This window comes from Arachis hypogaea, chromosome 6 (assembly GCF_003086295.3).
Source record: "Arachis hypogaea cultivar Tifrunner chromosome 6, arahy.Tifrunner.gnm2.J5K5, whole genome shotgun sequence".
Lineage (NCBI taxonomy): Eukaryota > Viridiplantae > Streptophyta > Magnoliopsida > Fabales > Fabaceae > Arachis > Arachis hypogaea.
Window position 1 is genome coordinate 7,974,176 of NC_092041.1, and position 115,874 is coordinate 8,090,049.

General features: G+C 32.0%; 10 protein-coding genes across 16 annotated transcripts in view; 6 read left to right on the forward strand and 4 right to left on the reverse strand.

Moving 5' to 3' along the window:
- The window catches only part of LOC112695769 (nicotinamide adenine dinucleotide transporter 1, chloroplastic), a 3,827-nt gene extending 3,684 nt beyond the window's left edge, over positions 1-143 (forward strand). For both annotated transcript variants that reach the window (XM_025748233.3, XM_025748234.3), the window contains exon 8: positions 1-143. This exon is cut by the window's left edge and continues 453 nt beyond it. The gene's annotated coding sequence lies outside the window, so the exon portion shown is untranslated.
- Positions 144-24,605: 24,462 nt separating this feature from the next.
- On the forward strand, positions 24,606-30,562 carry LOC112695770 (kinesin-like protein KIN-14I). 4 transcript variants are annotated; one of them, XM_072196631.1, is made up of 19 exons: positions 25,002-25,287; positions 25,390-25,468; positions 25,564-25,730; positions 25,824-25,967; positions 26,107-26,346; positions 26,431-26,502; positions 26,692-26,844; positions 26,935-27,063; positions 27,153-27,234; positions 27,336-27,431; positions 27,516-27,689; positions 27,769-27,875; positions 27,959-28,137; positions 28,360-28,521; positions 28,599-28,852; positions 29,005-29,168; positions 29,281-29,466; positions 29,575-30,077; positions 30,172-30,562. In XM_072196631.1, the coding sequence occupies exons 1-19, from the start codon at positions 25,219-25,221 to the stop codon at positions 30,254-30,256; spliced, it is 3,045 nt and encodes a 1,014-aa protein (XP_072052732.1). In that variant the 5' UTR covers positions 25,002-25,218; the 3' UTR covers positions 30,257-30,562. The 4 variants fall into 4 exon arrangements, with proteins under 4 accessions (XP_025604020.1, XP_025604021.1, XP_072052732.1 ...); XM_072196630.1 differs by having other exon boundaries at positions 25,158-25,287; positions 30,175-30,562; XM_025748235.3 differs by lacking the exon at positions 25,390-25,468 and having other exon boundaries at positions 24,606-25,287.
- Positions 30,563-32,126: 1,564 nt separating this feature from the next.
- Positions 32,127-33,805, forward strand: LOC112695771 (uncharacterized). Of its 2 annotated transcripts, none has more exons than XM_025748238.3 (5): positions 32,127-32,686; positions 32,789-32,876; positions 33,039-33,112; positions 33,209-33,265; positions 33,564-33,805. In XM_025748238.3, exons 1-5 carry the CDS (start codon positions 32,576-32,578, stop codon positions 33,696-33,698), a joined length of 465 nt encoding a protein of 154 aa, XP_025604023.1. In that variant the 5' UTR covers positions 32,127-32,575; the 3' UTR covers positions 33,699-33,805. The 2 variants fall into 2 exon arrangements, with proteins under 2 accessions (XP_025604023.1, XP_025604022.1); XM_025748237.3 differs by having other exon boundaries at positions 32,137-32,686; positions 33,039-33,121.
- Positions 33,806-36,361: 2,556 nt separating this feature from the next.
- LOC112695772 (probable polygalacturonase) lies at positions 36,362-40,055 on the reverse strand. Its single transcript, XM_025748239.3, has 6 exons — positions 39,654-40,055; positions 38,522-38,842; positions 38,126-38,246; positions 37,841-38,015; positions 37,689-37,759; positions 36,362-37,445 (listed from the first exon to the last, which is right to left on the reverse strand). Exons 1-6 carry the CDS (start codon positions 39,735-39,737, stop codon positions 36,760-36,762), a joined length of 1,458 nt encoding a protein of 485 aa, XP_025604024.1. The 5' UTR covers positions 39,738-40,055; the 3' UTR covers positions 36,362-36,759.
- Positions 40,056-64,316: 24,261 nt separating this feature from the next.
- On the forward strand, positions 64,317-68,520 carry LOC112695773 (ethylene response sensor 1). Its single transcript, XM_025748241.3, has 6 exons — positions 64,317-64,660; positions 65,190-66,122; positions 66,552-66,920; positions 67,026-67,292; positions 67,693-67,820; positions 67,961-68,520. Exons 2-6 carry the CDS (start codon positions 65,214-65,216, stop codon positions 68,193-68,195), a joined length of 1,908 nt encoding a protein of 635 aa, XP_025604026.1. The 5' UTR covers positions 64,317-64,660; positions 65,190-65,213; the 3' UTR covers positions 68,196-68,520.
- A 656-nt stretch (positions 68,521-69,176) lies between these two features.
- LOC112695774 (large ribosomal subunit protein eL19y) lies at positions 69,177-70,932 on the reverse strand. The gene is made up of 5 exons (XM_025748242.3): positions 70,749-70,932; positions 70,350-70,472; positions 69,692-70,005; positions 69,480-69,538; positions 69,177-69,392 (listed from the first exon to the last, which is right to left on the reverse strand). Exons 1-5 carry the CDS (start codon positions 70,858-70,860, stop codon positions 69,368-69,370), a joined length of 633 nt encoding a protein of 210 aa, XP_025604027.1. The 5' UTR covers positions 70,861-70,932; the 3' UTR covers positions 69,177-69,367.
- An 8,527-nt stretch (positions 70,933-79,459) lies between these two features.
- Positions 79,460-81,078, reverse strand: LOC112695775 (ethylene-responsive transcription factor RAP2-12). The gene is made up of 2 exons (XM_025748243.3): positions 80,472-81,078; positions 79,460-80,391 (listed from the first exon to the last, which is right to left on the reverse strand). Exons 1-2 carry the CDS (start codon positions 80,647-80,649, stop codon positions 79,655-79,657), a joined length of 915 nt encoding a protein of 304 aa, XP_025604028.1. The 5' UTR covers positions 80,650-81,078; the 3' UTR covers positions 79,460-79,654.
- A 7,520-nt stretch (positions 81,079-88,598) lies between these two features.
- Positions 88,599-90,060, forward strand: LOC112695777 (uncharacterized). The gene is made up of 3 exons (XM_025748246.3): positions 88,599-89,086; positions 89,170-89,233; positions 89,320-90,060. The coding sequence occupies exons 1-3, from the start codon at positions 88,839-88,841 to the stop codon at positions 89,971-89,973; spliced, it is 966 nt and encodes a 321-aa protein (XP_025604031.1). The 5' UTR covers positions 88,599-88,838; the 3' UTR covers positions 89,974-90,060.
- Positions 90,061-90,289: 229 nt separating this feature from the next.
- On the reverse strand, positions 90,290-97,473 carry LOC112695776 (putative GTP diphosphokinase RSH1, chloroplastic). Of its 2 annotated transcripts, none has more exons than XM_025748244.3 (24): positions 97,110-97,473; positions 96,522-96,712; positions 96,058-96,237; positions 95,881-95,946; positions 95,690-95,782; positions 95,473-95,604; positions 95,274-95,375; positions 95,101-95,178; positions 94,628-94,699; positions 94,332-94,439; positions 94,128-94,225; positions 93,863-93,923; positions 93,698-93,760; positions 93,540-93,596; positions 93,331-93,432; positions 93,003-93,161; positions 92,728-92,859; positions 92,502-92,588; positions 92,311-92,382; positions 91,844-91,930; positions 91,303-91,756; positions 90,957-91,018; positions 90,765-90,833; positions 90,290-90,665 (listed from the first exon to the last, which is right to left on the reverse strand). In XM_025748244.3, the coding sequence occupies exons 1-24, from the start codon at positions 97,132-97,134 to the stop codon at positions 90,561-90,563; spliced, it is 2,655 nt and encodes an 884-aa protein (XP_025604029.1). In that variant the 5' UTR covers positions 97,135-97,473; the 3' UTR covers positions 90,290-90,560. The 2 variants fall into 2 exon arrangements, with proteins under 2 accessions (XP_025604029.1, XP_072054056.1); XM_072197955.1 differs by having other exon boundaries at positions 96,532-96,712; positions 97,110-97,453.
- Positions 97,474-98,299: 826 nt separating this feature from the next.
- LOC112805247 (uncharacterized) lies at positions 98,300-102,937 on the forward strand. The gene is made up of 2 exons (XM_025847649.1): positions 98,300-100,856; positions 100,905-102,937. Exons 1-2 carry the CDS (start codon positions 98,300-98,302, stop codon positions 102,935-102,937), a joined length of 4,590 nt encoding a protein of 1,529 aa, XP_025703434.1.
- Positions 102,938-115,874: the final 12,937 nt, after the last annotated feature.

Consider the following 115,874-nt stretch of genomic DNA (forward strand, 5'->3'; position numbering starts at 1 on the left):
ATATCAGTGATGATGACGATAAAGATGATAATAGTGGTACACATTCTCATGGTTATTACATACATTGATGATAATAGTATAGTGGTATTATGTATCTCTTCTATGACTATCTAAAAATCTAAAATACTTGACACATTTAACAATCTTGCTCACGTCATCGCTTGTAATTTTTTTCAACCATTATTTATTTGTTGTTTAGTAGTCGGCCAAGTTTCAATTCTTTTTACGAAATAAAAATTGCTCACCTAGAAAGGCCCTATATGATGGATTCATATATAAGGGTAATAAGCTTTAAGATCTTTTTTGACAAACATTCTTTACAAATATTTATTTATTAAAAAAAATATCAGGCTTATTGATAGTCTTCAAGTGAGGCTAATATACGAGACTTAAAAAAAACCAATATATTCTATTGAAGGTTTTCCTTGTTAAAAATAAAATCTGGCCTATTTCTATCCTAATGGAGACTCACTTGTCATAACCAGTGATAACAAGTTGCGGGGTATAGTTGCCCCCTTACAATCATCATTCAAATTGCTACTAGAGAACGTCCAGAAATCTAAAAGGTTCTTTGAATTCGCCTCCCTGTATGTATGGTGCAATTTGATTTTTCAAGGGCTTCTCCTCATATCGATTATCTCCTTCAGTATAGGGTTGTGGCAGTTTCCTTCTTGTTTGCCTGTAATAATTTAAGCAAGAAAGATAAGTGGCGAGGTGCGATCGCATTGGACTATAACTTGTAGGCTTCCTGGATTATTCAACGCAACTTTGTGACTATTGGCATGTTTGGATTAAAGATTGGAATGGAAATATATGGTAACATTTAAAACTTACAGGGCAGAAGCTTCCCAGCCCCAAAATATATATGCCATCATAAAGGTTATTGACTCATGAGTAATCACCGCTGGATCATAATGATTATTCTACTCTTAATTATTATCTATTATTTACCTTTTAGACAGGTTATTATTATTTTCATTTTTATTTTATTTTAATTTAAGAGCCTAGGATACTATTTGGAATGGGCCCATATAGGAGTCCAGCCCATTACATCAGTATAACATTGTAACCTCAGAATAAATCATCCTACAAAAAAAAAACAATTTCAGAATAAACCATGACTGAAAAGTGAAAACAATTAATTTGGATTGGTCGAGTAATTAATTTATTTTTTTGCTTAAACAAGTGTTAGAGATTCAAATAATAATAAAAGAAAACAGATCCATAAAAATCATGATTGAAAACATGATAAAAAAAATAGATCCATAAAAATTAATATTTTAATATTTAGTTTAGTAATAGATTAAATATAAAAAATAAGTTATAAAAATTTAATTTACTCTTTTTTTTATATAAAAAATTAAGAAAAAATATAATAATAAAAGATATATTATAAAAAATTTATAAAAATAATAAAATAAAAAATATATTATATTTTTTATTAATATCTTTAGATTTTTTCGATTAAAAAAGATAAAAAAAATATTAATTTAACATTCTGTATCTTATCTTATCTGTTAAATATAATTTTATATTTATATATTTTTGTGCTATTATTCCATGTCTCTAAACAAAATTAGCCTATACCATTTACTATTTATACAAGTTTTAATTAATTTAAAACAAAACTAGTGAAAACCACGATGAAGGGGGAAAAAAGTTTTGATGAGTTGAGTTGTCAGAATCAAAGGAACTTGGAATAGCAAACAAAAGAGGCTTTTATTTCCCCACAAAGAAAACGTCAAAGATCAGGGAGGTTTCATTTCCAGCTAGAGAACACGTCCCAATCTGCTTCCTTACCAAGTTTTCTATCTTTCTTACTGTAGATGGATTTTGTTTCCCCGTTACTTCACTTGACTCAATTATATTCTCTTTAAAGTAGGACATGTACCATCCCATAAAGCTCTTCTTGTTTGTCTTTCGCCTTTCGATAAAAGAGAATAATGAAATCATAAAATGGCGGAATCATTACACCAAATTACGTTTAATCACACCAGTAAAACAACGGATTAGTCATTGGCATCCGAAATTCGAAACATCCCTGGACGGCTGAATAGGACACATGGAATCGGATTCTTTTGTCAAGTTCTAAATATCAAATCCAAAAGCATGAAAGAAAATGAATAAATTTTTTCCAGCTTCTTGGAGATCAACATCCATCAATACGATGATTATTGAATATTGGTTAAATCAACATCACCTATTAGTATTAGTATATGTTTCAGGGATGAGAATTGATGAGATGAGGTTGATGATAAAGACAAGCGGGTACTAGAATGTCTACCGTTCGGCGTTTCTGGTGGCATAAATACACTGTAAAAGGATCACTGGGGTGAGATGGAGTGGGGATACATAACATTTTTAATCTTAAGAGTCTCATGTTAAATAAATTATTGTAATATTTAATTGTATTTACTTGTTAATTAGACTCTCTTAAAGTGTTTAGAACGGAGTTAGGATGGGAAGCACTCCTCTAATCTGCACGTATTCAATCCGCTCCAAGAATAATTTGGTAACTTCGGAGCAGTTTGAATATTCCCTGCGGATAGGTCACCAAATTAATAATTCAGATATTATAAAATGTAAAAACAATAAATATTGTATTTGAATAAAAATATATTTATTTTTGCATATCAGGTTGAATGAAATTAATTTAAAGAGTTTAAGATATAGTAAGATTTGAATAGAGTTAGAATGAAATTTAAAGGACAATTCACTTAAATAAATTGTTTATATATGAATTTTATTTAAATACAATTTTTAAAAGAGCAAGACATAAATGCAAATTTTCATAAAATTATAGAAATTGTTGCTGGCAATAGCAGTTTAGAGGAGAACGTAAATCACCATTGATAGCTGTGGTTTACGTGGAGCAGTGGCTAAACAGAAATCGCTATAGACAACAATAATTTCTGTACAAGGAGATGTGATCATAAACCACTACAGATAGTCACGATTTATGTTTGATGTATGCATATAGTGCTTGGTTATATATATCCCTCCAAGGCATTGAGATAGTAGTGGAGTGCTATTTTTCACAAATGGATGGTGAGGAGAGTTTTCTAACTCTAGTGCATTGCTCTAGTAAAATTTACGGATAAGAAATCGCTTAGCCTTTTTATCCGGTCGTCGAGTAAAAAACAGCATATTATAGAAGTTGGAGATGTGTGGGACAAAGTGGGTAAAAAAGTTGTTCTACTGAATTTTTATTGCCGTTGTGTCAACCTATGTGAAGCATGCGATGTTTGTGATAGGGTCCGATGAAGATATGCAGGTCTTGTTTCACTGTATGCGAAGTTTTCCTGAGATTAGAATACCCGAGTTGTTTGCCAAGTTGGAAGATGACATTGATAACTCTGGGGCATCAGTACCGAATTCTTAGTCGACGACGATGGGGTGCCTCAACGTCGATGCCTGTGGTAGCACCTGCTTATCTGATCCCTGATCCTCCATGTGTTGCAGTTGGTACTGCTATTGTGCCTCGTGGTGTTCTTGATTTTGTAGTTGAGACTGGATCGGATCGAGTTGAAAATGCGATGCAAGACGATGATTCGAAAGATGAGTTGGTCGACATTGTTGGAGACGGTGATGATGATATTCTAAGCAATCCACATATACCTCATGGGCCATCGAGTTTTGGCATACAACAATATCCTCCACACTTGTCAACCTTGAACTTGGAGGCCATATGCCAACAGCCAGACGTCGATGCAACCTTTGGGGCTCAGGGTCTGCATGATGCAACCATTCTAACGGAATTTTAGATTGGCCAATCTTTTCAGAGTAAGGAGGAAGCTGTGTTGAGCGTAAAGGATTACAGCTAGGGATGACAATATCATCCGAACCGCGGGTACCCATCCCGCCCCTACCCGCTCCGCACTAGGGCAGATTTTTAGCGGGGTGGGTTCTTGAGAGGGGCAGGGCGGGGTCGGGTTTAGGTAATACCCGCCCCTACCTGGCCCACTATATATATAATATATATTATTTTAATATATAATATGTATAATATATGTAAAATAATTAGTAAATGATTAATAATATTGTATCATATTTAAATTTTTATTTTAATTTATGTTATGTATGTGATTATGGTTATATAAATTTTGAAATTTAATTTTATTTATTGGATTTTAATAATTATAGGGGAAGGTAGGGGCGGGGCGGGTTAGGGTTCAGTGTTTTACTATCCGCGGGTAGAAGCGGCGCGGGTTCTATGCGGGTTGGTGTACGGCGGGGCGGGGTCGGGTAGAGCAAAAATCCGCCCCTACCCGCCCCGTTGCCACCCCTAATTACAGCATCCGGCGTGGAGTTTAGTACAAAGTGATGGAGTTAGACCATCTTAAATACCACAAAAAATGCAAGGAGTTTGGAAAAAGGTGTACGTGGATGATATTATCCATGTCCTATACGCTACAACATACTACACTATATATTCCAAGTCTAATACTAAATTATAAATATTAATTTATATATTCTATTTTTTATACCCTACATCCTAGATCCTAAATTTGAAAGTCTATACTCAACTATAAAGGTTAAATTATAACTTCTAGCTTTTATATCCTATATACTAGATTCTATTTTACAAATTCTAATACTCAGAAAAAAAAAAGCTAACATTGTCGACAATGACATTGGCAATATGGGCAACGCTATTCAATCGGTATAAACTATGTTTGTCTGCTATGATGTCCAAAAGAAGGTCAGTGCTGAAAAAATTTGGATTTGCTCCCAAAATTCTCCTCTCTCTCTTTAGAATTTTCTCTCTCTAACAATATTCAAACTTCACACCAAATGAAAAATCAGTAGCTGGCTTTCGCGGTTTTATACACCTTTTCAACGTAAATCGCGACTGCCTCCAACAGTTTATATAGACGCACAACAACACATAAATCGTAGCGGTTTATGACCAAGCCTATTTGTATAGAAACCGTTACTGCAGTAGCGGTTTATGACCAAGCCCATTTGTATAGAAACCGTTGCTGCCTATAGCAGTTTCTGTTAGCCCATTGTCCCACGTAAATCGTAGCTGTCAGTAGTGGTTTACGTATTCCTCTAAACTGCTACTGTCAGTAGCGATTTTTATAGTTTTGTAAAAAATTGTATTTGCGTCTTATTGTTTAAAAAGTTATATTTGAATAAAATTGATCTCCAAACATTTTATTTAATTGAATTGTCCTAATTTAAACCCTATATATTTTGACAAAAATAGTTAACAACAAAAAAAATTAATCAAAAATAACTAAAACTTATCTTATTTAATAAATATTAAATAAGATAAATTCTAACGATTTTGTTTGTTTTTCTGGTATTACCAATATTTTGACCTATCTATTGGCTATTGCCCCTCCTAAACAGAAGGAAAGCAGGAGAATACAATTTTTTAGTTTCATTACCTTCAACCTTATCATTATTTGGTCGGTCCAAAATGCCTAACTCCATCAATGGAAGCGGGAGTGCTATACTTTCATTATTCTTTTTGGAATGCTGGGCATCGTGCCTCTTTAGAAATGGCATGTTATAAGAGGATATATGGACCATTTTTATTTCAACACTAGTATTCCATTACTTCATCATACCATGACCCTGGCCCCTTCACTTTTTTATTTTCCTATCTTCCCTTTTAGAGAGTTTAATTAAACCCACGCCTATTGCTGTACATTTTTTAATTTCATTTTTCATCCACTAATTATTCCTAAAGCAAGTAATGAAGGAAAAGCGTACCCTTGTTCCCTTATGTTTATTACATAATTAATTTATGTCCGGTGTAATTTTAAATTCTTGTATAGTATATATGTTTTGCTTTCCCTAATTAATAAACTCATATGATGATGAAAGCTTCTACTTTGACAGCAAAAATGGGCTATAATGGTGACTCTTTTACATTGTTGTTTTTAGGATCCTTCTTACCAAAGCCAAAGTTATCCTCCGATATTAAAGTCACCGCTATGATGAATACAGTAAGTGACAATCTTCTTTTAGTTTGGGGTCATCGAATATATACAGTGGCCAAAAGTGTTCACCTGCATTTCATAAAGGTGCATACTATATGGTAAAAAAAAAATAGTAAAGAAACAAAAAATAATCTTTATAAATAGTTAAATATTTTAAAAAAAATATATATCATTTTAATTTTATTAACTTTTTAAAATAAATTGTACATACTATTCTTCCTTCTCTTCACACAAGCACTTCTTAGTTATCCTTTTATAAAAGAAGAATAACATTTTGGGGTAGATTCTTTTGTTCAGTTTTATACTCATAAGTATTGGAATTAACAGAGTACAAGAGTTTTCATTAAATTCCTTATACATTTTTTTTTTGTATTTTGTTAGGTAGACAATGAATTTTATAAACAATAAATTTTAAAATTGCTCCAATAAAGTAAAAATATACTACACCCTCAAATTATCCATCTAAATCTTAATATTAAGATAATTATCCGCACATCTAGTAAATTAAACATCTGATATATTTATTATTCACATTATTTAGTATTTTCATTTAATATTTTTATTATCTACCTGTACTTTTCTTTTTTAAACTTTTCTTATATATAAAAAAAGGGATGAAAGATAAGAAGAGGAAGAATAAGATGTCAACCACATCGGCACACTATTTGTCCTCTTTCAACACAATCAAGAAAGAACTCAACTATGGGAGCCAACTTTTTTAATTAGTATTAATCAACTTTTAATCCTAAATTTTAAATTTCAATTTTGAATCTTAAATCGTCCAAAAAATAAGATTAATTCACAATAAAAAATTAACTCTCTATACTTATTCGGTGAAAAAAAAAATCTTAGTATCAAAATTATATTTAACAATATCCATTTATTCATTAGTTAAAATCTTTTGTATTTGAAGTATTTAAATGGTTAATATTTGAATACTATACGCTAGCTAGTAGGTACTATATATAATTCATTTATTTCATCAATAATCTTGAATTATGAAAAAGAAAAGAAAGCATATATATATATATATATAAAAAGATGAAGCAGGGAAACAAAACTGAAATTGGATATAATAAATGGTGCAAAGAGGGAGTATAATTGTTTTGCATATATAAGATGATGAGAAGAGGAAGAGAGGGCATGTGCTTCAGTTGAGTGATGTAGCTGGCCATCTACAGAGTTGACAGCATGAACATGCACCAGAAAGTGATGGGAACCTCACAATGCAAAGAGAACTCCTCATGAATACAATCATATTTTATGGGTAGCAGCTGGGCTCACTTAACATGTGAAACTCATAAAGAAAAAGTGCTAGTACTAATAAACACATACCTTTAATAACCTTTCAATAATTATATATCTGTAACTCTAAAGTTTATTTCCTTACATTAATTTCTAAAATTATGGATCGAAATTAATACCTTTTCTTTTTGAACCATTAACAACTTTCATTTGCAGGTCCCATATGTATAATTAGTCTACGTTTCTACTGTGCATTTTTTGGATTGGACCTATAATTAGAGGGGAAGAAAATAAAACCTAAGGTTGCGATGATCTGATTTATATCTAAACTCTAAACATACAGTAGCTTTTTGGCCTTTCGCTGTGAATGATTATTTCTTTTAAACTGTATTTATGACTTGCTAATTGTTTATTAGTGTTAGTGTAGGTAGATTTTGATCAAACAAAAAAGATTTAGTGTTAGCATTTTGATCATTCTTTGAAGAGTAAGATATTTTTCTTTAATACTCTTCCTAATTTTATTTTCTTTGCTTTTGATGCTAACTTGAGAGGAAATAGTTTCTCCAAAATTGTTTCAATGTAGTTCTATTCTTCAATCTAAAAAAATGTTAAAAACAATTATTCTAAAAATAAGTTTACTACTCTAACCAAAAGTTTGAGTTAAAATAATAATAAAAAAGAAAACTGCTAAAAAATCTCTACCATCTATAAAATCTTAATTTAATGGAACTAAATTAGTTAAAATCAGTATTTTAATTTAAAAAATGATTATAAAAATTTAATTTTGAACCATATGATGTTTATAATAGTTTATACTATTATTTAATTAAATTTATGTTGTTATTTAATTAAGTAATAAATATAAAATAATTATTTTTAATTATATAATGGTACATCATGAGATATTTGCATATAATTTTTTTATTTTTTGTAGTGTATGAAAATTAAATTTTAAATAATTACAAAATCTTTTTACATTTGTCTTTTTTATTTTGAGAAAAATTATAGTTGAAGGCTTTCGCAATTCACATGGTTAACGGATTGTCACGCGCTTACGTAGGAGGGTGTGAGAGTGAGAGTGTGTACGAAACTAATTGGATAGAGCGGGTGGCGTGTTAGTTGACTGAGATGCAGGTTGCCGGTTGCCGGCTGCCGGCGCGTGACGTGGACAAATAATTGGTTTGAATGGGCTAAGTGGGCCATTACATGGACGCTCTCGTGGGCCTTCCCGAACCTACTTGCTTTGGTTCCGAACTTCCAATTTGAAAATTTTGAACGTTACGCTCATGCCATGCTTGTGCGTGCCTCCACGTCCGTCCACCATGCTGCTTCAATTTACAAACTATTAAACTATATACTATTTTCTCATTATGAAATTATTAAATATCAAAAAGTAAACTTATAACACAGCTAGTGTGTGTTTAAAGAATATTGCATTGTGAGATTAAAATATTTTTGTCTAATGTGAATGTTTTTATCCTTTTTCATTTTAAAATTGGTTAAAATTTATTAATTAGCTAGATACAACTTATTGCTTAATGTAGTCTTAGATTGAATATAAATACCTTTTATCTATAAAAATTAAATAATGTTAGATTACCATAATTAATAGCTTAATCATTACCTCATTTTTTTCTGGACTTCTTTTTCCATTTCTATTTTCGTATTCTTATATTTCACAATAGGAGCCTAATTTTGGTTTCATCTCATTGATGTTCTGTTTGCTATAACTATTTTAAATTTTATGAACAAATTTACCAAACACCAGTTTTATATTCTACTTATTAAGTGCAATCTTTTTCTTCATTTTATCAAATAACAATCCAAACTTTTGAAGAGCTTTTTTGGAAAAGTCTAAAGAAGTCGACCATGATTAAGTGAAAAAAATATATTTATATGATTATTAAATTATTAAATATTTATATAAACAAAAAAATAATTACCTCGGCTAACATGAAACAATAATAACTTTTCACATCCTAATTAGAAAAAAAGACAAATCGATCTATGACTTTTTGGTTTGCGGACATTTAAGTCTTTGAGAATTTAAAAATACATTTAAGTTTTCAAAATCTAGACATATCGATCTCTAAATCTAATTTATTCAATTTTAAAAATTCTCCCACGTGTACATCCGTATTAACCAAGTCAATACAATATGTTTGATTTTTTCATTGAGTCCGACAGACCCAAGTGAACATGAAGGATTAATATGTTTAGATTTTGAAAAAGTCATTAACTTAAATGTATTTTCAAATCCTCGAAAACTTAGTTGTCTGCGGATCAAAAGGTCAAGGACCTATTTGTTCTTTTCTCTCTAATTTATAATGTTGAGTTTAATTACTAGTGATCCAATAAAGAGGTTCTCCTTGATCCATGAAGCGTCTATGCGGCAAGGCTAGGGCCAACAGACAGGTCAATATACGCGACCATACCATGATTTGGATCCTAGGTTCTGAGTTTGAGTCGATTTATTTGGAGAGAAAGTAATAGATTTTCTCCCACTACTTCAATATAATGAGGGATAACTACTTGTCATTCTTATCTGAAAAAAGTCACATGGTTAGTGATCTAGTTCATGACCATATTCTATAAATACTTCGTTACTTTAGGTATTTTATCATCCAATTTTCACTTAAATCTATTGTATAATCAATTCAACTAGATGTTTTTTAAAAACGGTATAATATTCAGTTTTTTATTATAATAATTAAAAAAAATAAAACAAATACATTTAAATAAATTTAGTGTCTTGTTTAAATTGAATACACATTTAAAATACAAACTAAATAAAACTAAAATTTAAAATTTTTGTTTCAGTTTTATTATTTTTAATTATTAACAGATTATCATTTAAATACACTTCCCAAAATATAAATTTAGTAAAATTGAAGATTTTAATTCATCCATGTGATTATTCGTTCGCGTTGTTGTCTTCTTCGGCGCCGCTGCATCATCCCCAGCGCCGTTCTTCCACTTCGCCGTTTCTCTACAATGCCGTCGTCCGCCTCGCTCGTCTTTGGCATCGCCTTCCTCCTCGCCGTTCAGTCCGCAGTCTCGCTTCGTCCTACTCTTCGTCGCGTTAGTCCTCGTCAGCGTCACTAATCCTTCTTCGTCGAAAGTGGACTTCAAGTATTTTGGATGTGTTTTAAGAGAAAGTAATTCATAGTTAACCGTATGTATCTGTTTAGTTATTCAATCACATTGATTTTGTATGCCATGTACAACATCCTAATTTCCATTGGAGAATGGTTTAGGTAGAAGAACAACTTAAAGAATCATAATTCTCAAATTGTCAACACTATTATGTCTGCAATCACGGCCACTGCAAGAGTTTAAATTTTTTATTTATGATTTTGAATGTGTTTTAGAAATATTTTGTGTATCACTTCATAATTTTAGATGTGTTATAATTATTTTTTAATGTTTAAATTTAAGTTTTAGATTTATGATTTTGGATGTGTTTCAAAAATATTTTCTGTATACGTTAATAATTTTAGATATGTTGCAATTGAAAAAGAAATTACGACCACTTTAAAAAAGAAGTAGAGAACGAGACAGAAGAATAGAAGAAAGAAAAAAATCGTGTAAAAGAAGAAAACAATAATAACTAATCATAAGTGGATAGAAATTAAAAAAAATAATTTTTAAAATTTAAATTAATCTTAATTATAAATGTGTATCTAAAAAATAATTAAATAATATTAAAAGTTGAACAAAGACTAAATTTTATTATACAAATAATATTTTTTCTGATTTAAATTCTTACTGACCTAAACATCGAAATAAATGCACTTTATACTTATTTATTGCCACTTCCAACCTCTTTCACTAAGTCAATTTACACATTATCCATTTAAGGTATATTTCGGAACAATAATCGTATTATTACAGAAAAAAAAAAAGTGGTTTAAAATATTTTTGCTACATTTCCAACAAAAAGTCCATACAAAACACATTTTCGTTCGTAAATCATGTACGGCTGAAGTGATGATTAAAGCGTGTGCAATAGATTTAATTGACTTGGAGGAGAAGGACATAAACAATTGATGATCAGTTGTTACACTGTACTTTGCTATGGTTGTTTTAATTTCATCATTAAAATAGTAATTTGAAGGCTGTGGAGGGTAACTGTTTTCCAACAACCATTTCACTAACCGAAAGAGAAGGTTTACCAAATAGTGTGGTTGCATGGCCCATTCCTTTCTAATAAGTTACTGGTAAATGGGATTATTTTATTACAATATACGATGTGAAACTCAGTGAATGCTTGCTTTTCAACCTTTCTAACCTGCTTAACCCAATGTTGGTACGTGTCTATATATTAGTTTATGACTTTATGTACTTCCTTCACTTTGAAACTAAACCGCATTTTCATCCATGGCTCAACATGCATCTTATCATGAGAATTACACACATCAATTGTGCCTTCTAGTTCAATTAAAATAAAATATTATACCTCTAACCACAAAATAATACATAATTAATACTTTTTGTTAACCTATTAAAAAAAATATAGGTAGATAATAAAAATATTAAATAATGTGAACAATGGATATATCAGATGTTTATTTCACTAGGTATGCGAATGATTATTTTAATATTAAGATTTAGGTAAATAATTTAAAGGTATAATATATTTTAATTTAATTGATAATTATTCATATTGTTCAAAACAATTATTGGTTACCTAACATTATCCTTTTTGTTAATATTACTAATCATAACTATTTGGAAAGTGAATATTTTATTGATACATCAAAAGACACATACACACATGTGAAAATATTTTGTGCATACACTATCATCTAATTACAATCCATATATAATTTTGAGAAAATGGAATGCTAAAGACTAGCATTTTAGTGAAAAAAAAGTGAGTTAATATTATATCAAATGCAAATATTATTCACCTAATATTTGTATTAAGAAAATATAAACCTATTATAGATAATTAAGTATTATAAATTTTATTTTGATATAATTTTCTTAACAACCGATAATACATACATCAATTATGTATATGTATACAAAGAATTAATTACTAAACTAACTATTCATATATAATATACATAATTTGAATACAAGATATACATTAAAAATTAGTTAAATAAAATATATTTATATACAAATATATGACGGCTAATACATATAATATTCTTTAAGAAAAAAAACTTTTAAAAATATCCCTAAATTTTATTTGGTTTTAATTTTGTCCAAAAAATTTTTAATTTGCATCAAATATATCTCTGACGGCTAATTTTTCAAAAAATTTAAGATCAATTCAACAACAACATAAAAACAATTCTCAACACAAGCAAATCAAACATAATTTTCATGCATTATTGTTAGATTGGTCTTAAAATTTTTTGAAAATACAGGGTATATTTGATGCAAATCGAAAACTTTTGGGACAAAATTAAAACAAAAATAAAATTTACGGATAATTTTAAAATTTTTGCCAAATTTCGGAGACAAAAAGTATACTCTACCCTATTTTTGTATATATATATATATATGAAGAAAAAGATCCTTTAAAAATACATAAATAAAGCTTTTATTTTCTTAAAAAATAATCATGCATTATTATATTAAAGATGGATACATGATGTGGCCCTCCAAAACCTTAATTAACAGGAGCAAGCTCATTGTTTAATTTGCTCTTTGGGATTAAATACCCAACGCCAAAAGGTGCCTAAACAGAGAGGGCACTTTTGATCATTTGAGTCTTAAGTCTTAACCAAAAGGACCATAAGTACCAGCATCTAAGCTTGCAAAACCATCATAACAATCATATTATTCTTAATTAACACTAGAGAAAACCCATGATCAACTTGAAATTCCAGCGTTAGATGGACCTACAAAGTTCCCTCTATAATTTGAATCAAGTGAGCAAAATGATACAAAGCTAAGTTGGGCTCGACCAGACCAAACGCGCTATTGTATGTGTGGATGAGCATTAACGAAGCAGACAAATCCAACCACCTTCTACTTCTCTATAGCATACTTTTCTTTTATTTTAGGTTCTAAGAATAATTTTTTCGAACCCCAAAAGGGAGAGGTTTTTGTTCCGCTAAGTTAGGCAAAGAGATGGAACTTCTTTTCTTTTCTTTTCTTTTCTCTCCCCTTCGATTATTTTATTATTATTATTTTAATTTTCTTTCTAATTAGAAGGTAGCAATAGCACATTCTACAGAGAGAGGATCATCTAAATTAAATGGTATGGCACTATGGTTGATATTAGTGACTCTCATCATGTTATGATCCTTAAATTATACACTTATATAATTTGTTTAAGAATAAAAGGTTACTTGGACAACTAATATATAACCTACCTACTATTATAGCTAGGGTGATGCCTAGCCAAAGCGCATTGTTTATTTTACATGAAACATTAAAATCCTCCACTTTTAAATTGAAATACTTAAATTGGAAACTTGGAATAAAAGAGAAGAAAATAACTCGTGTGTGGGAATGTGGCATTGGCCATAAGCCTTTCTTTATTTCATGTGCCAAAGTCGGTTCTTCATAGAGTTGGTGGGGTGGATGAGGACAGCTTCAACTGGTTCATGAGTCTCAATGAAACAATAAAAACGGAGAACATAATCATAATTATCTAAACTCAAAGCATGATCATTAAGATTCATGGTTGGCCACTTTAAGATGATCACCAAAATCACATTGTAAGTGCTAGTATGTACTAATAGCTAGTATCGATCACCTTCAATTTATGAGCTAAACTAGAGCAAGGTTAAAATTCATAATTTCATATTAGTTTCACAGTGGTATTTTGTTGACAAATATAGTTAAATCAATTTAAATAGAACAATTTAAATTTTATATAATAAATACATTAAAAATTTTATATTTTTAGCTTCTTCGATATGAAAAATATTAGGTAACTAACATTTTTTTTTTTACTTTACATTTAAACTAACACTATAACAAATTCTCCAATTTCTTTTACTAAATATATTTAACATTCTCTTTTTTTTGGCCTATCTTACAGACTTGTATCAAGAAACAAATTATTTAAACAAGAAAACGGTCAGCAAACGTATGTAGCAGTGAGCCCACGAGTTAAAGTTCAAATGGCATAATTTTTCTATCTTTATCCATGTTTATTTGAAAAGAAAATAAAAAGAAAGAAAAAGAAAGAAAGAAAATAGAAAAAAAATGATTATTTTTCATTGTTTAGTTGAGGAGAAAAATTAGAGAGAAAAAAAAGGATAGAAAAAAATTGGTGAGACCTACTAATTTTTTTTCTCTCCAACATTAGAAAGAACATGGGAAGAAAATTAATTTTTTTTTCTCTATTTTCAATACTACTCTTTCACTTTTTTCAATATATTTTATAATATAAGAATAAAATTATTTTTTTATAACATTTCTTTTCTTCTTATTTTCCTTTCATTCAAACACATCTAAAGAAAATAAAAATTCACTCAATTTCTTTCCTTTTCTTTCTTTCTTTTCTATTTCCTTCCTCTTTATTTCTTTCCTTTCAACCGAATATTTAAATTTAAATCTCATTTCTAACTTAAAAATAAACCGTATGTGACATTGATGTCCATCTATTTCTTCTTCTTTTTTTAATATGAAAAATTCTTGGAACTAGCAAAAAAAATTTGACCCTCAAACACTAAATTGTTTTCAACAAATATATTTTACTAATTTATATGTACAAATTTTGAAAAATATAAGTACAAATAGTATTAATTTATGTGTATAAATTTTGATAAATATAAATATAAAGTATATATTTTCTGTATATAAATTTATATAAATATAAATATAAAATAGGGCAATTTACTGAAATAAATATTCTGGCCTCTAAATTTATCAGAATACATATTTTGCAAAATAGATACCGAAATGCATTTTTTTCGTAAATTATGTAAACTACGGCAGGGGTCCTGCGGTTACGAATGCACGTAATCCGCTACAGGGGTGTCGCAGTTTACATTCAAAGCATTCCTTCACATAATCCGTGGTAGGGGTGTCGCGGTTTATACTTTAGTGTGGACTTAGTTCATTTTCCATGGAGTATGAGTTATTGGATGAAACTTTGGTATGCCTTTTTTATGTATGGCGCAACATAGGTTGGTGCTTTGATTTAATTGAAATTAGTCTCTTGAACTCATAGAATTACCAACAAAATTAGAACACCTTTACTCAAAAGAATCACAACTACGTAGAGAATCGCTAACAATAACCACATCACCGTAAAACGAATAGTAAGTACAACTTTACTTAACATTCATACATGGAAAAGCATAGACTAAAACATGACAACACAAATAAGAAAAAAAAATGAAAGCTAATCATGACAACCTAATGACACCTGTGCCTCGGCTGTGGGTGCGAATCCTCGCTGAGGACAAGTCCTGCGAGTGTGTCTGTCTGTCTGCATAGCCCACATCGCTTCGGCCGACTAGTATCGGCCTCATCCATGGTGCTACGAATTCTTGTTGATCTCAGTTGCCCTTCTCTGACACGTCTCATGTAAGGATCAGGAACGACAGTAGGACCGTCGTACGGTGCCCACAGACCCTCTGGAACAGGAGACAAAAATCTCATCCGGTATAAACTAAACACCTTACTCATGGTATAAACCTCATGGACGTACGTAACCCAGTCTAACTGGGACTGAGCACAGCATGCAATCGCATGACAGCACGGATAATGGAGAGCTTAAAAGTACACGCAGTCACAAGTGCGATCTCTGAGGGAAACCCGATACGTCCCAAGCGAAAAGTTACCGGTAGGAGTCGTCTCAGCCATGGTATACTCAAACTTATGTTTGTCGAATAGAGTAATCGTGAAGCACCTCGAATCTTTCAAGTTGCGCTATATCGCCTTGACCAGCGCTTGGCAAAACCGTTGGCCTGATCCCAACTGCACTTCTGCTGTTTGCCCTCGAACGACAAAAAACTCTGCTAACCTCCCATATGTGGATTTCACAAGTGCAGTAACCGGCAGATTCTGTGTCCCCTTCAATACAGAGTTAACACACTCGGATATGTTCGTCATCATGTGGCTGAACCGTCTGTCTCCATCCTAGTGTTAGGTCCACTTATCGTACTCCAATCGGTTGGCCCAATCACACATAGCCGGATTCTCAGTCCTCATAATATCAAACCAGTAGTCAAACTCTTTATCAGTCTTGGCATATGCCGCATTCACGAGCAGTTGCCTTTAATCATGGCCTTTGAAACTGAGAGCAAAATTAGCTACAACGTGTCGAATGCAATATGCTCGATATGCACGAGATGGTAGCCAACCACTGTCTGGTGCCTCTAGTACAGCGTTAATGCCGTTGTATCTGTTAGAGATCACCAGAATGCCTTCTTGTGGGGTCACATGTTAACGCAAGTGGGATAATAAAAAAGACCACGACTCAGCATTCTCCCCCTCAACAAGTGCAAACGCAACTGACAATATATTCGAGTTTACATCTTGCGCAATAGCCAGAAGCAAAGTCCCGCCATACTTCCCATACAGATGCGTACCGTCAATGCTGATTAGTGGCTTGCAATGTTTAAAAGCCTCAACGCATGGAGGGAATGTCCAGAAAAGACAATGAAAGTACTTTGTAGACTCATCAACCTCATCACCTACACGCACTGGAGAAGTCTTCAACAAAGCAGCGGTTCTGTCCATCGTTGCTTGCATCCCAAGGATCCACCGAGAAAACTTGGCATACGACTCTTTCCAATCCCCATAGATCTGTGCGACTGCCTTCTGCTTTGCCTTTCACACCTTCCTATAACTAGGCTTGAATCTGTAGGTTGACTCAATGGCTTCTTGCAACACCTTTATCGTAACCGCTGCATCCGCCCTAACCAACGGATAGATCCTCGCACAAATTACGTGGTAATCGAGCTGTCGGTGGTCGCTCGAAATTGAAGTGGCCAGGTAAGTGTGAGCTCCGTTGTACCTTCTAACCTCCCAGTTACCCTTACGCTGCCGAAGTGCCATGTGGATCGTTCAGGTGTTGCCGTTTTCAAACTTCTTGCATCTCCCAACATACTTCAGATGATCTGATTCCATAAACTAATATTGAACTCCACGACGAATGCTATAATCCTTAACACTCATCACAACTTCCTCCTTAATATGCAAAGATTAGCCAATCTGAAATTCCCCAGAAGTATTGTCCTCGTGTAATATTTGGCCTCCGAAGGTGTGTGCCTCATCCGGTTGTTGACTCACTGCTTCCAAGTTCAGCGTCGAGAAATATGGCGGTTGTTGGTGGGACCCAAAACTGGATGGCCCCTGAGGTGCAGGTGGGGCCATCGGAGTCTCCTCCTCACTATCCCCCGATATGTGATCGAGCTCATCGTCCAAATCATCTTCTCACATCGCGTCCTCAACGTGATCCGGCTCACCACTACGAACAAGACCAGTAATCAAACCAAGTGACCTACCTGCCAGTGCTAGAACAAGTGGAGGTGCAGCTAAGAGACAACCAGGTGCAACGACAGGCATCGAAGTAGAAGCACCCCCACCGTCGTCGACTGAGGATTTGGCGCTGAAGCCCCGGAACTGTTGACACCGTCTTCCAACATGGCAAACAACTCGTGTATTCTCACCTTCAGAAAACTCCGTCGACAATGAAACAAGATCTCCATGTCTTCATCCGACCCTATCACAAATGTTTCATATTGCACACCACTTGACACAACTGCCATCGGAATCTTGTAGAACACCTTCTTCACCAACTTGGTCCCACACAACCCTGTCTTCTACAATATGTTCCTCTTTAGATCCGACAAAGTATCGGTCAAACGGATAAAAACGCTCAACAATTCTTTAGCAGTGAACTTAACACCATATCTATTACTTTTTTTATTTTACCAAAGCATTGGACTAGAACTAACAAGCTCTCCTCACTATCCATTTGTGAAAGTGTGAAAATGACTCTCTACAAATGCCCCACTCCCTATCTTGAATGGTATATAATTATATATAGGCGAATTTGACAAAACATAAACCGCGACACCCCTACCACGGATTATGTGAAGGAATGCTTCGAACGTAAACCGCGACATCCCTGTAACAGATTATGTGCATTCATAAACCGCGAGACCTCTGTCACGATTTATATAGTTTATAAAAAAATACATTTTAGTATTCATTTTACAAATTGTGTATTCTGATAAATTCGGAAGCCATAGTATTTATTTCAATAAATTGCCCTATAAATTATTACTAATCTATAATAATAATATTTACTAGTCACGTAGAATTGTTCTTCTAATATTAAAGGTGTGGGATGTAAGAGTAGAATAAGGTACAAGATTTTTTTAAAAAAAATTAATTCTGGAATGATGAATTTTCTGAATTTTATTCAATTAAAAAAATTAAATATAATTTATTACCATATAAAACTTCTTTAACATAGTTTGTCTCTTCCTTTTTTGTTCTTACAAGTGTATTAACCCGTGCCATGCACGTAATAAGATTGAAATTATAATTTTAAATTATTTTAGTAAGATTAATTTAAATTATAATAATTTGATTAATAAAAATATAACATGTTATATATTATTTGTTTTTTCTTAAGCTAGTGTTAAATATATTAACTCTAAAATAGTTATTAATTGGTTTTAATAATCTACTTTTTTTCAATAAATCAAACATATATACTCAGTGTGACCATAAACAACTTAATGATACTTAGACCCATTAACAAATTTTTATATGTTGTTTTACTGTCAAGTAAGAACATATCAAAATTAGCTTAAAATAAATAATAAATTATTAGAGAATTCTAATGCACAAAACTCTCTAATAAACAATAAATAATTTAAATCTACTAAAAAACAACTCAACACTTTTCTTTGATACCTGCAAAACATATACCTGAAATAATATTATATCAATGTTAGTATACAGTTTTACAATCATCGGCCGTATTTACTATACATGACTCCTTCTTAAAAGTTATTCTATACACGTGTGCAGTCGGAAGATAAATTACAGGACTTTATTTTATTTTTCTAAATTATTATAATTATGCATTATTTGTAATATTGTAATATAATTATAATAAAGATATTTTTCTAAAATAAATTTAGAAGAGAGAATAGTACTTTTATTTTGGAGGAAAAATGAATTTATGAAGAATTGATACCTCACTTTTATTAGTTGATAATATATTAAATATTGATTTTGTATAATTATAATAAAAATATTTCTCTAAATTAGTATAATCATGCATTATTCGTTAAATGTTAATTGTAATATAATTATAATAAATATATTTTTCTAAAATAAATTTAGAAAAGAAAATAGTGATTTCATTTTAGAGAAAAAATGAATTAATGAGAAATTAACACCACTTTTATTAGTTGGAGAAAAAATTCAGTTTTAGTATATTTTGTCATTATTATACATTTTTCTCTAATCATATATCCACTGTTTTTCTTTCTTTGTTTCAGCATTTTGAACTTGGGTTTAACATCTCGTAGTTCTTACTTCTCAGTCATTCTATTAGATGTAGTTGATAACTATTGAAATTTTTTTATTAATATAGGAAAAGATATATTATTATATGATAGAATTAATATGAGTATATTTTATTATTAAATAAACAAAGTTAATATAAAATATAATTATACATAAAAAAAGCAAAGAAAATAAAATTAAAATAGCAAAAGTGATAAAAATATTATTTTTATAATTTTGTTTTGTCATTTTTATGTATAGAAGATTAGAAAATAGTAAATTTTTAACTAAATTAATTTATATTTGTTGTTTTTAATTTAAATAAGTAATAAATTATCTTATTTTAATTTATTCCTTAAATTTATATATCATAAAAATTAAATCAAATAATTAATATACATAATTTTAAATTATGTGATACTTAAATATATATTCAAATCAATTAGTTGATATAATTAATTTATCATAATGAATTGACTTTAATGAGTTAAACAAAATAAAGCAGAAGCATGCTACGTTGATTCTATCATTAAAGGTAAAAATTCGATTTTATATAATAAAATAGATAGAATAGATAATATAATAGACGGCGAGAAAGAGAAAGATAAACATTTTAGATTCTAAGTTGTTTTATTTGAATGTTGCAATGTGGGTATCACATTATTTTACTTATTCTACCCAATGAACTCTTTTAATTTGTAACTTTATTTCAGTATCAATGGAATATCACTACCTTTAAGTACTAAATTAAAATTCAAAATGAAACTGAAAAAAGTGAAGAGTATAAAATTATTGATTGAAAAGCACTCTAAATAATAAAAAGCCAAATTAACTTTTATATAAATAGAAATTATTTAATTTAAATTACAATTTCATATGACAAAACAGTGGTTAATAAAAATTATGAAATCTTTTTTTGATATATATATTATGCCATACGTATAAATTATACGGGGTATTTTATAAATTTATATATATGCATAACAAAACAGTTTAATATTATATATTGTCTACATTAATTATATGCCAAAATTTTGAAAAAAAAAAGATAAAATAGGAGATATATAAATATGTATAATATTATTGCTATATATGAAGCAGTTTTATATTGCTATAATTATAGAAACTTATTATAATTATATCAAATTTAATTATGACTGTAAATAAATAAAATAGAAAACAATCAAAACTCTTTTTTTTCTTTTTATGGTCAAAAGTTACCGTAAATATAAAAAATAAAAATCTGTAATGCTTAAAAATTTGAGCAGAAAATAAAACTCCATAAACTAAATTCAATTTGTTAACTAATTAATTTTATGTCCATATAATATTATTATTATTATTATTATTATTATTATTATTAGTCAATTATATTCAAATTATTAGTCAATTAATTTGATGAGAATTCTTGCTATAATTAGATTATACTTATACTTTTATCTTGTATTAATCGTTATAATTAATTTAATAAAGATATTTATTAAGTATATATGTTATTTATATTAATTATAAGCCAATATTTTTAAGAATGCATTAAAAAAAGTGATATATAAATGTATATAAAATTATTGTTATATAAAACATAAATTTAAATAATACATAGAAAACATATATTCTGTGTATAAAAATGTGACTATTAGTAATTTTATTAATAAATCTTTTTTAAATTATTACTAATTTCAATTTTATTAGAAAATTTGAGCAAATAATTTCCCTTGCCATAAATAATATACTAAAACTGTTAGTATATTAAACTCTATATGGTTAATTAAATTTATCAATGATTTTCCCGTGTAAATCGTTATTTCTCAGTTTTTAATAATTACTTAATATATAAAATTTGAAATTGAAAATTGTTATTACTAATTCAATTAACTGGTTAATTGAGTAATAATTGTCAAATTATTAAGGTGCAAAATTATTGATTTACTCAATAGATTTTCATATATTATTTATATTTCAAGTAATAATTTGAAACTATATTATTTACGCAGTTAATAATATTATTATTAAAAATTATTTTTTGCATTGATTTTTAAAATAATTATATAATTTCATTTTATACCAATTAATCAATTATAATTATATGGCAGAGGTATAATTTCAATTTTATCCACGAATTATTTTCCGTAATAATATACAACATATTATTTACCGTGATAATCCGATTTGATTGATTTGTATTTTATTTACTTACATAAATGATTAAAATATATAACATAAATATCGTAATTATTATAATTCTATAATATAATTATAATTAACATATTTTATCATAATTAAACATTGATTTGATATAATTATAATGAAAATATTTTTTCCAAATAATATAATCATATATTAGTCATGAACTAATTATTTGGCAAAAAACTTTAATATAGTTTTTACATCTCCGCTATGGGAAATAACTACTTAGATATACTAAATAATATGTAACATATTACTACCTGTATAAGTTAAGGCACAAAACAGGATTTAATTAAGGTGATTGAAACTTTCATCAAATAGAATATGACCTCAATCGAATAAAAAAGGTACTCGATTTTGCATTAATTAGCTAGTCGAAGAAATAACATAATCATACATTATTCATGTTTCATTATTTTTTTTAGATAAAATCTATTTTTATTGGGAAATAAATTGTGTTTAGGTCAACGATTTAATATATATGTAGGTTACATTTTTTGTCAAATGTAATGAAAATACAAATAAAAAATAAAGGATAAAAATAAACTTAATTATACCTTACACTACTTCATTTTATTAAATTATTTAAAAATAGCACATCCACACAAAATATTCATAATATATAAATTGAGGCAATAATTTAAAATTCTATAATTATAATTTAATCACGTATAGTATATAATCATTCTTATAACGACAACCAACTGAAATAACATCGTAAGTTTCAATATTTAGAATTCGTGCAAAATCATGCAAAAGAATGCAGGTAATTTCTGAAAAAAATCAAAATATGTTAAAAAATTATTCTAATAATGAACAGCTTAAAATAAGAAAATTTAAATATATTACCAATTGTTGAAATTGTATATCTGAATTTGTCACGAATTTAGCAAAACTGAACTTAAACTGAGGGAATTGAATCTCATTATGTGCTCCACTTCGAAGATTTTTGGGCAGACGTAAAAAACATGGAGGGGATGGAACTTGAACTTGCCCTATAAAGTTCCGTGGATGCAATTTCTCAATAAAAAACCGAGCTCCTCCCAAGAAATTTAGCTTTAACCACATTCCATTAGGTTGGTCATAATAGGTGAGTAGATCCAACCATCCTTCGGTAAAGTAGAGACTATTGCCCCTTCTTTGAATGCTTACATCCATGTAGTTGGAACCCAAATCAGTGAAGACAACTCGATGAGGTATTTCATAGATGTGATGTATTGTAAATGATTGTGGCAAAAGACAATCGAACTGGAACATTAGACGGTAAGAATAACTTAGAGTAACAACAAATAATAAATTATCAAAAGAATAATATAATAGAATGAGTATATGAAAAAATTATAAAAAATTATAAATTCTACTTTAAAAGGATCAACTTCAATAAAAAAACGAAGAATACATTCTTATTCTATGAAGTAGTAAAAAAAACACTAAATATAAAATTATGAATTGACTCTCACATTTAGATTCATGTACCACAGGAAAACACTATATATAGATTTTAGTAAAACAAAAATAAATATGTAAATTACTTATTATTAAAGTAATTTTTTAATAATGCATTAAATATTGATTTGATATAATTATAATAAATATATGTTTCTAAATTAGTATAATTATATATTATTCATTAAATATTAATTATAATATAATTATAATAAAGATATTTTTGATAAAATAATATAGAATAATTAATTGATATATACGTGAATAATTTCATCATATTACGGGTAACAAAATTTTTTTATTATTAGTATTACTATTATTGATATTATTATTATTATTAAAATGATTAGAAGTATTTTTAATTAATAATTGATAAGTAGTTTAATAGTGCATTAAATATTAATTTGATATAATTATAATGAAGATATGTTTCTAAATTAATATAATGATATATTATTCATTAAATTATAATTACAATATAATTATAATAAAGATATTTTTTATAAAATAATTTAAAAAAATTAATTGATAAATGTGAATAATTTCATCATATGACGGGTAACAAAGATTTATTATTATTATTATTACTATTATTGATATTATTATTGTCATTAAAATTATTAAAAGTATTTTTAATTGATAATTGATAAGTAGTTTAATAGTGTATTAAATATTAATTTGATATAATTATAATGAAGATATGTTAGTAAATTAGTATAATTATATATTATTCATTAAGTATTAATTATAATATATTACAATAAAGATATTTTTTTATAAATTAATTTAGAATAGAAAAAATTTTATTCGTTTTGGAGGAAAAATAGAAGCATGAGAGATCGACATATCATTTTTAGTAGTTAGGGAAAAACCCAATTTTAGTATATTAAGTAGATTACATAGGAAACGACATTCTTTCTTTTATTTCTCCAACTTATTATTACTAATTTTCTACTTAAAAAAACATGTGATTATAAAGAAAAAACAGATTATTTTCCCTTTACATTCTAAAAAGTAATTATATTTGCATTTGAATCCATTTAATATTGAGGAGGATATTTAAGAGAATAATTACATGGCGAGTAAATAAATAAGTATCCAACATTACGAAATTGCAATCTTCCAGTTTCAGTTTACCTGCAGTTACGGCCATAAATGTTGTAGAGATACACCATAATCCATAACACTATAACAGTAGCTATACAACTACAAGACAAAATAAAGGTACAGTACAATGTAAACATGTTAACCAACACAAACACCCTTCGCTTGCACTGTTTCTATGTATAAAAGTCAAGCGTACGCGCCATCACTGGAAGTGAACTCAAAGCTTGGGGTTTTGGGGTGGGAGAAGGGAACAAATCCAAAACAAAAATTAAAAAATAAAATAACTTGAAAGAGGGAGGTCCCAGGTTTGGTTTGGGTGTGGGTGTATAGGTTCGGAGTGAGTGGGAAAGAGAAAGCGAAAAACCAGCATAGTGGTTAGTGGAGGAGAGTATAAAGCGAAACTTGAATTCCCTGCAATTGCAAATGATCTCTTCTGTATTCGGTAGAGAAGAAAAAAGGAAAAAGAAAAAAGAAAAAAGAAAAAAAAAAAGCTAAAAGGTAATGGAATTATGGAATATGAAAAAATCTCAACAACACTCAACAGCACCATCAAAGAGAGACACACCACAACCCACTCTTTAAAACCACTTTTATTTCTCTCTTCTTCTTCTCTCTCTCTCTTTCTCTTTCTTTCTCTCTTTCTTGTTCCTCACCTTAGATTCTCTTTTCTCTTCTTGCTTCTGCAATGTTGGTGAGCTGGATTGTTCTTGAACTTTGCCTCTGCTGAGGGATTCAAAAGAGCAAGCTTCTGTATTGCATTGTAGTGGTGTTCCAGTTATGGCGGCAGAGGCAGCATTCTCCTTCTCAGTGGCGTCCGTGGTGGAGGATGTGCTTCAGCAGCATGGCACTCGCCTCAAAGATCTTGATTTGGAGTCCAGGAAAGCGGAAGAAGCTGGTATTTTCCCTTCATTTTTCTGAGATTTTGGAATCGCTGATCATAATATGAATCTATGACCTCTGAATTCTGCATTGCTCTTTTTTCATTGCTGGGAGATAGGTTTATCAATGTCTGATCACTGTAAATTCAACATCAGAACAATTTAGTCCTTTGATCCACAATCCATCTTTCCGTGAATGTATTGATTTATCATCTTTATCTCTGTGACGGTTGCATATCTGGATTTTGTATGAGTTATTCTGAATTCTCAAATAGAAAATCATTGATGTGCAGCATCTAGAAGATATGAAGCAGCAGGGTGGCTTAGAAAAATGGTTGGAGTTGTTGCGGCCAAAGATTTACCAGCTGAACCCTCTGAGGAAGAGTTTAGGCTTGGTTTGAGAAGTGGGATTATTCTTTGTAATGTTATTAACAAGGTTCAATCTGGAGCTGTTCCCAAGGTGAATTAGATAGATCCTAGTTTAATTTACTCACTTTTCTCTTATTGTTTGTTTAGTATTTACTAATGTCTGCAATGTGTTCTTCATTTTAAGGTTGTGGAGAGTCCTATTGATTCTGCAATGATCCCGGATGGGGCACCATTATCGGCATATCAGTACTTCGAAAACGTGAGGAATTTTCTGGTTGCTGTCCAGGAAATTGGACTTCCTACTTTTGAGGCATCTGATCTGGAACAGGTATGTAAAATAACATACTTTTTTCTGTTTCAACTTTGTTTTTCTTTATAGAATTCGGATAGTGGTGAATTTAATTACGACCTTCCAATTTGATTATGCACTGCTTTGTCTTTCTGCTGAAACGCTGGTTATGTTTTAGGGAGGAAAATCATCCAGGATTGTGAATTGCGTCTTGGCCCTTAAATCCTATGGTGAATGGAAAAAGAGTGGGGCAAATGGTGTGTGGAAATTCGGGGGAAATCTCAGACCAGCTACATCAACGAAATCTTTTGTGAGAATGAACACAGAGCCATTTACTAATTCCTTGTCGAGGACCTCATCGATTAATGAAAAGTCTCTAACTGGTCTTAACAATGAAGCTGAATCTAATAGTAAAATGGTAGGTAAGCTTTATTTGTGGCATTGCTTGGCTAGTTGAGCTGAAAGAATAACTAATGGAATGATCATAATCACACACTTGCAGTCTGGTTCCCATTCATTGAGTTCGCTTGTTCATGCAATTCTATCAGATAAGAGGCCAGAAGAAGTTCCAATGGTAAGCTGATATATTGTAGGTGTTCCACAAATGATCAAGTTAGTGGCTACTTTGGTAAAATGCATTTGAAATTTGTATCCTGATAGAACAATTCTCAGTCCCATCACTAGTCTTCCACTGCTTCAGTACTATCGAGAGTGCGTTTGAGCCTGCAAGCTCCTAAGTAATATTTTTCTCTGCATGGAACAGTTGGTTGAATCTGTTTTAAGCAAGGTTGTGGAAGAGTTCGAGCATCGGATTGCAAGCCGAGGAGGTGAACAGGTACAGCCAAAAATAACTTCAAGAGATCCTGTTTCTCAAAGCAATGGGTCTGCATTGAAGTTTGTTATGCCAGATAAAAAGGTAACACAGTTACATTTTGTTATGCCTAGTGTTTGCAACATTCCAGGACCTTATGAAACTTAAGAATGCATTTTTGTTGTAATTGGTTAGGTGGACAACAGGATTAATATGGTAACAAAGAAAGAGGATTTCATTCAGAAAAGCCGTGTTGCTGAGCAATCAAGAAGCCAACTTCTGAGACAGAAAGAGCTATCTGATCAACAACAGAGGGATATTCAAGTAAAAAATCTTAGGCTGTATTTGTCATTATAATATATATATTTTTTACTTGATTTAATAAAATATTTTGGTTCATTATGTTTTTGTAGGAACTGAAGCACATGCTCCACACAACAAAAGCTGGTATGCAGTTTATCCAAATGAAATTTCAAGAGGAGTTCTCTAATCTAGGTACTACAGAGTTGGGATTAATTAATTTCAAGTTCTTTGCTCAATTGTTGCTTCCCTCATTAACATGTCATTATCTTATTTTAACTTCTATTATTCCATAGGTATGCACGTTTGTGGCTTAGCTCATGCTGCATCCGGATATCATAGAGTTCTTGAAGAAAATCGCAAACTATATAATCAAGTCCAGGATCTCAAGGGTAATAAGAATACTGATTAATGAGAGGTTTCTTTATTTTTTAAGTCCTAGCATAGAATTAAGATGGATTATTTTGTTTGATCAGGGAGTATTCGAGTTTATTGTCGAGTAAGACCCTTCTTTCCTGGACAACCAAACCAGTTGAGCACAGTTGAAAGTATAGAAGATGGAACTCTCACTGTACATATTCCTTCAAAGAATGGGAAGGGACGCAAATCCTTTAACTTCAACAAGGTTTTTGGACCATCTGCATCCCAAGGTTGGTTTGGTTTTAGGTCTGAGTTTTCTCCAGGATTTATTTGTTAGTGTGATTGAAAATTTCCCCCCTCATTTTGCAGCGGAGGTCTTCCTTGATATGCAGCCACTCATTAGATCTGTTCTCGACGGTTTCAATGTTTGCATATTTGCATATGGCCAAACAGGATCAGGAAAAACTTACACTATGGTAGAATTCAATTGAAGTTTTCTTTGGAAAAACTGAGATTTAATTTATTGAGCTTATTCTCATTTAGTTTTTTTAATACATAGACTGGACCAAAAGAGATCACAGAGAAAAGCCAAGGTGTGAACTACAGGGCTCTAAGTGATTTGTTTCTCATAGCAGATCAAAGAAAGGATACTTTCCACTATGATGTTTCTGTTCAAATGATTGAGATATATAATGAGCAAGTCAGGGATCTACTTGTTAGTGATGGAACAAACAAAAGATATCCTTTTTACCGGTCATTTGATTCTCATTTGGAAGTGCTTATATGGTTATTCCTGTCATGAATTATCTCTCTTAAAAACTTGAACTATTAGGTAGAGGCACATGAATGGTTTTAAATCCAATATGCTCTCTCATGCAATTTGGATTTTTTCATAGTGCTTAAGCTTTCATGAAGAACACAACCTTTTATTTGTACTGCTTGCCCTTAACCATTGATTACATTAGAAATCCGTAGTAGTTCCAACAAAGGGCTCAGTGTGCCAGATGCAAGCCTTGTCCCTGTATCATCAACACTTGATGTTATTGAGCTAATGAACCTTGGGCAAAGGAACCGCGCAGTTGGAGCAACAGCCCTTAACGATCGTAGTAGCCGATCTCATAGGTATATCCTCTTGTTGGCCAGTGTTTCATTCTGATGGTGTTTTGCAGGCAGTGCTAACTTGGTTATCAATTTGGCAGTTGCTTGACTGTTCATGTTCAAGGAAGAGATTTGACATCTGGAACCATACTTCGCGGATGCATGCATTTAGTTGACTTGGCAGGAAGTGAAAGGGTAGACAAATCTGAGGCCACAGGAGACAGACTAAAAGAAGCACAGCATATCAACAAATCCCTTTCAGCTCTTGGGGATGTCATTGCTTCCCTTGCTCAGAAAAACTCACATGTTCCTTACAGAAATAGTAAACTCACACAATTGCTCCAGGATTCACTGGGTAAGGTTTTAAGAGCTGTCTTGCTTATGGGTCAGTACTAGTAGTAACTATATTGCATGTGTATTCTCTTAAACTTTGCTGAATGCTGAGTCAGGTAGACCTTTTCTTTCGAATGAAACTGATAATGCTGTCTGATCGGGTTTTAATTTCAGGTGGACAGGCCAAAACACTAATGTTTGTTCATATAAGTCCAGAGAGTGATGCTATTGGAGAAACACTCAGTACCCTTAAATTTGCAGAAAGGGTTGCCACAGTTGAACTCGGTGCTGCTCGAGTAAACAAGGATAGTGCAGATGTCAAAGAGCTCAAAGAACAGGTTAATATTCAAATTTAACCACTTTTTCTTCATAACAAAATAAAATCTGACAAAAGAGAATATCAAATTCCATCACCACTTATATAAGTCTAACTATTGGGTTTTACTTCAGATTGCGAACCTAAAGGCAGCATTGGCAAGAAAGGAAGGAGAATCGGAACATTCTTTCTCTGGTAGCTCTGAAAAATACAGGACAAGGGCTGGTGATCTATCACCTTATCACGCAAGCCAGCGAGGCACAGATGCTGGGGATCGCCCTGGATGCCGGCAACCAATGGTTGATGTTGGCAATATAGGGGTATGCTCTCAAAATATAGAGTTTCTCTAAATATATAGCTAATTTATGCTTTTTGGTTGGTTATTAATATTCCTTGAACTCATGGAACTTGAACCATTCATCCTGCAGCTTCAAAGTAAGTCCAGATTTAGACACAAAACTCAAAGCTTGGATTTTGATGAGATGTCATCAACTTCACCACCCTGGCCCCCAGTAAGTAGTCCCGGGCAGAACTACGCAGAAGATGATAAAGAAACTGGTTCTGGAGAATGGGTGGACAAAGTCATGGTAAACAAGCAAGACGTAAACAAAACTGACAACCTCTTAGGATGTTGGGAATCACCGGGAGCCAACGGGAACTTATCCGATGTCTTTTACCAAAAATATCTGCAAGACTCTTCTAAGATGTACTCTGAACAATCCTACAACATGTTCATGGGAGGCAACCAGTTCAGCATGATGGCGGGTTCTGATGAAATGGATGAGCTTGATGCTGCAACCAGTGATTCCTCTGAACCTGACCTGCTTTGGCAATTCAATCATTCTAAACTCTCCACCATGACCATGACCAATGCAGTTGGATCGAAGACTAAGAGATCTATCCCAAAGTCAGCAAAGAGCCCAGAAATGAGGTAATACAAAAATGACATTCTAGTTATGATTATGATTTTTCAGCATCAGTGGATAATGAAAAATAACTGACTTGTGTTTTGACAAATTTTATAGCAGGATCGGTGCTTCTGTTTCAAATAGAACAGCAAGGCATCCAGCTCCAGTTGATGTCAAACGTAAAGCTGGCAATAGAAAGTAAACCTGGTTATTTAAAACGTAAAAAGAGTGATTTTTCTTTTCTTTTCTTTTCTTTTCTGTTATATATATTTTATTTGTCAATTTTTTCAATTTTTTAGAGCGAGGAGAGGTTTTGCCATATGTATATTTTTTACATTTTGTGTTTGTAACTTTTTTGTAATTTGTAAACACGCATATAATGGGAGCAATAATGCTTGTTGCTTGTATTGTGTTTTATCTCACACAGCAGCTTAGGGGATGTAATTTGTAAACACAAAACTCACTGCAATGGTTTCTGTCACTTTCTGTGAAATCAGTTTTCCCATCACCGTTTTTGTCTCCTCCTCCCCCTCATAATTAAACTGCAATCTTTTTCTATCTCCCACTCTTTGTTTTTGCTTCAAGGTTATTTTATATTTTTCTGTTTGTCATTTGTCAGTGTTTAAAAAGATTTATATAAAGTGTTAGTATAAGTGTATAACAAATATCAGTTTGATAATAGTTCAACTAAGTTGGTTTAATAGTTTATTGGTGTAATAAAAACCAATTGAAAAAGAAGGAGATCCATAAGAAAAAGAAAAAAGACTTAGTTAAATTTAATTACAAAAATAATTTATTCATAATATTTCTCAACAACTATTTTTACCATACTATAAATATGAATTTACAAAAGTAAAACACACATTTTCTATTATGGCGATTTTTTGTAAAAAAAAAAAAAACATAGAGAGCTAATTGGGAGAGAATTTTAATTTGCACACCGGAATATGAGAAGCGTTATATATATAATGTATTCTTTTATGATAAAAAAAACATAAAAACACGCAAATACATTTTTTTAATTGAATAATGCTACGCATAAAAAAAAAATTAACTAAGTTTAATCACATTGGTTTAACATAATAAAAGTCAACAATAATTAATATTATTTTAAATTTTATTATTTAATTTGGTTAAACTTATTCATAAAAACACTTAGATGTCTAACATTGCTAATAAATAATAATACAAGGATAAACAATCTCCCATCAGTCCATCACTTTTAAGTTTTAAGTTGTGATTTTTTGGTAGATTTTAAGTTTTAATCTTTAAGAGTGAATGACTGAATGGTTATGCGTTTTTGGACATGGAGTTAACGGGTTTTTGTGTTTTTTGGTCTGGGAATAAACGGCTTAACTCTCCACAGTCTACATAACACACCAGTGTATTATTTTTAATGTTTTATTTTTTGGACTGGGCGACAGCAGTGTATTATGTATTGGCGTTTTCTTTTATAATATGTTACAATGTAGCCCAAAGACCAAAAGTTATTGGGCTTTGACATTAAAGTTGAAAATATTTGGGAGCTATCATGTTTCCAATAAAAGTGGAAGATGATGTTAAAAAAAAAAAAAAAACAGTGGAAGATGCAACTATAGCATATCTTGGTGTCTCTTAGAACTTAAAAGAGCTGTATCTAAGTTCGAAATTTTGTAAAGGCTAAATAATGAATGGAACTCTTAAATGTTGTATCTCTGAGTTTGTAGGTTTATGATGTTATATTGCCAATGATAAACCCTTAGTTGAAATTTTAATCTGCCATGAATTAATTTTTAACGTCTGGTGTGGAGAGATATGAAAAAAAATTTCATTAATTTGTTTTTATACATCTAAGATAAAATAATAAAAAAAGAAAATAAAGAATGCTAAGAAACAGTAACTTTTGAAATTTGTAATCATAAAGTAGCGATGAATGATATTTTTAATAATGTGAAAGATTACTCATTTTTTTTTGTTAGTTACATGTTGGTCAAAATTTAATAAAACTACCGCCCTAAACTTTTCCAAAGAAAATTATGCAAAATGCAAAAGCAAAACTAAAATTATTCCAGAGCTTCTTTCTGAATACATGCACAATCTTACGGTGACAAGTAGTTAACTAAATTAAAACAGAGTTGTCTATGTATATGTATGTGTAAGCCTTAGATCGGTGAATGCAAGCCACATAAGTGACTAACCATACACCGACCACCACTTTTTTTTCTCTCTCTTCTTCGGCTTTTCCATGGACAGAACCTAATAAATAAATAAAATAGAATTTTATGTGGCTGAAAAGTAAGGAATAGAAGAAAGTCACGCAAGTTGTGGTGGTAGAAGACCCTGCAGAAACATCTGGAACTTTCCTAACTTTCATCACAAACACAAACCATGACTCTGCATTGGACTATATTATATATCAGTAATATTAATTGATAACATGTTATTTTTTCCGCCCCGCTGCTGACTAATAATAACTGAAATAACAGATCCAACTGTATATACAATATATGCTATTGAATTGTTGAAGATCAGAGGAAGGAAGATGTCTAGTGTGGTGGAGTCTAAGAGTGATGGTTGTTATTATTCGGTGCTTGGGGTTCGCAAGCACTCAACCGATCACGAAATTCGTTGCGCTTATCGTAAGATGGCTCTGGTACGGTATTCCAATTTCATGCATACGAATTTCGGTTTATTTTCATAATTACTGTTATTAAGTTAGTATATATTGCTCTTAATGATGCGTCTTGTATAACAGAAATGGCACCCTGATCGGTGGATCAAAGAACCAAAGCTTGCGGTGGAAGCAAAGAAACAGTTTCAGCATATTCAAGAGGCTTATTCAGGTGTGCTTTTATTTTATTATTACGAGAACGAATTATAGTCAAATGTGTCAAACAATTTCACGTTCTCATCAACTATATATTCACATGAAAATATTTTTATACATGCATTGCAATTTCTCTGTTAGTAACTTTTCGCTTTTCTATCTTTACTTCCGAGTCCAGTTTTGTCTAATAAAGGGAAGAGAATGATATATGACGCGGGAATGTTTGGTTTTATTGGAGAAGACGATGATGAGGTTTGTTATGTATGTGTGTCTCTTTTTCTCCCATTGGAGAGTTGAGAACCATTTTTCCTTGTTTAACTTTAATCTTTTGTGGTTATCATATTACAGGGATTTGTTGATTTCATGCAAGAAATGGTCTTGACAATGCAGAAAGTGAAACACCAGGTAGTCCCTCAATTCATGAAAAAATGTTATTTATACACTAAAATTAGCTACTAAAATTAGTAATCAATGTATTTATATATAAATATATATGTAGTTTAATTTATTTTTAACTTAGTATTTATATTCTAACATGAATTTTATATTTACAGTTGACTTTAGTGATTGATTTTGATGTACACGTATTATAATTGCAATTCATGATATACATGTATCAACTGCGAACAGTTATGAATTTCCTTAATTCATGATATACATATATCAAGTTATCAACTCTTTCCTAATTATTTTTACTTTTTAGGGTGAGAAATGCATGATGGAGGATTTTCAGGGAATACTAATGGATATGATAGCAGAAAGTGATGAAGGGAGTGGCAAATCCGGGTTATGTTGGAGCTCCTCTAATAGTCCTAAGAAAAAGACACGTATCTTATAGTAATTATAAGTTTATAACAACTTTATAATTAGAATTAAATAATCAATTATTTTGATTATCATCACCTTCAGCAATCTACAATTACATATTTTAAGGGCTTACAATTATTCAATCATCTCACGAAATATCTCTAATTTTATTCTTTATGGCGGAAATATTTGACGATAAAAAAAATTAGTTAAAATTTGTTTTATTTAATAATATTTTGATATTGAGAATCAATTTTTGGAGATTTCTAATGATCCTTCTTTTCTAAGTGAACCAGAAAGTCTTTTTGATAGTTATAATAAGAATTCTAGCTATCTGAATAATGTCTCTAAGAGACATGAGAATCATTACATGTATGATACTAAATCGAATTGGAAAAATGGCATTCATAATTGCATTGAAAGTTATCTTCGTTCTCAAATCTGTATTGTTAGTCACATTTTAGGTGAAAGTGATAAATACAATGACAGTTACTTTTATACTTCTATTTGTGGTAAGGGCGGAAATAGTAGTGAAAGCGAGGGTTCTTCCATAAAAACAACTATCACGAATGAGAATTTAACTAAAAGAGAGGATTCTAAAGATCTCGATGAAACTCAAAAATACAAGCATTTATGGATTGAATGCGAAAATTGTTATGGATTAAATTTATTAATTTTTGTAATAATTAATAAATATTAAATAAAATAAATTTTTATTTTTATTTTTTTTACATTATTATATTGAGTAATATTATATATTTAAATTTTTTTATAAATTAAATCTAATTAAATTAAACAATAAAATTTGAAATAATGTTAGTTATAACTAATTTTTATTATGTTAAACCAATCTTGTTAAATTTAGTTCACACAAAAATTTAAATGTGTAGTATATATTATATATACTGTATTAAGGGGTGTACAATTCTTGAATTTTTTATACAAGACTTAAAAGCTATAAGCCTATAATTATTATTCAGAGCAAATATATATTCTAAGTGTATATATCACTATATTAGCACCATAATGGCATCTTTGCCAATTGCCAATATGGGGTGCTGGCTCGAAAACGGGAAGTGTTAGCAGCATCAGGTAATTATGATTCCCGCCTGAATTATTATCCACATGATCAATTAGGAAGGGACAAAACCATGTGATCTTATTGCAAAACCAAATTCTCTCTGTCTTTTAATTTATGGCAAATACTTTCCTTACTCAAACAATGCAAGAATTGAACCCAGTTGTCATAGTTATACTTAAGATACAAAATGACAGCAGGAGCCAGGAGGTGACCAAATATAGAGAGTAAAATTAAGTACACCAACTTTCTTAAAATAGATGTCAACTTATTCATAAACGGTATTGGATGAATCACGATATTATTAAGGACTTGGGTATTACAGGATATCTAAAGTTTCACATCAGGTAGTATTTGTATTATGTTATTTTTTACTTTCCTATTTTTTTTAAGTATTTAATAATTGTATTAAAATCTTCGTTGTCTCTCTATAAAGTGACTCAAAATGATTTTTTTTTAGTATATATTTAAATATGTCTCTAAAGAATTTCAGGTTCTAAAATTTTTTTATTATATTAGGCTTCTGAACTTTATAAAAATAAGATATATAAAGTTTAAATCTGTTGTTTTTACTTAGACATATATGTCTTATTTTTGTAAAATTCAGAGACTTTTATGTAATAAACTTTCTTTGGAGATGAAAACATCCTATGCAAAATTTCTTAGGACATATTTAGGTATATACTCTTCTTTTCATTAGCTCCAATCTCAATCTTCATTATTAGATTATTTTGTGGTTTAGTTTCCCTTTGCTACATTCTCTGCATGTATGTCTTTTCCATATGAAAAGCTAGTTTAGTTATTATGGAATAATATTATGAGGGTAGGGCATTAGAGTGGTTACAGGCATAAATTGGTCAGTGAATCAATCATTCATGTCTGCTGAATAAATAAAAGGTTCTTCCGATTAGACTAATTGTCACAGTATGTGTATTTCAAGTTGGTGTCCAAAATAGATTCCTATTATAAACATCAGTACCAAAATAGCTTACTCTTTGGGCTGATAAGTAGCTCACTTTTATATCTAACTATAGATAAATTGGTGGAGAGGTTATTGGCTTAATGTACTCAAGAATTCTTAATCTTACAATTAAGCAAGCCATGAAGAAATCATAGTACTATGTCAGATGTGAATGTGAATGATGATAGAACGGATGGCTTGTAAATTCAATGATGATCATTGATCACTACTATGTTTTTGCATGCTTAGTGCTGGTTTAAGTGGTGGTCCCATTGAGAAGGTTGAATTTTTGTGAGTTAGCTACTTGGGGATCCCCAGTTCCAGGGTGGAGTGGGACAATGAACTACCATTGATGGAAATTGGTGTGGTGGCCACTCGCTATACATTAGATTTAGTTAAGAATTAAGAATATATAGCTGTCTAGCAATGGAGAAAAAAGCATATAAAAAAAGAGTGAAAGATCACTGAACTGACATAACATTTTGGACAGTAACCTTTCAACCGTGTTCAATTGTACATCACACACTCCTATAATTGTTATCCTCAATTTTTTAACCAGTTTGCATATTAGTTTAAGGTTGGTTGGTTGGTTGTGTTTGACTTGACAAGAAAAAAAAAATACAATGTCCTAGAAGCTATAAAATAATATCATTCATTCACCAACAAGATCAGTTTTGCATTGCAATATCAAGCAAGTTAACAAAGCAATGATCTCACTTACCAACAAGTAAAGAGATTGCAATATTTTTACCATCACAATGTCCAGCCATGGACAATAAATCAAAAGGTAGCATTCAACAAAGAAATATGCGTCTTAGGGCTGTACATCACCATCAAAATTTTTGTTACATCAATGAAGAAATTGAGGCTGTACATAAATATACACTGTTTAGATTTGACACTAACAATGGAATGTTGACAGAAAGTTTTAAGAGAAGGAACATATTTGCATCTGTGATTCTCTTTTATTGGAAAATTGTAAGGGAGATTGAAAAGATCTTGATAGGAACTTGAACTGTGTATCTCATGTACAGATTGAATGAAAATGAATGACTATGATTCTTGTGGATGTTGATTGAATAAGCTCGAGATATAACTAGAGGGTGAGTATAGAGAAGAAAAGCAAGAGGAAGACTTTGAATCTGAGTTATGAAGCTCAGGACATGGCTCAGGAAACACCTCACTGGAGAAACCGATCACATTAGAACAAGACCATGAAGAACTGACAGAGAAATTCAAGTTTGAAAGACAAATTGTTGTGAATGGTGAATCAATTAAACCTGAAAAGTTTCCAGCAACAGTGATATTTGAACCAATCATGTTCTTAAAAGTAATGCCATCAACAACAGGAAGTGCACTTGGATCATACTCTTCATCTGGATGGAGACCAGTGTTTCCACTCATGCTGATACCCAAATCAATATTTACCAAATCTGCATCAGAAATTAAGATGCCTTTCATATAGCCACCTCTTCCCTTAGTTGTCTTCAGTTCAATGCCAATGCGGGAGTTGAGTATATGAAGCTGCTCTGCAGTTACATCAGATATACCTCCGGACATCTCACTCCCGAATGCTAGGCCGGCGCCGGATGATGATTGTAGGTAAGCACCCCTGATGTGGACATTTGAGGATGGTTTTCCAAAGGCAACACCATACCGATCCCATCCACTCTTTAGCACAATTGCATCATGACCAGTGCTAATGTTGCTGCTTTCAATACAAACATTCTGAGAAGAATCTGCAAGGAGCAAAGGCTAATGTAAATCATAATGCCCCCCAAAAAATCTAGTTTATGGTGTAGCCTCAAAGAAAGCATTGACAGAGGTATGTTGAAGGGACTGATGAACCAAACAAAAACCTATACAATCATAATTAAAACTAGTATTTCTTGCAAAACTAAGGTTTTAGCTACCCAAAGGTGTGTTGCTTGTACAATATATCATTTATCAGGTAGGTAACAACTTTAATTTTAGTAATTTACCTGGGACTATACCACTTGTGTATGGAGATTCAGCAGGTGCAGTAGCTGTTATGTTCAGAATTTGGACATTGCTGCATTACAGAAACGAGAAAGATCGAAACAACTTAAGAGTTTGATTCATTCAGGGAGAATAAATATGGTCCAATTTGTACCTGCAATATACTGGATGAATGTCCCATGCAGGAGAGTTTAGAAATGTCAAGTTGGAAATTGTGACATCAACAGAATCAACAAACTCTACAAGATGCGGTCGACTGTGATTTAAGGAATGTGATTTGAAAAGTTCCCACCAGATAGAACCCTGACCATCAATAATTCCATTATCACCTGAGGAAATTAATCAACATGTATCAAAGTTTTAGTAAGGAGGAACTGCATTGCCAATAATCCTATAAGAGTGTAAACTTCAAAAGACAAGATGCTAATGCAATAATAACCTGTAATCACCACATCAGTCAAATTCTGTCCATAAATCAAGCTGCGATATCTCCCACTTGGAACATTAATTCCCCGACCATAAGATGGGAGAGAATCCACAACATCCCAATGATCATATTCCTGAGTGAAATTATGTATACAAAAATTTTAAGAGTGGGCAAAAAATTGGTGCTCAACAAATAGTATTATCCTTGAGATGCAGAAAAACCATTTTATGTGATTGAAAATAGGTCATTAAGCTAACAATTAGATTGAGTACACATGAATTTCTCATCCTTTTAACTTTCTTTATGACGGTTTGAGGGTTCAATATGTTTGTTATAAATCATAGCTTTTTCAATCAAACAAATTAACAAGAAAAAGGAACTAAAATCCAAGTAAGAAAAGAAAAGTACCTGAGATGCAATGATGGTAGCTCCTCTTTCAAGGAAGAGAGTGAGGTGGCTAATAAGGTTTAAACTTGCAGTTAGCCATTTGCCAGAAGGAACATATAGTTGAGCACCACCCTTATCAGTGAATGACTTGAGATAGAATATAGCATTTTGAAATGCAACTGTATTCAAAGTTTTCCCATCTCCAACTGCCCCAAATTCCAAGATGGAAACACTGTGAGGCCTAGCATTGTTCCTTGCTTTCTGCTCACATGGCCCAAGACTATATTCTTCTCCATTGCTTTCCAGTGCAGTGCTCAATGCTACAAGCAAAAGCACAGCCACCTAAAAAGAAGAGAGCCATAAAAAAAGGAGAGTAGAGTTTTAAAGTGCACTCTTAACTTCACTAGAATGCTGGAACTAGAAGGGGCAATATGTCCCCTAAAACAGAGAACACACTACCAAATTGACAAATTCACAAACAGTATTGAATCATTGCACAACTTTTGAAAAGAGAGAGTATCTTCAACAGCAAAACAAAATATTCCATCTCAGCTTCCGCTTGGAACAGGAATGCAGTTGTTATTATTAAACATGCCAACCCCCTTCATAATTCTCAAAAGCCAGGTAACCAGAAAAGTGCTTCTGAAACGTTATAATAGCTTATTCCACAAAGATATAATTATTGCAAGGAGAGAAAAGAAAAAACAAAAGGTGATGACTGATGAGGACCAACATGAATGTAAGCTAGGAAAGTCTAGAATAGTGAATCTTCCAGTATGGCAACTACCATGAAAAGAACAGTTTAAAACAGTAAAGCAATTAATGTTAACTACAAAGATCTCATCTATCTAGGCTTGGTTTCAGAGACAAGAAAAGGATATCTCAACCAACCAACCTTAGCGTGGTCACCAATCTCATAAATTTTTGTCTCCCCTCAGATTTCACTTAGAAGAAAACAATGATCTTAACAGCAAGATATTGACGTGATTCGTAATTATGAGAGTAATAACAGTAAGACAAAAACTTGGAACACAGTCACTGTTCAACCACAAACACATACATACATACACGGCAGATAGATATATAGATAGATAGATGATTCAAAAATCAAACCAATAAAAAGTAAAATAAGTTTGAGAAGCAACGTACTTACTAGACCTTTCATGTGTGTGTTCCTCCGGTGTTGTTGAGAAGCAGTTGCAAGAAACCTCTGCAAGCAGTTGAGGAACAGTTGCATGAAGAAGAGAAAGAAAGAAAGAAGAAGAAGAAGAACAAGAGAAAGAGTGGTAGCGGTATATCGTATATAATGGAGCGAGTTAAGTACTCAAAACAAGAAAACAAACGAGGGTGGTAAGAGAAAGCGACAGCTAAAAAGGAAATGCCAGCTCTGATTCTCTCTCACACTTATTCATTTAATCAAATTTCTACGCATCCAACAAGGAAAACTCTAATCATAATAATAATATTACCAACTAAAATTAAATTCAAATTATCTACTAACTTCATTTGCCATGAAAAAATAGAAAGAATTAAGGACCTGCTGCCCCTTGCCGACACTGATTGCCATTGGCGAGGTTTAATAAGTTATTATGCGATTGTGAGTTGAGTTGAGTTGATTTGATTTGATTAATTGGGGGAACTAATTAAGCAATTAACTACGTAATGTCTACTTAAGTCACATGTGAGGTGTGAGCAACTGGCTGGTCGGACAAGTTTTTCTTGTCTTCACCTAATCATTGCTCTTGTATAGTAGTATTGTATTTCATATATAAATAAATAATAATAATGATTGTATATCAGTATATGCAAATTAGTTTTTCACAATTAAAGAACTTTGCATCTTCCTTTGAATTCAACCTTCATCTCTTAATCTACTACACATGTATTATTAGAAAGGATTGCGCTCCATGCCATGTTTATAACAAAAAGTTGTGTCACAATCACATCCTATAAAATAAGTTCATGCATATTTTTATAAATGAATATGTATTTTTTTTGGTGATATTGCCTAAATTAAGAGTGATCAATATAATTTTACTATTAAATAATATAAAAATTACGTCATACTCTGTCTTATATTATGAGCTTGTTTGGGTGACCTTTTAAAAAAAATCTTTTTTATATTTATCTTTTTTTATAAGATCTTATATAAAACAGTAAAAGTAATTTTATATTTGGATATATCATGTAAAAAGATTTTTTTATCTATTAATTATGATTGGGTATAACAATATAAACATATTTTTTATTTATTTATTACATGAAAAACATTTTTTTAAAGAAAAAATATCTTTTAAAAAATATATAAATTACAATTTCTCAAAAAAGATGTTTTTTTCTAGTGCTTTTACTTTTACTATTAGAAATTTGTCAAATATACTAAAAAAATAAAAAATATATTTTTCATTGAAAAAAAAAATTTTATCAAAATAATAGCGCCCAAACAAGCATTATATGTCATATAAAAGCGATTATCATTTTCATATAAAGCAAGCAAAATAGACCATTTTAAAACATTTTCATTTAATTTTTCAAACATAAATTAGGCTATTAATATTATATAATTGAATTGCATAAAAAATATTGAAAAATAATTGCTTAGTTGCTATTGCGTTATTAAAATATCACATGATTGATTTAAAAATTATTTGTAAGACTTTGATCACTTGTGGCAACTAAAACATATTAATTTAATTAAGATATTGTAACTTGTATTATGCCATTGTTTAAGATATTGTTACTTTTGGTACTCAATTGACCCATTTCATATCTCATATTCATTTGAATTTAATTTGTACGTTTTTATAATAAAAAACTCTTTATTTTAGGTTAGATTTTATCACATCTATAAAAATAATTTAGTCTCGTATACCCTTATTTTAATGTGCATATAATATAAAAAAATTGTTGAATATATAAAAATACTTTAAAACATTAGTACCACAAACTAAAACTCATTTTATTTGATAGAGTAAAGTTTTCATACTTTACAACAAGAAGAATATATACCACCAAAAAAAAAAGGAAAGAAGAATAATATATATTTTCAATAGTTTTTAATTACGGTAGTCACTTTAAATGTTGAAATAAATTTTAATAAAATATTTTTACATTTTATCATTGTCAAAATAACTTATAAGTATAATTGTTGAAAAAGGATGAATTTGTTTTTTGAAATTGTAAAATGTACATATTTGTTATTAAAATTGTATCTGATGTAATTTTTTCAAATTATTGTAAATATCATTATTAGATTTATTCATGATTGAGGTTTTTTTTCTTCTTTATTAATTGTTAAACAAAAGAAAGAAAAAAAACGGATAGAAAAGATACACTATGATAAAATGAAATTGACGTCATTTATTTTCTATGTAAAAATCTTTTGTCTGTCAAATAATTGTGATTCTATCGTGATGTTGCTCAATATAGTAAACATTTGATTGTATCTTTGGTTTAAATGGAAATTAAATATATAGGCCTATTTGTTTTCTATTTAAAAATTTCAAAAAAAAAAGATCAACGTATGATTTTTGCCTGCCCTAAATTAAAATTCCATTTTTCTTTATGTGTGCACTAAAATATAATAATATCAAAATTTTAAAATTCCATTTTCCTTTAAATATTCTTTTTACTTACACTATCAATCAATAAAAATTTAAAAAAAAAAAAAAAACTTACTAAATTAAGCCTATTTAATTATTGTTCAACAAAAAAAAACTATTTTATTATTATACATAACTAGAAAAAAAATATTTTTATTTAATACTTAAACTTAAAATTGAGGAATGGAGAAAAAGGGACCCGCAACAATAATTTGGGAAAATGCCAGGCTGGCATCAGCTGGGTTGCCAGATCAGAACAACTTCTATTGTCACTCGCAGGCCCACCAACTCCTTCTGTAATGTCGTGATATATATATAATTAACTAATTTTTATATGATTTGCTCATCAATTTTTCAAGATATACACACTGACATATCTTTACAGATATTATTATTATTATTATTATTATTATTATTATTATTATTATTGAGTAAAATAAGCTTATGTAAAATATTATTACACACAGCGGTTACCGTTAAATTAGCCGAGTGACTAATTCATTCAAATTCGTCTCGAATTAATCTTTAGTCTGTGGGATTAAAAGATATTAATTAAATTTAATTTGTTAAATTTATTAAATAAAAATTTATTTTAGAATAATATTTTATAATTAAGTTAATTATCTAACCAAGTCTAATCAAATTAATATAATTTAATTGACATTTACACGCTATTAAATATGCCACTATATATAACTATTTTTTGATAGTTTTTTTTCTGTAATTTTTTTTTAATTTCTTTGCGTTTTTTTTTTCTTCCCACTCCTAATTTCTGGTTTTTTTTTCTTCCCACCCCTAATTGCTGGTGTTTCTTATTCTCTTCCTTCTCTTTTTTATCATCTTTCTCTTTCATTATCGTTGTTATCATCACCGCTACTATGCTACCACCTTCGTTTTCTCCTATTTCTCCTCCTCTTTTTTTTTATTTAAATTTTTTTGATCTCCTCTTTCCTTTTTTTTCTTCCTCTTCCAATATCATTATCATCATCATCGTTATCGTTATTGTTATTGTCATCATCATCATCTTCTTCTTATATGTATAACAGTTCAAATTTAGAATGCACCAAAATTTTTTAATGATAACGACATACAAACAAACTCAGTCCAAAACAAATTAAGACCATAATACACTGAAATTAAATCTAAAATGTACCGAAATTAATAAATGATAACTTAAAACTCCTTCTCATCTTTCTTTTTTATTATCATCTTCTTCTTCTCCTTTTGCTCTTTTTTTTCTCATCTTTCTCCTTCGTTATCATCATGACCACTACCATACCACCACCTCCATCTCTTCATTCTCCTCATTCTCTTCCTTCTTTTTTTATTTGAATTTTTTTGATCTCTTTCTCCTTTTCCATCATCATTATTATCATCATCGTTATCGTTATCGTCAGGGACGGATCTACCTTTAACTATGTGAGGGCAAATGCCCCATTGAATTTTTATGAAACTTCATATAGAATATATAAAAACAATATATTGCCCCCACTCAAAAAATAAATTTAACCCCACTAATTTTTTTTTTTGGTTGATTCACACACTTCTCACCATATAGAAATGGAAAAAAAAGATACCAAATATAAATATTAATCAATAATGAATATATAAAAATACCAATAAAACACATCAATTCAATTTTGAGAAAATTTCACTTCCCTCCCCTGTGAGATGCTAAAATGATACTCTCCTCCCCTCTATTTTATAAATGTACATTTCCCTCCCTTCTAACTTTTAAAAAACCTCATTTTTAATCCATTTTAAACTTTTTGTGTTAACTAATGTTAACTTTATCCATTTTTTAAGAAAAAAAATTATTTTTTAAAAAAATCTTCATTAGCAAAAATTTTGCTTAATAAAATATTCTTTAATAAATTATTTTTTTATTGATTAAATTGTATTTTTAAAAAATTTAATAATTATGTTATTTTTTTAAATACCCTTTAATAATTTTTTAATTATTAAATTATAATTTTACCAAAATTTTTGTTAACAATTTGTTTATATTTTACTATTAATTTTTCAATATCTATATATTATTTTAACATTAAATAAAAGATTTTAGTAAGATTATTTTTCAATATCAATAAATATTAATTGTTATACATATTACCAGTGGTAAGATTTTTTTATTTAATATTAAAATAATATATATTAATATAAAAAAAATTAATAGTAAATATAAAAATAATTGTTAACAAAAATTTTAGTAAAATCACAATTTAATAATTAAAAAATTATTAAAAAATAGGTATCTTAGAAAAAAATAATTTAATTATTATTTTTTTTGAAAATATTTTGTTAAAAATACAATTTAATTAATAAAAGAATAATTTATTAAAGGATATTTTGGTAAGCAAAATTTAATGATAAAAAATAAAATTTTTGTTAATGGATATTTTTTCAAAAAATAATTTATTTTTTTCATAAAAATGGATAAAGTTAACATTATTAACACAAAAAATTTAAAATGGATTAAAGATGAAGTTTTTTAAAAGTTAGAAGGGAGAAAAATATACATTTATAAAATAGAGGGGAGGGGAGTGACATTTTAGCATCTCGCAGGGGAAGGGAGTGACATTTTCTCTTCAATTTTAGTAAATAAATTTATTATCATTAAAAGTTAATATACTGTAACAATGTTAAAATAAAATTATTTTTTCTACGTTAATTTAGTGCTTAACAAATTAAATAAATATAATGAAGAGCAAAAATTTGACTCCATTAAATATTTTTTATTATAAAATATTAAAAATTTATCTAAGAAAAATATATTTAGTTTGCTTAATATTAATAAAAAGTTAATATCTAAATTATTTGAATATTTAAAAATAATTTTAGATTTTTTGTATGTTTATGTAAATAAATATTATTAAAGAATTTTTTTTATAAATTGCTTATATCAAAATTTGTAGTAAAATTTTAAAATCTAATCAATAAAAAACTAAAAAGAAAGATTGAAAATAAAACAAAAAATGTTGTCTGAAATTAAATAGCTTTGTTTCTAAAATAAAAAAATTTACATAGATTCGAAAGAATATTATTTTTTATTGGTATTTTTTTAAAATTAGTTTTTAGGTTTGTCAGTAACCACAACATTATTTGAAAAAATCTTTTTAGCTATAAATATTATAAAAAGTCGATTTCGTAATTATATAGGAGATGAATTTTTAAATGATTGTTTAATAACATATATAAAAAAAATATTTGATTGTATTGACGATTAAAGAAAATATAAAACCTATTTAACTTATTATTTTAGTGTTTAAATTTATTTGTTAGACGATTTGAAAACTAATTATATTTTACTATAATAAAATATAATTATAAAAATTATTATCATATTATATATGCATTGTCCCCACTAACAAAATTTTTTGGATTCGTCACTGGTTATCGTTATTATCATTATTAATTGTTATATATCTTCTTTTTATATGTACAATAGTTCAATTCAAAATACACTGAAGTTCCTTAATAACAAAGACATACAATTTCTTTATTTATATATGTGAAGTTTAAGGTTATTCTAATAAAATTCAAGTAATTATTTTGATGAAGTGATTTATACAGTTAGATGACGACATAAATATTTTTATATTATTAATTTATTAAAATTAAGCCTATTTTCAGAATAAATATAAAATTAATTTTATGATGTTTATAAGTTAATATTTAAATTTTATCTAACTTATTTTTTTGTTATAAATTTTAATTTTTTAAAAATTATTTATTATTATATCTTTTAAATTAAATATTATTTTTTAACTTTTTTAATAAATAAACATCACTTTTTAAATATCATAGCATTCACTTAAATATGATAGTGAAAGTTGCTTTCTTTCACCACGTTTTAGTGACATACATAGCCCTACGGCAGTACCTACATATGTATGGATGATAAAAATGATAGGTAAATATTAAAATTTAATTACTGAATTAATTTTAATATTTTTATATAAAAATATATATATAATATTTAATTTATTTTTAATATATAATTTGTTCTATTTTTAAAATTTATTATTATTAAGAACTAAGTTTAAGTATATGTAATCTCGAATTTTAAAAATTTTATATAAAATATTACAAAAATAATAGTAATTACTCATCAATTGATATAATATTTAATAAAAAATTCATTTTATAAATTTAATGACTACATTATAACCATTATTATCCTCTTAAAAAAATTTATAACATTGATTATATATACACTCTAAATGTAACTCAAAAGATGGTAATATAATAAAACATCAAACAATTTATGAAAAAAGCAACTCATCTTTTTACGAAGATAAATAACTCATAATATCACAATTTTGTGACCTATGCACTATTTAAATATATGCACTCAAATATAATTTCTAATTTAATGTCTCTTGCGTTCTTTATTAATTTGTACACTATAATTTTTGTAGATACACCTCCCACTATTAAAAATAACAAACTTGCGACATTAGAATTTAAAACGAGAATAGTAAAAACATCGTGTCTCTAATTTAGTTTATACAATTTTATTCAGATAATTTCTAAATTCAGAAGAATAATAATGTTTTTAAACAAATTTATATTTTAATATGTATTATATACAAATAATTAATTTAATAGTTGATCTTTTATATATACATAAGATTGATGTATTATATATTCACATGGTCAATTATTAGTCATGAATAAATGGATATTTTCAAATTAAATTTTTTTAATTGAATATTTATTTGATTATCAAACTCCTGATGAAGTATATTGTATATATAGAGTATGTATGTTAATTAAAAAACATCTTTAATTTGGTTTTAATACCTTAGCTTATGGTATTAAATTTACCATGGTACACAGTAGTTAATTATTAATAATATAAATAAGTTATGTGAATAATATATGGCATTACTACTTTTATAAATAATTAGAACACTACATAATGATGCCAAAATCTCAATTTTTGCGGATGTTGTATTTTCTTTTGTTAAGTAGCTTTCAATGAAAATCCAAAATAAAAGAAACTCCGATCCAAATACATGATAATTGAGTGGGGTGATAAGTGGTTATGGAGGTGATAGTTGTGACTTGGGAGGGACAATATATCAAAAGTGAAATTACTAAAAAGCACTAGAGTATTGATTCTTCTTTAAACTAGCAATGTAAAGTGAACGAGTGAGAAATTAATTTTTGTTATAAGTAAATAATAAACTCCGTCAAATAATTCAATAACAATTGCTTTCCTATTTTCTCACTTTATAATTAATATTATTATAATTAATAAAATATTAAATAAAATAAATTTAAATTGTTTTATTTTTTTTATCTTCTAAATATTATTGTAGAAAAATATAACATTATGGCGCTTGCACGGGCATGACATATTTTGTAAGATTTAGTTCGATTCAGAGGGCCACATGCAAATGACAGTAGGCACAATAGGTGCTAAATGCTACTAATTTGACCAGCATATCTATGAGTCTAGTATTATCTTTGGGAAGAAAAAAATACAATTGAAAAATATTCAATATTCTTATTGTGTGTACATAAATTAATTAAACCAAGTAAAATGTACAACAGATCCAGATCGTTCCAAATATAAGTTAATTATTATCACAAGGCTTGATATCTAAAAATCGAGTGACAGCTAAAATGATGAAATTAGATTTTTAATTTTTTATTGTGAATAATCTTGTGTTATGTATGGTTGTGTTAGCACTAAGTAATGAAACACGTGGTTAGTGGAGGCAACAACTTGCACCCATGTGCGCCGTTATATACAGTCATTTAATTACTGAACAACAAAATACGCCGCCCTTAACTCCCACCACCACCACCGCCACCACCATGTTCCACTCCTCCTCGATCCAGAGTTTGCATTTTATTACATAACCAATGGCTTCTCTTCTTGACTATTATTGAGTAGTCTTCACTATTCGTATATGTGTCTATGCATAAATGAAATCACTCTTGTTTTGAATTAGACTACAATAAATTAAGGGAAGAAAATGGTAACAAATAAGCGTACGCACGCGCGTATGTACGCTCTTTCATACATAATTGAAATTAAAAAAATGGTATTATGAATTACCAAAATTTGGCAAGCATTAGGTAGGCAAAGAGAAACAATTTCTATGCCTTTTTTTGTACATTTTTTCAATAATGTAAAAGGTTTTTTTTTTTTAGTTTGGCACGCTCTGTAACGACGCAAGTAAAAATTAAATTGACAAGGTGTTTTGTTATGATGCTTAAAAGATATGATTTAATTGTTAAAATAAGTTAAATAATTAATTTTAAATTTAAAAATATAAAAATTAGATTTTTTAAATATTTTAAAATTATTATAAAAAATAATTTAAACAAAAATTAGAGATAAAAAAAAGACATTATAGAATTGGCCAATGGGAAACCATGTTTGAATGTCAACGTACAACTCAACAACAAACGTAACGTCATACTCAGGGTGGGCTGAAATACCACACAACCAAACCCCATTACTATTTATCTAATTATCTCCCACCAATTAAGCCTATTCTTTTATTATTATTATTTATTAAAACAAATAATATAGTCATATATATCTGTTTCATTTACTAGTCTCAGGCTGAGGAGGAATCCAATGCAGGGATAGATACAATTTCAGCTAATCCGTTATCAATAGCATTGCCACTATATATAAAATGAACTCAACACAACATCTCTATGTTATACACATTGATTAATAGAGACGGAAAGTCTAATTTTATTAAATAATATTATATTTACATTAAAACTGTCTTTATGGATGACTATTTTTTGTGTATAATGTGTTAAATTTTGTTAGAGGACCAAGTCACTATATCGTTGTTAGTTGGATTATACTACGTGTACACTAAAATCAGCCATCAAAATCAATCATTAATATAAAATACATACTAGAATACAAATACACATTAAAAATAAATTAATTATATATGTATTTATACATAAATACATTGATAACTCATTTTAGTGATTAATTTTAATGTACAAATAATATTTTTCTTGTTAGTTATACTATAGTACTAGTAAGTATGAAAAAAAATAATAATAATAACGGAGCGTGGGGTCAAATTAAAAAAAAAAAATAGTAGTCAAATACAAAAGTTTTGTAATAAACTGGAAATTTTGGGAATCGCAATATTTTAGACTTAAATTTGTTTCTGATTGAAATAGAATAAAGACGTCAAAAGGCCTATCTATAATTCTATATACTCACTCAAATGTTAACAAGCAGATGAAGTTTCAATAACCAGTTTCAAAGTGGCAGCAAAAAACAACATATAGAAAAAAAAAATGGAGGGGGTGTCATATTCATGCAAAGGACACATATAGCAGAAATAGGAAGATAGTGAAATGAATCCAATGTAATTCATATGATTGGAGGAGGAAGAGCATGCACAAAAGTATGATAATGAGGCACCTCATATTGTCAACTTTGTCTTAACGTAGAAAGTAGAATCCTATGAAAGTGAAGACAATTCACATTTCAGTTGACACCGCGTTACTAGATTCTCTGCGATTTCCCCAACAGACCAACAGTCAAGACCAATCACCAATCCATTGCATAAAATGGAAAATCTCTCAACAAAACTAGAAAACCAATATCTTATTTTTTTATCTCAATAAGAGAAATATTAAGAAATCGTCGTTTTTTTTTTTATCAATATTAGTCCATGGCTATTTGATTAACACTTTATTTTTATATCGTTTGAATTTAAAATTTAATATTTATTACTTAGTATTTAAAATAGAACTGGTGGTTAAGTATTAATCAAAAATAATAAATTTTGCTAGTTATACAATATTATTCTCTCAATAATAATGTTCTTTTATTTTAAAATAAGCTTTTTGATATAAATATTGTTGTTTGGAATACAATTTTGTGATTATTAGAAACAACAATATTTTAGTCACAAATGATGAGGAAAATCAGTAAATCACTTACCTAAAAATTGTATGACATGATTGGCATGATAATCTGTAAATATTTACTTAACAAATAACAATGAACAATTTTAGAAGTAATTTTAAAAGAGAATGATGAGAAATTTTTTACTTCTTAATCAGAAACAAACACACTCTTATATAAGTATATGAAATTCATCATAAAAGAGTAGTATTACTATTTTTTTGTTCAATAACATTGTCAATTTCAATTCTAATATTTTACCATGTTAAATCTTTTAACTTTTTTTTTTGGTGTACTTAAATCTTTTAACTTTAATATCATCACGTTAAAGAAAGTGCACTTAACTGCTATTGACCTGAAAGGCTGAAACTACATAAATAATTGGTCAAAGTTTTGTTTTTGGGCCTTAATTGATCAAAATCTCCATTGTATTATTCCTGTTTGTTCCGGAACTGGGCTTTGGGGCCTGTATAGTAGTGTATTTAAGAGGAGGTTAAAGGAGTGTAAGACCACTTTAAGACCCAAAAGAGTGTGTGGGTGTGTTGTGTATCTAGAATTAGGGTTGTTCAATTCACTGATAAGAAAAAAAGGAGAGGAGGTTAACAAAATTAAGGAATAAAAGAGAATTAAGGAAATATAGTTGCTAAGGTGGTGGGCCTACCATATTTTGAACAGTGGACCGAAATCCAGTCCAGGAAACAAAGCCACAAGCTTGTAGTGTGCCTGAGAAATCTCATTAATTTATCACCCAGGCTTTTTCTTTATTTAAGAAAAAAATTATTTATCAATTTAAATCAAAATACAGAAATTTATTAATTTATGTATTTAGATTTGAATGTGGTTTTACTGGCAAAAAAGCGAAAACAAAACTTATAATACTTACGTTGTTGCTGGCAGCGAAAACAGTACTAATTTTTTGTTACATTTTCGCTGTTTTTGCTCGCAAAAGTGGACAAAAAATAGAGAACAGAAAAAATTATTATCATCCTCCAGTCTCTGTTTGTACGCAAATCATTTTTCTTGCCTCTTTTTTTGCAGGCAATGATAGAGAAAATAAAAGAGAAAAATTGTTTCATTTTTTGCTGGCAAAAACAACAAAAATAAAAAAATACTAATGTCGTTTTCACTGCTACTAGTACTAGCACCAATACCAGCATAAACATGGTAATTTTTTTATTATTATTTTTGTCAACAAAAACATAACTAAATATTCAAAATAGTAAAATTTGTGTATTATAAATTATTTGAATAAATAAGTAATTTATTTTATTTTAATAAAAAATCCTTCTGCATTATGAAAATGGAAATCCACCAAAATAATTCTCACCAAAAAACCAAATAATAATAATAACCAACCAAAGTAATGGACAAACAGAAGAGAATTATGGAATAAGAAAATCTGTAATATAATTTTATATATTTATAAATAAAAATTATTTTTTACTATATTAATGTTTATCATAGTCATTTTAAATATAGAAAGCACTTTTACTAAAATCTATTGTCCTACCTTATATTTATTAAAATTAAACTTTTATCTGTTAAACAAATATAATTGCTATAACTTCTGAAAAAATAATGTAAATATCAACTTCACCCTTAATCCTATTAGGTATTTTATTTGTGAGAATGTTATTTGATTTTTATTGAATTTTATCTTACATATAAATATGTTGTAATCATAATTAATAAAATTATTATTTAAAATAGTTATGCTATACATATAAATCTTTTTTACTTATAGGTCCTACAAGTTGGGTCAAATCTAACAAGAATTACTCTCACCCAACTCAAGCGTGTTAAACACGTCTGTTACTCAACTGTTTCCAAAACGCGCTACTCATCATTATGAACAACTCTTCTTCTTCTTCCTCAATCAAAACCGCAACCGTCGAGATTCAAAACATATTCGAAAACTTTAAAGAAACTTTCAAACTTCTCGCCAACAGTTGACAAAATCAACAAGCAAACATTAAAATCTCTATCAAAAAACACCAAAAAGAAAGAAGAAACATTATTCAAGGTACTGTTTCACTATTTTTCTAGGTTTTTCAGATTTCTCTTTCTGATTTTGAAAACGAAGCATTATATCGTCGTATTTCTCTTTTATTAAGTAGATTCATTATATGTTCTTGCTTTAAAGTAGATATTAAGATTCTAGTGAAACTGTTCAAGTCGGTTATACTGTTTTACATACTTTTAGTGAATGGTTTAACGTGCTTTTTCATCTGTTTTTGTGCATGTTTGCATATTTGGGTGTATATGGTCAATTTTTTTTGTGTATATCATCGAATTCGAATTTGACTGCTGCTTCTAGTGAAAATTTGACCTTAAATATCATTTTGAACTCATATAATGTTATGTAATTCAAAAAAATGCAGGTGTATGTGTCTGGTATATATATCAAAAGTATTCAAGTGTAATTGGTGATGTTGTACTTGTGCTTTAACTTGTAGTGTCATTGTATGCATGTTTAGTTGACTTGAATATCATTTTGAACTCATATAATGTTGTGTAATCGAAGAAATAATAAATGTATATAAGATTGGATTTGGGTGTATGGTGCTGGTATTTGGGCGTATCTGGCAGTTATTTGGCTGTATGTTGCTGATATTTGGGTGTGTGCGGCTGGTATTTGGCTGATATTTTTATCTATTGACAATATTTTTTATTCCTTACAGTAAAAATGACAAGCAAGATTCAAGGTGAAAAAAATATAATGTAAGCACACATATATCTTAGAACAAGTCAATTTTTTCTAATATAAATATAAGTTATTTAAATGACTCTCATTTTTCTTTGTTTACAACAAACCAAGGACTTGAAATGTGCTACACGACTACTGAGTGAAAAGTTTGAAAAGATGAGCGAGACAAAGAAGGCCATCGTTCGCGAATTAGGATTTGATGGTCTCATGCACATCCCGCCAAATGTGCCACACAAACTGTTAAAGGAGTTGGCTAATTCCTTTAATTTAGACAAAAACAAATTGGACACAAGCCATGGTTTGTTTAAAATTAAACTCAAAAAAATAGGAGCTACCCTTGGTCTCAATGCATCAGGTAACTGGTTATAGAAAATCTCTATATTTGCATTCTCTGTAATCTATTCTTTGTAATATCTTATTCTGATCTCATGTAACCAAGAAATAAATTTAGGTGTATATGGCTATTATTTGGGTGTATTTCAAGTGATTTGGAGTGTGATTTGTTTTCTTTTTTATAGGAGACCTATTTTCTGATAAAGTGAGTTTTAAGGATCTTTTTTAGAAGAACAAAGAGATGTTCTAAGGGAAAACATTAAAGAATCTGACCGATCAAATGATGGATATCAGTGTTGACAATGATCAAGATTGCCTAATGTTCAAGAGGATTTTCATCTTCTATATTCAAATGGCATTCTTGTTGCCAACTATGATAAACAAAGTATCTCTTGTCCACCTAGCTCCAATTTTTTAGATGGACAATATAATGGAGTGCAACTGGACCAGCCATGTCCTCAATTTCATCATCAAAGGCATAACCAATTACGTTTGAAAAAGAAAAAATCGATTGATGGCTGTCTCTATGCCTTGATGATAGTATATTTTCATCTAACAAAACACATAGACCAGAAAGGAGAAGCAATCCCTGAACTACCGTGGGCTAGCCATTGGAATAGGGAGCTAATGGTTGCGAGGATCAAAGCAGAAATTGATGGCCATATAGTAACTGAATAGAATACTTCCTCTAATTTGAGTGTATCTTATTTCTATAGATGATGTAATCTAATGTTTTTACTATTTCAGGGCATCATCAAGAGGGCGAAAGTGAAAAAGAAATCGAAGGAAATGAAAGAAAAAGAAAACAAAGAAAAAAAAAGAAAAAGACAAAAAAGAAGAAGGTAACTTCATCCGAGAGTAATTCATCGGAGAGTGAACTTGCTTTTTCCTTAGTCTGAGTCTGAACGAGACTCAAAGAAAGCAACAAAAAGAAGAAAATAACCCACCAGGACAACTAAAAAATAAGTAATATTTTTTGGTGTATTTTGTCATTTTTAGGGTGCATTTTATAATGATTGTTTGCTCTCCAGAATGGTATCCAGAAAAAGGAAACAGATTTTGAAGGATTCCACTTCAGAAAATGAAAGTGAATTCGATAATGAGTAAGATTATGAAATTGTGATTGCATTATTTTCTTTTATGTCTATTATCAGAATTTAATATATTAACAGGATGTTTCTAAATTAATTTCAGAAGTGAAGAATCGTCACCAATAATTAAACAAAAATCAAAGAAAAAAATTCAGACTCCACCCAAAAAGTATGCATGGCTTTCTGGAGTAATTTATCATCAGTTTTGTTGTGTTTGTCTGATTCATACTTTTTTTTTTATTTCCAGGACGCAATCCAAAAAAAGAAAGCACATTGTTGAGGATTCGTCTTCTGAAGAACAAATTGAATCCTATAATGTGAAAGATACATTATAAAGCTATCTAAACCTTTTATCATCAAAATATTATTTGTTAACATATTCTTTTGCATGTACTATCAGAACTGATGTAAGAACTGAAGAAATAGAAGAATTCTTCAGAGAATTAAATAAGAAGAAAACCAATGAAAATGCTGCACAAGGGTATGTTGAATTTGGGTATATATTGTCGATTTTAAGGTATTTTTGTTGTTGATAATTGTTTTTACTTTCCCAGGATGAAGGAAGCTAGGCTCCCATCGACGGAAGGTCACTATGACTCATCCGAAATGTAAGATCCTTTATTTGATAGAATTTCGATATCCTGATTTAATTAAATAGTATTTTTACTAAATGATGTTTATTCTGTGCTTAGAATGCCGGAGGTGAACTTAGGAAGCGAAAATGATTCTTTGTTTCAAACACAAACAGATCAAAGCAGTATAAACAAACCCACGGATAGCATGTAATTTTTTATTCTAATACCATTTACTTAATTCTTTTATTACCATCTGCTTTAATCATATATATATATTTTTAGAAAAAAAGCACTTTAATGTTTTATTCAAGAAAAAAAAGGCAAAAAAAAAAATCTGTAACTACGTAAGTTCTCAAAAAATAGAGTGTGTTTCTTTTCAATGCTTCAAGTGTATTTTGACATTATTTTGATGGATTTCAGCTTGGATCTGGAAGAAGAATCGGTTAGTGACCCAGCTCAACAGAAGATGATCATTGTTCGGATGGAGACACATTCACAATTTACAACTAAATTTCAACCTTCTAATAATCTATTTTAAGGGAGTTTTTTAACTTTTTATTTTTGTCTTGTTTAGAGTTCCGATTCAAGTATGCATTTTTCCGTCGCAGACAATAGCAGCAAGCCCTATACAAATTGAAACCATCTCTCGCAAAGTCTCCGAGTAAGAAAATTAGTGAAGAAACAATTAAAGGGTGATGAATAATATTCGGATGTATTTGATTATTATTTGGGTGTATCTCATCTGGATTGAGGTAAAATTAGTTTTTTTATAATTTAAATCCTTTTCTCTAACCCCGTAGCACTCCACAGCCCCATCAACCTGTTGAAAGTACACCCATAGTGCCATCAGCTCCTTATAAAATGTAAGTTCTATACAATATAACTCTCTTTCGATATCATTCGTTTATTCTTATTCTTATAGTATCTTATATGTAACACACATCCACCCCCTGAAGCTACTATTGCATTGATGATGATCTCCAACACAGTATCCTATGTACCAAAATAATTTCTGGTGCTATCATTCAGCCTCAGCTTCACTAATTCAAGTCAAGAAGAAACGCTGACACGAGAGGGGCAACCAACATCTAAGAAAGGAAAAAGTCCTGAGACACCAATACTAATTGAAGAATTAGAGAAGCTGGTGGAACAAATTGCAAACACTGGGGTTAAGGCAGCATTGAATTTTGCAGAGGATAAAAGTCCCTCGTTCAAAAGACAGTCTGCCGACCAAATCTTTGAAAAGTTTGAAACTCCTGCAAGGAGGAAGGAATCGTCGACCAACATGAAAGAAAAGTGCTACCTTTGGGCCACACATGGAAAGACCTACGGGGATGGAGGTTCTAATGAGTGGGAGCCGATGTGCATCCTTAATGCCAACAGCCAATGCAATTGTCAAAAATCCATTTCGTATTTTAAAAGCTAGTACATATATCGAAGCTGAGGTAATATTAGAATAAGATTAATGATTTTATTATGAGTTGTGACTGCAATATTGATTGATGTAATTAATTTGGATTTTTTATTTTTTTAGATTGTAACGTTTATCTGTCTGATTCTAAACAAACAAAATATTAGAAGATTTAAAGAAGAAATTTACTGTCTCTCCTTTACTATTGTGGTAAGCTGTATTGAACTCAATTTTGGGTATATTTATGTAATGTATTAGGTGTATTAAATATTACACAAATACTGTAGAACATAGCTATTGAAAATCATGAGGGCAGCAAGTTCTTACAACCAAAAACAAAAAAGCCATTTAACATTGAAGACTACAAAATGTTCATACCTTTTTTGGATCTGAAAAAATTGGCATTCCATCCATATGTAAATTTTCGTTTCTAAAACTTTCTATCACAATTCTTTGGTTATGTGCCAATTAAATTAAAACACTATTCAATGTGACCATATTTTAGATATTTGAACTTGTTTGCTACGCGGAGTATTGGAGGTTATGGGTGGCTGATATTAGAAAGAAAAAATTTTATATCCTTGACCCATATCACAAGACGTGTCCCTCTAAACCTAGAATGAAGCTTAATAAATTTGCTGTAAGTTGATTCTATTGTTTGTATTTTAATATTTAGGTGTATTTCTGTTCAAAATAAGGTGTAGTATGTGATTCTTTGGGTGTATTCAGGAATTAAATTTATTCTTTCTTATATTTTGCTTTGTTTTTTGTTTTTAGGGGTATGTGCTTTTCAGAATGAGGGTATATACTGGGGCACCTCTCAAGAAAGACGATCGTGAAATTGAACCACTATACATCAATATTGTAGGCCAAAAAATGAGGTATAAATCTTTCTCTCTGAAAATTGTGTTTTCTCTTGCTGTCCTATTTTAATTTGCTAATTTATTTTTGGTTTTCAGCTATGATTGTGCGGTTTATGTAATGAAATGACTTGAAATAATCGAGTCTCAAAACATTAAAAAAGGGAGCTATAACTCGAAGAATTGGACACAAGTAATTATGTTTAGAAGTATATAACTCTCTATTACTTTACTAAATTAACAGAGTTCGGTAAAATAATATTCTTTTATACTACAGGCGGAGGTGAGCCACTTTAGAGTTGAATATGTTTTGTGGATTCTGTTTCATGAGATGAATCAAGACAGAGATACAGCGATCAAGGAAAGCAAAGCAATAAGATTGTCTAAGCCATCTGCAGTGTTATTGAGTTCATATTGTCAAACAGATTCAGATGATATTAGCGATGATTAGTTTGAATGGTGTGTAGTCTTGGAATAGTTTGAACACTTTTTGTCAAATTTGTATATATTTAATCCAATCTTATTATAAATTATTTTTGCATAAATAAATTGTTTGTGCTGTATTCAAAAGATGTCAATCATAGGTTCAAAAAAATCAAGAAAAATAATAACAAAACATACTAATAGGCCTAATTACTTTCATAATATACCAAAAAATAACCGGTGTATACCAAAATTGAGTGCTTACATATTTCCATGGAAAAACCAACCAAGAGTTGTAGAAATTCAGAAATTTGAATTGTTAACTTTTTTAAGAATTGAATTGTATATGTATTGTAAATTTAAAATAAATAAATATAAACAAGACACTAATTTTCAATACAAACAGCAGCATCTGAAAATATATATAAAAAAATGTCAAAAATCATAGAATGTAGAAATACACAAAAAATTGATCGTTACACCAAAATACTGTGACTAAACACCAAAAAATCTATCCCCTGCTGCTGGATATCTGAACTGATAATTCATAACATGTCCATGATATTGGCTAGAATTTAGTTGCACCACTCATATACCATCAGAAAGGTTCAATTGGAAAAAAAACTCACATATTAGCAAAACTATTAACAAAAAAAATAAACACAATTATCCCCTATTTAAAGAACATCACTTTTACCTCGCTCAGAGCTTTCGTTTTCTTTTTTTTAGGCATTTGCAATCTGTTTGTCCAAATTTGAACCTAGTCTATTTTTGGAACATCCTCCTGTTCTCACTCTTGGAGGGCTTTGAAGCTCGTTAACGGATTCCAAGTTAGCATCTTCATGAGATAACGAACATGTCCCCTTCCTTTTGGCTTTCAGTTCTTGCAACTCAACCACGACGTTATTGTAGGCGCAGTGCAAAATGGCTGTGAGCTCCTAGAATTCTGATGCAAATTTGCATATATTTTACGAACGAAACACCAATTTGTCAAATCTCTTGCTTATTGGCTCCAACACTGGCTCGTCATGGCTGCTATTGATGTGTGTGTCTCCTCTTTACGTTCTTACTCCATCGTTCCAATATGTATCTCGGTGACATTTTGTTTACTCGTTCAAAACTTCACACGCTTAGGGCGTGACGGCATAATATCACTCTTGACTTGAATAATAAGCATTGACATTTCACTTGGGCTGCTACCGAGTCATATGTAACCACAAACTTGTTGAATGTTGAGTTGGAAACTTATTCTACAATTTCGTATACCGAATAGCCTAGAGTGGAGTTCGTTGATCTTGTTATGTAATTCACCTTCCCTCTAAATTTTGCTTGGACTTCCCTTAACTTCTAATGAGTGTACACCTGTTGAAACTGAACTTATATTGAGGATTTTGTTGCACACGGTATGACGGTGTGAAAATCTACAGCATCCGATCCTCCCTCTCTCTTTGCTCCCTGCTTCCGAGGTAATTATCGTATTGTTTGACGAATTGGATAAGTGAGCTGTTCCGTGTAATGAACTTGTTAAAAAAGATATGCATGCTTTCACTCCTTTGTGTGCTTCTCATCCCGACCCAGAAGTGGTGATCAAGATAAATTGGAATCCATATATGACGGTCTTCATAAAACTCTGCAAAAAACACCTAAATCAGAACTATAATACACCCAAAAACATGTAATTTATACATTTGTTACATATTTCAAAAGACATTACCTGAAAGTCACTTGTGTTTCACAAGACCAAACTTTATCAGAAAATCATTCTAATTCCTGTCAAATGATTCTTTGGTATGAGAGTTCCAAACAACATGGCTCATGTCTTGTTCAATTTCTAGGTGTCTCTTGCAGTCATTTAATTTGCTTGTAATCTTCTTCATGATGTGCCAAATACACCAACGGTGAATTGTTGTAGGCATACAAGCCTTGATAGCCCTTTGTATCGATGCGCATTGATCAGTGAGAATCCTTTTCAGAGCATTTCCTCCCATGCAACGAAGCCAACATTCAAATAACCATTTGAATGATTAAATATCTCCGTTTTTCATCAAAGCACATCCCAGAAGTGTTGACTGACCGTGATGATTTACCTCGACAAAAGAATAAAAAACCATATTATACTTGAAACAGATTACGACAAAACATAGTTAAAGTTGTTAAATACACCCAAGTAATAACCTTCTACACCCAAAAAAGTCCAATATACACTTCTGCTGCAGATTAATAAAACAACATTAATTCAACATCATAAATCAGAACAGCATATTACCTATTTGTATTGTAGGTAGTGTCAAATGAAATAACATCTCTGAAATACTCACAGACAGCCCTGCTCCTTGCGTCCGCCCAAAAGGCAAGCTTAATCGACTGATCATCATCGAGTTCAAGCTCGAAAAAGAAATTCTGATTCTTCTCTTTCATTCTTAATAAGTATTTGCCAAATTCTTTTGCATCCTCTAGTTCCGAAACATTCCGCACTTCTCTCGTGATGTAATTTCTTACGTCTTTTTCAATAAAATTTAACTCACGATGACGCCCGGCTGCTACCACAAATGATTGGTAAGTTTTGCTTGGTCTGATACCGGCTTCCTCGTTATTCTCTATTATACGACGCACGAACATGCTTAGTTCCATGTGCTGTTTAAGCATCTCTGCTTGATTTGCACAGCAAGGATGTGAATGATGCAACATGACCTTGAAAATTATCCAAACACCGATGTCCTTCAATACGTGTATATAAATTTTTGCGGGACAATTTAATCCTACTGAGGGGTTTGTCTTCTCCGTTGGAGATATTTTCAATTTCCATTTTCACTCTCTGCTACATGTAATCAATTGATTCTTAATTTCGTTTCCCTTCTTATTTGTGCTCGAACTCTTGTAGAAAAACTTGCAGCTTTCGAATAATACTTGTAAAATATAGCAGCATCTTCAAGGGTATTAAAAGTAATCCCAATCTTGGGAACAAACTGCTCATTAACATCACAGAGGGGCTGCAAAATACACCCAAAAAAGTCCAAAATACAGCATATTAAAACAAGCATAAAGCATAGAATGCAAATACAACTACAAAACAATCACAAAAATAACAAAAATCATATTCATAAATCATCGTCAAACAGAAACGAAAACAATTCAACTAAAAGAATAAGACAATTCAGCCTCAGTCAAATGAAAAATTAGAACATTTAAATACACTCAAACTTTCCTAAGATAACCCAAATACTCCTGATTTACACCCGAAAATCTGATATAAAATGCAGAAAAAATTCATCAGAACTAGAACATTAGATTCAATTCAAACAGTGAACAATAAACAGCAAATATCACAGGCAAGGTTCACAAAATTATTCAACTCCACAATCATAAACTACTAACAAATTATTCATATATTGGAGTTAAACCACACCTCAAGAACTTCATTGGATTCAAATTCAAAATTCACTTCGCTCTGGTTCAACTGACAATCTGAAGTTGAATCATCCATTATCTTTAAAACGATTTCAGAGCTTGATTTCAAAACGATTTCAGAAACAATGGAAATCGAGAAAAACGAACAAAAAGAACGCAGAGAGAAACACACATAAACGCCGAAGGAAAACGCAGAGAGAAATGCACGAAAGAGATTGCAGAGAGAAAGTACAAAAACATAGAAAAAATTCGAAAAAGAAAGTTATATATTTATGCGTTAATTGATTGAAAAAATCTGTTAAGAGGCGCGTGAACTAGACATGCCAGAAGAGGCGCGTTTTAGGATAAGAGATTTCTAGAACTTATAAGATTTATATAACAAAAAGACTTGTATGCGAAGATTAATTTTATTTAAAAATATTAACAAGTGCTTTAAAATAATATTAAAGAATATAACTTTCAATTAATATTAAATGTAGGTTTATGACAAACTTATATTTAAATAGCCTTGCGGACACGAATGTGTTGAGCAAAGCAAATTTATATTTTTGTGTAGCCGTTGATGCCTTGATGGGGTGTGTGGTGATAGTTACTGTTTCTCAAATACATTGTACACGGGCCAACATCCTGATTTAGGAGAATTAGACGATGCATCTTCTTTTTCCATTGGTCAATTCTTTAACAAGAAGCGTGAATCTTTGGATAATTAATAATGGGGTGTTCAAAGTAAACAGACACAAATTAAATAGCTTTCCATTCAATCTACGTCGAAAATTGATTAAAACTAAATTAATTTGAATTTAATTAAATTTTAATTTTGGTAAACCACTTCAATTAAATTGAATTTTAAAATTATTTTTAAATTTATTTAATTTAATTTAAATCACACAATAAATATAATATTATTATTTTATTATTACATTAAAAATGTTATTTATAATATATTTAATTTATTGTATATTTTTATTTTATTCACGTATTATTATTTAGCAAATATTTTATAAATTTAAAAAAATATTTATTTATTTATTTATTTTAATCAATAATAATTATGTTTCTATTATTATTTTAATATTAATAATTTAAGATTTAATATTAAAATTTATTATGTATATTTAATTTTTTTATTTGTAAAACTACAAATTCAATTCAATCTAATTCAAACTACTTGAAATTGGATCGTCTTATATTAAATTATTTTAAAAAAATTCTAATTCAAACCATATTATAAATAAAATTAATATTTAAATTAAATAAATTTTTAACTCAGAATTGATTCAAATTACATCGTAAACACCACTTAATTAATATGCTCTTTCACATCATCAAATCAGGAAGAAAAAGTAGGACCCTAATTAACTTAGGTGAAGACGAAAATAAATTTTATCAATATTGTTATAAAGTGTAATTTTTAATTATATATTCTTTAGATAGAATAAGAAAAAATATATAAAAAATATTAAATAATAAAAATTTATACTTAATAATTAATTAAAATTTTTTGAATTAAACTATTTCCATTAGAAGAGAATTCCAAACACACATTATCAACTAATTATAACTTAAAGATCGTGTTTTTTTAGAGATTAAAATTAGGATTGAGAGGCTGTAAATTAATATTATGTTTAGTAATTAAAGATTAGAATACAAAATTTTAATTTTTTAATATTTTTAAAAAATAAAAACACAAAGAACTAAAAATTTTTAAGAATGATAACTAAAACTTTAACAATATATTTTTACTAAAAATATTTAAAATACTCTTATTTTATTTATATATTTATCTTAAATTAAATAAAATATTAAAACATAATTTAATTTTATAAACTTTATACTAAACATAATATAAAAATTTATTTTAGTTTTAATCTAATCTCTATCTTACAATTTTATTTTATTTTTTTTCAAATGCAGCCAAAGAGATTATAAAATGTGCAATAGGATTAAACTCTCTAAAGTCTATTGCTTCATTTAAAATAATTTTCATAATAACTCTATGCGCCATAGCCATAATACTTAATATGATAAATTTACCATTAATAGATTAATTTAAATATTTTTATTTAATAAATATAAAATAAATATATTAAAATTTATTTTTTTTATATTTTTAATAAAAAATTGTTTTATAATTTTAATATATGTCGTAAGAGCACATGATACACAAACACAACAAAAAAAATATTACCTTGCAGTTAGGACGGATCTATATTGATAGAAGAGGGGGCATTTACCCCCACAAAGTTAAAAAAAAAGGGCTAACACTTTATTTATATATATATATATATATATCTTGTTATATTATATTTATTCTAAAATAAAATATAAATAATTTTTATATTTTATATTAAAAAAATATTTTATTAAACTTAACGTTTAATAATAATTATATTATTAAATTTGATTTAATATAAAATAAAAAATTAAATAAATAAATAAACTAAAAAAATGATAATTAATTTATTATATTAGTTAATTAGTTGATAATTAAATTAAGTTATATTAGTTTAGTCGTTGACTTAAGTAAATGTATGAATTCGAATTTCGTCTCGTATGTATAATAATTTATTGGTCTTGTTAAATGAAATTTAAATTTTTGATAGATTAATTCTTAATTTGTTGGATATTATAAAAAAAATTATACTTAAATTTTATTAAATTTTATTATATTTTTGCTTCTATAATTAAATTTTTATGAGTCCGTCATTGCAGTTGCCTAGTTGCAAGGCTTTAATTAATTAATTAATTAATTAATTAATTAATGTAGAGGATGGAACTTCGAAGTTAGAACGTTCCCCCTAGCTCGAAAGGGAAAATTTTAGTGGGCCTACTGCCCAGTGTCCATGACCTAAGACACTAATAAAACGAGCCAATCAATTTCCTTCCCAAAAATTAAAATATGAGAAATTCTTAGCGTACGGTCAATAACTCATTTGGCTTTTTTTTTAATTTAAGTTATTAAAAAAATTGTTCATGCAATATAAAATTTTAATTATTCATTGTATATTCATTTTTTATTTGAAATTAAAATAATTTTTAGAAATTATTACGTTATTAAAATGAAATTAGTGTTTTTTATCTTGATATTTTTAAAAGTTATAAAAATTGAATTTAATTGTATAATTTTTAAAATATTAGATAAATGAAGCAATCACTTATTTTAATTTCTTAACCATTATATTATATGTATATTAAAATTAACTATTAAAATTAATCATCAATATAAAATATATTAAAATATAAATATATATTAAAATAAATTAAGTTATACATATATTTATATATAAATACGTTAGTGACTAATTTTAATAGTTAATTTTAGTATATGAATAATATTTTTAATATCATAATATCAATACATGATTAGATTATTTCTACGAAAAATAAATTAAATACAAATAATTTTGGTGTTTTCTTTTTTTATGATAATTTTGTCTAAGAAAAAAAAAGTAAAAAAAAAAACCCATATATTAAAGAAAGAAAATTGAAAATGAAGGGTGGGTCACGTGTAGAAAGGGAAGAAAAGCGGAGGAAGAGGCACGCGCTACCAATTGTTTGAAGTGAGCCAAGTTGGGAGTGAGAGTCGTCATCGTTGTCCGTGAGCCCAGAGGGGAAGCACCTTCTCTCTCTCTCTCTTTTTTCATTTTTTATCTTTTCTCTGATCTTGCTTGCTTTCTTCTCATTTCTTTTCTCTCCTATTCTCTTACTGCAACCAGAAAAATAAATAAATAAATAAATAAAATAAAAGAAATGTGTCCGCCTAATCAAATGGGCGGCTCCCCCTACTCCACACCAACTCTCCTCCGCATCTAGCTCCTCAGCTTCCTTCTTCTTCTTGGTATTCTCGCTCTTTCTCTGCTGCTTCTTTTTCTTCTTTATTTATTTACTTATTAGCTACACTTGGCTTTGCTTGGTTTGGTTTACGATCCATTCATGAATGCTCACGCTGATTTTTCTTCAGATTTGTATTTTCACATCTACATTCAGCTTCGTTTCCTATCATTATTAAACTCATTCTATTTAGTTGATTATGTAACTTTGTTTCGGACCTAGATTCAATGTTTTTATTTCCATTTACCTTACGATGGGTTTTACTACCAAATGATGGGATTTGAGCTCCATGATCTCTCGTGTTTGGTCTCTCTCAGCTCATGTTTTTGTGCTTCTTCAACTTTTTTCAACTCCGGTTCATAAGTGCAAGTTAATAGTCAAATCGTGGTCTAAGTCCAAGTAAATGGTGGTAGTATAGTAGTTGTTGATTCTGAAGTTCGTATACACGGTTGTGATTGAATTGAACTGTGCTACAGACTGATAATAGTGTGTTTTGTGAAATCTGCGTTAACAATACCTGCCTTTGGTGTTGACAGATCCGTTGATAAATAGTGTAAAAGATGATGGAAGCATGTGATTGTATAGAGACACCGTATCCACCTGATGAACTTCTTGTCAAGTATCAGTATATTTCGGATGTCCTAATTGCACTCGCATATTTCTCTATTCCTGTAGAGCTGATCTATTTTGTTCAGAAATCTGCATTCTTCCCTTATAGATGGGTGCTTATGCAGTTTGGTGCTTTTATTGTTCTCTGTGGAGCAACTCATTTCATTAACCTCTGGACATTCTCTGTGCACTCCAAGGCCGTTGCCGTGGTAATGACCATCGCCAAGGTCTCGTGTGCCATTGTGTCGTGCGCAACTGCACTCATGCTTGTTCACATCATTCCTGATCTGTTGAGTGTCAAGACGCGCGAGTTGTTCCTTAAGAACAAGGCCGAAGAGCTTGATAGGGAGATGGGCCTTATTCTTACGCAGGAAGAAACCGGAAGGCACGTTAGGATGTTGACTCATGAAATTCGGAGCACACTGGACCGGCATACCATTCTCAAGACTACTCTTGTTGAGCTTGGTAGGACTTTAGGCTTGGAGGAATGTGCATTGTGGATGCCATCAAGGAGTGGTCTGAATCTGCAACTTTCCCACACTTTAACCTTCCATGTTCAAGTTGGGTCTACCGTGCCAACAAACCTTCCCATTGTCACTGAAGTTTTCAATAGCCCTCGAGCGACACGGATACCGCACACATGCCCATTGGCCAGGATTAGGCCTCTTGTGGGGAGATATGTTCCACCTGAAGTAGTTGCTGTCAGGGTGCCTCTGCTACATCTCTCGAATTTCCAAATTAATGACTGGCCTGATCTTTCAGCAAAAAGCTATGCAATAATGGTTCTCATCCTCCCTACTGACAGCGCTAGAAAGTGGCGAGACCATGAGTTGGAATTGGTTGATGTTGTTGCAGATCAGGTCTTGAGATTTCCTTTCTCTCTGTTGTCCTTGTTTTCAATTACATACTTCCGTTTCCTAATTCTAACTGCTGCTGATTCATTTACTCCTTGTTTATTGCCAAATTAATCAAATTCATTGTCAATGTCGTTGCTGGTTGATGTACTGCTCTGACTGTCATAGTAAAGTTGTTTTCAAGATATAATAATGAAGTGACTATCAACCATTAGCTACTTGGTCTCACCTTAAACAATAGCTTTGTTATGCATTTTTATCTGAATAATGACGAATTAACTCCCTGATGCTTGTGTTTAATTAATTGTGTGCTTTCTAGGAATATGCCTTTTTTTATTAGATTAAATGACCACGATTGCATATGGAAATTTCAAAGTATTTATGTTTAAGAATATATTCAACTGAATGCTAAATTCATTTTTTGTTTCTTAACAGGTAGCAGTTGCCCTTTCCCATGCTGCTATTTTGGAGGAGTCAATGCGAGCTCGTGATCAACTCATGGAACAAAATGTGGCTTTAGATTTAGCTCGACGGGAGGCAGAGATGGCTATTCACGCTCGCAATGATTTCCTTGCTGTCATGAATCATGAAATGAGGACACCAATGCATGCAATAATAGCACTGTCGTCACTTCTTTTGGAGACTGAACTGACTCCAGAGCAGAGAGTTATGATAGAGACAGTATTGAAGAGTAGTAATGTCTTAGCAACACTTATCAATGATGTTTTGGATCTTTCTCGACTGGAAGATGGTAGCCTTGAATTAGAAATGGGAAAAATCAATCTTCATGGTGTTTTGGGAGAGGTATTACCATACGATTTTCAGCCATGGGGTCTTGAAACAGCATCAAAATCATTATTTGTTCTTGAACATGACCAACACTTATGCTCTTTTCCATCTTCAATGCAGGTTGTTGAACTGATAAAGCCTATAGCATCTGTGAAAAAATTACCTATTACTTTAATTATTGCTCCTGATCTTCCTGTGCATGCCATTGGTGATGAAAAGCGACTTATGCAAACTCTATTAAATGTTGTGGGTAATGCTGTCAAATTCACTAAGGAGGGCTATGTGTCTATTAGAGCAACTGTTCCAAAACCAGACTCTTTACAAGATTGGCGACCTCCTGAGTTTTACCCAGCTTCAAGTGATGGCCATTTTTACTTACGAGTACAGGTAGTGATTGAGGCACTGAAATATGAGTCATATTATAGTTGTCTTGATGCTGACAAATAAGTTTCAGAAAGATTGCTTCTGTTCTATAACTAGGTTCTAATGTGATTGAATTCTTTTGTTATCTGCCTTGATGCCTAAAAATATGCCTACTGCCTAGAGATATATGGTTTATTTTCTTCTGCCAATTTAGCTATTCTAAGAAAAATGTTATTTTTACTCTTTCTATATTGTGCCAACACACAATCCTTTACCATTGGATGGGGGTATGATTCCACACTCCATTCAATGGTGGAGGTGTATTTACCGGCTTGGGATACGGCACAGGTGTGCGTACAAAGAACAAATCTTTGTTACCTTCTATCACCTTATGTTGTTGACCCGAGCATCCTCTTTTGTGTAGGTTAAAGATTCTGGATGTGGCATTCCTCCACAAGATATACCACATCTTTTCACCAAATTTGCTCAATCTCGGAGCGGTCCAGCTCGACCAACCAGTGGTGCAGGTCTTGGGCTTGCCATTTGTAAAAGGTAGGGGGAAAATAAACCTAAAATATAAAAATGCTGAGTTCACAAAAGTTTCTACTGGCTGCTGTTGATGTTATTTTTCGTCTATTGTTTTTGGTTTAATCTTGTTGTTGACTATTGTCAAAAACTCAAAAATGATTCAGATTTGTGAATCTCATGGGAGGGCACATATGGATTGAGAGCGAAGGCATGGACAAAGGGACCACAGCTACATTCATAATTAAACTTGGGATTAGTGGCAATCCCGATTTGGTGGATCGTCAAGCTGCAAACAGAGGGCAAGCATATAGTGGAAGTGGAGGCCTAGCTAGATTCAAGGCCTTCGCCAAAGATGAAGACGCAGGTTTTGCCGGTCGACGGAATCAAAGAAGTTTTTAAAATGAAAAACAACAAAATTACTTAACCTTCATTTTGGATAAGCCAAATTGTATAACAAAATTTGCGGCTATATAGATTAGGATTATTTACTTATCCAGGCAAGCTTCTAACAAACGGGCCGTGTAAGAAGTCGTATCATATTAATTTGCATACAATATAGAGAAACAAAGTTTAGAGATATTCCCTTTTGTATATAGCTTGGTTTATTTTCCGTTTCGGAAATTTCAAAATATGATTTTAGCGAAACAGCTTTTACGAAATTCCTGAATCCGGAAGAGCCATATTCGCTACATGTAAATAAATATCCAAACGTTTATTTGTCAAATACCGTGCTTATTTTGTTGGTGGACTCTGCTTTATTAAATTAAAACGAAATAATCTTGATGTAGGGAATACATTTTTTTATAGTGTTGCGCGGAAGGAGATACTGCGGGAAGGGAGTACCAATTACAGGGTTCTTATTCCTTTGCCTTAATCACACAATTTCCCGTCATTGCCGGTGGGATTGTTAAATCGAGTCAATCACCTACCAATTTTATCTTCAAGCGTAACGTTAACACTCAATTTTGATTTAAACTTCACCAAGAAGGGGAAAAAAACAGAACCGCCTGCTGGATACAATTCTCGCTATAAAATTACTTGTATTCAGTGATGTTACGTTACATTTCCTATCATGCATTACAGAGTTGTAACTTCTAATGTTCTTTTTAATCTGAGGAGTAAATGTCATAGCAAAATGCACCAGAAAGCGTGAAAGACCTCATTTCAAACATTATTGAATTACCCTTATCGTCAATATGATTCAACTCAATCCAATTTAACTACGAGGGCTGGAGATTTCCCAAAAAACACCATAGTTCATTTATGTTTTATAGCCATATCTGTCAGTATATAACTCTTTCCACCAGAAACTAATTAATTGAGTTGAACATTCAGAATCAAGATCGGCATCGGATTAGAAAGTAGAATCGGTAACACGTATTTTCAAAACAGAGACCTTCATACGAAGACGGTAAATATCAGCTTAAAAAAAGGAATTCGGAAACAAGTTCATTTACTTGAAAACTAAACAATGTCTAAACCAACAGAAACTCGTCAAAACTATTTTAAAACAGACACTATTGATACCAGTCCGACAAAATATTGTATCAGCCCAAATCAGAATAAGGACTTCACTTCTTGGATTTCTTTGTTGCTCTGCATAAAAGAAAAAATATATAGTTAACATCACTCATAACACCACAAAGCTGAAAATACAAGGCAAAAAGAAGTTACAATACTCACTGGGCAGGCTGTGATGCTGTAGCAGGTGCAGGAGTGGGTGCAGGCTTCTCTCCAGGACCCTAACATTTTGCAAAGACAACAAATAGAATGGTAGAAAAAGGTTAAAAAATCTTGATAATCAGAGTTCATTGGAAATACATGTTAACTAGGTAAATAAAAGTTTCACAATATAGAGCATTTAAATATCTTGTGATGGACACCAGAAATCTCACCTGGGCCAATCGCTCCTCCCTACGAGCAATCTTCCTTTCTCTGCTGGCCTTGTTCTTAGCACGCTTGGCCTCAAACTGGTCAGACAGGGTCTTCTCTCTTGCCTTCTCAGCCTTGGACTTGTGAATGCTCTCCATCAGCACTCTCTTGTTCTTGAAAACATTACCCTTAACCTTCATGTACATGTCATGGTACATGTGCTTGTCAATCTTCTTGGATTCCCTGTACTTGCGGAGCAGGCGTCTGAGAACACGCATTCTCCTCATCCAAAGAACCTTAGTTGGAAGCCTTGCCTCCCTGGTACCCTTACGCTTACCTATTGGTATCAAGATCAACACAATATAAGTAGCCAAGCTAAACATTGCCACACTAAGATCAGAGAACCATTCATCTGAGGCATACTTCAGAAATGTTTAATACAATCTCAACAAAAAACAATCTATTATCTCAAAGTATTTTGCAAAGTAATTACACTACTCTCTCTTCAGATGATATGATATGAAAGTATGAAACACAATAAAACCTCAACAGTTATTTTCTTTGTAGAATTTCCAAATCTATCGATATTTACATAAAGTACTAGAAATGACAATATCACTAATCATCCATGGGCTACACCATCTTTGATATTTGCTGAGTATAAGGTTTAGGAATAAATACCATAGCCAGAGTGACGTCCTTTCCTCTTGGCTTCCTTCATCCTACGGGCACGTGAACGGGAGTGAATCTTGGTGGGTTTCCTGATAATGAAACCATCCTTAACCAGCTTCCTTATATTTTGACCTGAAAAATCAAAATCCACGTTATGCATACACCTACAGCTACCTTTGTATAAAAGGATTTATAATCACAGGTTGATAAAGGTACATCGGTCTCCCCCATGGCTCTAGCTGAAGAATAGTTCAATAAAAACTTCAAAAACTTTCAAATCCGATACGAAATACAAGCATCTTATAGTTCGCTGTTTCAAGGTTAAACAAAACCAGAAGCTAAAAATGAAAATTTCATACGAATAGAAAGATCGAAAAATAAAGAACAATTGAGGATGATGTGGTTTACGGGAATTGGCCATGGAGATTTCATTGACTTCATTGGGGTCAAGCCAAACCTTCCCTCTGCCACACTTGAGGACGCTAGCCGCAAGGCGCTTCTGCAGTTTCAGAGACACCATTTTGCTCCACTCTCTCTGGTTGCTGCTGCCGATACGAGTTTTGTGGAAGAGACGAATGGAAAACCCTAGTTCCCTTCTTTTATAAATTGGATTGGATAGCAATCTTTTGGGCCTTACGGTGCCGTGTGGCCCACGAAACATTTGATGATTCCTGGGTTTGGGCCAACCTATAGTTTCTATTCTGGATTTTTTATACAAATATATATATAAATAAAACTTATTTTCCTATTTTGGGCCTTAGCCCGTCTGTTCACAAAATGTAATATTAGTTCCCTCCCAAGTCCCAACTCCACTAAGTAGAAAACCGAGAATCTGAATCCGAAGAACATGAATAATAAACTGCACTTCTGACCACAAAAGGTGGGGAAAAAAAAGTCCATCTGCGCTAGCGCTACTTTGTTTCTTAATAATACAAGTGACAAATAAAAATAAATATATAACAAACTCTGAATGAACTTTAACTTTTTTTTTTATTCTTTTAAACATAAATTAATATGGATACTAAACAAGTAACAACATATAATATATAAATATATTGATATTGATTGTGTTATATCTTAATTTTTTCACTTATTCATTTAAATTAAAAAAATAAAAAATAACACAATCAATATTAATATATTTATATCATATATTATTATTGTTTAGTATCAATATCAATTCATACTTAAAAGAATAAAATAAATAAAAATTCATTAAGATTTATTATATATTTATTTTTTGTTACTTATATTATTAAGAAACAAAGTAGTGCGGTGGCAAGAGAAGTGTGCTACATGCATGTTAAACCTGCGCCGGTCAACTGTAGCCTGAAATGTTAATAGATTAATTTTTAACGGATTTGACCACTATTGATCAGTTCATCGCGGGTGTATCGTAAACTAATGTCAGTTAATTGTAATTTGAAGTACGAACCGATTAATTTTTAATGAATTTAACCACCATTGATTAATTTAAATGTCAGTTCGATTTTGATAACTATAAATGTTAACACAAACTAAATTTAGGAATGATGAGAAACACTAAACGCAGACGAAATAAAATCTTTAGCCATTTCTCACCCGATACACGCAAATAGACAGTGAATAATAATAATAATAATAATAATAATAATAATAATAATAATAATAATAATAATAAAAATATTTCTATAAAATATATTGACCTTTTAAATTAGAGTAAAAAAATATGATGTTTATTTATCTGCTTAAGATTTTTTTCGACATTTTGTTCCATTCATTTTTTTAATACCCTTTCACTTTTATCAAATTATTCTAACTTTGAAATTGTTTAAAAATATTGTAACCATTCTTTCTGCGTGCAAGTCTCTCCCCTCCACCATATATACAGGGTAAATTATGAAAGGGATTGGATTTTTATTATTATTTCTTTTATTTTTAGTCTTCTATTTTTTAAATTTAATAAAAAAATAAAAAATAAAAATAATAAATATCTTATTTTTTAATATTTATTTCGAATTTTATATTATATATATATATTTGCGTCTAAGATCTTATAAAAAAATTGAATAATTTTAATTATAACGATCAATTTAAATAGTATGTTCATCATCTACTATTCTTAATTGAGTATTACAATTAGCATGTTTATCATCTACTTACCACTCATTTAAAATTATATTAGTGAATGAATTCATAATAAACACGAAAATTAAAAATTATATTATACATGCATAATATAATGTGTACCATTAATTAAATTAAATTAAGATATTCGAATATTCTTCCATAAATGAAAAACTAAAGTCATTTTTTACATGTTAATTATTAATGTTAAGAAGTTTCTTAATGTTATATTACATAACAAAAACCACTTATATTAATTTGTTATTGAGCTTATATATTGTCAGTACCTGTCTAACACTAATAATATAGTAATAATTGTGTAATATAATAGACTCTATATCAAATTGTAAGCTAAAAATATAATTATATAGAGATATTTAAATTTATAATACACACTTAAATATAGTTATACTAATATAAAATTTATAACTAAATATAATAAAGTTGGGTCGGTCATATAATATACTAACTATACAAAAAAAAAGAATTAAAGTTTAACGATAGAAAAATTACATGATTAAACACATCTATAATTCAACACCCCTAAGTATATCCATCTCAAATAGATATATCGATACAGTCTTGAATATACAAATATCTCCAACTTGCAACTAAACTAAAAGTAGAATATTCTATTAGTGGAAGAGTCATGACCAATTATAGTTCATACGGTTCCAACACCAAAAAATTTGAGCTCATCGTATAAAGTAACAGGAATATACTACACAATAAATAAGCACATTGGATTATATCTAGATAAAATTAGTTGATACAACAAAGAAAATGAATGATACATTAATCTAGTATACATATATAGACCACTACCTAATTGATAAAAGTTGAGAATTCTCTCAAAGGATTTTTTGGGATTCATTGGTCTGAAAAATTATCCATAAGCTCTACTTCATTTTAGACATCGTCCTCGACTTAACTGTACCAACAACATCCAATCCGTATAACACAATAGATTTAAACATGAAACATAAAAAAAATGACAAAAATAATAAAAATTCTAACATTTCATTGTATAATACATTGAAATTCTTGAAAAATATAATTGAGATGTATGATTCATTAATGATTTACATAAATAAATTACATCAAATAATACCTACATGAATACATACTTAGTATAATAAACACATTACTAAAATTATGATACATTAGATAACCTAAAAAAAACTAAAGACATGTATACATGGACTATCTATCAATTCACCAAAAATATAAATGGATTATAAATAAAGATTTAGAAACCTACTCAAAAGACACAATAAATTAAAAAACTAATTCAATAAATTAAGTTACTAAAATTTTTTAGTTTTGACCATCATTATTAGTATGTAATTATCAAACAATTTAGAACCTTAATTTTACAAAAAAAAAAAAAGCCCAACCACTTTATGTCTAGGCTTTCTTATAATAATAAAAAATTTAATTTAAAGAACAAACATAATGGGAGAATTTTCTAGACACTATTTCATTTATATAAAAAGATTATAATTAAGTAAAATAAATTTATGAAATGAAGATTTAAACTAAAATAGATACCTTCACTAAAATCAAAACATAATATCAAGTTATCTTTGTTAAAAAGAAGAAAAAATACGACCAATTATATATATCGCTTTATCATATAGATTAAGATTATTTTCATATGCTGAAGGTTTTTTTAATGAAGTGGTTGTTTGTCTATAATTATCACAAAGTGACTTCTTAATATTCAATGTATAAATATGCTAATATGCATATATATTAAATTCATAGTATTTTTAAAAATAAAAAAAGTTAAGATATCCCTCATTGCTTTTTGTGAAATCAAAACAAAAAAAAAGTTTGAAGATTCAAGACTAGCTTCTCTTAGAGCAGAAATAACCTAAAATATAAATATGTGGATTCAAAATATCTCTAGTGAATAGCCAATCACGTTCATCAATAGCGATTATTCTTATAATGCAAGATCAATACTAAGTGTTCTCTCTAAATCACTAAGCAAAACAATAACACAAACATCACCCAAATATATGAACTTGTCAACTATAAATGTTGGTTGCTGTTTATATTGATTTCTAGTATTATTTAAATTATTAATTTTTACTGAATTGATAAATTGTTACAGCAGGTAAAAGTGCGTTACTTGCAATTAATCATATTTTTCATTTTTTGAGTACAATTTTGTATATAACCTGTTCAAAGAGGATAAAGTCATAAAACAAATTACTTATGCTGCTATTCAATCAAATCATAAAGCAATGGGATAATCTAATAGTTGAAAAAGGATATCAGCCATAACTAGATGTAATTATATCACTCATAAATTTTTTTATTACAAATAAAATTAAAATATTTAAAATATAAGAGATAACTCACAATACTATTAACATTCATCGTCTTTGACAATCCAAAAAACAAAAGAAACCCATTAGAACTTGCGCTTGTAGTTGCATACTTAATTAAATGAATGACAAAACGAAAACTTAACCCCAAATTAAAATTATAATTTCAAGCACAAAATGATATCTAACATAAATACATATCGAGATATACAAAGTTATTTTCTGAAATCTACAAAGATAAATTACTTTCTTAAATTGAAAATAAATTAAAATAATGCAGAATTTTTTCGCTTGACTTTGAAAACCGAACAATAAAAAAATTATACTATAATATCTAAATTATATTCTATTTAATGAGTCAATCATATAATTATACAATCCTATTAAAACTCAAACTTCATGATCTTTAAGTATCTTGTGCTGATAAATTTAATAAAAATCAAATTGAACTATTATTAGGATAACTAATTAAATTAGATCCTAAGAATTAAATTATCTAATTTTATGTTTAAAAAAATTACAAGAGCACATAAGATAAAATTACCAAAACAAAAAATTCATGAGGGTTCATAAGTAATTTATATAGAAAAATAACGAATTTATAGAAGAATAAAAATGCATAAGAATTACATATTAAATAGATTTTAAAATAATATATAATCAACCCAGATTTTAGAAATTTTTTTTATAAATAACATTCATGGATCATGGTTATTCTGATTAAAAATTATTTTCAAATAATACTTTAATCCTGATTTTGATTTTACCTTTTAAAGATTCACATAAAATTGTCTGCGAGTAAAAATAAGTTTTGGCGAGTATAATTCTTTAGTTGTTAAAGTTTATCTCTAAGACTTGTTAATAGTCATAAATAATAACACACACACGTTAAAGAAAATGAGTCTTTTTCTTATGATTAATATCATCTAATGACACGGCTAGAAAATGAGATAGTATCACTAAAATTTAAAATTATCACTAACTTCACATGCTACATAATAAGAAAAAAATTATATAAAATTATAAATATATATTAACAAAATAGTAGCCAAAATAAAAAGTTGAATAATAATAAAAAATATAATTATGGATTTTCAAAAGAAATATATTGCCTTTTTTAATATTGTGGTTTGAATTTAAGTTTAGCTGAAGCTACTTATGCTTTTCAATTATATCAGACTTTGTACTCTAGAATTTAAGAGAAAAAAATTGATAAATTATTATGAAGAACGCCAAAAAAAAATTATAGAAAGAAAGAATACAAATTAAAACAACTACATCATTTTTAAATGTTTTGACAAGATAAATATATAAATTTAATATGAAAAAATTAAAAAAATACTTAGTCAAAAAGGAATAAAAAAAATGTCTATAAACTTCAGATAAATGCCATCAGAAACTATTAAACATTCACATATTTTTTGTTTTGTTAATCTTTATATATTAATATAAACAATGAATATTAGCATGAAATTTACAAAGCTACTATTTGATATATTGATTATTAGGCTTGGGAGTCATTTATTTATTGATGATAGACAATTCACTTTTTTTAAAGTTAGCCTGACATTATTAAGAGATATAAAATATAATCCTGCTTAAAAAATTATTGTGGAATTTCATGGTCTAATAAAATATTATGAAGAGTAACAGCTTCTGCTAACTCAAAAACTAAGCTATGATGAGAATTTTTTTAATTCTTGTACACTATAGAGAATTGATCAAGAAGAAAACGTGACTAGAAATTAAATTTATTGATAAAGACTCATTGGATGTTTTCTTCACACCTTCAACGAGTTTTAGAATACTATTATAGATTCAATTTACTACAAAAATATGTAATTCGAATTTGATGAATTCGATTTACATAGATATATAAATTTAGACATGTACTATCTTTTTTCACTTTGGAGGATACACATAAATTTGGTTTTCAAATAATTTATTGGGATGAATTACCCAAATTTTATACAATAATAATATCAATTTTTTTATGCAATTTTATTTTATTGTAATTTAAATATTATTATTATTATTATTATTATTATTATTATTATTATTATTATTATTATTATTATTATTATTATTATTATTCACCATTGTTCATTTCGCGTGGGTTACAGATAAAAGAGGTAAATACTAAATCGGTACCCGAAAAATTCTAAGGCTGATAAAATGGTACATAACTTTTGTTATTGACAAAATAATCCTTAAAAGATTTTAAAATTTGACAAACGTGCTCTCGAGCTTGCCGGAGCACATCTCCAGCAAGCAGGCTGTTGACGTAGCCATCGTATTTTGCTGTGATGGCAAAAACCCTCCCCAACACTAATCCCTCCCCTCCCTAACGCACTTCGCTTCCTCCTTCCCAATGCACTCTCCCCTTTCCCCTCCCGAATGCACTCCCCCCCTCCTCCACACTCTCTCCCTTCTCATTTTCACACATATACTAAAAGTTATAAGCAACAAACTACCAAGAATTCTAGTCCACATGAGAATGGCTAAATGTCAGTGTAAAAGGTTCCTAAACCCAGAAAGATCCTTCTATTCTATATCCATACTAAACCCTAAACACAATTCACTCTCTTCCAAAGTGAGTCAGAAATCATTGTTTTAATGGCTAAATGCTTACCCCACAGCAATTTAAAAAAAAAAGGGAAGCCACAAATTATATTCCTTCCTATTATTATTGTTCTTGTTCTTATGAGAAGGTTGAGAAGCACGTCACGCAGAGGCAGAAACAGAAGTAGAGGCAGAGAAAGCAAGTCGGTTGCTTCAACAAAGACAGAAGAAGCACGGCAAGGCAGCAACTGGCGGTGAGCGGCAAATGGAGGTGAGCAGCAAGCTGTTGCGAGCAGCGATTAGCAGCGGGGAAACGAGACACAGCTTTCGGGGAGAGGCACGGAGACGAGGCCGCTGCTGTGTGTCATGTTCTTCTGCTTGACCGCACGGAAAGAAGCGAAATGGTTGCTACCATCTCAACAAAACACAGTGACTACGTCAGCAGCGTGGTCGCCGGATATGTGCTCCAGCAAATTCGAGGGCACGCTTGTCAAATTTCAAACCTTTCAAGAATTATTTTGTCAATAACAAAAGTCAGATACCATTTTATCAGCGTCAAAATCTTTCGAGTATCAATTTAGTATTTATCTCTAGATAAAAAATAACCAACAGCTCCGTCTCTATTTCGCGTGAGTTCTATGTTGCGCGTGCCAAAGTGTTAGTAGTCCATTATCAATTTTTCGGATGTCATGAAAATATTGGTGTATATTTTTATTTTTTATAGGCCAATAATAAAATAATTTTGTATATTTTGGCGATCATTTTACTTAATGCGGATTTAAAAAAAATAATATTTTTATATATTTATTTGTATAAAAAATCCAAAAAAATTACTTAGTTCTTAGGAGTGTGTATGCCATACTTTTAATATACAGAAGATGTTAGACGGCTAGTCATTGATTTTGCGGTGAATGATTATGCATGATGTAATATGATTGTGAATTTTTAGAATTAATTATGTTAAATTAATATTTAAATTAATTGAAAGGAAATTTAGTTTTTAATTTTGTTGTCAAAATGAAAATGAAAAGGAAAAAAGCAAAACAAATACTTCAACCTGAAAAGGGGGAGACACAAGCGTGAAGGTCGCGTGACTTTTGAACAAGTTGGTTCGGTCCACGCTGTCACTGAGACAAACACGAATTTCTTATTACGTAGTCTAACCGAGGAATGATGATGCCACGTCAACACGTTCCTTCCTAGTTAACTGTACTACATAGGTTGCATGTAGCCAAACGTTTTTTGAAGCCCAACCCGTGGGCGCACACCGTGCGCCGCGTCTGTTTAATACCAAAACCGGCGAAGTCGCTAGATTTGCATTCCTTCTTTCTTCTCTACTTTCCATCACTGCCTAACTACCATCTACGAGGGTAATTATTTATTATAATATTATCATTCAATTATTTTTTTATTTTAAGTTTTTCAAATGATGATAGTTAAAGTTTATATAATAATTTGGAATTAAGGACATTTTAGTAAAAGCTTTTAAATGCTATTTACTTAAAATTACACCACCAATATAACTAAATTATGAGTTTCTAAATCTATAAAAATATAGTTTTTAACATAAATTGTATATATACATTTTACTAATATTATTGAAAGAAACGTACTAATTGACATTGCATACGCAGTTACGCACTACTCTCCCCTTTTCTCCACCAACTTAAAACGGTTATTAATCACTCGAAACAAAAGTTGATGGCGATGGATTGTTTTATGCTCAGCAATTCGGAAAATCCCTCCAAATGACCCCATTTTATTAATTAATTTGCAAATTGCCATAGTTTGAAGAAGGATTACGTGTTGTGCTATATATTGTTTTGAACTTCATTCCCTTTTTTTTTTTCATTTTTTTGGGTGCAACTGAAGTTTATTGACAAGCGGCGAAGTAGAATTGCATTGTAATTTCTCTTTTGCAAGGTAACAGCACTCGTTTTTTTTGCAACGATAACTTGGGAAACTACCACTAAAAGCAGAAGGGAAACACCGAAACAGCCAATAAACGAAACCATCTTATTTGTGGACGTAAATCTAGTCCCATAAAATTTACTCAATCAAGTAGGTGTTGCTAGTAGAATAAGATTTTTTTTGCTTTAAAAAAATAGAAGAAAATTGTACTAGAAATGTAAGGCAATTTCATTAAGCGAATATTACAAATTTAAGAACTAAAAAATTACAGACACTTGAGTGATAAACGCAAAAAACTAAGGTAGCCCAACAATTTTTACATGTTCAAGCAGATAATCAACGGGGCTGTGAAATTAAAAAACAGAAGCATGTTCAAATTGAATGAGAGCATGGATATCATCATTCATCGAAGGTCCAAAGTTCCCCAACCACACTTTCCTGAACAACGTTGTTGTTGTTGTTGGCGGCGGCGGCAGCAGCAGATTGTGCATCATAGAAGGGCATTTGATCATAAAACCCAATGTAGTTCTCATATGCCATTAGCTCCTCCGAAAGCTTCTCCACCTCGTAGCTCTTCTTCTCCTCTTGATGTTGTTGATCACCACTTGACCCACCTGCCACCTCCGATGCCGAGCCAGAACCAGACCCATACTCAGAATTCTCATCAACACAACTCACAAATGGGTCTGCATTGATGGCATCACCAACGCCAACGGCTCCTCCATGGTTCAGATCGTAACCAAACTCCAAGTTGAGGTTCAGAGTCCTTGCCTGGTTGTTCATGTTGTTGTTGTTGGCATCACCATATTGATACAGAGGAGGATGATTACTCGATCGTCGAATCGGAGGAGGAACGTTTGGAATAACATTGCGAGATTGTTGAATGGAGTATTCGTCATCCTCGTTGGGGAAGTTCACTTTAGCTTTCTTTCCGCGAATCTTACGAGCTTCTCTGTCGTAGGCCCTGGCGGCTTCTTCGGCGGTGTTGAAGGTTCCGAGCCAAACGCGAACACCTTTTCTTGGATCACGAATCTCCGCCGCCCATTTTCCCCATGGACGCTGCCTGATCCCTCTGTAGAGGTTCTTCCTCTGCCTCTTCGCGGGGGGCTTGCTGTTCTCCTGATCTTGCTCACCAACTGTTTGACAAAACACCGCTTTCAGAAAAACGATACTAACAAAAGAAAGAAAGAAAGGGAAAGATGAGAAGAGCACTGACCTGAAGGCGAAGAAGCTTTACTGAGAGTGGGTGTGTTTTTGAGATGATGATGAGAAAAATCGAAGTCAAAGTCGTCGACTTGGTTGTTAGAGAATGTGTTGGGCCAGATTTCAGAGGCAGTAAGTCGGCGAGAACGGTTGCGGGGAATGAACTCAGCGATTATGGCACCGCCACACATGCTTAGATTCTTGTGTTTGATACTCCTTAATGTTGTGTATGAAGAAATGAAGGAAAAGCGTTTTGGTATTAAGAGTGTGTTATGAATGATGAGTTGTGAGTTTGAGAGAGATGGGGTTTAAGTAGTTGGTAAAATGGGAGGGAGAATGCGAAGACATGTCGTTGTCACTTGTACGATGCTAAACATGCAGCGTAAAAGTAATTAAATAGTAGCAAGTAGAGGGAACTGGAACCTTCCCAATGTTCATCTCATCTAACCCCTTCTCACTCACTCTTGTGACTCTATCTACTTTTGCGCTTTGCTTCTTTAATTTCTTTAACCTTTTGTTGAGTGGCTGGCACGCACTCGCCTCTCTAGAATTTAGATTCTAGGATCTAGGCTTTGACGAAATAAAATCATTTCATATGGTGATATTATATTCAAATTTCCGATACCAAATATAATGTCAATACTATTTTATATGGACTTTTCTAAAATAAATTTATTATATAATATCACCTTATATAAGTTCTTTTTCCGGAGTGAATTGTCAAACACAAATAAAATTTTTAGAGTGATATAAAAGTAGATGATTTTTTTTAAAAAATCAAATATATATATATATTATGAATTCACCAAAAAAATTAAAAAATTTCCTAATGAATTACTAATTACTATTACTAATATATTGTTGCATGTGTATGATATATGATACCATACATTGTTTTTATTATATTAATTTTTTATTTTTCAGATTGATTATTTCAATAATTTAAAATAGATTTGATAACGAGTTATTCTCTTGTAAGAATCATTCAAATGCTTAAAACGTTTTTTTAAGACGTTTTTTAATAATTAAATTTTAATATATATAATCGATTAAACTATGTTATTTTTTGTCAAAATTAGACCAGATAAATTAATTTAACCGAAAAATCGGTAAAATAAATTTTGAATCGATCTGTTTTGTCGATTTTTAACAAATCAATGGTGGTTCGATTCTAATGGTTTTTGATCGAAACCAACTCCTCTTGATACCAATTTTTTTAAAGTGTATCAAAGCGTTTTCGTTTAGACGAATATTGAAATAAAAAGTAAATTAAAATTTGTAAAAGAATAAAAGAAGTTAAAAATAACAAATTCGAAAAGAAAATTGATTGAAATCGAAAAAATTGCGTTAAAATTTAAAAAAAAAGCAGTAAAGTGCCTTCGACTAGGTCAAAGGGCTTTGACATGGAACTTAAAACTGCTGAAATATAAATTGGATATGGAAATTAAAGAATGTTTGAAAGATAAATTTGCTTGAAAAGTAAAGTTTACAGAAAATGTAAATGGAAAATAAAGACACATGGAAGGAACCCTACGAATAATTGACTCGAGACAAACTCAGAAAGTTTTTGGGATGTGAGAGTGCATGAGTAATTTCTGAAGCAAAGTTCCAACCCTTATTCTCTAAAACTTTCTAATATTTATAGCCTATTTCTGTAACCGATTATTAATTACACAATATTGTCTTGTGCGCGCATTTTCTGGTAACCGTTTCCACTCTTTGCTAATGAAACGTTACCCATCAATTTCTTACGTGGTGAAAGCCTTCAACTTCTCCACCTATGTAACCATTCGATCCTTTATTCGAGCAACTATTCGATTTCTTATTCGAATACCTGTTCGATTAGGCTCGTTCGATTTAAGAAGGAATCTAAAATCGAATTCATGACGAGCAACTCCCAACTTATACCTGCACGTATACCTTTTTCGACATCTGCTTTCCTTCTCATTGTCTCTTCAACATTTTGAATTAGCTTGTCATAATCAAAAATATTTTTCGATTAACACGATCTAAATTAATATTTTTTTTATAAAAATTGACTACAATATTTTTATTATAAGAAAAAATTAAAAAAGGATTAAGATTTAGAATTCTCGAAATATATATATATATATATATATATATATATATATATATATATATTAGTCATTTTTATAATAAGAGTATTATAGTCAATTTTTTAATAAAAATATTAATTTAAATTAGTTTAAAGTTTGGTTTACCAATTTTTTAGTTCAATTGATTTATTCGATTAAATTTTGATAAAAATAATAATACATTTTAATCGATTATATATATTAAATTTTAATTATTAAAAAAATTTAAAAAAAATATTTTAAGTATCTTTATATGAGTGACTCACTTCTCTTGTCTTGTATATACACACCCACACATAGAGCTAAATTAATTCATCATGCTTTTTATATTTGCACGGCCGTAAGAATAAAACTCATAGTTTTATTCAAATATTATTAGATTCTTACGTTTAAAATTTTATAAACAAATTTATACTTTGCAACAAATTAAAAGGGATAAAAAGTGTTTATGTTATAAAATTTATTATTACAGATACCTAAGTATATAATGTGATTTCTAATACATCTTTTCTACTTCCACTACTAGACTAATAGAAGTCTAAAGTTTGCGAAATTACATATTGGCTTAAATAACAAATACAAGTACACTATCATATAATTCTAGAATTCAATAAAATTACTTAAATATTAATTTAAAAGGTGATGAGAATTATCAAATATTATTTACAAAAACAGTAGTATGATTATATATAGAATTGATCAAGAATTTCCACTACTTTATAATATACCTTTATCTAAATTTCACCTTACAAGTTTACCCGAGTAATGAAGTGAATAACTTATTATAGGGTTATTATATATATATATAGTATGAATTTTATTTGCTAAAAATTACTTATATTTTATTTAAATTTTCTATTTGTGATATTCTTAACCAGACTCAAAAAGTATAACTAGTTTTAATAAAAATTAACAATAAGAGCAATCTTTAATTTTTATTATAATTCAATACACATCTAAAATTATTAGTAGTAGTACACTCTTTGTTTTTAAGTGATTCTCAAAACCTTCTTGCGGTGAGCATTCAAACGAAATGGAAAATGTGACACAAATTTGCCAAGTAGGATTAAATAATGACAAGTAGGATGGCCATGTGAGAAAAATTAGATAAACATTAATTAGAAACGATCCAAATGAAATTTTGTAAAGCAAAACATGTCAACCATAATTATTTGGTCATTAACAATAGTTATTAATGGATAATAACACATGTAAGCTGGAATATATATAGCAGGATAGTTGGTAATTAACTAATTAACAATTAGTACAAAGCAACGACCAAAAGCGAAAGCAGACGTACGATGAAAGAAGAAATTGAGAAAAGTATAGAGAATGAGCCATTTGGCACATTGGTTATCCATCTCGTGGGTATGATCCATGTCGGTACTGCCACAATAATTTAATTAAGCCGTCGTCCAACTGTGACTGTGACTTTGAACAAAATAAAAAATGCTGGTAATCCATGTAACATAGGCGTAGTTAACTTTTATGATTTTGAATATTGAGCATGGTAGTTGGTAGGCATCAAGTTTCTTACATACAAAATATCATTTCAAGATTCAACTTTTCTACAATTTGTCAAAAATAGGTTGAATTGACTTTACATTTTTTTTGGGTAAAAGAATTGACTTTACATTGATTAGTCGCATTTGAAGAAAATTGAGTCGTCGAATAGATTTTCTGAAATCTGGATATTTTTTTTGGACACAGCTGAATCTAGATTTTTTTGGACATGGGTAGGATTCAAAGACCCGAATCAAGTTTTTTTTTGTCAAGTAAATTGGACAGCCCAATCCTAACCATTACACCCATTGTTATACACACACACAACACACTCACACATACTACCATAGATAATTAGATATAAAGCAGATAGTTAAACCATCTGTGTTGGGCCTCTGCTGCGGTTAATCTAGGTTTAAATTAAGGAAAAGACCTCAGCTCCTCAAGGCCCAAGTTTTCTTATGAAATGCACTAGTTTTTGGTTAAGTATGTAATGCACTTATAATATATGGAGTGGATGGGCTACCCCTCAAGAAAGAAACAAAGCCCAAGTTTTGACAAAAAATTTGAAAAGAGGTAATTACCATAATTTTGAAGAAGAAAAATATGGTGAATGTTAATATGTTATATTCAGACAATATTCAATATTATATCCGAGTTTAAATCTTGCCATTGACCAAATAATAGATAGAATCTTTAAATATGTTTGTGAGGTCTAGAATTAGGATTGTTCAATCTATTGAGTAAGAAAAAAAAAGTAATTGTCTTTGGTAGGTTAATACTAAAATTAGCACATGAAGTTACATTTGTGTCTTAACTTTATTTTTAAAATTTTAATATATTCAATTTGGTTTCTCAATTTAGTATTTATGATTTACGTTAATTTTTTATTTTATTTTCACCACAAAATTATTAATAGCAGGTTAAAATAGTCTAAACTAAAATAGACTAACGACTGTTATGATGAACTTGTTAACAGGTATCCAACATAGCAATTGAAACCTTTTATCTTAAATTGTTCTCTAAGAAGCAAACCCTTAAGTAAAACTAGGATTATGATTTTAAATGCTTCATACAGAACAAATTGAGTTAAAAAAAAGTTTAATTGACATTTCAGATAGCTGTTAGAAAATTTAGCGGAATAGCTGTCAGTCTATCTCAATATGTAGTTAGTGATCATATGAAAAAAAAAAATTAATGAGTCACATGCTAAGTTGCAGAATCAAATTAAGTAAATTGAAATTTTAATTTGAAAGCCAAATTAAAGCGCAAATATAACTTTAAAGATCAATTTGAGTATTAATTTATTTTTCATTTGGTTAACTTGTTTTAATAGATTTACGATATTAAATGTAAAGAGGTAGTATATGGAATAACTTTTAATTAGTAATATATTAACTTTTTTTAATTCTAAAATTTTTTATTTTATAAAGAATTTAGAATTTAGAGTTCGTAATTTAGTATTTATGGTTAAAGGTTTAGGATATATATTTTATAATTTAAAATAAAATAATTTTAAATAATTTGATTGATATTAGCTAAAAAAAGTTAATTTTTTTAGTATTGAACATAAATATGTACATAACATTCATGGTTTAATTTCACTTAAACAAATGTATATTTACACTAACTTATCACTTACTAGTATATTAATAGATATTAACTTGTTTATTAATTCATTCTTTTATTCTTATGTATAAACTTAATAAAAGTGAAACCACTTGAGATAGCAAATGACCTATAATTTAATTAAGAGGTTTTGGATTTAAAAATTTAAAATAACAAAAAATATTTTTTATAAATAATATATATTAAAGGGTATTTTAAGATGATAAAAATAGAATTAATTAAAATGACAAATTATTTATGATTTAACCAAAAAGTTTTGAGTTTAAATATTAAAAATAAAAAATATTTTTTATAAATTATATATAACAAAAAATATTTTAAAAAAATTAAACACCAATCCTTCCTTACATTCCCATTATATATAATATATAGGCATAGAAATGCGACCTTCTGAATCCGAAGAGCTTACCAAACATTTTTCGGCTAATTTTTTTTATATTAATTAAATATGTGTAATACGTCATTATTAAAAGTTTTGGTGTTTTTATTTATGGTATTATATTTTTTTAAATTGATATTAATCCAATTAAATTAGGATTGCACACGGATCGAATTTGATCGGATATAACTTATAACTAGAGTGAGACCTGCACAATGTGCGAAGAGGTAAATTATTTATACTATATAGTATATTTTAATAAATGTTACATTAAAAAATTTTAGAGAACATATTATAAATAGATTTTGAATTTATTTATTTTTAAAAAAGACATAGGTTATTTATATTAGAGTTATACAAAACTGCATTTTCTTTTTTTTTTTTCATTTTTTGATTTGCATTAACGGCTACACTTTGTCTTTTTTTACAGTTTCTTTGTTTGTAAATAATGAAAAAAATAAATGAATGAGAATGAAAAACATATAAAAATGTTATATTAAATTTAAGAAATTTTTGACAATTAGTATAAGAGATTAAGAAGTGAAGAGTAGTAAGAGTTTTAATATGTATAAATTGTAGAATTTGAATATTTATAACTGAAATTTTTTATAATTATTATTATTATGATACTTTTAATGTATATTTATTGCATTTAATTAGTACTTGATGTTTCAATTGAATAATAATAGATAAGAGTTTTTGTTTTAATTTTTTTAAAACATTTTACTAAATAATGATTGGTTGATTTTCATCTAGCAATTTTAGGTATTAACTCTTTCGGTCTGTCATTACCACTGCAAATTCTTCTACAACAAAGAGAATAAGACATGGTCAAAGAATGATAATCTATTCCAAGTAAATTGTAGAAGTAATACTGTATATGTGTAATAACAATTTGAAAAAGAGGAACACGTAAATGTAAATTGTTGAAGAAGTACTTCACATGTAAAATAACAATTTATAATTTGATGATGAAATATTGCAATCGATAGTATATAGGGAGCAATAATTTTAAATGCACATTAATTTTGGTTGTGACCGTTGGACAGAACTGTTTAAAAAAGATGAATACATAAACTTGTGCTACTCGCAATGAGTTCACAATTAAAAATGTTATTATTTATAACAAATAAATAGGGATATTGAAAATGATATTGAACAATGAGAAGAGTAAACGGCAAAGTTAAAAATCTTTAGGAAGATACCTGAGACAAATTTCTTATGTTGGCGCCGCCGAATTGTGACGTTGTTTTGAGACCCAGAATCGAGCTCTGGCAGGAAAACTGCAAGAGAAGGAATGGAGTTTGCCCTGATTTTTGCAATTTATGCAATGAGGCTCCGCCGGAGATGAACATCGCAATGTACAATTTGTTTTAAGGAAAAAATAATGGCTCATGGAACCGAAAGAGGATGGAGGAAATAAGATGAGACCAGAAGAGGATGGAGGAAATAAGATATTGATACGGAGAGGTGGTAAGAGGGTGAGGGTTTGAGAAAAGTAATAAGCTCTTTGGTTTTGAGAGCTTTTTGTTAAATGTTAATTTGTGTTTTTGTTGTTTTAGAAATAAGGATTTATTTAGAAAAAGTTAATTTGTTGGTTTTTATTGTGTTTTTTAGTTGTTTTTTGTGTTTTTTTTAATGTGAAAATAAAAGTTGATTTGGCAAGATTTGAGTGGTGGATTCTAAAATTTTGCCAAGTAAGCGTTGGTGCTGACATGACGTTAGTAGAAAAAGAGAAATAACTTAGAAGCAATGTGGGTAAACCTATGTACCTACTTTTATATATTAAGAATAGATAGATAGATTCTATCCGGTTCGCGTTGCACTTATCGGATCGGATTGGATACGATATCCGCATTTTTTTAAGTTGGATCCGGATTGGATATCGATATCCGCATAATTCAAAAAAATTGTTTTAAGGTCCTTTTTGACTCTAAAAAAATTCATTTTTTCATCTGTTTAAGCCTATTTACTCCTAAAATATTATCAATAAAAATTTTTTGAATAATAAAAGAAAAATCATAACACAAGATCTAAGTTTAATTATTCTAAGTTAAAGTACAACATAAAAAATTAAAAACAAAATATCATAAAATTCATAAAACAACACACTAAAATTTATATTACATTACGATTTACTTTTTTAAACTATGCTATTTATATGAGACGTGTGGATATGCGGATCTATAAATATCACTACCAAATTCGCAATCTGATCCTACATAGTGTGAATCGGATAATATTTATAAAATTTGGATTGCGGATAATTACCGCGAATATGCGATATTATTCGATCCATGAGCAGCCCTAAATGGGATCGTTTAAGAAAAAATAACTTAAAATAAAAATGTTCAATTTGTAGTTTTAAATTTTTTTAATGATCCCATTATGTGGGAGCAAAGTTAGCAATTTTGAAACCACAGAAGAGCATCATCATTGATGAATGCATGCATCAGTCAGTGTTCAACAGAAATAACGAGTTTCAAGTTATAGACACACACTATAAATGTGGGTTACGATTAAGTAGGTGAATAATATACATAATTCATCAAGTATTTGTGGTGTGAAGAAGTGGTAAAGAAGAGAAGATGTGACCCACATCTTAACACGTGTCAGTCTAAGTAGCCCGCTTCTTCTGACACCCTTTCTTCGCTGTCACTTTCTATTACCTTCTTTCTTTTTAAGATAATCTTTATCTCTTTCTCTATCCCTATCTCTTGGATTTGTCTTTGTCGCATTTCAACAGCACAGCAGTTAGTAGCTAGCTAGAGAGATGGGGGAGGCAAGAGCCAATGTAACAAACAATTGTAATGAAGGAAAGAAGAAGACCAATCCATTGGGCAGCATAATCCTCACTCTTGGCGGCGGCGGGGGGGTTGCGGGGCTAGTCGTGATCGGTGGAGCCTTGGCCGTTGCAGGTTTCATGGCGGTTACGTCTTTCGCAAGAAACAAAAGCAATGCAAAGGCAAAGGGAATGGACGAATGCGGGTATAAGAGTGCAGAGGATCACAAAACTGCATGGTACATATGTATTTATATCATTGTGCATCAACGATTATGCATATCTACGTTAATAGGAAACTAAACTATTTTTGTTGAAGCAGTTTCACATCCAATAAGAGTATGAATTTGCACCAAGTTACTCCCTCAGAGATTATGACGATTGTGGTAATTTTCATCCTTCCTATTTGTTCCGTTAAGCACTTGCTTTTTGTTATTGTTGCAACAAAATTGGATGTTGAATTTGGTTCCAGGAGGAGGAGAAGAGTGATCATAAACTCAATAACGAAGAGGAGAACCAGACCTGCTTTCATCAACAGGAGATTGCGTTCTCTGACTGTTCACACCCTGAAAGTGCATCATCTTCCAATGACAATGGGGTTGCGGAAGATTGCACCATGTCACTGTTTAATAGCCCCAATGATGGCCATTCACATGGCTTCAAATCCACTGAAACAGAATCTGACAAGGACAGTGATATCAACGAGGGGGAAGATGATGATGATGATGGTGTTTTAGGGAGTGGTGAAGAGGAGGAGGAGGAAGAAGAGAGCTCGAAGGCAACAGGGTGCACCTCCTTCGATTACAATGATGAACCGGTTTGGCCTGCAGAGCTGATACCGGAGGAAGATTTCAAGGGAGAAAACTATTGTCATGGCCAAGTTTGCAGTGACTGTGATGCTGATGCCTCCGATTATGCTGAGAATGAGAGCGCCATGAAGTTATCAAACGATGTTACTTCCAAAGGAACAGCAAAAGCAAATCTGTGTTTGGAGCTGAATGATGAACCTTCGGTACTCACAAACTGGATTGTTCCCACCGTTTTGCTAGCCTTGTTTTTCATCGTACTTTTTCTGACCCGACAAGAATCGATTTTTGTTCTCGATGAGGCTGAGTCTGTAGTATAGACTAGTTGTCCCATGAAGTAGATTTCGGATCCTATATATGTTTTTGTCTTATGAATTAGAACCATATGAACTTTGCAGTTTACACGATCTTTATATCTATTTTGAGAACCCATATTTCAATTAGTTATAACAATAATACAGGTTAGTCAAAGTGAAAATGTTAATAAAGGAAAAAGAAAATGGAATTCTTATTAATGTTAGGAACCTTATTAATCCCACTTATATAACGCAATTATTTTTATTTATTTATAGCATAGACCTTGTAATTGGAGAGATAAGACAAGTTAAAAAAGACTTTGTAACAACTAACAAGACATCTCCAGCAACTAACTAGTAAAATATAAATACTCGGATTTTTCTGCACAACTACATTTACAGTTTTGTATACTCCTTTATCCTATCACTCTTTTTTCTATATACAACCGCCTTGAGTTTCGAGTCTTTAGCTCGATTGGCTGCTGCCGGTTTATTGGGTTAGCGAGTTGGAACAAATTTATGTATGAAACAAAAATTTAGACACATAATAATGCCTTCCTTGATGCGAACAAAACTTAAAAGTTCCCTGATATAGTCTTGCAATGCTTGAACTAGCACTCGAGAACAGCATTGTCTTCCACCAAGCTCGGCCAGCTGCAACCGGTAGACCACCCTAAAACGCCTAATACATGATCCACCATAGAGCAAGCACTCACCTGAGTAACAACTTAACTGTTAGTTGACCTAAGTTGCATGTAGTTAGAAAGAAAAATCATGAATTAAGTACTGAGCATAATGGTGACATGGTACAGTACCAAGTTTTCCAAGTTTCCTTCTATGTGAAATAACATGACACCCATTCCTCTTCCTCCATCAATCTCAGCCTGGTCATTTGATAAGTCAAGTGTTACGTATATGCCAAAATAAAATCGAACGAATGTAATGTCAAATACATGTTATGTTATTTCAGTATAGTGTGATTGCTGGGACTTCGTTTAACCACTCACCATACAAGAACATATGGTTATGCCTGCTGTGGCCAATGCTGTTGTGACCTCGGCCATCATGCCTGAAATATTTGGTTGACAGGTTACCAATGAGGAATTTTTACTAGAAGGAATCAAGATAACAGCTAATAATACATATTTCATCATTGTAACTTCATGCCATATTCTGAATCAATAGCTCTGGATGATCAAAGATTAAATATGAAAAACACGTATTATTTTTAGAGTTTATCATCATACCGACTCTGTCCTGCAAAGCATATAGTCTAATAAAAATGCTTACTAGTAAGTATCATGCTGATCCCAGGAATGAAATTAATCAATATTATTGGAATAGTAAGGTTACCTCTTCGGTCTATGCATACCACACACAACCATTGGATGGAGTGCCCCTCAATATTGTGCCAAGTAGCAATTTTCTGAGCTTGCCAACTTTCTAAACCTGGCAGGACTTCCTTATATCTTGGAACGGTAGCTTGAATTATTTTGGCCAAATTGTTTCCCTCATGCAACATCTGTTCTTTGCCATTCAAGCTTACATGATGCACGTGCTTGTTATGTTTTCCGTTTACCTTGGGGGACCAAACACTTCCATTCTTACTTTGGGGGAGAACCCGATTCCTTTCTGGAGTTGTTATTTCCACTCCATTCACAAACATTTTTCCCCACGTTGGTCTACAACCATTTGAACCTTGTGACAGTTCTTCAGATTCACTTTCTCCTTCAGAATCAGTGACAAAGTCATTGACTGCTTCCGTTGTGATGTCAGAAGCAGAACGTGCGGCTTGCTCCCTAAGGAACTAGACAACATAAAATGCTTAGTTAGAGCACAACCTTTTTTCTAGTCTAAATGACTCAGGCACTACATCCGTTTTATGAGACTATACCTTCATTATTTTGTGCCTTGCACTACGGGTTTTAGCATGTTGCAACCATTGCTTATGCCTCTGAAAAGCTGATTTGCTGGAAAGTGCCTGTAACAAAAAACTATGAGCTCCAATGATGCTAAAAGGGTAACATGCAGTAACAGTGACTGATCAACGTTATAAGTTTTCGAACGGGTATAAACAACCGATCAATTTCATGGAGGGAAGTCAAAACATAAAAATTATGGATAAAATTTGTATAAGCATACATTTTTTTCTTCCTTATGGTGCTTAGGAGATACAGAAGACAGGCTTATAAAATAAATCCAAAACTTGAACCACAGATACTTAAATCATACAATTAAGCCAACATGGCACATTATCTTCGCTTTCCACAATTCCCTATTCAAAATATAATTACTTTCCTATCACGGCATATATGTCAAACAGTAATGACAAATAAATAGGGTGAGTTGAATAGCACGCACATTATATGTGATTATCTCCACTACTTCTGCATTTGCAAGTACACGTGCAGGAGAAACAAGATTACCATTGACCTGTATTGACACCATAAGGATCGCTAATATTAACAATGGTGTAAAACATCTTATTTTATTATGTCTTTTCCTGATTAACACCTGATTTAGATGATCACAAAAAATGAGGAATTTGATACCTTTGCAGCTACCATCTTGTTACCAATTTCAGTGTGTATCATATAAGCATAGTCAATGACAGTAGCACCTTGAGGAAGATTTTTAATCTGCATAAGATATGCATCAAGAATCTGATGAAAATATTCTGATACTAGCTTCTTAATTATATGTTTCAATGAATTGACAGAGAAAAAAGAAGGGGAGAAAAAAGGAAGTTGTATTGCATGTAACATAGCCCATCCTTACCTCTCCCCTGGGTGTAAACACAAAGACTCGACTTCCCAACAGATCTCTTGTAATTGTGTCTACAAACTCCCTGGAACTCATGTTGCCAACAAATTCTTCTTGCCACTCTCTAATTGCATTGAGCCAGCCAATCTGTACGAAAAAAATACTTCGTTTATTAAACAACTCAAGTATCAAAATTTTACCCCTTTTTTGGTGCAAAGTCAAGGTTACCATTAATAAACTTTCTAATCAAGTTTATTTCTATCACAATCTGTCAGGAACAGATAGCATACTCTGAGTGCAATGTTGGCATTATTAAGACACACTGTCTTCCCTCTTGCACTTTTACTATTAGGCAATGCACTTCCAACCAAGCCAGTGATAAATTCTCTCCCACTATAATGAGCAGCAATGCCCCTTTCAGCTATCAAATCCATTTCTTCTGTTCTAATCTGCGGGGGAAAAGAATTAAAAATTAAAAAAAATCAGGACAAACTAGTACAGAAAATCCTGTGATGCACTTCACGTGGATCAAGTAGAGCTCTATATACAATTAGTTGGAGAAAATGGAATTTGCAAAGATGAAATTAAATATGGAAACCCCAAAAAATTCAACATTACCTGGACTTCTAGCCTAAACATGCTCTCATACAAAAACGGAATCACAGTTGTATGAAGACTCTGGTAGCCATTGGGTTTTGGGGTTGCAATGTAATCCTTCACCTATGAAAAAAACATAGCAAATAGTTCTCACCAGTCAATGAAAATTTATTTCTCTTGAAAGTAATACTTTCTACCCTTAAATAGAGTTAAGAGAGTAGTACACATACAGATCTAGGAATAGGGGTCCAGATTCCATGGACCAAGCCCAGAACATGATAGCAAATCTGCATAAGATGAGAAGATCAGATAAGGTCTTCTGAAATGCAAGAAATAAGGTGGACCAAGTTGAAAACAATTACGTCCATGAACATGGTGTAGTTGTTACCTGCTGTGCATTGCATAAAGGACCAACCCCAAGGCATGGCTTTGGTTTAATGATGATACGAAGCTGGTCAAAATAAACAGCTAATACTTCAGAAGACTAAATTTTTAACTGAATTCTTCATAACACATTAATCTTTTCAATTTTCAAGTATGTATCATAGCAAACCTGTGCAATTTGGTTAATCTCATTGATTGATCCTTTTGATTTGAGAACAGCCTTATAGACACTGCAGGTGACCAGGAATATTTCTTAATGAATTGCAAGAGCAGTAAGCTAAAGTACAACACAAAACACATATTATCTAGAAGCACTTAAGTTTTAAATAGAGAACTATAAAGGAAACATACAAAATGTGGACAATGTCAAAATGGATCAGCCAACATGAAAAGGGGGAAATAACAAAACAGTGGTGCTGGTGCTGAGTTTTAACCTGTAAGGCTCTTTACACACCGCACGGACTTCTGTCTTAATAGTCAGAAGGTCTAAGAACTGATCGTCTTGGATTTTCTTCATCAATATTTTGTTTGCCTGTTGAGAAAGGGGAAATTCTTTTCTAATAAATGGAGACAGCATGAAGTTATAATTTTCTACTTTCTATTTAAACACAAATTTAAGATGAGCTGAGCAGTATTACCTCCATAAGTTCTTTCTCATGTTCTTTGTATAGGTCTGCAACTCTCCTCTTGACTTTAGCATAATCTTCAGCATTTGTGTACATAAATGAAAGATTTTCTAGTTCTGACTGCATATGAAAATGCATAATGATGAATTATGGTAAGCAAGATTAACCCTCATGTTATGAAAAATATAGACGTATTATAGTAAACTTCAAGATTAGTAGTCTCTTTTGTGAGTTCTTGTCTAATATAACTATATGAGGACTTGTGATAAAAACATTAATGCTAGCTCCCTGTGGCAGTGCATGCATACCTTAATTTGATACATCCCAAGCAACTTTGCCAAGGGGGCAAAAACCTGTAATGTCTCCATTGCAATGCTAGCCTATATAAAAATAGTAGCATCAGAAAAGCAACTCAGGGCCAAGCTTAGTCTTAATTCTTAAAACATTTGATACACACAGAGAAGCATAAATTAGTAATACTGCTATAATTTTAATGACATAAACATTCATAGGTTGTAAGGCATATTCAGAGCTATCAACATTGTGTAAACTCTTTACAACATCAATAAATAATAAGTGAATGCAGTAAAGGCAATTCAAGGATAAAGATAGATCTTCATAAACAATCAACTTCAGGCCACAGCCACTCAGAAGAAAATAAAGATTGTCATAAACAATCAAATTCTTGTTCAGTTTCAAGCAATTGAATATTAGAATAAAAGTGGCCTAAATGGATATACGAATCGTAGTGTCAAAGTTAGAAGATAAAAAATGTGCTGACCTGTTTATGTGGAGGCATATGAGATAGAGTGCGCATGTTATGTAACCGGTCTGCTAATTTGACAATAATAACCCGAACCTGCAATGACATCCATCAGTTGCCAAATTGATTTCAAGCTGTGACATAGAATACACTGGGAATAGACAAGCGCCTATTTATGTAGAAGAGTTCACCTCCTCTGTCATGGCCAGAAACATTTGCCGAAGATCCTCTGCTTTTACATCTTGAACAGAATCATTTTCATTCTTATACTTCAATTTTCCTAGCTTTGACACCTAGCTCGGGCATATAAGATAATAGGCACCCAATTCATTTGGAAATCATGGATATTTCATAAATACATTAAAATCAAGAATCAAGAAGAATCAGTACCTTGGTTTCTCCTTCCACAATGTGGCGTACAGTAGCACCAAACTCATCCTCAATCTTTTCAAAAGTAACAAGATTTGTATCCTCAACTGTGTCATGAAGTAACCCAGCTACCACCGATTCCCAGTCAAGTTCCTGATACGTAGTTGGATCCATAATAAACATTAATTTGTCATATACACTTATTTAACAGAAGCAGTAGCATTTCTGCACAACTTACAAGTTCTCCAAGAATACGTGCAACCTCAACTGGATGAATGATGAAAGGTTCACCACTGCGCCTTTTCTGACCATCATGAGCTTCAAACGCCAACTGTAACAACAAGGAATAAGACAGAGACAAAATTAAAATGTAAATCCTACTAACTTGAAGAGGTTTCTTTCTGAGAAAACATTTTTAAGATTGCTTACCATAAGGGCATTATGAACTAATTCTAGTTCTTTAGGGGATAGGTATGAGATCGTAGGTTTAAGATCCTGCAGCAATCAAATGGAATATATTAGGTCTCAAACACAAGCAAAGGGGATGTTGTTGTTCGAAGAATCATAACCAACATTAGACATTCCAGGTTCACTAGAACATTGTACCTCCCACAAACTTTCAGGGGTAACATCATTGGCAGTATCCACTGAGAAGGCTGACGAACTACGTAACTGCCATCTTCTACTAGCAACTTGAGACAAGATAGATTTAGAGAATCCTTCAAGAAGTATGATATCAAGCGCTCCGTCTGGATGTGAACTAACTATACTAAAGGCTTTGCATTCCTACCAATGTTCAAGATTGACAGGTAAGATAATCAACAACGATGCTGATATTTAAATGACACATAAAATTACAACACCAATATTAACTGTTTTGCCTTATACAGAGAGCCGGAAAAAAGGTCATAATGAATTTATAACCTTCTCCTCCCACCCAAATAAATGGGAGGAGAAGTAATACATCAATTAATTGCATTCTACAGTCTAATAATCCCGACATGAGTCGAAATGGCAGCACTCACACAAAGCTGGACGCAAAAACGCCAAGGGAAACTGCAAAAACTTACAAAATTATACCGGTTCCTTCTCCCATTTCGCTGCCGGGACATGGACGAAGACTGATGAGGATGAGCCGTGCTTGCAAGAAATCCAGTAAGGACCCTTGGAGCTTTCCAGGCACACGACAGAAGATTACAATCATATCTTCCACCCCCTTCCCATCTCCACTGCTTGCACACATTCACACATTCTAAAGAAACTGCAAGACACACAAGAAACAATACAAGCTCGGTCAAGAAGCACATGTCGAAATTTCCGCTTCAAAATAATCATCAAGAGTTCAAACAAACAAAAAGGAACATTCACTAAGCTACCAGAAAAAGAAAAAGAATTCAAGAACAACAAAAAGTTGAACCTAGGCATTATTAGGTAAGTAACATAGTTAAGGCCGCAAAAGTTGCAGGATTTGTTGGCATTTATCGCCGGAATTGAGACACATGCACATGGAGTATTGAAAGAGCCAAAAACAAAGATGGCAACTTGAACACAATTATTATTATTACCGTGAACTAAACGGTGGCATTTGTTTTCTGCCTTGTATCGTTCTTATTGGTAAGCAAAGCAAATGAAATGAAATGAAGGGAAAGCAAGCGTACCTGACATGGAAGAAGCAGATGCCATGTTGTGTTGAGAAAGCGCAGTCTCATTGAGAATTGAGTAGGACGAGCTCGATAAGAAGCGAGGTGAATCGGAAGCGACACAATGATGTGGTCATTGAATTTCGGAGCAGAAGAGGAGGAGGAAGAAGAAAGAGAAAGAGGGAGTGAGTGGATGAGCAGAATTGGAAGGAGGCGAAGGAAAGAAGGAAGATAACAGAGAGAGAGAGAGAGAGAGAGAGAGAGAGAGAGAGAAAGCTGAGAGGTAAGAGCAGATAAACCAGTTGAGCTGAGCTGAGCTGAGGCCACACAATAATACCCTTTTTCGTACCACCAGATATTTCTCTCCTCCCCTTCATTTCCCTTCTAAAAATCTAAACCCCTTTTTCATAAATAATAATAATTTTTATTTTGTATTTTGTATCTAAATTTCCACTAAAACTAAATTGGCCAATACATATTATTTTTACATGTTTTGTCAAAATAATCAAATTTATTTATAATAATATAATTATACAAAACTCGTGAAATATTAAATATGTACTTTTATCTGCAATAAATATTGTATGTGCACATCACATAATTAAAATGTTTAATACTTAATTTGGTTTAAGAAACGAGAAATTCTATTGTAAAAAAATAATTACCATTTATCAAGAAATAAAATATACTACTAGTCTCTTAACTAATTTTATATTTTTATTACATATATTTAATAAACAATTTTATTAGATAATGGTATGACCAGTAAACATCGGTTACACATTATAGCTCGGTTACACTTCAGGCCCGATCATAACCGACGATTTCATCATGAATGACCTCAAATCAATAACGTCGGATTTACCATTTATCCTCTTCCTAGACGTTACGTCTGAAGGACAACGGCCGACTTCTCCTGCTAATATAAGGCAGACAAAAGACCAAAAGAAGGTACGTCATTTTTCCAAGATTAAGAACTATTATCCCTTTAATGCTAACTTGAGCGTCGGAGTGCCTTTGCAGGTACCCACCCTCGCCGTTCATTTGTCACCGACGTATACCTCGGTCCACTCTAGGAGTCCGCCGATCTTACCAGAGGACGAGCTATACCTCGGAATTACCAGGCAAGAACATTTGGCGCCCACCGTGGGGCCGAGCAACTCGAAAAACCATTCGCAAAAGTCCCAAAACACCCTTGAAATACTACCATGGCTGACGTCCCTCCCCCGACCCCATCTGAGCTCCTTCGGATGGTAACCGAGCTTCAGCAAGCAAATCAACAAATGGCGGAGGAAAACCGAAGAATGCAGGAACAAATTGCGCAATTGGTTGCTAATCGGCTGGAACACAATGATGATCTTCATAATCGGGAGGAAAATCATGAACGTCGGTCAATACCGACTCATGTTTCAAAAACGCCCCAGCAGGAAGAAGAAGAAGCCCACCAGACAGAAAGGTCCCAACCAGACGTTGAGGAAGATGAGCGCGACAATTCTGCCGGACCATTCACGGCCGACATTATGAATTTTCAGCTTCCCCGACAGTTCACCCTGCCGAACACTCTGACCCCCTATGACGGATTGGGAGATCCAAAGCAGCATATTAAGAAATTCCGATCTATTATGATCGTTAATGGTGCATCTGACCCTATTTTATGCCGTTGTTTTCCATCTTTTTTAGACGGTCCTGCACTTGACTGGTTTTGTTCTTTGCCTGCAGATTCAATATCGCGTTTTCAAGAGTTGGCAAAGCAGTTCGAAGACCACTTTGCAGCATCTGCAATATACCTACACGATTCTGACTACCTGACGACCATCAAACAAGGACCACAAGAGAGCCTCAAGGATTATATCACTCGTTTTACAAAAGTCGCAATGAGGATCCCCGACCTTCATCCTGAAGTCCATCTCCATGCAATTAAGAGCGGCCTCCGTCCGGGCAAGTTTCAGGAGACGATAGCTGTGAGTAAACCGAAAACCTTGGCCGAATTCCGCGAAAAAGCCAAGGGACAGATAGATGTTGAAGAACTTCGGCAAGCCCGCAAAACAGAAAAGTCAACCGCGGCCAAGGACGATGATAAGCCCCGCGACAATAAGAAAGCATTCAAGCCGGTTCCCCGTTATGAGTCATACACTCAATTCAACACAAAGAGAGATGACATTATTAAAGAAATACTCAACTCCAAATTAATCAAGCCTCCTCGTAAAGCCGACGCTTATCCGGAGTCCAAGACCGTCGATAAATCCAAATATGGCACCTTTCATCAGAAACACGGTCACACAACGGATGAATGTGTGATCGCTAAAGATCTCCTAGAGCGCCTCGCAAGACAAGGACACCTCGACAAGTTCATTGCCGGGCGTATGCAGAAGAATACAACCTCGGCTTCCGACCTTGTGACAGCAAGTCCCTCATCAAAAGAAAAAGATAAAACACCAGCCCAACCCAGAGGAATAATTAATTGTATTTCAGGAGGATATGCGGGAGGTGGACATACTAGCTCAGCACGGAAGAGAACTTACCGGGCCATGTTGGCCGTCACAGATGCCCCTAAAGTACCTCAGTCGGTCCAAGACTTACCAGAGATGACTTTCGGATCAACCGACTTTAATAATACCGATGCTAATTACGACGATCCTGTGGTGATTTCTATCCAGTTGGGGGATCTAATAGTCCGCAAAGTACTTCTCGACCCCGGAAGTAGTGCAGACGTCCTATTCTTTACCACCTTCGAAAAGATGAAACTAAGTAACAAAATTTTGCAACCATACCATGGAGACTTGGTCGGATTTTCCGGGGAACGAGTCCCTGTTTTGGGTTCCGTGTGGTTACAAACCACACTCGGTGAGCAACCATTATTTAAGACACAAGACATTCAATATCTTGTTGTCGACTGTTTTAGTCCTTACAATCTCATATTAGGTAGACCATTTTTGAATAAATTTACAGCAATTGTGTCTACAGTTCATCTGTGTGTTAAGTTCCCTGTGCAGGATAACCTAGTGGCAACAATACATGGTGACCTCCATGAAGCTCGGCAATGCTATAATACAAGCCTGAAGCCGATCAAAAGGAACAACGTCGTTCAGGTCAACTCCATCCAACCCGACCAACCAAGTTTAACAGAAATAGATCCCAGAGCCGACTTTGAAGATTGGCCCATGCCAAACGAGGATTTAATAAAGGTGACCCTGACCGAGGACCCCGCCAAATACACCTTCATGGGGACATCTATCAGCAAAGAGGAGAAGGAATCACTCACAACGTTTTTGCGACAAAATGCCGACTTGTTTGCCTGGACATCTGCCGATATGCCCGGAATAGATCCATCTGTTATCACCCACAGGTTAGCAATTAATCCAGATGTTCGCCCAGTTTCTCAAAAGAAAAGAAACCTCGGAGCAGAAAAACGCCTCGCGTCCCTTGCCGAGGTCAAAAAGCTCATTGCCGCAAATTTCATCAGAGAAATCAGGTTCACAACATGGCTCGCCAATGTCGTTATGGTAAAAAAGAGTAACGGTAAGTGGCGCATGTGCGTCGATTTTACTGACCTAAATAGGGCATGCCCCAAAGATGCTTATCCTTTACCTTGCATTGACACTTTAGTTGACAATTCCTGCGGTTATGGTTCGCTGAGTTTTATGGACGCATACTCTGGTTATAACCAGATCCTCATGCATTCATCAGACAAAGACAAAACTGCCTTTATAACTGAATATGGTAATTACTGCTATAATGTTATGCCTTTTGGTCTAAAGAATGCAGGTGCAACATATCAGCGATTAATGAATAAGGTCTTCGAGAACCAAATAGGTCGGAATATCGAAGTCTATGTAGACGACATGGTGGCAAAGACCATAGTCGGCAACTCTCACATACAAGACCTAGCCGAGATTTTCGGGCAGATCCGACGATATAACATGAGACTGAATCCTGAAAAGTGTGCGTTCGGCGTACGCGGGGGAATTGAAGCAAATCCTGAAAAATGTCAGGCGATCCTTGATATGCAAAGCCCAAAAACGGTAAAGGAGGTGCAACGACTCACAGGACGCCTCGCCGCCTTATCCAGATTTCTACCCTGTTTGGCAGCAAAGTCTTTTACCTTTTTCCAATGTTTAAAAAAGAAAACAAAAAATTTTGAATGGACTGCAGACTGTGAATCAGCGTTTCAAAATTTAAAACAATTCCTTTCAAAACCAACTGTTTTACAAAAGCCAAAACCTAATGAGCCATTATGTATATACTTATCTATTACTGATACAGCAATTAGTTCTGTCCTTGTAACAGAAACGCAGAAAGGTCAGCAACCGATCTATTTTGTAAGTAAATCACTGCAGGGTGCCGAGCTTCGTTATCCAAGATTGGAAAAGCTGACGTTGGCCTTAGTCTTCTCCTCGAGACGACTCCGACCATATTTCCAGGGACACACTATCATCGTCAGGACCGAACAACCTCTTCGGCACGTCCTCTCAAAGCCGGAATTAGCAGGCAGACTTATCAAATGGGCAATCGAACTTTTTGAATTCGATATCCAATACCAGCCAAGAGGATCCGTCAAATCCCAATACCTAGCAGATTTCGTCGCAGAGCTTACCCAACCAACTATGGATGAACAGAACTCGGACTGGAGCCTGTTTGTAGATGGAGCCTCGAATCCCCAAGGGTCAGGTGCAGGGGTATTACTCGAAAGTCCTGAAGGTATCATCCTCGAACATTCTCTCCGATTCTCCTTCAAAGCTAGTAATAACCAAGCCGAGTATGAAGCCCTCGTCGCCGGGCTCAGGTTAGCAATTGATTTACACATTACCACCTTAAAGGTTTATTGCGATTCTCTATTGATAGTCCAACAGGTTAATCAAGTCTTTCAAACTAAAGATCAGCTTTTATTGAAATACTTAGAGCTTGTACAGCAGTTGGTAAATGGCTTTCGAAAAATTGAAATTTGCCACATTCCTAGAGAACAAAATCATAGGGCTAATATTTTATCAAAACTAGCTACTACACAGTCACACACAGCAACATTATTACAGTCAACCTTAGACAAGCCGAGCATACATGTCATGAGCACTTTAAACGTTTTCAATGAAACAAGTTGGCAACTACCTTACATACAGTACTTAAAAGAGGGTTCTCTTCCCAAAGAAATCTCAGATAAGAAAAGATTTCGACGACAAGCTTCTTTCTTCACTTTAATGAATAACACTCTATATAGGCGGGGATACTCCCGACCACTTTTGAAATGTTTAGACAGGAATGATGCCGATCTTGTGTTAGCCGAAGCCCATGAAGGAATATGTGGCATACATTCGGGGGCAAGAAGCCTCGCACAGAAAATACTTCGAGCCGGTTTTTACTGGCCGAGTCTGTGGGAGGATAGCAGAAAAAAGGTCAGAACTTGTGACCAGTGTCAAAAACACGCACCGATCATTAACATCCCAGCTGAGCAGCTTCACCAGTCTGTAGTAAGCTGGCCGTTTAACCATGGGGGAATTGACATCCTCGGCCCCTTTCCTACCGCACCCGGACAATTGAAATATTTGGTCGTGGCTATTGATTACTTCAGCAAATGGATTGAAGCACAACCCCTGGCAAGAATCACGTCCTCCCAGATGATATCCTTTGTTTGGAAACAAATCATATGCAGATTCGGAATTCCCCGGCATGTTGTCACCGACAATGGTCGGCAGTTTACCGATCATAGTTTTAAAGACTTCCTACAGAAGCTGAAGATAAATCACCACTTTTCATCGGTAGAACACCCACAATCTAATGGTTTAGCGGAAGCCGCCAACAAGGTCGTCCTGCACGCTTTAAGGAAAAAGCTCGACAACGCCAAGGGGCTCTAGGCCGAGCTGATCCCAGAAGTATTATGGTCATACAATACTACCGTCCATACATCAACAAAAGAAACTCCTTTTAGGTTGGTCTACGGATCCGAGGCTATGATTCCCTTAGAAGTTTCACAACAATCATTAAGAGTCCTAGCTGAGAATCATGATCAAGCTCGCCGAGCAGAACTTGACTTGATAGAAGAAATTAGGAATACAGCAGCCGTCCGTCACCAGGCTCTACAGCAGCAACTAAATCAAAGACATGCCAAACGAGTACAACCAAGGTCTTTCAACATCGGAGATCTGGTCCTGAGGAAAACTGAAACGGCTCGCCGACCACCCTCCGACGGAAAACTCGCAGCAACATGGGACGGACCCTACCGTATACTTGAAGTCCTCGGCAAAGGAGCTTACAGACTAGAACATTTGGATGGCACCAAGATTCCGAGTTCATGGAATGTCAGTTCTTTAAAACAATATTTCAGTTAAAACAAAAGCAGAGTGCTGGTACTCTTTTTCCTCACTTGAGATTTTTCCCAAAAAGGGTTTTGCTCAAGGAGGTTTTAACGAGGCCAGCCTACCCGAGTTAAAATTGTAAGGTACTGCTTTGACAAAGTTTGAATGCATTTATATATACTTTTAACAAATTCTGTCTAACCGAATTTATGTTATCATTAAATATCACAAGGGGTTTGTTACCAAATAACACCCTTCACAGACAAACAAATCGTCAAAACATCATTCCAGCCCATTAACGGGTATCAGAAAACGTAATTAGGAACATCCAAAACCTAATTACGCAGATTGTTAAACAATGAACAGTCATGAACATCCGTTCTACAAAACAAAAGAAAAACTGCTAAAACACTACACTGAACTATTACTTAGCTAAGTTATCACCACCTTCCTCAATCACTTCCTCGTCATCAACAAGCTGGCCGTCCCGAATCACCTTGCCCGGATCCATCTCCCCAAAATCGCCATCAGGCATCAGAAACTTGGCCTGCGTCACAGCACGGTAAAATCCTTCAGCAAAAGCATCAAGAATGTCACCTTCTCTACTAGCCTTGAATTCCTTCATCTGTGCGGTAAGGTCAGCAACTCGCTTATTCATATTCTCAACATCACTATTTTTCTTTTTTAACAGTTCAGCATCATTTTCACGATTCTCTTTTTCAACCTTTAATTCCTTTTCCAAGTCAGAAAATTTCTTCTGCAATTCTGTTAAGGCTAATTCTCTAGCCGATAATTGTTCCTTTAGGGCGCCGACCTCTTCAGCCTTAGTAGCCATCTTCTTATGCCTTTTTTCCTGACTACGGCCAACACAAGCCAATCGAAAACCCAACACCTGAGATTTAAATATTCAACTATTAAAAACCTTACAGACATAAGTAGTTAAAAAAAAAAAAACCAATACTTATAATGACTCTACCTGCAGAAATTGATCAACTCCAACATCCCCTACCTCCTCCACCCAAGCTATGTCAGCAACGCCCTGCACAACTTCGTCTGCAATAACATTAAACGGAAAACCTCGATCCCAAAGAGATGAACCATCCCCATTGTTGTCAAAAACGTGAAGCTTCTCCTGCTTCACACTAAAACTAGACAAGTCATCAAGCTGAATAACAGCTTCCTTGCCCTGATTTCCAGAAGTAGCAGCACCCTCCGTCTTTCTTTTCTTAAAAACAATCCCCTTCTTTCTTGGGAGAGGCTGATCGACCTCTCCCCCAACTTCCACCTTTTCCACATTCGATGAGGATCCTTCAAAGTTCTTAGACTTAAACCGAGCCCTAAGAGTCGAAGCGGTAACTCCAGGGAATTTCCCACCTGCCATAGAAACAGCAAGAACATCGTCAGCGTAATAAAATCCTCATTTAAGTAAAAAACCAAAACAAAAGCATACCCTGATATCCTCACCAAAGTAATCGACAACAGCCGACTTATTAACCTCCCAAGGAAGCAACTCCGACACAGATACCAATCCCCCCTTGGATACCATCTCAATCAAAAAGGATATGATACACTCGTTCCTTTCAGATATCATTTCAGGACCCAAAATTTGTTGAGGTTGACAACACCAGTACAAGGGAAACTTTTCCCCAAGGTTTTCGTCCACATAAAAAGGAAAGTCCTCATCCACAGACTTAACTTTCAGAAACATTTCTTTAAAATTTTTAAAGGAAGATTTGTACAGTTTGAAAATTGCAAAACCAGGTGTGCTATTCAAGTTCACCCATAACCCCTTCCATACCCCTTTTGCCTGAAATAAGGAAAAGAAAAGTTCCAAATCTGGTTCAATCTCCAGAAATTCCATTAAAATCTGAAAACACCTTATAAAAGCCCAACCGTTAGGATGAACTTGTGAAGGAGCACAGTTCAATTGTTTCAGAATATCACATTCAAGCTGGCTAAAAGGAAGTCGAACCCTCAATTCCTCTAACACGCAACTATACATATAAAAGCTCTCAAAATCCTCTCTCCTATGGAAAACCCGATCTGAGCGGTTGCATGGAAGTAATTCCAAGCGATAACCAGGTTTCACTATACCAGCAACACTAACCTGCCTAACACTATCCATATCCAGAAACAAAGAAGCCCTTATTTTCACGTCACTGTCAACCCAGTCATACGACCCGCCATTATCAAACTGGGGTAACGATTTTCCTTTCTTTTCACTCATGGTTTTTGACGAAATCAGAAGAAGGGGAAGAAAAGATTCAAACGAAAAGCAAGGATTTTGTTACTAACCTTTACTGCCCATGGTGTTTAAAAGCTTCTGAAACTAAAAACTTCAAAAGAAAAAGAAAAGGGTGAAAGTACTAAACCGTTCATTTACTTAAAGCCTCTACAATTAATGATGGAAATCAAAACCATTAAATGAGGCACCCTGCCAACGGTTCCAAGTAAGCATTGGAACTCGCACCTATCTAGGAAAAGTAATAAAATAATAATTAAAGTTTTTTACACCAATAAACACTTGAATAATAATTATTAAACTCTTCAGTAACCCAACATTAACTTTCAAAGATGCTACGTTGACCTGGGGGCTGGGCACCGTGTACCGAGCTATTACTCACTCATTATAAAAGCTCAACCTATCTCTTTAAAAGTCAGGTCAAGCTTGGGGGCTGTGGTATGACCAGTAAACATCGGTTACACATTATAGCTCGGTTACACTTCAGGCCCGATCATAACCGATGATTTCATCATGAATGACCTCAAATCAATAACGTCGGATTTACCATTTATCCTCTTCCTAGACGTTACGTCTGAAGGATAACGGCCGACTTCTCCTGCTAATATAAGGCAGACAAAAGACCAAAAGAAGGTACGTCATTTTTCCAAGATTAAGAACTATTATCCCTTTAATGCTAACTTGAGCGTCGGAGTGCCTTTGCAGGTACCCACCCTCGCCGTTCATTTGTCACCGACGTATACCTCGGTCCACTCTAGGAGTCCGCCGATCTTACCAGAGGACGAGCTATACCTCGGAATTACCAGGCAAGAACAGATAATATATTATCAATCAACAAAGAATCATATATAGCCGATGAACTATAACTCAAATGACACCGTCTTTTCATATTCATTTAGAGGTTATGAGTTAGAATCTCTCTATCTTTAATAAAAAAAATAAAGGTAAAAATTCAGGTACAGTCGACTTCACATGAAGTTAATAGTTGAGAGTCGTTAGATGAAAATTTAGTCAAATCAATCAAATTATCTAACGACTCTCACATATCAACTTTACGTAAAACGATTGCACCTGAATTTTCACCAAAAATAAAATAAAAAATCATATATAAACTTCTTTTCCAGAGTAAACCATTTGGAATGTGCAGAATAAAAGGATTTTTGACATCAAAGAATCTTCCCTGTATAAACCTTCTTCAGATGGCATGTTTTGTTACAATGCGTTGGGCTTAATCCGTTTAATATTCTTGTTAGTTCTCTGGTAGATTATTGTATGATTCATTTCATCAATCACTAATATGATCTATCTTTCAGTAAAGAAAAAAAAAAGTAAACGAAATTTACATGTTCAACTAATGATAGGACTTCGTAGTTCAAATCATAATTTTCTTTCAAATAATAATTTTAGACCTTTTTAAATGAAACACCAAACGCATATAACCGTTTGAAGTTCGTAACCTAATCCATGCCCACATCAATATGTGACATTGTGATGTGAGGGGAAAAGCATATGCCATGGTGAGGGATAGATCCCTTTATTTGTTAGCTGTTTTATGAATTTAAAATACTTTAAATAAATCACTAGAATAATAACACGTTTAAAAAATAATGACTGATACAGGTTCTATGAAATAATAATAATTGTTACATTAATATCTGAATTTTTATAATAATTTAATCTGATTTGAAGCCCAAAAAAGAAGAAGAAAGAATAAATGACTCTTAAATTAGTGTTTGGAAAAGATAAACAAAAATCTGGAAGCAGCATGTGTTAGGTACTTAGGTAGGTAGTGGTACAATGACAAGTGAGCACTCTTTGAGAGAGGATCAAGATCCCAAAGAAAACTTCCTAGCTACATTAATGATTCCGAGATTTAAAAAACCAAATTAAAAAAAAAAGGTACAAAAAGTCTATCAGGAGAAATGAAATGCCGAAGAAAAATTAAAATTTGCAGTATCGAAAACTTTATTCAATCATTAGTTGGTGTTAATGTGTGATAAAGTCATAAAGAACAAAAGTGTAAAATGATGACGGACTTTATGCAGAGATTCGAAATCGGCATTTCGGCTTGTGTTTGATACTTTGATCTTCCAAGTTAAGGCCATGAGAGAAACGATTAAATGAATATTATTTTATATTTAATGCCTTATACACCATCACTGTAGCGGTTATTTCTCTGGGGAGCTCATTTTATGTGATCTGTACTTTAGCATACATCGGAAAATAATTAATAATATTCTTTTATTTTGTTGTTTTGATAGTTAATAACTTCGGGTACTAGTCAATCTAGCACTGCCAGATATTTTTTATTTTGGTATTCTAGCACTGCTATATATATTTACTCTCAACCAATGATTCCAAAAGAAATTGGGGTACTAGGATTTATAAAGGGCTTTTTTTTTTGGTCGGATAAAGGACTGCTTGTGGGGCTTCATTTGTCTCAATTTTTGTTCATAGGCTTTATGGGTCCCCCTCTGTAGACCAAAACCTTAAGGGAATCCAAAGGTTTCAGATCACGGCCAATTATCGGCCCAATTGGTTCAGCCCACCCCACCAGTTGCCACACGCGCCCGTAAACTTCCAATAGCCGAATGACTTGAGCCCTTTCACCTTCTTTCTCTATTCATTTTCTTCTTCCAATAAAATCAAACAGCGTTTTAGAACACCCCAACTTAAAGACGGAAAAAAAAAGTACACCCCAACTTTACGTGACCAAAAAAAAAAAACGCGAACCTCCTAACTTCTGCATATACTTCGGTTTCCCAACGTTATCCCTCGACTAATCCGTGGCGAAATTCTATTTAAGATCTGCGTCTGCTACACCATGGACAAGTTGAATACCTAGTCTAGAGTGTATGGTGTCCTTCAATTGTGGCCTATCGGGTCGGTTCCCAAGCGGGTTGTGCCATGGTCCGGTCCTTAACAAGCCTCTGGTCCGAACAAAAAGAGATTGTTGTACGCATAATACAGAATTGGACTAATAAATTATCATATACACAACACAAAATTTCAATTCTGAAGACTTGATTAAACATACGAGTGATTAATCCAACACAAATTGATTCCTTTTGCATATACTTTGACTGAAAATTTAAAATAAGTTTAGATGTTTGTTAACAAGTGACAGTGGCAAACGGGTCTTTGAGTGGAAGTTGAGGAGAGGTTGGGAGGTGCGTTTTGAGCTTATCTGGAGGGATGCTAATGGAGTTGCCGATTGGTTGGCCAAGAGAGGGTCTCCTGCGAATGAGGATTGAGGAAGATTTTGTGTGGTTTCAGCCTCCTGCTGCAGGGATTCTATTGCTATGGTCAGAGCGTGGATATTCCTCTGCATCTTGGCTTGTTGCTTGCTTTGTTTTTTTCTCTCCTGTCTTTTTTCTTAGTGTTTTTTTTCCCTTTGTAAATAAATAAATAAAGTGTAATTTTTCTTTACATGTGAAAGAATTTGTCTTTGAATTATCAATCTCGAAAGGAAATTAAAAAGAAAAATTGACAAAAAATACTATAAAGAAAGATAGGCCATTAATAATAATAATAATAATAATAATAATAATAATAATAATAATAATAATAAGTTACACAGCTAACAATTCTAAGTCAATATAAGAGAAGTAAGAAAATTAACTAATTATCTATGTTATTTTTCTTGTCTTGTGTTCAACTCCTTTGTATGTGTGCACGCCTTTGGAATTAGATTTGTCAAATTAAATTGTGATGGAAGTATTTTTAAAGATGTTGGAAAAGTTGAATTTAAATTTCTTATTAGAAATTGTGAGGTAATTTATTGAGAAAATTAGTATATTGAGAGTTGAATTCTTTAATATTTTCAAGGGGTTAATCATGTTTTAGGAGGTTTAGTTCCAAAATATCATCTGCAGAATTGGTATTCTTTCTAAGTTCTAACTAATGATTAGAAAGTGTTAGATGATAATAAAAAGAAAATTGCTATAAAATAAATGTTGAATTAAAGCAGCTAAATTTGTTTTGATCTGATTAAAAAGAAGCTAATAACATTGTACTATCATAGACTTTATGAAAAAAAAATGAGGAAAATTTTTATTTCTCTTTGATTTTGCTGCTTTCCTTTTTCTTTTCTCTTTTGTATATTTGTTCACAATATTAATTGTCTACTTGCCAATTCCTAGGGTGTTGATCATTTTAAAATTAAAAAAACAACTGTAGCTAGTAGCCTAGTAGCATGGAATCATATTAAACAATTGTGGCACACAGAGTTGCCAAGTTGAAACAACGATGGGCATATATACCAAAGCAAAATGGATAAGATCGTGGAGAATATACCAGAAGCAAGCACATCACGGAACAGTGGTAGTTGGATTCAGTATGCTTATTAATGAGATCAAAGAAAGCCAAATTCAAGTCAAATTCTTGGTGCTTGCCCCATACAGTGCATACCCGTGCTATCAAATTGATTCTATGATCTCTATTGGTAATCATTAACCAAAGAAACCAATAAAACGAGCACAATGTTTCTCAAAAGTAAGGATAAGATGTAAAGGATTTTTTTAGTTTTGCTTTTCGGATTGTTTATTGGATAACTCATTGCTCTTGATCGCTAAAGAACATACAATAGACACATAATGATGAACAATTGCCGTTTTCTATGGGTTTGGTTTGATGGCCTAATGTGGTATTTGTCTTTTATTCAATTTATGTAAACTTTAGTTGCTTTAAGGAATGACTCTTATTTTTTTTTTTGGTAGTTAATGGCTCTATCTTATTTGTTCTCTCTCTTTTTACATAATGTTTTTTGTTTCGGCTCAATCCAACAAGGGTCGGAGGTCCATTCTACAGACCGACGACCCAACGGGTATTCAACCTGTACGCGGATGACCCGCGCCTCACCTCATACTTTACAGAAAACCTGAATAATTGGTAGAAGTTTCAAAAAAAATGGGTCCAAGACAAAGGATCTACCCGAGTACATATTATAAATGAGGAGGGACCTCCTTAGAGATACATCCTCTTTCTTACTCTAATTGGCCATCTCTTAGTACGGACGCTAATTTAAGCATAAGAGTATCCTTGTAGGTGGCTTCACCCGCCAACCTATCGACGATTCGGACAATCATCTCTCCTTAAAGCTTGCGCTTAGGTCCAGATCCTTACACCTCATTGCTCTAATCTTGACCTCACTCGATCCAACATTTATCCGAGCAACCGAACATTGACGCTGTCTGTGGAGACCTAGCGCGAGTATGTAGCTCTTTCCTCACATAGAGAAAGTACGAGAGGAGGGGGAGCCCGCTTGAGAAGTAGGGTAAGCTCCGCAGCCTCTTCTCAAGAATGCTCGAGACCACCGTCTCCGTCCCATCGGGTTCTAAATCTCCCGAGAGACACCCGTTTGGTGGTACAGGCAATGACAACTCAAAGATCATGCAAGAACTCTGACACCGAGTGCAAAACTTGGAAAGAGAGCTAGCTGCGAGGGACCGCTACCGTCCCGAGCACAGCAAAAACTCTCGCCGAGTCTGTCTCGCACCCACTCTCCGACCAAGAGGTCGGAAGACCGTGGGAAGATTCTCAGGAGGGACAACGGACGATGACGAGCTGATGCTCGATCTCACTCCTACACCCACGATAGATCGGAAAATCGGGGGAGACCAGGAGAGACAGGGAAAAAAATGACGAGACCCCATCATTATGGGTGCAACCCCTTTCCATCCTTTGATCCTCAAGGTCCAGCTACCGAAAAACTTCGACAAGCATACGAACACGAGGTATGACGGGACAAAAAATTCCAGGAACATTTGATGGCCTTTGAGGCCAGAATGAACCTGGATGGTGTCGGTGACGTCGTCCGGTGTCGGGCTTTCCCAATAACCCTGGCAAGTCCAGCGATACGATGGTTTAACGCACTGTCGCAAAAGTCCATTATGGTCTTCCCAGACATCTCACAGAGGTTCTTAGCGCTGTTCACCACGCGGATAGCTAAAGCCAAGCACCCGATCAACTTGTTGGGGGTCGCACAACGTACTGGCGAGTTGATGAGGAAGTTCCTCGATAGGTTCAATGATAAATGTCTAGAGATTGATGGCTTGACGGACTCGGTAGCGAGCCTATGCCTGAAAAACGACCTGTTGAATGAGGACTTTAGGAAGAATCTCATTACTAAGCCTGTTTGGACCATGCAAGAAATCCAAAATGTGGCAAGAGAGTATATCAACGATGAAGAAATTAGTCAAGTAGTGGTTATTGGCGGCCACCCAACCCACTAGCTGCGGAAAAGCCAAAGGAGATGCCGAAGGAGGAAACCTCAGGGAAGCCATTCAAGTCATTCTCCGGGGTCAGCAAGTTTACTAACTATACCTCTCTCATGACACCTATTGTGGAAGTTTACCAACAAATCGTAGATAAAGACATACTGTCGAAACCTCGGCAGCTGAAGCATAGGACAAGTGGAAACAAAAGCCTGTACTGTGACTATCACAAGGGATTTGACCACAAAAACCAGGACTGCTTTGATGTGAAGGACGCTTTGGAGCAGGCCATTCGGGAGAGTAAGCTGTCTGAGTTTTTGCAGTTCATACAAGAACTGAGGAAGAGAGAGCGAGAACGGCCCGAGGAGGGAGATTACTCTACTTAACAAACATACAACGAGATATAAATTATGCAGTAGAGAGATTAAGCCACTTTGTTGATTGTGCTACTGACAAGTACTTTGAGCTTGCTATAAGAATGCTCAAATATTTGAAGACAGATCCTGCACTAGGCTTAATATTTGTCTCAGACAGATTTGGAGTCATGTGGTTTTTTGGATAGCAATTAAGGTGCATGTTTATATACAAAAAGATCAACATCTAGGTAGTGTTTGGTTGATGTCCATGTCTCACACATGTCTGCTGTTTGGTTTGGTGAGACACAGATTTTTGAAGGACACGGGAGGACACAGATGGACACGAAAACACTAAATTTGTGTACCTCCAATTTGGTGAGACACTGAGACACAATTTGTGAGACACTGATTTTTTATTCTTTTACCCTTGTTGAATTTTTAAAATTTGTCCTCTTATCTTCCCTAATTTTTCTTTTTTCTCTTCTTCTTTGAGTTCTACAACTAAATTTATCCTCCTATTTTCTTCAATAAAAAAATTGTACATTTAATTTTTTTATTTATTTTAAATTTTGATTAATCTCTGATAAATTCTGAGCTTTAGTTTTCTATTTTTTTTCAAAAAAAATTATATATTTCATATTTGAATGATAATTTAAGATGATATTAAAAGAAATAAAAATATTAGAAGAAATAAAAATTCAATGATGATGATATGCAGTGTTTGGGGTAACGGGTATATAATGATGGTGGTAAAAGTTGTGGTTGAATGAAGGATAATTCAATCATTTTTAAATATGTGTGTCTTGTTCCTTATTTTTACCAAACACAATACATAAACACAAATATTTTATGTCAATGTCTTTAATGTCTGTGTCTTTGTGTTTATGTCTCACCATATATATCAACCAAATGGAGTCCTAGGTATTATTTCTTCATGGGAACATCAATCGTGTCATGAAGAAGTAAGAAGCAAAACACAGTCGCAGTTTTATCATGTGAGGCAAGATATAAAGCTTTGGTTATGGCAACTCGTGAGCACAATGAATTACATACATTTTGGAGAATTTGCAGATCAAATTAAAAAAATCAATTGCTATTTACTGCGAGAGTCAATTAGCGTTGCAAGTTGCAGCAAATTTTATATTTCACAAAAAAACGAAACACTTAGAAATAGATTGTTATGTTTTTTTTTTTTGAATAAGAGAGCTCAACACAATAAATGGAGCAAGAACAACAACAAGCAAATAGAAAAGTTAAAAAAGAAAAAAAATTGCAAAGAACCTCATCAACTATTTTTTGTGCTCCTCATTCTTACAGTGTACTCCTAATTTTGTACTTGTGAAAATATCTTCAACCACTCCAATCTTATTAAAACTCTGTCAATCCAATTGTAAGATTGTTAAGCGAAAGTCCACCAGTTGCATTTCTTCTTTTATCCATTCTTACTAAAACTCTGTTAATCTGACAGCATCTTTTCTCCCCTTCACCTGCACAATTTCGTTGAAGTCTCCCATAAATGCTGACATAACTCTGCAATATAACTCAATTTCTCCCACACAACAAATTTCTCTTCTCTTGTATGAACTCCATATACCAAAGAAAGCATAATTGAAATTATTTTTAGTAAGACCCCTTCAACACACAACCAAAACTCCTTTTTATGACAACGACTCATTTTAAATATTATTTCATCCCAAATTAATAATAAACCACACACTCTGCGACTCAACATATTCTCATCCCGTAGCGTCACTCTCCCGAATTCTTATTACATCAAAATTCGCTTAATCTCAAACAAGCCCAACGTATTCAACTTAATTTTTTTTGAGGTTTTTGACCATGCTCAATTTTTCATCACCCATTAACCCCTACCATTCCAAGATCAAATTATTTTAATAAAATATTACACACTTTTTTTTATTTTTGGGCCTGCAGCGTCTTGCTTTCTCTTTCTATTTTGTCAATCTTTTTTTTAGTAATTTCTTCATTCTGCGCTTGGAGAATAGCCATAATATCATCTTCTTCATTGTATAAAATTGCACCCGATTCCAACGCTAGGTCTCAAGTTTTTCTATTTTCAAGCATCTGCTCCTCCAAAATATTATTTCTGTTTCCCTTACTTCCTTCATTCTTGTCCGAACCACCATCATCAACCACCCTCTTCCCAGCTACTTCTTCATTATGTTCCGATAGCTCTCCCTGTCTCTTTATCAATATTGTTCCCTTTGTGCCGAAACCCATGCCACTATTATTCACAATGTCATCCCTATCACGCGTTTCTTCATCAATGTCTTCTGCACCATCATCATCAACATACACACCCAACCCACCAGTCCCTTTATTTAATGTCACCGTCGGGAGAGTAGCGGCTTGGTTCTTTGCCACCAACTCGTCCTCGATCTCATGACCCAACATAGGTGGCGTCTGGGTTGCGCATTTTCCTTGCCACGTTGAACCTCATTTGCCGTGGCCAGTTTTTAGCTTACCTCCTTCAACACCGATTCGGTCTGCTTCGTTCTTCTCTGCGCTGGTTTCTAGCGCAAGTTTTGCAGATGCAGCTTCCTGCACACTTGTCGTAGACCCTTCTCTAGTGTGCCCATCCCTATCATGAAAATTGTGCTCTATTTCCATCAAACCTGACTCAGATTCTAGACCCAACCCAACATCACCGAACCGATTGATTGAGGAAGCCGGGTCCAAAGATCATTCTCTATCTTTTTTGGACAACTTTAAATTGTTGGGCCTAGCACCAAACCTACAAAGAACCTTCTTTTTCTTATTCCTTTTGCCCCTCCTTTCTAATCCATTAAAGTTACCTTCATAAATCCATGTTACTGTGTCTTCAGAATCAGCTTCATAATTAATATGATCACATCCCACACAATCCGACTTCCCTCAACTCCCCTATCACCACATCGGCAGCTTGGTCATTGAAAACCGCCGATTTTGTAGCCCGTGCACTCCTTAAAATCGTATTCACACACTCTCTTTCCGCAACTGTTCTTCGTTGTTCACAACTATAGTCACTTTTTTCATTAGTTTCTTCATAACAATTTAATCCAAAAGCCTCCCGTCCCACTTCTTTCACTAGCACATCAAAACCACTGATACCTATTATGATATGGACCCATTCATTAATCATATCCATGATACAAGTATCAATTTGCACTCGTCCAACACTAAAAGACATGCACGATTCTGTTACTTTGTCACAACCGACTACTTCCCCCCATTGGCCTCCTAACATACTAAAGGTATCTGCTGACCACGCATGTAACGAAATCCCGTAACATTCTAACCACACTTTTCGAGTTTCACATCGCTCCGCCTCATCCCATCTCCATATACTATGGAAGAATTGCAAGAGATTATGTATTTTAAACGTATATGCTTCTTCCTCATTCAATATAGAATCAAAAGTCAAAAGAACTTTATATGCTCCCAATTCTTGTACTTGGACAACTTGAGGCTGGTTTTTTCCAATCATCTTTTTCAAGGAACTTAAATCAATTGCCTTCGTCGTACTGCCGACTAGACTTCTCTGTAGCCACTCCAGATTCTCTTTCACCACCAATACTTCCACTTTCTTTGTCCATCCATTTTCATGCGAGTCTGGCTCTTTTTGGTGCCTTGTTAGTTTCTCTACTTGTCTTTGGTTGTCTCCTTCCCGAGGTTGAGAATTT

Bases quoted from the DNA above. Each gene is read 5' to 3' on its own strand.
- LOC112695772 (XM_025748239.3), bottom strand. From the start codon at position 39,737: ATGCAACTGTTCCTCAACTGCTTGCAGAGGTTTCTTGCAACTGCTTCT. The intron at 38,843-39,653 runs GTAAGTACGTTG...TCTTCTTTTTAG, and splicing joins ACACACACATGAAAGGTCTA to GTGGCTGTGCTTTTGCTTGT. The intron at 37,446-37,688 runs GTAAATTACTAA...TGCTCCTTGCAG, and splicing joins CACAAGTGGTATAGTCCCAG to ATTCTTCTCAGAATGTTTGT.
- LOC112695770 (XM_072196631.1), top strand. From the start codon at position 25,219: ATGTGCTTCAGCAGCATGGCACTCGCCTCAAAGATCTTGATTTGGAGT. The intron at 25,469-25,563 runs GTATTGATTTAT...ATTGATGTGCAG, and splicing joins CAATCCATCTTTCCGTGAAT to CATCTAGAAGATATGAAGCA. The intron at 28,853-29,004 runs GTAAGGTTTTAA...TTTTAATTTCAG, and splicing joins ATTGCTCCAGGATTCACTGG to GTGGACAGGCCAAAACACTA.
- LOC112695777 (XM_025748246.3), top strand. From the start codon at position 88,839: ATGGGGGAGGCAAGAGCCAATGTAACAAACAATTGTAATGAAGGAAAG. The intron at 89,087-89,169 runs GTACATATGTAT...TTGTTGAAGCAG, and splicing joins GAGGATCACAAAACTGCATG to TTTCACATCCAATAAGAGTA. The intron at 89,234-89,319 runs GTAATTTTCATC...ATTTGGTTCCAG, and splicing joins CAGAGATTATGACGATTGTG to GAGGAGGAGAAGAGTGATCA.
- LOC112695774 (XM_025748242.3), bottom strand. From the start codon at position 70,860: ATGGTGTCTCTGAAACTGCAGAAGCGCCTTGCGGCTAGCGTCCTCAAG. The intron at 70,473-70,748 runs GTAAACCACATC...TTGATTTTTCAG, and splicing joins AATCTCCATGGCCAATTCCC to GTCAAAATATAAGGAAGCTG. The intron at 70,006-70,349 runs GTATTTATTCCT...TGATACCAATAG, and splicing joins AGGACGTCACTCTGGCTATG to GTAAGCGTAAGGGTACCAGG.
- LOC112695776 (XM_025748244.3), bottom strand. From the start codon at position 97,134: ATGGCATCTGCTTCTTCCATGTCAG. The intron at 94,226-94,331 runs GTAATACTGCTC...CTTTCTCAACAG, and splicing joins ATGAGAAAGAACTTATGGAG to GCAAACAAAATATTGATGAA. The intron at 93,597-93,697 runs GTAACAACTACA...CATCTTATGCAG, and splicing joins CTTTATGCAATGCACAGCAG to ATTTGCTATCATGTTCTGGG.
- LOC112695773 (XM_025748241.3), top strand. From the start codon at position 65,214: ATGATGGAAGCATGTGATTGTATAGAGACACCGTATCCACCTGATGAA. The intron at 67,293-67,692 runs GTAGTGATTGAG...TCTTTTGTGTAG, and splicing joins ATTTTTACTTACGAGTACAG to GTTAAAGATTCTGGATGTGG. The intron at 67,821-67,960 runs GTAGGGGGAAAA...AAAATGATTCAG, and splicing joins GGGCTTGCCATTTGTAAAAG to ATTTGTGAATCTCATGGGAG.
- LOC112695771 (XM_025748237.3), top strand. From the start codon at position 32,576: ATGTCTAGTGTGGTGGAGTCTAAGAGTGATGGTTGTTATTATTCGGTG. The intron at 33,122-33,208 runs GTATGTGTGTCT...ATCATATTACAG, and splicing joins ACGATGATGAGGTTTGTTAT to GGATTTGTTGATTTCATGCA. The intron at 33,266-33,563 runs GTAGTCCCTCAA...TTTACTTTTTAG, and splicing joins TGCAGAAAGTGAAACACCAG to GGTGAGAAATGCATGATGGA.
- LOC112805247 (XM_025847649.1), top strand. From the start codon at position 98,300: ATGGCTGACGTCCCTCCCCCGACCCCATCTGAGCTCCTTCGGATGGTA. The intron at 100,857-100,904 runs GTGCAACATATC...AGAACCAAATAG, and splicing joins TTTTGGTCTAAAGAATGCAG to GTCGGAATATCGAAGTCTAT.
- LOC112695775 (XM_025748243.3), bottom strand. From the start codon at position 80,649: ATGTGTGGCGGTGCCATAATCGCTGAGTTCATTCCCCGCAACCGTTCT. The intron at 80,392-80,471 runs GTCAGTGCTCTT...TTTGTCAAACAG, and splicing joins TAAAGCTTCTTCGCCTTCAG to TTGGTGAGCAAGATCAGGAG.